At 42.0% G+C, this 120740-nt stretch overlaps 1 protein-coding gene and 1 non-coding gene across 2 annotated transcripts; one reads left to right on the top strand and one right to left on the bottom strand.

The window, feature by feature from the left end:
- Nucleotides 1-23432: 23432 nt before the first annotated feature.
- TRNAQ-UUG (transfer RNA glutamine (anticodon UUG)) lies at nucleotides 23433-23504 on the bottom strand. The gene has a single exon. It is a non-coding gene; the product is annotated as a tRNA-Gln (tRNA).
- Nucleotides 23505-42662: 19158 nt separating this feature from the next.
- On the top strand, nucleotides 42663-104506 carry PTAR1 (protein prenyltransferase alpha subunit repeat containing 1). Its single transcript, XM_089691057.1, has 7 exons — nucleotides 42663-42815; nucleotides 50164-50333; nucleotides 69204-69270; nucleotides 72366-72470; nucleotides 84492-84705; nucleotides 91256-91527; nucleotides 103682-104506. The coding sequence occupies exons 1-7, from the start codon at nucleotides 42730-42732 to the stop codon at nucleotides 104025-104027; spliced, it is 1260 nt and encodes a 419-aa protein (XP_089547183.1). The 5' UTR covers nucleotides 42663-42729; the 3' UTR covers nucleotides 104028-104506.
- The last annotated feature ends 16234 nt before the right edge of the window (nucleotides 104507-120740 follow it).

Genomic DNA, 120740 nt, shown 5'->3' with positions numbered 1-120740 from the left:
CTCAGCACAGACCCCCCAGTACAGACTGACCCCCTAGCACAGCCTGACACTCTCCAGCACAAAGCAACCTCTCCAGCACAGAGCCCTCAGTGCAAATGCCCCCCCCCCCCCCAGCCCAGATCCTTCAGTACAGACTCCCCCTTCCCCCTAGCACAAACCATCTCCCCCAACACAGACCCCTAATTACAGATGAACCCCCCCCCCCCAGCACAAACCCCCTAGTAAGGACTCCCCCCCCCCCCCCCAGCACAAACTCCCCAGTGCAGTTCCCCCAGCACAGACACCTTAATACAGACCCGCCACCCAGCACAATTCCCTCACCACAGACTAATCCCCTCCGACTCACCTCCCAGCACAGTCACCTCCAACACAAACCCCTCAGTACAGATGGACCCCCACAGCACAAACCCTTCAGTACAGACTCCCCCTCTAGCACAGACCAATTTATCTCAGCACAGAGACCCCTCAGTGCAAATGCCCCCCCCCAGCTCACATCCCTCACTACAGACTCCCCCTCTAGCACAGACCAATTTATCTCAGCACAGAAACCCCTCAGTGCAAATGCCCCCCCCCCAGCTCACATCCCTCACTACAGACTCCCCCTTCCCCCTAGCACAGACCAAACCCTCCAACACAGACCTCTCAGCAAAGACTAATTCCCTCCAACACAGACCCCTCAGTGCAGATGGATCCCTCAGTACAGACTCCCCCATCCCGACAGCACAGAGAACCCTCCCACCACAGACCCCTAGGTACAGACAACCCCCCCCCCAGCCCAAAACCTTTAGTATTGACTCTCCCCAGCTCAAACTCCCTAGGGGGGGGTGCCCCTGCACAAACCCCTCAGTACAAACCCACCTCCCAGCACAATCCCCTCAACATAGGCTAGTCCCCTCCAACACAAACCCCCCCCCCCAGAACAAACTTTTCCATACAGACCCACCTCCCAGCACAACAATCCCCTGAACTCAGACTAGTCCCCTCCAACACCCTCCCCCCAGCACAAACCCCTCAGTACAGACCCACCTCCCAGCACAATCCCCTCAACATAGGCTAGTCCCCTCCAACACAAACCCCCCCCAGAACAAACTTTTCCATACAGACCCACCTCCCAACACAACAATCCCCTGAACACAGACTAGTCCCCTCCAACACCCTCCCCCCAGCACAAACCCCTCAGTACAGACCCACCTCCCAGCACAATCCCCTCAACATAGGCTAGTCCCCTTCAACACAACCCCCCCCCCCAGAACAAACTCTTCAGTACAGACCCACCTCCCAGAACAATCCCCTGAACACAGACTAGTCCCCTCCAACACCCTCCCCCCAGCACAAACCCCTCAGTACAGACCCACCTCCCAGCACAATCCCCTAGTACAGCCCCCCAGCACAAACCCCTCAGTACAGATCCACCTCCCAGCACAATCCCCTCAACACAGACTAGTTCCCTTCAACACAACCCCCCCAGCACAAACCCCTCAATACAGACCCACCTTACAGCACAATCCCCTCAACACAGACTAGTCCCCTCCAACACCCCCCCCCCCCCAACACAAACCCTTCAGTACAGATTCCCCCCCAGCAAAGACTGACTCCATCCAGAACAGACCCCTTAGCACAGACTGACTATTTTGTGCAACACAAAATAATGTCAGGCGGTCATAGCACCTCCTGCAAGTCCACACCTAGTGCGGAACCCCTCCCCCGCCATACCCTTGATGTACTTGATCACAGCAATTTGCATGCCTGAAAATACTGAAGGTTATCAAACATGAATACATTCAAATTTTGGCTGCTTCATGCAGAATCTAGCAAAATTCATTCCATGGGTGGCCCACCCACCTTGAGAAAAAAAGATTATTTAGTCAACTTTTTCCAAAGAGCCAGGTGAAAAATTCTTCATCCAGTTAGATGTAGACACTGTTTAGGTTTTCTGATAGCCAAGGGTGTTCCTTGTCAGCATACAACACTTAGCACTGCAAATTCCTCCATCCATACTGTTATGCATGACTTAGGGAATCAAGTGATTTTTCTCTTTCAGCTCATGGGGCTGAACAAGAGAAATCTTAGCACCTAAATTTACTTACTTGTAGCACCCTCCTAGATTAGGTGCTAGAAGTGAGGCAAATGTAGTTTTTTGGCTCTGCTGTTAGAAGTAGAGACATAATTGTGTTTTGCCTACTGTGAGTTCTGCAGCTGCAGGCTTACCTGAATCTTCTGGAAACATATGTAGCACTACCCCCTTAGGCATCTCTAGAGATTTGTGTCCCCCTATAGTCCTGCACAGCCAGGGCAACATGCATTTTTTTCCACAGATTTGCATTCAGAGTCAGTAAACAGTCCTTGAGCTTGATTTTTATGTTTTATTAAGAGGTGTTGAACTAGTATGGATTAAGGGGTGTAAAGGATGCCCAATGTATCTGCAACTGAAGACAAACTTCTTAGCAACTATGTACAAGTCTTTACACAGTAGGAGTTCTTCTTGGAGAGCTCTCCAGCCTCTCCTAGTGTACCACCCCAGAACCCAGATAATCCTCTTCTTGTCCAGCTGCCTGAGGGAATCCCTTGGCAAGGGAATCCGGTGCCTGCTACTTTAAATGAAACAGTCCCAGGTAAGGAGCTAATCAGGTTTCCCACCAGAGTGCTCTTTTTTCCCTTGTTTGCCCAAGGGGTGTAGGAATACTCACTCAATCTCAGTTCAGATTTACAGATTTAGGTAGGTGACTGCCTTCAAGCCTTCTGCTGGGCTGGCTCCTTTCCTGGCTCTACAGATGGTCCTTTCTCTGGGGGTCTGTGAGACTAAGCGATCATCCTTTCCTGCCTGTTGGTAGGCCTATTCCCACTGGGCCCCCTCCCAGGCTCCTGCATTTAAGCTTCCTCACATCTTCCACCCGAATTCTCCTGCTGCTGAGTAGGCTTAGCCACTTTAGGGCTGTTCTAACCCCATGCCAAGCCTCCTGCTTGGAGATTGTCCAGGATCCCTTAGGAAAGGAGACCAGCTCCTCCTCACCCCCGCCCACTGCTTCTAAAATCTTCTCCAAAATTCTAGAGCAGGGGGAGGTATCAGGGAACTGATCTGCAGAGCCTCTAAGCCCTGACCTGAATTTGACTATTGCTCAGGCTGCTACTCAGCCTCCTGTCTAAAAAAAAATCAACTTGCTCCCACTAGCTAACTAGGAGGGTGCTAAGCAGAAAGTAGCAGGGTCCTTCACTGGCAGGAGATTGACCCAACCTGGAAATGTTGTCAAACCTTCTTAGTCTTAGGAGAGGCCTAAAGAAACCCCAGATGTTTCTAGCTCACCAAGGAGCAGAAGAGTCCTCCTTCTGAAGTCGCAGGAATGCCGAAGCAAAGTCCAGAGTGGATCTTTCCAGGATACCCTGTGCCACAGATCACAGTGAGTAGTCTGCAGAGAAACCTGAGAGAGTGACTGTTGCTTGTGCACCCCTTCTGGATAGAGGGACCGTTCCAGACCTATCTGCCAGGGCTGCACCATAGAGGAAGCCCCCCCTGCTGAAGCTGTTGCTATCCTTTTGTGGAGGAAAACTCTGACTTGTATTGATCTTTTTATTTCAAGATAGTGTCCTCAGCAAGTTCCCTAGTTCCAGGCATCCCAAAGCTTTTTCCAATCCCTATCCCAGATCTACCAAAACAAATAAAACAACAACAATAAAAAAAAAAAAAACCCTGCCTGGTTACTGTCTGAAGATTGAGTGAGATTTGATATCCCTACACTAAAATACATTGTGCCTGGCTACTTGTACACTTGAGGGGTCAGAACCTGGGATCAAATATAGCAGGACCAATCTGGTAGGACCACTACATGCTTAAAAATAAAGAATAAGCACAAGGAATATTACTTTTGGGGTGATGTGTCCCCAGTTGCCGCAATCTTCAGGCAGAATGGGGTAAATGGAAATAAGGTAGCTGTGAAAAGCACTCATAAAGAGAGACCAAATATACCCACACATTCTGCACAGCTCAGATTTTTTTAAAATAACAAACATATCATACTTACCTGCACTGTGCATTGGTTTTGCACAAACCAGCCTCCATCCTCCTCTTCTTGAGTTCCCTGCCAGCGCTCCTAGCCCCTCCCCCCTGCTGTTTGCTCTGGAGGCATTCATGTGTGCTTGCTCCTGAGCCGCCTTTGCGTGTCTATAAGTCACACAGTGTAGATATATGCAAGCACACCACGGATCTTCAATTAAGTCTAAACAGTTTTTTATTGATGTATGATCACATCACTAACAAGAGAGCGCACCGTTTCTCAGTCACGCAGGACCCCTTCGTCAGGCATGTGATGATGTCAATAAAAAAACATGGACTTAACTTGCAGATCTGTGGTGTGCTGGAAAATATCTTCACTGTGTCATGCATGATCCAGTCTCCAACTGCTGGTTGCTGCAGCACCCAGTATCCTAGAGCCTCTTCCAGGAATATGTGCGATGGGAATATGGATGGTTCACAGACACACAGAGTGTGGCTTAGCTATACCTCCTGTTCCTTCCTCACTGGATGTGATTGACAGCAGTGGGAGCCATTGTCTCAACCAATGAGGAGGGAGAGAACCGGGAGAGCCATTGCTCTTGTGCACATCACTGGATTGAGATAGACTCATAAGTATTAGGAGGGGCTGAGAGGGGAGCTGCACACTGGAGGTGCTTTACCTTCATGCATGAAGACAGAGACCAAGAAAGGGACTGAGGACATATATTCATCAGTCCCTTTCCCTGCAGACTCAGCTGCACAGATGAATGAACAGGAAGTGCTCTGAGGCTTCCTGTTCATTCACAAACTGAAGCATAGTAAACACAGTTTACTGTGCTTCATTGATGAATGGAAACAGGAGCAATTGGTACCAATTGCTCACTGTGCTCATTCAGTAAATGAAGAAACTGGTAAATAAGACATATTTACTAGCCCCTTCCCCCTCTGTGCCCACAGCAGCTGCCAGTGGAAGAGGAGAGGAGGGAAGCCTGCAGTGCTGCGAGGAAAAGGGCACACAGGGGACCTGGACAGCAGGGGGGTAAGGGGGGTAAGGGCGATCCCCCTACTTTGCACTAATAGGGAGGTAGCAGAGGAGAAGTCGGTCCAGAACTGATGGCACTGGGGCCCGTTACAGGAGGGACAGTTGTACTGCCTTTTCAGCGACCCTGGCTAGAGATCAAGATTCAGCAGACTTTGGGCTAGCGACAGAATTACATTTCCATGTGCCTGGCTGTATAGGGAAAAATTTCATATGGACAGATAGACTGGCAGCCTCTATGGCGTTCCTTCCACTGGTGATTTGTTCCTTGATATGGGTTTTACATACTATACAAGTCTATGGGAATGAAAAACCCCTAAAAGCAGGTCAAGTGCAGGTCAGAAGGAGATCAACTGCAACTATCAAAGAATTCTGAATTATCTCAGAAGTGTCTCAAACTCAACATAGCCCTTTGCATTCATCTTTTTTGCCTGTACAGACCAACAAATCATTTGGTTTCATGTCTTTTACATGGTAATGGGTCTTCTGACTCATCTCAGCCTACCTTCCACAAGTGCCAGAATTTGTGGCTGTTGTGAGTAGTTACGTTTCGCTTTAAGGTTGCTCCCCTTGAGGAGCAGGTACCCGATTTTGACAGGTACCTGATTTTGACAGGTACCCGTTCCCAGTTCCACTGCGATCACCTAAGAGATCGGTAGTGGAAGTTCTCCCCCCCTCCTGCCCCACAGTCTTCTGGGACACGTGATAGGTCCCAGAGGACTGCTGGACCATTCACAATGTGCAGCACTGCTCTCACACATGAAGTGGGCACCCGGTTGTGAAGCCACAAGTTGTCACAGCTGGGTGCCCAGACTTAAGATGCCAGCACCAGGGACACAGGATGGCCGGTGAACACGGCTGCGGTGAGGACGACGCTGGATCCTGGGACAGGTGAGTGGCTGTTTTTTAAAAGTCAGCAGCTACAACTCCGCTTTAAAGAATTAAAGATGCAAGCATGTTTCTTACTGATTGTAAAGGATGTTTTATATCAGTCCTTGTTGCAATGTGCATATATTATAGAGACTATATACTGTATACTAGCTTAGACATTTTTTAATTGATATTGTAGTTAGAGTGGTTGTAAACATCTCAAATGAAAAACTAACAGAGCATATCTTTCTATAGTGTGTACTTGCCTCAATCCAAAACACCAAGTGAAATTCTTATCTGCTGTCTCCTCTCTCTGCTATCTGCATGTGTCACTTCTCACAAGTTATGCCAATATGACAGAATGCAGATGATTGACAGCCTCAGCTCTGCATGTTTTTCTACTAGACTGTGTGTGTGTGTGTAGGGGGTGTCTTTTCCCTCCACTCAGGTCACAGATTACACTCAGCTTTCTGCTCTATGCTGTGCAGTAAGTGATATCAGATCTCTGCCCCCTACCTCTGGAAGCTCAGAAAGTCTGTGTAAAATCTGTGCTTTAGGAAGCTGAGGAGAAGGAGAGAAGGCTGCAGATGAACAGGTAAAACTCAAGTAGGAGGATTTGTTTCATCTCTTTGTATCACCTGAGCCTAGTTACTACTGTCAGGGATGCGGGTGTGACCAGAGATGTGTGTACTGACACAGGGAAACACAGGCTCCAGATATGGTATAAACAAGACAATTTATTAAGACTAACAATACAAACATAAACGCAGTGCACCAAACCCCAAGCTAACACAAATACATACAACAAGGTGAAACAAACCCAAACCTAAACTGGTATAGACAGACAGGTATATACACATATAGAGCACAACGTAGTCAGGCAGGCCGGGTCGATAACTATCGGGCAGGTAGGTACAGAAGGAGCAGGTGGAGAGAATGGTCAGGGTCACTAGCCAGGGATAAAAGAGGAGAAGTCAGCAGAGGTCAGGATCAGGCAGGGTCGGCAACAAGTCAGGCAGGAACAGGAACAGGAATGCAGGTTACAAGGTACAGGGGCCCATAGAAAAACACACACCAAGGCACAGACTGCAGGTCTGGCCATCCCTTAAATACACCTGCAATCAGCCCCAGGTGATGGCTAATTGCCGAAGTGAACCTCTGGTTGTTGAGAGCACCCGCTGGCCAGCCCTGGTACTGCAGCCCATAAGGCAGGTGAGTCCCACCACTATTGGCAAGTCCATTCCTGACAACTACACTGTGTATATGAAAGGGTGTATTATCACTTTAAGGATTGTTTAAAGAGTTGTTTTCAAATTTTTTTAATTGAATACAAATCTGAAGGGTATTTTACGTTTTCTAGTGAGCATGCTACTAATATGTTTTGAAATGTATCAATTGTTTATAGTGTTACTAAACCCAGGACCCTGAATTCACTATATCTGGTTTCCTACAGTACACAGAACATGGAATGCAATTATTTTAGTAAATATAAACTGCTAAATACCTTTTCTCATCAGCATTATACAGCAGTCTTCTGACTTCTATCAGTGTTCAGCAGAGCACTAAGCTAAGTTAAAGCTTGTAGGAGGAGTTTTTATTCTCCTCTGACTGTCCTATGAGTCTGCATGACCCCTGACACTCTGTCTGGCCAGTGCTGATTGGCCCTGTGCTGATCACATACACCCTCCCAAACACAAAAAAAATATTTCTAGCAACACACACCAAACTGAGCATGTGCAGAGTGCCTTCCAGGGCTCTGTAATATCAGCATATGGATTGGGGACTTTGGAAGAAGGGGAGGATTAGATTAGAGAAGACAGGATCAAACAGCCTTTTTACACAATGCAGAGGATTAACCCCTTAGGTTCCACAGTGAGTATAACAAGCATGCTTTACTGCATATACAGACTGATCTTACTGTTTTGGGTGTAGTAACATTTTAAATAAGCAGTGTTAATAACGTTTACATGACTTATAAGCAATGTACTTAAATACATATTAGGTAATTAAAGAATAAGTTCACCTTTCAACAAAAAATAAAACATTTTTTGAAGGTAAAAAATTAGCATTTTGTATTTTTTGTTGTAGGAGCCTGGAAAGCACTGCACCAGTGATCAGCAGATCGCTGATGCCATGTAGGTCTCCTGCAGACCTGTCAGTGTATCTGCTTGCCAATACTTACTGACAGGAAGAATCAATGAACTACCATGGTGCTCACAGGGACTTGTAGTTTCTCAATCACAGAACACTGTGAATGAGTGATGTGGCTGGGTGGGCGGAACCCTGCAAAACTGCATTTTTTAAACAATTTTTACAGCTAGCAGGGTGGAGAAGATCCTTCACTAACTGTCAAAACGGGGCAGTGGGGGCTGTCCTTTCATAACACCCTGAATATGGGTGGAACGTGTAACATATTATGAAAGGTAAACTTATCCTTTAAGTAATTGAAAAACAGTGCAAACATTAAGGCTGCATTCACACTTGGAAATTTGGAATCACCAGCAGAATCGTTGAGATCCTGTATGCAATTCGAAATTGCAGCAAAACATGCAACAACACGTTTGGGTGCCATAATTCCTAATGGAAGCCCAAACAAGGTGCCATTATTCTTAATGGCAACCCAAACGCGGTGTGATTCAAACACATGTTTAAAAATCACCTAAGCTTGTTTCCCAAAAAAGAGAGCAGGAGCTTCTTTTGGGCGACAAATGTGCATATTGCAGTCCATTGAAATGAATGGGCTGCCCTTTGCACGACACATGAAATTGCATAGAAATCATTCAACAAAGACTGTGAGCAGGAATCTTCATTCCTGCTACATGATATGTGAATGGGACCTAGGTGCCCATTCATATATATGCAGATTGGATGCAATTTGAACTGCATCCAATCCGCATTACATGTGAAATAACATTGCTTCCTACTGTGCCTGTTCACATATGTCTAGTGCACTGCCGGTGCAGATTCAGTGCAGTTTAAAAAGAGTCATGTCCAATTTCTGAGCAGTGCGGTCCAGTTCAGGTGCGGATTGCAGGCTCATTGACTTCTATAGAAACTGTTTCTAAACCACATATGTGCAAACAGGAGAAAATCCTGAGTTGATCCTTTCCTGAACCTGACGTAAACTTGACCTGAACCGGTGAACTACTACTGTGTCAATTAATTGTGAAACCTGAGCTTCAATCCACACTGCATATGTGTGAGTCAACACTAATGGATTTTTTTTCTTGTTCCATAATATTTTTATTAGAAAGTAAGAAGGCAAAGAAAAACAAAACATGATACCAAAGCATTTCTCCTACAAGGTACTGGTACCAGTATGAAAGTCCTCTGGACAATCCATGGGCTGACATCTGCCCAATAAAACCAACCAGGAATGTAAGGTCTTACCCACAGTGCAAACAAGTTGCAGAATAAATTCATAACAAAAGTACAAGCCAATACAAAGACAAAAAACACATTGGTAGAACATAGTGACCAAATACGTAACGGTGAGACCCTAATAGATTTTGATTTGTTTATTAAACACAAATTAATTCTGCAGTGCAGAATACATAGACCATGCATGTCCATCACAGCACCTGAAGGGTTTTACTGCCTTAGGTCTATGTCATACGTACATTCACCGGCCACTTTATTAGGTACACCTGTTCAATTGCTTTGTAACGCAAGTTGTTAACCAGCCAATCACATGGCAGCAACTCAATGCATTTAGGTGAAGAAGGCTTGCTAAAGTTCAAACTTTAAAAAAAGTTCAGAATGGGGAGAAATTGAGATTTAAGTGACTTTGAACATGACATGGTTGTTGGTGCCAGATGGGCTGGTCTGAGTATTTCAGAAACTGCTGATCTACTGGGATTTTTAAACACAACCATCTCCTATATTGTAAGCTGGAAAGAGCAGGTCCCTCGAACCCCTCGTGTATTGTTTTGTTACTGTATTGTCTCATCTTCTGTCCCCCACTATAATGTACAGCGCTGAGCAAACCTTTCTGGTGCTATATAAATACTGTATAATAATAATAATCTCTAGGGCAGTGGTTCTTAACCTGGGTTCGATCGAACCCCAGGGGTTTGGTGAGTCAGTCTCGCGGGTTCGGCAGAGGTGAAGACCCACACCCGACTCATATGATTCGTGCAGTAAATATTCATTATTATGTTTTTGTGTGAAAATCATGTTTTAATGGTTTTGTTCTTAACGGTTTTGTTCATTTTGTGCACCTATGTATAAATATATACCTATGTTTTGAATTTTAAAAATCATATTTTATTTTTCCAATTAAGAAGGGTTCGGTGAATGCGCATATGAAACTGGTGGGGTTCAGTACCTTCAACAAGGTTTAGAACCACTGCTCTAGGGTTTACAGAGAATGGTCCGAAAAAGAGAAAATATCCAGTGAGTGGCAGTTGTGTGGACGAAAATGCCTTGTTGATGTCAGAGGTCAGAGGAGAATGGGCAAACTGGTTGCTGCAACATTCATATGGTAGGGTCAGAATTTGGTGTAAACAACATGAAAGCATGGATCCATCCTGCCTTGTATCCAAGGGCGGACTGACAACTCATTTGGCCCCTGGGCAATAGGGGATCATGGGGCCCCTGTGTCCTCACCCACACTCAAACCAAACCCAAAAAAAGCATATGAAAGGTACCAGGGGCATCTCATGGGGCCCCCTACTGACCCCGGGCCCTCGGGCAGTGCCCAAGTTCCCAAATAGTCAGTCCACCCCTGCTTGTATCAATGGTTCAGGCTGGTGATGGTGTAATGGTGTGGGGAAGACTTTCTTGGCACTAACAAGGTGTACTTAATAAAGTGGCCAGTGAGTGTATATAGACACACATTTGCTAGGGCCTATTTTGGATACAAGGTATTAACCCCCGGGGATTTAAAAGCTTCAAGGACATTTTTCCAATGACTAAGCCCATCTTACTAAGTGTTTTAAATTTGAAAAAATGGAACAGTAAGAAAGAAAGCATGTCAATGCTGCAACAGAATACACGCTTTGTTATTTCATAACTATGCAAATTTACTCTCAATATAATTAAAAAAACTCACACCTTCTACAAGCACTTAAAAGTTAAAATATCTTTAAAATGGAAATATATTTTGCCTTTGCTGCATTCTCAGGTCATAAAATGCAAATGAGTGGATACTGGTTATGAAATAGCAAACATTTTATGTTTTAACCTCTTTCTAAGTTTAATAATTTATGCATTTTTTTTTCACCTCATATGAAATGACAATAATCCATTACAATAGCAAAATCATTCTTCAACCTATTAACATTGCTGTAACTAAATTTAGAAAAAAAGGAAATGAACAGTGCTGGTACCCAGAGCAGGTCCTAAGATATGCTGCTTCCAGGGCAAAATATAAAAGGAACACCAAATAACAACCAAATCAAGTAAAGAAAATCTGTGCTGAAAGAAAAGAGATGTCATTTTTTTTATCTCTCCTTAAAATACCAGTTAGTTGCCTGTTGGTCACACTGGCCTATTTACTTTAAAACCTACTCTGGGTCTGTGGCTCACAAAGAGTTGGAATGAGTAAGAAAACAGCCAGGGCAGTAGTATGATAGTAGTAGTGCAGAGAGATACAAAGCATCATGTCCACGCTGACAGGAGAGAGCTCTGTTGCTTACACACAGATCTCTCCCCTCTCAGCCCTGACGACGATCACTGAGTCCTTAGCCATGCCACCCTGTAGCAGTACTTCTCCTATAGGGAGGAGGGCAAGTAGTAGAAAATATTTACTTGTTGCAGTAAAGCTGTGCTGAATCATTCAATCGTGCACAGGGGATAAATAAAAAGACTGTAACAGGGCGTACTGTCCCATTAATGTGGTCTTGCCTTTCTGGGCACAGAACACTCCTCCTGTTGTGACAGGTCCCACCCCCGAGCTATTTAAGGGAAGGTGGAGTTTGTTTTGGGTACAGTCCTGGCCAGTGAAGAAGACATTGAATAGTTTACACTCCACAGGTAGCATCTATTTCTTGGGGGGGTGATATGCCAATAATCATTGTTAGGTGAAGCAAGTAGCATGTTGGACATAGTTCCCACATGGCTGCAGGCAGTCAAATAATGGAAAGGGAGCCTTACAATATGCTGGACTGATCTTGGTTTCAAAGGACAAAGTTCATATCTAATACCTGGAAGAATTGCCTTTTAGTAACCAGTTCAGGGTAGAGGTGGTGTTGGTTTCGGAGACAATGGGTCAGTTGGTGGAGGTGGCTGGTAAGGTTCTTCCATTAGACTTGCACTTGCTGTATTACTTGGGCACTTGCTTTGATTGGGCCCCATTTGAGGCATGTGATTACCTAAAGACTGAACCTGGAACCACGAGTATAGCAGAGGCCTATTATGTAAAGTGTATCAAGTACCACTTCCCAGGCTTAGGGATGATGCAATGGAACCTGTTTACATGTGTATAGTAACTGATGTCTGAGCTTCAGCTCATCACCCTTGCAAAGTTGTTGACTGAGCTCCTATGTCAAAGGACTGGCTTGGAAATTTATATGCCCTCTAACAGCACATAACTTTGCTTGTGGTTAGATGACGTAAAAACCACTTCACTTTGTTCATTTTGAGTGTAAATTGTATAGTCCTTTGATAAAGCAGCCCCTTCCAACTCACTGAAAACAATGCATTCAAGGTATTTGTTTTTAATCAACAATCAGTAAATGCTAGGAATTAGTCTTCACCTGATACTAGCTGCTTGGAGGGTATTTATCTACTCTTCTAGAATCTCTCAGAGCCTTAGTATTTTACCTGTGTGTCCATACTACCTTTTTGCTGTTTCTAGGAACCTATGATCATAGACATTGACCTGCTCCAAGTGAACCTCCAGATCTTGATCTTACTACCTGTATCTGCTCCCTGTAAACCTCCTGATAATATCCTCAGCTGCACCCTGTGAGCCTGACCTCCATGATGGCCTTGTTCCTGACCTGTTTTACCCACTGCTCCTTGCTTCCCTACTATGTGTATTTTATGTGTTCCCATTCACAAAGAATATGTAAAAAAAATATTTTTTACCTTTTAAATGTTTCTTAGGAGAAGGTATCATGACTGACTGCAATAGAGAGGCTTAGGACAAGCAGAGTTTCTTCTCATTAATGTGCAACGGAAAAGCCCAGCTTCTAAATCTTTTATCCTTTGTTAAGAACGACAGTGTACAAATCTAGTTTACAACTGATAATGAGATCTGCCAGCACAAGAGCAAAAAGTGTTAATTATGGTAAACACAGCTCCCTAGCCCCCTTATAAACAAAGAGAACTTAGTAGCATTTTCCAGTACCAGAGTTATCAGGAAAGAGCATCTAAAAGAGGTAAGCTGCAATTTTTTTTTTATGTGAATAGGAACATGTAACAAATACAGTGTACAGTAGGTATTATTCCAATTTACCTGTAAAAGTAGAAAATACACTTTAAATCTTGCTGTCTGTGATTAAAGTGATTGTAATGCTTTATGGGTTTTTTTTAACTAAAATAACAAACATTAGTTTTGCACAGAGCAGCCCCGATCCTCCGGGGTCCCCTGCTGGTACTCCTTACCTCCGCCAAGTGCCCTCAAAGGAAGCCTCTTCTTATGAGGACACCCCTGAGCTGAGCTGTTTGCATCCAGTTAGACACACAGCCCGGCTTGGCAATCCCCCCTCCACACTCTCTGCTCACAGGTTTTGACTGACAGCAGCAGGAGCCAGTCAGTGAGCCAAGGGAGGAGGCAGAAGAGGTGCTGCAGATGAGCAAGATCAGGTAAGTACTGTATATAGGGGGGTGCAGGGAAGCTACTTTTAAAAGGTTTTTTTACCTTAATGCAGAAAATGCATTAACCTAAAAAACCTTTTACCTTTACAACCACTTTAAAGCGGTATTAAACTAAAAACCAAAAATATATTATATTGTAGCTTACCAATTATTAGACATGGCTGAATCAGTTTTCTTTTCTTAGTCTTTTTTCCTTCTGTTTATCTGGTGATCTGGCCACTAACACACCTCCTGTACTGAAAACCAAAAATGTATTATATTGCAGCTAACCAATCATTAGATGTGCTGCCTGAATCGGTTTTCTTTTTTTAGTCTTTTTTTCCTTCTGTTTAGCTGGTGATCTGGCCACTAACACACCTCACGTATTAGTGAGACACCACTCTGGAGGAATAAGCACAGGACACAGCAGACAACAGCATGTTCAGTCTGGGGGGAGAAGAGAGGTAAATGTATTAGCAGATTTGAATACAATAACAAATTGAAGCCATACTCCAGCTCACACTTTATATTCAGTTACAGGAAACTATTTTTCCCTTGGGATAAAGGTTTTACATGAATAAATAAACGATGATCATTTGAATCACCCCTGAGAGGGGTAAATGGATTGTCTCATACATGTAAACTGATATATTCTGCATGTGCATTTTTGTTGTGGATCAGTGTGAAAGTAGCTCTACTATATAGTATATGACTGATAGCCATCTTTCCTTCTTGACAAATTGCTTCAGTCTCTCATGCACGCTCCCTATACCCTGTGTGATCCTACTCATCAACAAATGATCCTAAGTCTACCTTCCAACCAAAACAGGAGCAACAAACTCAAAATAAAAACATTTTCATCCAACATGTTTCACTACAAAATCACAGCTTCATCCTGAGTGATGAGGAGTGAAATTGTGATTTTATTTTGATCTGAGACACATATAACTTTTTGGGGGGGATGCTGAGCACTTGAGCACTGTTTTTTATTTTTATCACAAAGTTTGATTCTGATGGAATATGTGTTCCTAGGTACAGAGTCAATTTTTTTTTTCTTTTAGAAAAATCTCCTTCTTGGTATCATATGCCACCCATACCACAGAATTATTTTCCTTAGTGTGCCCCAGGGTTTTTCATAATCGTAGCAATGTCCCTTAAAAATACACATTTGGGGGATTTACTAAAACTGGGGCACAGAGAAGCTGGGGCAGCTGTGCACAGTAACCAATCAGCTTCCAGGTTTAATTTGTAAGCGGGTTATACTTAGCTTGTTAGGTACTGCCCTGGAAGGGAGGGTTGGGGATAGCTTAGATCCCAGGTGTTTCGTTTAGCTGGATCTTTGGGTTTTACCTACTGTGGTTATAAAAAGGGACAGTGGCTTGGAGCCAAGAGCCCGTGGGGAGGGTGGGATTAGAGAAGAGGGACAGCCCCAGGAGAATTCTTGGTACTGATAGCCACAGTGCCGCTACTGGAATCGAGGGGACCTGCTACAGGTCCGTTGGCTTTGCATATGTGAGAGCCTCATACATGTGGGTCTTCACTGGAGATACTAGCCACTGCAGCCTACCACCCCATGGTCCGTTATAGACATGGACTCTATCTTTGCAGGTACACCGGGGTAGCACATAGCCTGATTAGGAGTAGGGTCTACAGACTGTGCCTTTGTTCAACTTTGTACCGTTTTGCACTTTGTACAGTATTGTGGTAAAACTTTGCTTTCTGCCTGGTTTGAAGTACTGTAACTTAAAGTAGTGTAATGCAAGTAACCAGCACATTGCTACAGTATTAGGTCACTAACATATTGGGGTATGCGTCAGCATGTTAAGAGTCAGTGCAAGTTATACACATGGTTGCCATGAGCAAGGAAGGCAAATCAGCAAGCAGCCTGTCAGAAACATGTACTTATTATAGCTGGAATAGCCTCTAGCCGCAAGGGAGATGTCAGCACTCCCTACGCCCCAATCCATTTCTCTTAGCATCTAGATAGAACTGCATTGCAGAGGTTCCCATCCTGTACAGAGGTATGGAAGCTCAAGAGTTAATGTCAAGAGCATGACAGGGTTCCATGCTGCTACTGGGACCAGTAGTGGAAAATGCTGGAGAGGTGGCTGTGGTCAGTGTTCGGCTCAGCTCGTCTAATTGCAAGCTACAGTGGGAACATGTATATTTACACGAGGACCTGAGAGTAACTGGAGATCAGTTGTTGTGCAACTGTGTACACAGTGTATGTTAATCTCTAAGAGTAGAGGCCCGCCTGAAGGTTGGGTATTCCCTCATGGCAGCCTCGGCCTTGTCCCAGGGCATTGATGAAACAGCACAAGAGCAGGGGCGGACTGACCATTTGGAAACTCGGGCACTGCCCGAGGGCCCGGGGTCAGTAGGGGGCCCCATGAGATGCCCCTGGTACCTTTTTCATAGGCTTTTTTGAGTTTGGACAAGGACACAGGGGCCCTATGATCCCCTATTGCCCGGGGGCCCCATGAGTTGTCAGTCCGCCCCTGCACAAGAGTAAAGGTACTCCATATGTGTGAAGTAGAGTGACCCTGTCTAAGTTGACCAGCGTAGGAACCCACCACAGGGCAGGCCTCCCATGTGACCTGTTGCTCAGTGAGGAGGGGAACATGGAGAATGTACCAAATGCCTGCCCAATATACTGTCAGAGCTTAATTGAACAAGCTGAATTTAAAGGCTGATTGGTTCTCGTGCACAGCTGCACCAGATTCTCTGTGCACTAGTTTTCGTAAATCTCCCCCTTAGTTTATCTTGGTCCAGGTTTCATGTCCTCTGATCTTTTATGTTGCTAGACAAGACTGCAGTTTTTACTCCAAGATTCCATTTCTTTTAAACTTTGAGACAGCTAACAACACTAAAGAATTTAAAAGGAATGTTTGGTTTGTAAACAAGCTTGCTATGATATGTATGTAAACCATAAAAATCAACTGCACTGTACTGCTTGCATGTGATATTTGATTTTTTAAAAATCGCGTTAAATGCAAATTGCATGGGGCACTACATCTGAAGACTGCTTTTGGCAAGACTGTGCAATGGCCTATATCGTGAGGTCTTTTTTTAGTAAGAATTATCCTTCTCCACTTCAAAGAAACCTTGAAAACATTTAATCTCCTCTTTTAAATGTGTTACCCATCGATAAATAATCAGCAGATAACAAACAGATAGATCACAATAAATAGGGTGGAATGCATATACAGGTTAAGTAGAGCATCTATAACAAAAAAGGGTAAACATGAGAAACATGTTACATTCAGATTTTAAAATTTCTTTTACTACACGAAAATTTATATATTTCTAAATGTGTGTATTGAAGTTTTATGAATGAATCAGGAATATTACTATTAGGCTCCTTTCACATAGGCCGCAGCTGTTTTTCTTTGTCCGCTGATCCCCTGCTGAGCTGAGCGGAGCAGGTGGGTGACAGGTCTGTGTCCACTCTGCTTGTGCACTCTGATCTGATCCACCCAGACAGAGAGAAACAGATCCCCTTCCATTTGTTTTTGCCGGATTGGATTGGAGGTAGGGGGGTGTAAACAGATACAAGTCAGTTTATATCTGCCACTTCATAGAAAAGAATGGAGGGTTCAATTGGGTGAAAATTGGATAGGCAAAGCTGACTGGACAACGTGTGTGAAAGGGGCCTGAAACTGGTTATCAACCATTACATATACCCACTGAAGAGACTAGCCACTAGTAATACACAGAGATGAAACACATCTTCCTACATACATTGTACTTGTTTATCTGTAGCCCTCTTTTCTCTAAAGCCTACTAAAACACACAGATCAAAGGCTATTTCTGCATAGAGAGGGGAGCCGCCTGTAATCTGAGACCTGAGTGGAGAGAATGGACACTCCCCTCTCTAGACAGTTACATAGGGAAACATGCAGAGCTAAGGCTGTCAATCATCTGCTGTGTGCTGGAAGGGGGATGGGCCATCTTCCAGATTTCAGCATGACCTGTCAGAAGTGAGATATGCATATATCAGAGGAATGAGAGAGGAGACTGAAATCACACTTTGTCTTTTGGATTAAGACAAGTACACACTGTAGAGGGATGGGCTTTGCATATTTTTCATTCCAGAGGTTTACAAAAACTTTAAGGTTCAGGCTTGAATTGTGAAACATGGGAATGAAGAAGTTATTTTTCTGTATTTCCTAAGTATACTATTAAAATAGGGGCTGGGGTTTTTAAATTCAATGGTAGGAAATGAGCATGAATATAGATTAACAACAGGGAAATAACATCAGCATGAAAAAAGTAATAATGGTGAGAGAGCAATTGATTTTACAATGAAGATGGAGCTGGCAATCAATAGTACGTATTTCCCATAGATTGATAAACATAAAAAGACATGAAGATTAAGGATGGGGTGAGAAGGAAACAGAGACATCATGTAATAACAGCAGATAAAAGTCAACAGTCCAAGAAGCGCATAGCTTCAGGACGAATTGTGATTCAGATCACTACATGATGTAGACAACAAATAACAGCAATCTTACATATATGTAAAGAAACATACATAAGGAAAGCCATATATACATAAGGAAAGACGAGATAAGATATGCTTTAGGAAAATCAAAGAAGAGCATACATCGGTGACATTCAAAGGAAAAATTTGAGAAGCAAATGAGAAGCTATGGAAATTATACCAAAGAAAAACAGGGACGCATGGTTTAATACCAGGGGCGGACTGACAACTCATGGGGCCCCTGTGTCCTTGCCCAAACTCAAAAAAGCCTATGAAAAAGGTACCAGGGGCATCTCATGGGGCCCCCTACTGACCCCGGGCCCTCGGGCAATGCCCGAGTTTACAAATGGTCAGTCCGCCCCTGTTTAATACAGTCTTGGCAGTAGGGAGTGCATCCGAAAATATATTGGTAAAATATACTGGGATGTGTTAAAGCTCAACTCCAAGAAAATTAAAAATTATCCCTTGCAGAAGGGCTGCATTTGCACTTCAAGAGTCAGATACTCATTTACGTCTGGGGACAAGATTATTTACTTACCCGATCTTCCACCCCTTCGCACTGCTAGACCAGTACCCACAGCAACTTCTTCCCCATTCTCCACCAGTCTAAGGTCCTGATATCATCAAGAACCAAGCAAGGTTCATAGCCCTGCATTGTACAAGATGTTGAAGAGAAACAGTCCACCGCTGGAGAATGGGGGGGTGCAATCTACTGGGAGGGCAGAGGATCGGGTAAGTAAGGCTACGTTTACACTAGCTTTGTCAGCAGGCGTCAGACAGGCGTTTGGGAAGCGTTTTTAACGCTTTTCAAACGCCTATGAAAATTCTGCACATGGCAGCACACAGTGCTGTTCACACTGAAGTGTTAGCATTGCGTTGCGGCAAAACTGATGAGCCAGGAGAAGTTGAAGCCTCCCATTCAAGTCTATGGTGCAACTCCTCAAACATCTGGCAGGCATTGCGGTGCGGTTGCAAGGCATTTGCGGAGCGTTAATACCATTTAACTTCATCATAGGTGTTTGTGGGGCGGTTTTAATGCTTGGCAAATGCCTATCAAATGCCTCAGAACCGCGCATAGGGTGTTTGGGGAGTGTTTGAGGAGCGTTCTGTCTAACGCCTGTCAAATGCTATAGGGGCGTTTGGCAAGAGTTAGAAATAAAGTCAAGTGTGAACGAGCCCTTAAAGTGCAAAAACACACTCATAATTATTTATGTGCAATTCGATTCATTTTTCAAAAGAAAATTTTGTTTTTCTGAGATTCTGATGTATCCAAATTTCTGAATGGAAATAGAAGAGAATGACAGCGAATCCAAAAAAAAGTTATAACAAAAATAACAAATGCATTCGTTTCATTAATTTAATTTGAATGATACCACATGATGGGATTGTAGTTCATAGTAATTTATACCAGACCCTGGTATGAATTTTAAGGGGAACCCCACACCAAAATTTAAAAAAATTTGGTGTGGGGTCCTCCCCCCAAAATCCATACCAGACCCTTAGCCAAGCATGCAACCTGGAAAGCCAGGAAAGGAGGGGGAACGGGCGATCACTCCTGAACCATACCAGGCCACATGCCCTCAACATGGGGGGATGCTTTGGGGGTGGGGGCTTCCCCTCCCAAAGCTCCTAGTACTCATGTTGATGAAGACAAAGGCCTCTTCCCCACAACCCTGGCCCTGTGGTTGTGGGGGTTCTGGGGGGGCCCAAAATCCCAGCCTACCCCTATGTGAATTAGTATGGGGTACCTAGCACCCCTACTTATTCACCAAAAAATTCAAAAGTAAATTAAAACACAAAGACAGTTTTTAAAATATAAATACCATATTTTTCGCTCCATAAGACGCTCCTAGGTTTTAGAGGAGAAAAACAAGAAAAAAAATATTCTGAACCAATGGACTGCAGACATAGTACAGGAGATGACCAGACACTGCCGACAGTACAGGAGATGACCAGAGACTGCAGACAGTACAAGAGATGACCAAAGACTGCGGACACAGTACAGGAGATGACCAGAGACTGCGGACATAGTACAGGAGATGACCAGAGACTGCGGACACAGTACAGGAGATGACCAGAGACTGCGGACACAGTACAAGAGATGACCAGAGACTGCGGACATAGTACAGGAGATGGACCAGAGACTGCGGACATAGTACAGGAGATGACCAGAGACTGCAGACACAGTACAGGAGATGACCAGAGACAGCGGACACAGTACAGGAGATGACCAGAGACTGCGGACACAGTACAGGAGATGACCAGAGACTGCTGACAGTACAGGAGATGACCAAAGACTGCAGACAGTACAGGAGATGACCAAAGACTGCGGACACAGTACAGGAGATGACCAGAGACTGCTGACAGTACAGGAGATGACCAAAGACTGCGGACACAGTACAGGAGATGACCAGAGACTGCTGACAGTACAGGAGATGACCAAAGACTGCGGACACAGTACAGGAGATGACCAGAGACTGCTGACAGTACAGGAGATGACCAAAGACTGCGGACACAGCACAGGAGATGACCAAAGACTGCGGACACAGCACAGGAGATGACCAGAGACTGCGGACATAGTACAGGAGATGACCAGAGACTGCGGACACAGTACAGGAGATGACCAGAGACTGCGGATATAGTACAGGAGATGACCAGAGACTGCTGACAGTACAGGAGATGACCAAAGACTGCAGACACAGTACAGGAGATGACCAAAGACTGCAGACATAGTACAGGAGATGACCAGAGACTGCAGACATAGTACAGGAGATGACCAGAGACTGCGGACATAGTACAGGGAATGACCAGAGACTGCGGACATAGTACAGGAGATGGCCAGAGACTGCAGACAATACAGGAGATGACCAGAGACTGCAGACAGTAGAGGAGAGGACCAGAGACTGCAGACACAGTACAGAGCATGACCAGACACTGCGGACCTTTAGGGAGGGAGGGGGAGCGGGTACCTGAATTTGACAGGTACCCGCTCCCACTTCCACGGAGTTCTCCTTCCTATACTGTGAGCACCGGACTTTGACAGCCGGGTGCCCATTGCGCATGCGCGAGAAGCGATGCGCTTTGTGAATGGCCCGGCGTTTTTTGGGACCTGTCATGCGTCCCAGAAGACACCGGACCATTCACAAAGCGCAGCGCTTCTCGCGCATGCGCAGTGGGCACCCGGCTGTCACAGATGCCGGGGCGGGAAGAAGCCGGCGCGGGAAGACTACAGCGCTGGACCGAGGAACAGGTGAGTTCCTGCCGCAGAGAACAGCTGAGCGGCCGGCCCGGTATTCTGACATGGTGGCGGCGGAAATACCGGACCGGCCGCTTTATATTCGCTCCATAAGATGCACTGACATTTCCCCCCCTTTTTTGGGGGGAAAAAAGTGCGTCTTATGGAGCGAAAAATACGGTAATTTAAAACATGTCCCGTGATGTAAAACCAGCGTCAATCATGATGAATGCTGCTGATGAAAAAAACTCTGCCGCCTGCCGATCACGACTGGTTCCGTCAAGAGACACTAGCTGAATGATAGGTAAACATGGGGACAGGTTCTCCCAGTGACATCACCACACCATTTTTTTTGTTATTTTGGCATGGGGTTCACCTCAAAATACATACCAGACCCAAGGGGCTTGGGAAGGACCCCACGTTGTTGTTTTTTTTTTAAATTAAATGCCAGCACTTGTTTTGTTTACATTCTACTGTCAGTGGGGAATCCTGCTTCCGATTACAGTTTACGTGAACTCAATAGGAATCATTCTTCAGGAGCACATGTGATAGAATCAGTACACTGTCCTGGCAGCAGGGCAGAAGGACTGGACGTGTTACACATGCCTTGTGTACAATGATGACAGTCTGCAACTGGTTAAGACTGTACTTGCTGCCGAAGGTGCCTCAACAAAGTAATGAATAATGGGTCTGAATACTTACAGGTAAGTACATGTGATATTTTCTTAAAAAGCTAAACTTCTTGGGCTAGTCTTCTACCTTGACAAGAGCTTTGTTATCAGTGATAGTTTAAACCAGCCATTCTCAAACAGGGTTCCATTGAACCCTAAGATTTCTCTAGAGGTTGCTAGCGGTTCATTGAACTGTGGCTGACTGACCCCCCCATCTGAAGGTGCATGTATAATTTTGGGTCCAAGACCACTTGACAGAGCAAGTAGCATGACACCAATGTTTGTTTTATCTGTATGGAAGGGCGGCATTCTGACAATAAATGTAAGGAGAGCATTCTTCTCACATCACCAGTGTAAAGGGCATTCTTTGCACTGACCCTTAATAAATTCATTTTAGCTGGAGTTCCAGGATACCTGAAAATTATTTCAAGGATTCCTCTAGGGTTAAAGAGATTGGGAAGGGTTGGCTTACACTGTATTCCCAGAAATATTTAGCTAATTAGCAGGAATTTTAGGACCTTGTTTTCATATAGTGGAAGAACCCTGACCAATCACACCAATTACCAAATCCCAAGCACCTGGAAACCTTTTATTCGTCTCCCAAGGAGTTGTTTACTAAGTAGAACACCTCTCTTCTTATGAAACTTCCCTAACTTCTATTTTAAAATGGCAGCTGGCTACCCTGTCATTAATTCTGCTTCCTTTTAGGAGCTGATAGATCAGTGCTTGGAAAGCTTTTCCAGATTCATTTTCTCTGTCTCTGATTCTGCTGTTAGGATGGCCCTTGCATTTGCCTGTTCAGGTTACTTCAGCAGAAAATTGGCGATTCTATGATCCAGGGAATCCTAGCGATGCCCTACCTGATCAATAGTACCTGAACAATATGCTCATAAAGCAGATCAGCTATCAGAAGGAAAATCAACCTTTAAATGTGTCTGAAAACCCAAAAGAGATTCAGCTGTATCATATATTTACAGAAATTCACTTTAGTTCTCTTCCAGTGCATGGAATGTCCGGGCATGCTTCTGAGCACCAAGTTGAACACAGTCTGTCTTCCACCTACCCAAGTTGGTTGTTCTACTGCAATAGGTCTGCTTGCATCACTATCAGTATGATTAAACTGTTAATTTCTACATGGGTGTCCTCAGGCTGATGGTGTCATCCATTAGGTCAATTCCCTACCGTTCTTTCACATTGAGGCATATTCACTCTGTAGACAGACAGTTGTTTTTTCTAAACTAAAACCTCAGTATTCAGGTTTAATTGCAGTGTTGGCACTTTGAAATAAATAAGTTGGTTTTGTGTTGCAGTTTGGACACTAGGGCTCAAAAACGTTTGCATCACTGATCTATCCCGAAAGTCTGGAAAATAAAAGCTTGTGTATGGAAGGTTTATGAAAATTAAGGTTCCACCGAGATTCGAACTCAGATTGCTGGATTCAAAGTCCAGAGTGCTAACCATTACACCATGGAACCTTCTGGAAGAACCTGTGCTCTTAACAATATATCAGTAGATCAATTACCATATATGTTTATGTATAATTACGGTATACATTTGTATACATGACTCAGAAAAAAAGTTGAATAACATGATATAATTATAAGCTGCTTTTAACCAGGTTTATTAAAGCCACTCCTAGTACCTGAAACACTAGGACTATTGTATTAGTGAGTAAGTTAAATTCTATAAAAAATAATTTTGTATTGGGTGCAATGGGCAGTAGTTGTAAAGCATATACCAGGGATACTGAATTACAATTCATGGAAGTCCGGTCATTAAAAGTTTCATCCAGCAGAGGTCCGAGTCTCATGTTTGAGCTATGACTCGGGTTCTTCACATCACAGCCCCATCCTCTTACATTACAGTTTCCCCTTTACATCATAGCCCTCTTCGCATCACAGCCCCCTCCCCCCCCCCCATTTATACCAGAGTACTAGCATTAAAATTGCTGAACCCCCTCTTTACATCACAGCACCCCCCCTTTACAATACAGCTCCTTCTTTACATTACAGTGCCTGCTTTACATCACAGCCCCCCTTTGCATTCAATTCCCCTCATATTACATCACAGTGCCTCCTTTACTTAATTGTACATTATCTCCCCTTCTCATCACAACCCCTCCATCATTCCATCAGTTTCCTCAGCCCCCTCCTTACATCACAGTCCCCCTCCCCTTCACATCAGTGTCATCTGTCACCCCTTTACATCACAGCCCCCTTACCTAAATCCCAGTCCCCATCACAGCCCCCCTTCCTTGCACCCCAGTCCCCTTTAAGGCCCCCCCTTACTTGCATCTCAGTCTCCTTCAGAGCCCCCCCTTCCTTGTATCCCAGTCCCCTTCACAGCCGCCCTTTTTGCCCTAGTACCCTTTACAGCCCCCCTTACTTACATCTCAGCCCCCTTCACAGCCCCCCCTTCCTTGCACCCCAGTCCTCACAACCCCCCCCTTCCTTGCACCTCACCCAGTCCACTTCACAGCCCCACTTCCTTGCACCCCAGTCCTCACAACTTCCTTTCCTTGCACCCCACCCAGTCCACTTCACAGGCCCACTTCCTTGCACCCCAGTACCCTTCACAGCCCCCCTTCCTTGCACCAAAGTCCTCTTCACAGCCCACCTTTTTTTGCACCCCAGTCCCCTTTACAGCCCCTCTGTGACGGGAGTCTCACTTTGGGTGGGGGGCCCATGGAGCACAGCTCACTTTGGAGAGGTGGGGAGTTCCCTGTCTCAGCTCCCCATATCCCTCTTATGTGTAAGTCACCCTGTGTCTCTTAGGGGCACACGGTGACTAATGGACGCTGAGAATGCGGTTGGAATTACTTCAGATGTGACAGTAATATTTATCAGCTATATGAAGACTATTCCTGGTTGTTGATTCTGAACTTGACATGTGAATTGAAGGAGCCGGACCATCTGCTCTTTAGTGAGATCCTAATTCACCCAACCATTGTCTAGGTGTGAATTCCCATTCACCTTTTGTTTGGATCACCCAGCTAGCTAACCTAATTAACTTACTATTTAGAGCAGGGGTCCTCAAACTTTTTAAACAGGGGGCCTCAGACCATTGGAGGGCCGAACTATAGTTTAAAAAAAAAAAGCTATGAACAAATGCGGACACGGTACAGGAGATGACCAGAGACTGCGGACATAGTACATGAGATGACCAGAGACTGCGGACATACTACAGGAGATGACCAGAGACTGCGGACACAGTACAGGAGATGACCAGAGACTGCGGACACAGTACAGGAGATGACCAGAGACTGCGGACACAGTACAGGAGATGACCAGAGACTGCGGACACAGTACAGGAGATGACCAGAGACTGCGGATACAGTACAGGAGATGACCAGAGACTGCGGACATACAATGGCTGCGGGAATACTGGGCCGGCCGCTCCATAAGAAGCACAGACATTTCCCCCCAAGTGTGTCTTAAGGAGCGAAATATACGGTAAATGCAGGACACCTTGTTGGATCAGATCTGTGTACACTTCTCACACATCTGGGACCCTGGGCTGTCACCAGGATATGAAGGTGACGGACTACACATCCAGGGAGGGGGCATTCCACAGGAAGACCGACACACTCCTCATATATGGAGTCCATCCTCGTTATCAGTATTCACCCAAAACTCTCTGTGCTCTGCTTCATACTTGGGGGGTCAGTGTATATAGAATAGATGGGGTCATGGGGGTCAGTGTATATAGAATTGATGGGGGGGGTCAGTGTATATAGAATAGATGGGGTTATGGGGGATCAGTGTATATAGTATATACACTGACCTCCCATTACCCCATCTATTCTATATACACTGACCCCCCCCCCTCTCCCCCCATCTATTTTATATACACTGACCCCCCATGACCCATCTATTCTATATACACTGACCCCCCATCTATTCTATATACACTGACCCCCCTATCTATTCTAAATACACTGACCCCACCATGACCCATCTATTCTATATACACTGACCCCCCCCCTCCCTCCATCTATTCTATATACACTGACCCCCCATGTATGAAGCAGAGCACAGAGAGTTTTGGGTGAATACTGTTAACGAGGATGGACTCCATATATGAAGAGTGTGTCGGTCCTCCTGTGGAATGCCCCTTCCCTGGATGTGTAGTCCGGAGTCACCTTCATATCCTGGTGACAGCCCAGGGTCCCAGATGTGTGAGAAGTGCCGCTCTCCAGACTAACTTGTCCCCTCCTCACTTCCCCCTCCCAGGCTGGCAGACAAGGTGTCACCCTGGGTGTAAATCTCGCTGTAAATCCCCAGCCATCCCCATCCTACCTGATCCGATCATCGCACACAAAGGAGCGGCGCTCTCCAGGCCCCATACACACACACATGAAACTTCTGCAGCTCGGAGAGGAGAGTGGGGAGAGACAGGACACTGCATGCCTCTGCTCGGCGGCTGCCCTCCCGATGATTTTAGGTCGGACCTGCCAAACCCTAGTCCCTTGCCTCGCGGCAGATACGCCCCTGCCCGGCGGGCCGGGTAAATGTCCTCGGCGGGCCGCATGTGGCCCGCTGGCCATAGATTGAGGACCCCTGGTTTAGAGTGTTAAGTCTCAGAGTTCCCTGGTTCTTCCACGTGAACTCATGTTACTGATGTAAAGTTCACGTGGAGGAACCAGAGAACTCTGAGAGGTTTGGATATTCTGATAAAGGCTATTTTAAAGAGGAATCATGATGTAAGCATATTCAATAAAGTATTTTAAATTGTATATGCGGGTTTACACTATGATTTATTCTATATATGGTGGGCATCGGTGGATTGGTGGAGATTGATGGCTATACTTGAAAGCTGCTATATCTGGATGACATCTTGATCTGATCCATGAGGCTGTGATAATCCTTGGGTTGAAGCAGAATTTGTGTTAATACCCTCGCCAGTAGGTGTAAAGGCATATTATTTACATCATTTTGGTAAGGGTATTCACTCCTTACACCATAGATGTGGACACAGTGTTTCACAGGTTGTTTTTGGATGCATATTTTTCACTCGATTGATTCACTGGCACTGTCTTGACACTTTCACTTTTTTCACTATTTGAAATCACACATGGTTGTTTGCGTTTATCACATCTGTTTTATTTATATTTTATTTAAGATAATGCACTATGTGATTTTTCTTTTTATGTTGAGGTTTCTTTGTGAGCCATTGAAAGGCTGAATATGAAGATTGGTGATTTAAGTTGGCACAGAGTGACTTTTTATAATATTATATTTATTTTAATTTTATTTCTTATCCTTTTTTTTGGGACTTTTTTTTAATATATTTGTGTGATATATACGTTTGGGAATATTGGTATTAGCATATTCATATTCACAGTTTTTTACACTTTTTGGGGGAAAGTGTATCTTTATGCTATTTATAGCCTTATTGTATTGAATGATTTAAGGGTTACCGTAAAATTCACATATAATAACATGGTGTGGGCGGATTTCTGTTATTCACAGGCTGTGTCACGCTTCTCAAGCCTGTGTCTTAGAATAATAGGAGGTGAAGCCTCCATTAATCAATATGTAATATCCCACCCCATTGTGTTTTGCTGGTTACTGGAGGAGGAGGAAGGGAGTGGTCTGTCATTTACAACTCTGTATACACCCACCTGTGTTACGCTATAGTCACATTGGGCTGCTCAGATGTGATAGGGAGAAAATGCTCAGCATAGAAACACACTGAAAACTGAACATGTGCACTAGCTGCCAACACTGCTCTGCAAAATCCCCAACTGCATTGGGGACATGGACAGAAGGAGGAGTTAGAGAACAGCAGGATCAACCAGCATTTTTGCAGATTGCAGAAAATGAATCCCATAGTGAATGAGTGAGTATGAACAGCATATAATACAGTATTTATTGATAGTTTTATATGATGTGGGTTTAATGACACTTTAAGCAGACATTTCTGAGATGTTCCTGTGGAAGCCTATAAAACATTGACCAGATGTGTAGTGTGTCTTCAGGATCATTGGTGTTGGTATCCTCTAACATGAAGAAAGTGCCAGATCCTGATATCTAACCAAAAAGATGGTGCTCCTTCACAGTTTGCAGTACATGTAATCTGATTTCTGATTATTAAGTGTTTTTCCCGTGTTGATAGGTGTGTTATAAAGAATATGTCTGATGAGAAAGGGGAAGAAAACATTTCACCATATATTCACCACATTTACTCCGTTGGGCCATAGCAGCATGAGCTCAAGGAAGTGCAGATCCCCCACCACCTACTATGCCAAGTATGACATCTGCGCATATACTGTCAGCCTGTAAGTGGGTCCCTCATTGATTGGTGGTTCATGGCATGCTGCCTTTAGACCAAGTCCACTTCTTCAGGTCAGGCGAGTTTGCTGGCCAATCAAGCACAGTAATCCCATGGTCATGTAACCAGGTTTTGGTGCTTTTGGCAGTGTGGGCAGGTGCAAAGTCCTGCTGGAAAATGAAGTCAGCATCCCCATAAAGCTCATCTGCGGAAGGAAGCATGAAGTGCTCCAAAATCTCCTGGTAGACGGCTGCGTTGACCCTGGACTTAATGAAGCACAGTGGACCAACACCAGCAGATGACATGGATCCCCAAATCAACACAGACTGTGGAAACTTCACACTGGACTTCAAGCATCTTGCAGTGTGTGCCTCTCCATTCTTCCTCCATACTCTGGGTCCTTGGTTTCCAAATGAGATGCTCTCATCAGAAAAGAGGACTTTGGACCACTGAGCAACAGACCAGGTCTGTTTTTCTTTAGCCCAGGTAAGACGCTGCTGACATTGTTTGTTGTTCAGGAGCGGCTTGACAAGAGGAATACGACTTTTGAAGCTCATGTCCAGGATCCGTCTGTGTATGGTGGCTCTTGATGCACTGACTCCAGCCTCAGTCCACTGCTTGTGAAAGTCCCAAACACTTTTGAATGGCCTTTTCCTGACAATCCTCTCCAGACTGCGGTCTTCCCTGCTGCTTGTGCACCTTTTTCTTCCACACTTTTCCCTTCTGCATAACGTTCTATTAATGTGCTTTGATACAGCACTTTGGGAACATCCAACTTCTTTTGCAATTACCTTTTGAGGTTTTCCCTCCTTATGGAGGGTGTCAATGATGGTTTTCTGCACAACTGTCAGGTCAGCAGTCTTTCCCATGATTGTGATTCCTACTGAACCAGACTGAGAGACCATTTAAAGGCTCAGGAACCCTTTGCAGGTGTTATGGCTTAATTAGATGATTAGAGTGGGACACTTTGAGCCTAGAATATTGCACCTTTTCACACTATTCTAATTTTCTGAGATTGTGGATTTGGGGTTTTCATGAGCTGTAAGCCATAATCATCACAATTATGACACATCACGTAATGAGTCTATCTCGTATATTAGTTTCACCTTTTAAGTTGTATTACTGAAATAAATGAACTTTTGCACAATATTCTAATTTATCGCGTTTCACCTGTAAATGTTCAGTCCAGTTGCATTTTAACTGCTTTACTGCAAAATATCACTCCAGCACAATTCTTATTTTACAGGCAATTTTCAGCACATTAGCAGTACATATCATACTGATAGAAGTTCACAGTGCAGAACACTCACCCTTTAAAACAGAGTTCCACCCAAAAGTGGAAGCTCTGCTTGTTTGCCTCCTCCCCCAGTCCACTGCCATATTTGCAACTTTTTTTGGGGGGGGGAGTGGATACCTGGTTTTGACAGGTACCCGCCCCCATTTCTGGCTTAGTGCGCCGCAGCAAAGTGAGCCGGAAGTTCGGCCCCCTTCCCCCCATAGTATTCTAGGACACTTCGCAGGTCCCAGATGACTGCCGGACCAATCAGAATGTGCAGTGCGACTTGCATATGCACAGTGGGAACCCGGCTGTAAAGCCACAAGCTGTCACAGCCTGGTGCCCACAGTTGAGATGTCGGCACTGGGGAAAGAAGAGGGAGAGAAGGGATGGCACAGGTGAGCACATCGCTGGACCTTGGGACAGGTGAGTTTGTTTATTAACAGTCAGCAGCTACAGTTTTTGTAGCCACTGACTTTTAATAAACACAAAAATGTCCGGAACTCCACTTTAATAACTTTCCATTCAGTGATCACATTAGTGCAGAGCACATCCAGTTGTTACAGTCATCTTTCCCAGATGTCAGTCTATTTAGCTATGGTGTTACTCAAGCAGGGTGTCCTTCCTTTAGATCTTCCAATCTTAACCAAGACACTAGACCAGCTAAGGGTCTAGGGGGGTCAAGGTTTCTGTGTCTGCTCCTAAGTGTCCTAATCTTGGTAGTTCAGCTTCAGCTTAGCACTACATCACTGCAGATCAGGGGTGTCCAGCTTCCACACCCCAAGTGCACTGGGACCCACTCACATCTTTCATATAAAGGGGCACTATCTCCACCCATTACATCTATAAAGGAGGGTAACAATTAACGAGGTACTAACACCAGCCAACAAGCTTTATAAGTTAACATGAAATATTTCCTACTTTTTCTTTCTCTATGGTCTACTCTGCTTCTCTTTTCCACTGGCCTAATCTGTTTTGACCATTTTAACTCTTTTTCACACTGCTCTCCTTTTCATAGCTAAGCTACATTCTAGCTCTATCTTCTCTCAAGAATAATCAGCTCCATTCTGATCTGGTCTTTTTTATTGGATTTAGATCTGCTTTAATCTGTTGATCTGCACAGCACAGCCATCCAAAGCAGTGTGATTACAGTGAAGCACACAGACACCGCCCCTAGTAAAACACACCCAGCACACAGTTAACCCTTTGATCGCCCCTCCTGTTAACCCCTTCCTTCCCAGTGCCATTAGTACAGTATAAACGTAAATAGTATAGTGCAGCGCTTAAAATTAGAATAAAAAAATGCAGCAAAAGACAGCAAAAAGCAGCAAATAAAAGTCAATTAAGTATCCATGGTGCTCTCTAGAGTGGTGAAAATATCCAGAGCTTTTCTGCCTCAAATGATAGAAATGCACACTCACCAGAAACGCATGGATTATGCGCATGTAGGAATAATCATCCTAGATGTTAGATCCGTCCAAGACCAGGTGGTAGGCATCCTTCTCATGGTGGGTCATCCAGAGCTCCAATTCAGGTCCAGAGATCCCCTTAAGGTCAGCCAGGTAATCCTCTATGGTGGTAATGATCCCTCCTCTAGATGGTACAGGCACCTTCTCTGTGGGGGTAATAGCTCCACACAGGAGCCCCAAAAACAGGTGCCAAAGATAGTGTAGTATGTTCCCAAAAAGTATTTATTGATAAAGTAAAAGCAGGGTAGTATGCATATCACAAGAACTGAATACAGCAGTATTGACCCCAACAAAGATGGCCACCGGGCCTCCTCGTGGCTCCGGCGGTGAAATGATGTCACGCTCTGCACAGCTCCTCCTTAGGCCTTTCGTGCTATAGGAACATCATCAGAGGGGAGGCTGTACAGAGGCGTGACCGACGTCAGAGGTTTATATAGGGGAAGACGGCGCGTGCGCAGTTAGCCGCAGCCATCTTCCTGAAGTTTCGGACAGTGCGCATGCGCGTATATGACAGCGCCATTTTGCCGTGGATCCGCGATACTACAGGCAGAAATTTTATACTACAGGCAGGATTATTTTTAGCAAAGACATGTAGCAGAATACATTTTGGCCTAAATTTATGACGAAATTTGATTTTTTGATTTTTTTACTGGACATGTTTAACCACTTCCCGTCTGGCCTGTGTACATAAACAGCTGGACAGAAGCAGTGCAGGAGCGGGTGGCCGTTTATAAATGGCCTCCACATTCATTGCCTGTGTGTGCTCTGGACACAGTGGAACACTGATCGCTATACGGGACCTCTGTGTGAGGTCCCGATTCATGTGATCACTGATTGGCCATCATTGCTTACTACGTGTGAAATCTGTGAATGATCACAGAAGTCACATGGTACAAGGCTATTCACAACAGCCTTGTACCATGTGACAAACTGTGACCAATCACAGCTCACACAGTATTTCTCAATGGCTGCAAGAAAGAAGGAGAAATGATTGCTTTTACAGCCTTTATTGGTTGAAGAAGGAGAAATTATTGCTTTTACAGCCTTTATTGGTTGTAAAAGCAATCAGTGTAAAAAAAAGAAAAAAAAAATCTTCATCACCCCCCACAAGTAGTACAGGGTGACGGTATGTTTAAAAAAATAATAATAATTTTTAATTATAATTTTTGGTTATAAACTAATTTGGGTTTTTTTTTATACTAAAAAGATAGATGAATACATCTTGGCCAAGATTTATGGAGAAAGATTATTTATTTGCAAAATTTTATAAGAAAAACGCTTTTTTTTCAAAATGTTTGGACTTTTTTCATTTATATAGCAAAAAAAAAAAAAAATCCCAGTGGTGAATAAATACCACCAAAATATCTTTATCTGTCTCAAAAAACTGCTAAAAAATTCATATGGTACAGTGTTGCATGACCGCGCAATTGTCATTCAAAGTGTGATAGCACTGAAAGCTGAAAATGTGCGTGGACAGGAAGGGGGTGAGAGTGTCCGGACTTGAAGTGGTTAATAGCAAAAAGTCAAAAATATTGGGTTTTTTGCTCAAACCTGTCGGTTTTTTTTTTTTTATAGCACAAAAAATAAAAATGCATAGGTGATCAAATACCACCAAAAGAAAGCTCACTTTGTGGGTAAAAAAGGATGTAATTTGAGTGCAGCATTGCATTGTTATCTAGGAGTACGGGGGGAATAGGGGTTTTAGTATTATTATTATCTAGGAGTATAGGGGGTCTAGTGTTATCTAGAAGTACAGGGGGTATAGGGGGGTCTAGTGTAATCTAGGAGTACAGGGGGTATAAGGGTCTAGTGTTATATAGGAGTACAGGGGGTATGGGGGGGTCTAGTGTTATATAGGAGTGCAGGGGGTATAGGGGGGTCTAGTGTTATTTAGGAGTACAGGGGGTATAGGGGTCTAGTGTTATCTAGGAGTACAGGGGGTATGGGGGGGTCTAGTGTTATATAGGAGTGCAGGGGGTATAGGGGGGTCTAGTGTTATCTAGGATTACAGGGGGTATAGGGGGTCTAGTGTTATCTAGGAGTACAGTGGGTCTAGTGTTATCTAGGAGTACAGGGGGTATAGTGTTATCTAGGAGTACCGGGGGTATAGGGGTGTAGTGTTATCTAGGAGTACAGGGGGTATAGGGGTTTTAGTGTTATCTAGGAGTACAGGGGATATAGGGGTCTAGTGTTATCTAGGGGTACAGGGGGTATAAGGGGTCTAGTATTATCTAGGAGTACAGGGGGTATAGGGGGTCTAGTATTAACTAGGAGTACCGGGGGTATAGGGGTGTTGTGTTATCTAGGAGTACAGGGGGTCTAGTATTATCTAGGAGTACAGGGGGTAGAGGGGGTCTAGTATTAACTAGGAGTACCAGGGGTATAGGGGTGTTGTGTTATCTAGGAGTACAGGGAGTATAGGGGGTCTAGTGTTATCTAGGAGTACAGGGGGTATAGTGTTATCTAGGAGTACAGGGGGTCTAATGTTATCTAGGAGTACAGGGGGTATAGGGGGTCTAGTGTTAACTAGAAGTACAGGGGTATAGGGGTGTAGTGTTATCTAGGAGTACAGGGGGTATAGGGGTGTTGTGTTATCTAGGAGTACAGGGGGTATAGGGGGTCTAGTATTATCTAGGAGTACAGGGGGTAGAGGGGGTCTAGTATTAACTAGGAGTACCGGGGGTATAGGGGTGTTGTGTTATCTAGGAGTACAGGGGGTATAGGGGGTCTAGTGTTATCTAGGAGTACAGGGGGTATAGTGTTATCTAGGAGTACAGGGGGTCTAATGTTATCTAGGAGTACAGGGGGTATAGGGGGTCTAGTGTTAACTAGAAGTACAGGGGTATAGGGGTGTAGTGTTATCTAGGAGTACAGGGGGTATAGGGGTCTGGTGTTATCTAGGAGTACAGCTGTAGCCTAAAGAGGAAGGAGCGAAGTTTACAGATGAAGGTGTGAACCTTAAACAGGAAGGGGTGGGACAAATTAAGATGGGGGGCACCCTATTTTAGTCTTGCCAAGGGCAGCACAAAACCAAAATAGACCACTGAGTTCAGCGCTGGACCCACCGGGAGCATGCAAGCATGGCTACCTCCTTAGCACCTGGCTTGCTACAGAAATCGCAAAGCGACAAAGAAAACGAGAAGCGCACCAACCTAGCGCATTACCTCAATGACCAAAATGTATTAATTATAAAATGATACTCACAAACAGCGAATAAAATCAGGCATGTTAGTCCTCAGAGGGACTTGAAAGATAAGGAGCCAGCGCGAATCCCATCATGGGGGTAGATACTCAGTACAGCTGACGCATTTCGAAGGGCATCCCTTCTTCATCATGATGGGATTCGCGCTGGCTCCTTATATTTCAAGTCCCTCTGAGGACTAACATGCCTGATTTTATTCGCTGTTTGTGAGTATCATTTTATAATTAATACATTTTAGTTACTGAGGTAATGCGCTAGGTTGGTGCGCTTCTCGTTTTCTTTGTCGCTTTGCAGTACTGGTCGGGCTTCCCCAGCCTTGTTTGGAGCTGCACAACTCTACATGCACTGGTGGTCGATTTTTCCAGATCTGGTTCCATCCATCCGCACCCGCCTGGGTCCTAGAGCGCAGGCAAATTCGTTTCTGGTTTATTGCTACAGAAACCATCTGAAGGAGGGAGGAACCGACAGTGCAGGAACTACCAGTAGAGAAAGTAAGCCACCTTGCAGGTAAGTATAATCTTTTTTTTTTTCTTAATGCCTTTAGCATCACTTTAATACCATTCTATTCTGGCTATGTTGACCTGGCCCTTAGTGCTCTAACCTGTTCTTCCCCAAGAAATGATCTTGTTGTAGTCTGTACTGCATCTAGGTTGGAAGGTTGTCATCACATCAGAAAATGAAAGAAAATCATCCATTGGGACACAGAAAATGATAAAACCTGATCTTCTAAATTTCCCTATGCCATCTCAAACACAAACTTGTCTGAGGTTGAAATTTAAAGTACACTTGTTATGAGAGAATTGTGTAGGCTTCCCTTTGTTTTCATCTAAGTCGCTGACCTGGAACAAGTATAAGGATAAATAATTCTGATACTAACAGGCATTCTTTTTAAATTATAATTGGCAGCCCATGGTCTTTAGTTTGCATTAAATAGCGAGCAATTGATTAGAGCTATTTAATGCTACCCAACTCCTATATAATAGTTCCTTCAAAATGACTAAACAATACAGGAATTGAATTTAACTGCTTCTTGATTGCCCTATAGCAGATATATGGCTACAGGGCGGCATGGGTGCACAAAATCAAGTATATATCTGTGATTTTGCATTTCCGGGTAGGGGGCACGCGGGCACCCTACCTGCTCCGCCACTCGCAGCTGTCAGTCATCGCTTACCAGCCGGTGATTGCTGAGCATCTCTGATGGGGAGGAAAACTGTATGTAAACAATACAGTTCTCCTCCCTGTCAGCTTGTGCACACTGCTTTGCATACAAACCAGTGAGATTACAGTGAAGCACACACACAGAGCTTACAGTAAAAGAGCACACAGTTAACACATGTTAACCTCTTCCTGCCCAGTGCACTTAGTACAGTGTCAGTGCTTTTTTTACCACTGATCAATGTATTGGTGTCACTGGGGATGTCAGTGACTCCAAGTCAGTTTCCCCCAGTGTCAGAATGCCCGCCGCAGTCCTGCAGTCCCGCTATAATTCGCTGATTGCCACCATTACTAGTAAAAGTATAAAATAAAAAAAATTCCAGTATCTATACCACCATTTGTAAACACTATAACTTTCACGTAAACCAATTAATTTACATGTATTGGGATTTTTTTTAGCAAAGACATGTTGCAGAATACATTTTGGCCTAAATTTATGAGGAAATTTGATTTTTTTAGTGGACATGTTTAATAGCAAAAAGTCAAAAATATAGTTTTTTTTTCTCAAACATTGTCAGCCTTTTTTTTTATACCACAAAAAATAAAAACGGACAGGTGATCAAATACCACCGAAAGAAAGCTCAATTAGTGGGGAAAAAAAAGACATAAATTTTATTTGGGTGCAGCAGTGCATGACCACGCAATTGTCAGTTAAAGTAACGCAGCACCATAACACAAAAAATGGCCTGGTCAGGAAGGGGGGTAAATCCTCAGAAGGGCAAGTGGTTAGATTCAGAAAGGATAGAAGTGATACTTTTCCAAACTAATTTTAACATCGGTGGCCTCTCTGTGAAAACGTTAAACTTTTAAGCTTGTCACTGCTAATACAGTTTAGAAATCCAGAGAACCTTGAGCCAACCAGCTTGTGTGTAATTTGTGTTTGGATGTCATCCTGAATATCATTTTTCTATTTACAAATATTACCACACGTGCTGCTCTGTCCTGATTTAACCACTAGGAAAAGTGAAATGACACAAAACTTTCCCCAATAAAAGAAAATAGAAAAAAACAGGAAATCTCGATCACAGTAAAATGCGGTAGAAGTATGCCTTTTGATCTGTTGTTACAACACCATACATACTGCATACTGTATACAAAACCTGAAAGTTAAAAAGTAGCAGAAACTCAGCAAAATACAAACACATTAACACATTTTGTAAAAGTATATTTTTTTCAAACAAGTGAGGTGCATGCAGGAAAAGGATTGGTCTTCTAGAACTGCAACTTTTGCAGGGATCTTTGATAATAAGGAAATTAAAGTGACATTAAAGTGTTACTAAACCCACAACAGTAAAATCAGTCTGTATATGCCAGGGGTATTGAATTAAAACGCAAGGAGATCTGGTCACTAAAATCTTCTTCTGGCTGAGGTCCGAAAATAAATGTCCCCATTAGTGTTCCCCCTCCAGAGTAATTTATTACATTGGGCACCGCCATCAGACTTCCCCCATAAATCAGTTGCCACCATCAGAGTACCCCCCTATATCAGGCGTTCCCATCAGAGCGCCCCCTTAAGTAATTTGTTCCCATCAGGATGCCCTCATACATAAGGTTCTTCCATCAGAGTGCCCCCTTACATCAGGTTTTTAAATCAGACTGTCCCCTTACATCAGGCATTCCCATCAGAGTGCCCCCTTACATCAGGCATTCCCATCAGAGTGCCCCCTTACATCAGGCATTCCCATCAGAGTGCCCCCTTACATCAGGCATTCCCAACAGAGTGGCCCCTTACATCAGGCATTCCCAACAGAGTGTGCCCTTACATCAGGCATTCCCATCAGCGTGCCCCCTTACATCAGGTTTCTGCATCAGAAGGCCCCCTTACATTTGGTGTTTCCCAATAGTGTGCCCCATTACATCAGTTGGCCCCATTAGAGTGCCCCATTTTATAAGGTTCCTCCATCATGGTGACACCTTACATAGGGTGTGGGCATCATCGTGCCCCTTTACATTAGGTGTCGCCATCAGAGTGCTTCTTTACATCAGCTGTCCTCATCAGAGTGCCCCTTTACATCAGGTATCCCCATCACATTGCCACCTTACATCAGGAATTGCCATCAGAGTGCTCCTTTACTCTCAAAGTACCTCTTTCCATCATAATTCCCCATCAGAGTGCCCCTTTCCATCACATGTGCTCATCAGAGTGCCCCTTTCCACAGTATGTGCCCCCTTAACATAACATGTGCCCATCAGAGTAACACCTTAACATAAAAGATGCCCATCAGAGTGACCCTTAACATAAAATGTGCCCGTCAAAGTGCCCCTTAACATAAAATAAGCATCTGATAGGCACATTGTATGTTAAGGGGTACTCTGATGGGCACATTTTATGCTAAGGGGCACTCTGATGGACACATTCAATGTTGTGCCTATCAGAGTGCCCCTTAACATTAAATGTGCCCATCAGTATTATTCTTTAACATTAAATGTGCCCATCATAGTGCCCCTAATATCAATGTGCCCATCAAGGTTCCCCAGAAAGAACACCCCCTACCTTGAAGGCAGACAGGAGCAGGAGGCAGGAGCTTGCTGGAATCCTTTCTGAAGGGGCAGGGTGCACGCTTGTGGACAGGTAGAGAGCTAGAGCCAGGAAAGACAGCAAGCTGCAAGGGGCGAGGTGCATGGGTGATGTCATTGGTTGCCAGGATGACCACCCTGCTAAGTGGATTCATTTTGGTCTGGCGGGCTGGCGGTCCAGGCGGGAGTGCTGCTCGGGCCTCACTGCAGCTCAAACAGGTTGCCCTGTATACAGTGCCGTGAAAAAATATTCATGCCCCTTGAAATTTTCCACATTTTGTCATGTTACAACCAAAAACATAAATGTATTTTATTGGGATTTTATGTGATAGACCAACATAAAGTGGTACATAATTGTGAAGTGGAAGGAAAATGATAAATGGTTTTCAAAATATTTTTACTAATAAATATGTGAAAAGTGTGGTGTGCATTTGTATTCAGCCCCCCTGAGTCAATACTTTGTAGAACCACCTTTCACTGCAATTACAGCTGCAAGTCTTTTTGGGGATGTCTCTACCAGCGTTGCACATCTAGAGAGTGAATTTTTTGCCCATTCTTCTTTGCAAAATAGCTCAAGCTCTGTCAGAGTGGATGGAGAGCGTCTGTGAACAGCAATTTTCATGTCTTGCCACAGACTCGCAATTGGATTTAGGTCTGGACTTTGACTGGGTCATTCTAACACATGAATATGCTTTGATCTAAACCATTCCATTGTAGCTCTAGACCATACCTTCTTCCTTTAGAGGCACCTCTGTCCTGCACTAATTACCTGTATCAATGGCACCTGTTTGAACTTGTTATCAGTATAAAAGACACCTGTCCACAACCTCAAACAGTCACACTCCAAACTCCACTATGGTGAAGACCAAAGAGCTGTCGAAGGACACCAGAAACAAAATTGTAGACCTGCACCAGGCTGGGAAGACTGAATCTGCAATAGGCAAGCAGCTTGGTGTGAACAAATCAACTGTGGGAGCAATAATTAGAAAATGGAAGACCTACAAGACCACTGATAATCTCCCTCAATCTGGGGCTCCACGCAAGATCTCACCCCGTGGGGTCAAAAATGATCACAAGAACGGTGAGCAAAAATCCCAGGACCACACGGGGGGACCTAGTGCATGACCTGCAGAGAGCTGGGACCAACGTAACAAAGGCTACCATCAGTAACACTACGCCGCCAGGGACTCAGATCCTACAGTGCCAGACGTGTCCCCCTGCTTAAGCCAGTACATGTCCGGGCCCGTCTGAAGTTTGCTAGAGAGCATTTGGATGATCCAGAAGAGGATTGGAAGAATGTCATATGGTCAGATGAAACCAAAATAGAACTGTTTGGTAGAAACACAACTCGTCGTGTTTGGAGGAGAGAGAATGCTGAGTTGCATCCAAAGAACACCATACCTACTGTGAAGCATGGGGGTGGCAACATCATGCTTTGGGGCTGTTTCTCCGCAAAGGGACCAGGATGACTGATCCATGTACAGGACAGAATGAATGGGGCCATGTATCGTGCGATTTTGAGTGCAAACCTCCTTCCATCAGCAAGGGCATTGAAGATGAAACGTGGCTGGGTCTTCCAACATGACAATGATCCCAAACATACCGCCGGGCAACAAAGGAGTGGCTTCGTAAGAAAGAAGCATTTCAAAGGTCCTGGAGTGGCCTAGCCAGTCTCCAGATCTCAACCCCATAGAAAACCTTTGGAGGGAGTTGAAAGTCCGTGTTGCCCAGCGACAGCCCCAAAACATCACTGCTCTAGAGGAGATCTGCATGAAGGAATGGGCCAACATACCAGCAACAGTGTGTGCCAACCTTGTGAAGACTTACAGGAAACGTTTGACCTCTGTCATTGCCAACAAAGGATATATAACAAAGTATTGAGATGAACTTTTGATATTGACCAAATACTTATTTTCCACCATAATTTGCAAATAAATTCTTTCCAAATCAGCCAATGTGATTGTCTGGATTTTTTTTCTCATTTTGTCTCTCATAGTTGAGGTCTACCTATGATGCCAATTACAGGCCTCTCTCATCTTTTTAAGTGGGAGAACTTGCACAATTGGTGGCTGACTAAATACTTTTTTGCCCCACTGTAAGTATTTGAACACCTAAGAAACGGCAAGAATTCTGGCTCTCAAAGACCTGTTACTGTGTCTTTAAAAAGTCCACCTCTACTCCACTCTTTAATCTAACTTAGTAGCAGCTGTCTGAGCTCTTTAAAGACACCTGTCCACCCCACAGTCAGTCAGACACCAACTACTACCATGGGCAAGACCAAAGAGCTGTCAAAAGACACCAGAGACAAAATTGTGGACCTCCACAAGGCTGGAAAGGGCTACAGGGCAATTGCTAAGCAGCTTGGTGAAAATAGATCAACTGTTGGAGGAATTGTTAGAAAATGGAAGAGGCTAAAGACGACTGTCAGTCTCCATCGGACTGGGGCTCCATGCAAGATCTCACCTCGTGAGGTATCACTGATGATAAGAAAGGTGAGGAATCAGCCCAGAACTACAAGGGAGGAGCTGGTCAATGACATTAAGAGAGCTGGGACCACAGTTTTAAAGGTCACTGTCGGTAGAACACTACGCCGTCATGACCCTTCTGAAAAAGTCAAAGGAAGTGACGAAACGCGTCAGGAACACGTGACGTCAGACGCATCGACGTTGACCGGAAGTGCGATCGCGGCCATCTTGGAAGTGGGAACATGCGGTTAATGTTTCCCTGAACCTGTCCATGTGTGTACTTCTTGTAAGGAGGAGCTGTTACCACGGAATTTCTTATGTGAGTTACCAATAAAGAAGAATATCTTTTATACTGTGACTGGTTTTCTGGAGGAAAGTGGAGGAAGTGGCCCTAGTCTTTGGAGAAAATCGATGTGAGGAGAGAGTAACCCAGAGTGGTAATCTGCCCTGCTGTTTCTGCTATAGGGTGTATGAACATCAGGATTTGCGGGTATTAAGAAGGTTTTGGTGATGAAAGAAGAAGAAAAAGTTTAAGTGTTTACTTTACACCTGTGGGGATTATTTTTGTTATAATTTTGGATTTTTGATTTTGTTTTGGACACGGTGGGACTTTGGACATAATTTTTATAATTTTTTTTTATATATTTTTAATTTTTTTTGGTTTTATTTCATTTGATTTATTTGTTCATAGAAAAGTCACATATATATTGTTTAGCTGGCCTTCAAGGGTGAAGGTAGATTACTTTTCTGGGATATTATAGGTTTAAGTGTTGTGATATAGAATTATAACTACGCCGTCATGGTTTCAAATCATGCATTGCACGGAAGGTTCCCCTGCTCAAGTCATCACATGTCCAGGCCCGTCTGAAGTTTGCCAATGACCATCTGGATGATCCAGAGGAGGCATGGGAGAAAGTCATGTGGTCAGATGAGACCAAAGTAGAACTTTTTGGTCTAAACTTCACTCGTCGTGTTTGGAGGAAAAAGAGCATTGAAGATGGGTCGTGGCTGGGTCTTCCAACATGACAACAACCCGAAGCACACAGCCAGGATAACCAAGGCGTGGCTCCATAAGAAGCATATCAAGGTTCTGGAGTGGCCTAGCCAGACCTACATCCAATAGAACATCTTTGGAGGGAGCTGAAACTCTGTGTTGCTCAGCGACAGCCCCGAAACCTGACAGATCTAGAGGAGGAGTGGGCCAAAATCCCTGTTGCAGTGTGTGCAAACCTGGTCAAGAACTACAGGAAATGTTTGACCTCTGTAATTGCAAACAAAGGCTTCTGTACCAAATATTAACACTGATTTTCTCAGGTGTTTAACTTCCATGAATGGAATGGAGGGATGTTGGAGGAATCTGATTTGGGAGAGATACAATATGGAGGGGTTTGGAGCAAAATGGATGACCGCGTCCATCTCTGTGTGCATGATTGCTACAAGTTGTACAATTTATAGGTCACATTAAAGGTGGAAAAAGTTCTGAAATTATTTATGTCTCATTTTTTACATCACAGAAACCTGACATTTTAAGAGGGGTGTGTAGAAGACTTTTTATATCCACTGTACCTAATCCACTGATCCTCTAAGCGCAAGACTGGTCTCCGCAACTCCTGTCCCCCTGCATGCTAGCGGTCTTGTGCAGTAGACTGTTCCTAATGTCATCATGTCCATAGACCAGCTCTGGACGTGAGCATGGCAGGAACAGTCCACCGCTGGACGTGGGGGAGCACGGTTTTCCAGAGGATTGGAGGAATGGGTAAGTATAGCTTTACCCAGAACCCCTACACAAGACCAGCACTTAATCCATGCAGTTTGGGCACAGTTCCACAAACTTTTAACCGGAATTCTGCTTTTACAAAAAAAGTGGTGGACTCAAGTGACTGCTGGGTCCTTTTCTGCCGTCAGTCTTCGCTGTACTCTATGGACTATGTTGGCGCTGCAACAAATAAAGTGGCACATTGCACAGTCTATGAGAAATCCTGTGCCCCAGCTTCCTTCCCTCACATCCCCACGTTTCAGTCTAGAACCTTCCCCATCCCTCAGTGCTCCTACAATCTACTCATATCCGCCCGGTTCCCACACATTCTATACATGCCATGCTGAGATGTGACCCACTTTCTGCCTCCGGCCACATTCCAGCCTCCCCATCAGCCATACACACACACAGGGCTCGCTGGAAACCACGGGAAGGGTTAACGAGCAGCAGTAGAAGCAGCAGCAGCGCAGGCGGAGCGGAAGGCTGACCCGGAAGTTGATGTGTCTCCGCCTGCAGGCTCGGAGATGGCGGAGTGGAAGGAGGAGGTGGAGGTGCTGGTACAGCGGGTAGTAAAGGACATCACTGGAGCTTTCCGCAGGAACCCCAATATGTGAGTGGCTGCCAGGAGCCGGCGTGACGTCACTGGGTGGTGTGGGCTCGGCGCCTCCTGACCACAGCTGTCAGCTGGGAAACTTTCCGTGCTGTCATCAGGGGTGATGTGATCAGGGAAGGGGACGAGGCTGTGCTGGAGCCGGTGTAGTGGCAAGATCTGTCCCCCGTGAAGACACCGGTCTGCACGTTGTGGGGTCAGTGATCCTGGGAGGAATAGCCCTCACGTGCCCAGTCCTCCCTCTCCGGGTGTCAGCCATAAGCAGTGTCCTAGCATGGTCTCCACAATTAGGTCATGATGTGATCGCTGATGGTGGACTGGGAATGGATGGTTCTCATCCCTCCACTGAAAACAGAACATTTACATTGTCCATAGGGAAATAAATCCCACACATCGGACTGTTGTCACTCTTGGTGCCTCATTCGCACCATAATCCGATGTGTCTAAATATACCTGTCCTCTGAAGCATGACCCAAATGTGGCTTGTGCTTTAGAGGCAAGTGACAATAAATCCCACACATCAGACTATTGTCAGCTTAGGGTGCTGGCACACAGATCTTTTACATTTTGGGTCAATCACACTATACATGTTAGGATGTGCTCATATGCAAAAATGACCGCAGGCCCAGCCCTTGGTGCTCCACATGTCAAGGTTGCACAATTGTGTTAAGGCATTAGGATTTGTTTTAGTCACTACAGGGTTGGGGGGGTTTAAAACACAGCTCAACTACATTTTACCACCCTCAACTGGATGTCTAAAATTATCCTAAATGCTGAACTCCCACCACAAAAACTTTCATTCAAATACATTCCTTAATGGCCTTAAAGGATATAAATCCTCGTTGTGTGCACCTAAGGTGTACCCAGATGTTACCTTGTAAACGAAGAGGTGACATCATCGTGTTGAGTAGAGCTGTGCAACCAGCAAGCTTCACCCTTTACAAGCTGTCTTCAGAAACTCATAGAAGGGGTTGGAGACAAGACCAGTCACCCTACACAAAGTGAGAGAGCATTAGTGATTGGTCTTTATTACAGGAACGCTCCTGCAAAGAGGTGAATTTTCACACTGGATTACTGCACAGATCTGAAAGAAATACACGAAGCACATCAAGGCTGAAAAAATAATAAATGTACATATTTTTACAGGTAAATAAAATGTGCATTTATTATTATTTTTTTATTTTTTAGGAGCATGCAGAGAATTGAACCCACAATTGGCAGATCACAGGTGTAGTGTTTGACTCCTGAAGACTGTCAGTGTAGCTGTCTACCCATACCTCATACAGGCAGGCAGTTACTGAATGACAAGGTGGATCAATGGACTACCTAAAGCGCTCATCAGCACCCTAGTAGTTCATTGAGAACTACAAGCCGTCCTCAATGGCTGACTGTAGTTCTCTCATTTATAGAACTCTGTAAATGAGTGGGTGGAGCCCCGTACGGCTGTGTTTTGTTTAAGAAATTGTGACAGAGGGTGCAAGGAGAAGTGTGTTTACAACCAGTGAACCAAGCAAAACACTTCTTGCTGCCCTTACACAACATGCACCAGGACACACACATTTTAGAATGCAGGCTGGTGGGACTGAGACCTAAAGCTATGCCCACATCTTTGCATTAGCATTTTCATGTGTGTGTGTGTGTCCATGCATTCTGCACTTTTGTTTTTTTTTTTCTATTAAGTCATAGTAGGGGTGGGCGCTTGTTATGTGCTAAACCCTACAAAAATGTATGTAGGAGCATTTTGCATGCACTGCCATTGAAGTCTATGAGCCTGAAAATGGTAATCGTTGCATGAACAGCAGTGAATGAGACCTTAAAAGAGAAGTTTGGCCATACTTCACTTCTGGGTCACAGGAGTGCACTTCTGTGATCCAAAATCAGCTGACAGTGGGCTAAGGCCTGCTTTTGGCTGATGTCCTAGAGCCAGTCCAGACTCTGGAAAGATCCTGACCATATTGTCGGGATCCACCTGGATGTCTGATCTGCAGCTGTCTCAGCCTCTTAGCGAGCTGCTAAAAGCTTGAGCCAGCTGGTTGCACCCCCTTTCTAGCCCAGTGGTCCAATGAGTGCTGGAGAGGCAGAGCAGAGAGCTGTGGCTGACAGTCCCTGCTCTCTGTTCTGGAAAGACTCAGCGATCATGTGATCACTCAGTTCTCAGGCTTAGAGCCAGCGGGGGGTGAGTATGTATAGATTTTTTTTTTTTTTTTTTTTTTAACCCCAAACTTCTTTAATCATTTATCCCCCTTCCTGACCAGGCCACTTTTTGTGATATGGCTCTGCGGTACTTGAACTGACAATTGCACGGTCATGCAACGCTACACCCAAATGAACATTACGTAGTTTTTTTTTTTTCACCCACAAATAGAGCTTTCTTTCGGTGGTATTTGATTGCCTCTGCGGTTTTTTTATTTATTTATTTATTTTTTTGTGCTATAAACAAAAAAATTCTGACAATTTTGAAAAAATAAACCCAGTATTTTGGACTTTTTGCTATTAAACATGTTCAGTACATAAATTAAAAAATCTAATTTTGTCTTAAATTTAGGCCAAAATGTATTCTGCTCCATGTCTTTGCTAAAAAAAAAAAATCCCAATATGTGTAAATGAATTGGTTTACGTGAAAGTTATAGTGTTTACAAATGGTGGGATTTTTCTTTTCTTTTTCTTTTTTTTTTTTACTAGTAATGGCAGCAATCAGCGACTCATAGCGGGACTGCAGCGGGCATTCTGAAACTGGGGGGAACTGACTTGGTGTCACTGACATCCCCAATGACACCAATACAGTGATCCATGCTAATTAAAAGCACTGACTGTACTAATAGCACTTGGCAGGAAGGGGCTAGCATCTGGGGTGATCAAAGGACTGTGTGCTGTTTTACTACGTGGGCTGTGTCTGTGTTTCACTGTAAGCACACTGCTTTGTATGGCTCTGCTGTGCAGGAGCTGACTGGAGAGATCTGTATTGTTTACATACAATTCTCTCCCCTGTCGGAGGTACTTGGCGATCACCAGGTGCCAGCGAGTAATCACTGGCTGGGACCCAGTGATTGACAGTCAAGGCCGCGAATTGCGGAGCAGGTGGGGTGCACGCCCCTTACCTGGAGCTGCAAAATCACGTATATATATGTGATTTTGCGAGTCCCTGCCACCCTGTAGCAGTATTTCTGCTATAGGGTGGAGGGGAAGCAGTTAAACATCTGTGTTGATTATTCTGAAGCAGAAGAAAAAGCTACATTGTTACTGGAGTTTTCAGGTGACTCTGCTCCTAGCATATGAATATAGAGACACACATCTTACTGAAGGTAAGGAATATCCCTTGTGCTGATAAATAAAAGTTCACGTTTCAAAACATGTTACATATTTAGATTCTAACATATTACGACATGAGCAGCCCCCGCACCCCTCCCCTATCCTGCAGTTGTGACAGCAGGTCAGGGATCCTTTCCCTGCACCTGCTGTTAAAATTTAAAAACAAAAAGTGATCATGCGGGGCTCCGTCCACCTGGTCTCATCATTCATTCACAGAGTTCTGTGATTGGGAGAACTACAACTATCAGCAGCCATTGCGGCTGACAGCTCATAGTTCTCAATGAAATACTAGGGAGCTGATGAGCACTCTAGGTAGTTCATTGTTCTTCTGGTCATTCAGTAACTGCTTGTCCGTATGAGGCACAAGCAGACAGCTACACTAACAGTCTGCAGAAGCATGAGATTGCATTCGCAATCTGTTGATTCTGGTATTCTAATATTAAATGCATATTTTTTTATCTGCAAAAAGATGTGCATTTATTATTTTTTTAAAAAGGTGACCTTATCCGTTCTTTTTTTGATTTAGGAAAACTTAGGCTTTAAAGGGTGTCGTGGCTGAAGAAAAGGTTGGGAAATGCTGTTGTAGAGAACCTGTTGTAGAGAACCTGGATTATGTTAAGGGTTATGGCACAAATTACACCTGCAAGTGAAAATTATCACAAAGTTTCCTATCTGTCCCACGTCCCTGCTATTTTTATTTGACATAATTATTGTTCAAAGCTGATTGAACGAATTCCCACACAGCATTGTTTTAGAATGCGAATTCCGCAACATCAGACAAATGGTTTGAAACACCTTGTCATTTCTAAACCCAATGCCAAGTAAACATTAAAAATGAGCCATGTAACTGTTCTGCCCATAGTGTCTCGTGTGTGTGTGTGTGTGTGTGTGTGTGTGTTTGTCTTATAATGTACAGTTTGTCTAGAGACATTCCCCTCTTTAAACAGGTGGTGGTGGTGTACCTACAGTCAGGAGATACGGTGGGGACTGCTCAACCCCACCAGATGACCACAAAAAAAAACCTGTCAGCATGTAAACAAAGCTGTTGCTGCTGAATCTATAGCCATCTGACTTCCAGCATCTCTGGGTGTACCTTTAGGCTGAACTCTAGGTATGATCGTTAAAGCACAGTTACATTATTCCAGCTTAGGACAATGTATATATGCGTATTTTATACCTAATGGGCTCTTGGGGAAGCTGCAAATCACTGTAGTAGTTGGTGTTATGACAGTGATTGCTGCAGTCTTCTGGATTCGGTGCTCAGTACTGCCTCCATTCAGAGATGTCTTGTATTTTTTTTTTTTTCTGTGGATCCATGTAAGTATTCCTGGAGTTCAGATTTATGCTGTGGTACCTGTGAACCTTAACCACTTGCAGGGTTGAATTGCTTGTATGCCTGAACTAAGGGCAGAGGGATTCCAGGAAGTGATTATTTCATGAATAATCTGACCTTACTCCAGATGGCCATGGCCAGTAAAGCTAGGGGATGTTTTTCAAACTGATTTTGCAGCAAAATAAAGCATGGATACATAGATGGCTGGGTGAGCTTGTTTTGAATACAAAAAAATTAGTTAAATAGTTTTTGATTTGTAGTGCTCAGATGCAGTGTAGTTCCACTTTAAAGCTGAGCTCCAGGCTTCTCCCCCCAAAAAATTTAAAGTTAGAAACTGCAAATACTGTAGCTGCTAACTTTTAGCCCTGGTTCATTCTGAATTTGTACTGAAAACGCTGCGAATTCCACACCGTATCAGAATCACACCCCGTTAATGCGAACCGCTGCAGGTTTGTATGTTAAGATAACACCACCCCAAAAGCGGTCCGCAAAACACGGTGCGATGTGCAGAATTGGATCGCATTGGTGTGAAAACCTATGTGATCTGAATCTAGTACGGGCTCAGTGCACATAGAGCCATACAAAATGTGTGGCTCCAATTACACTACACACAAATCACATTTGATGTGATTTGCACAGGAATGCGGTGCGGTTCCTGTGCGAATCACATGCGATATACCGCACATAGGTGAACTCAGGCTTTAATGGTTCTGCAGTCTTCTGCAATCTGTGATGTGTCCCAGAAGGCTGCGGAGGAAAGAGGGGGACGAACTTCTGTCTCAGATCGTTGGGGCACATCTGACCAGAAGTGAGAGCGGGTACCTGTGAAAACCAGGTACCCACCCCCAAAAAAAGTGCCACATGTGGCAGTGGAGGGGGGAATGTAAACAAGCAGAACTTCCCCTTTTGGGTGAAGTTCTGCTTTAAGTTGATATTGTGTAAATATGCTTTGCAGACTTGCACAGTATAACTAGAGCCCAACCAGCAGCACAGATTCTACTTCCAGTTTAAAATGATCATTTTGTGCTGTATTATTCCCCTACACAAATCAATGCTAATGCAATGTGGGCACACCTTTAATGGCCGTATACACTAGCCCTTGATACACTAGCCCTTGATACACTAGCCCTTGATACACTAGCCCTTGATACACTAGCCCTTGATACACTAGCCCTTGATACACTAGCCCTTGAACTAGGTGTGTTTACTGGCATTTGGAGTCTAAGAATTTAAACGAAATCATGTCCAAGCTAATTTCCAGTTGATAAAGATAACATTTCTTTACATTTCATCAGAAAATGTTTTATTAGCCCTTTCTCTGTGATAAAGTGCGGCAAGTTGCAATTCTCACTATACAGGTAATCTTTCTCAGAAATTAGGCTTGGCATCAGTAGACATAATAGAGCCCCTTGCAGATTGATTCCAATTAATGTAGACCACTGTAACATTTGATTGCGACATCCCTGCCTTATACAGTTAGATGGAATAATTGAATACTTTCCTAGAATTGTTCCTAAAGACCTAACTACTGGTCATGTCTGGCAGGTGTCCATACACAGCGGAATCTTGGTTGCTTTGCATGTTCTTGTGGATGGACTTAGGACATAAAATGGGGGTAGGGGTATAACTGATGGACCAGCATTAGATTATTGCACAATCTGCTACACTAAACTGCAAGCATGTTGTTTACTTGTTTCTCTGAAATGGACATCTGAGAATCTGGCTAGATTTCAAAAAAAGACTAGTAGTCAGTGTTAGGTGCTGTAATTAAGATTCCATGTAAATGTCAGCCAGTTTTTAAATGTGTTTTATGTGACACTTTTCTTATTTAGTGTTCACTGCTTATTTGAAGTAACCTGTTGACAAAAGACTTAAAACATAATAAAAGGTATGTAATATGTGAGCTTCATATATTTATGAAGGCAGCACAGTGGCTAAATGGTTAGCACTTCCGCCTGGCAGTACTAGGGTCGTTGGTTCGAATCCCAGCCACGGCACCTCCTGCCTGGAGTTTGCATGTTCTCCCTGTGCCTGTGTGGGTTTCCTCCAGGTACTCTGGTTTTCTCCCACACTCCAAAGACATGCTGGTAGGTTAATTGGATCCTGTCTAAATTGGACCTTGTATATGAATGCGAGTTAAGGGACCTTAGATTGTACGCCCCTTGAGGGTTAGGGACTGATGTGAATGTACAATATATATATATGTAAAGCGCTGCGTAAATTGACGGCGCTATATAAGTACCTGTAATAAATAAATAAATTTAATATACTTGACAACCTTTTAAATGCACATATGTGAGTACAAATTAATATCTTGTGATCCAGTTTATAACATGGGGTGTTGATGCTATGTACTTTTATCCTAAAACAGGCGTATACAAATCTTCCTGAAATCCAAAAAACAGTTCCACAGTGTTAGCAGACAGAACTCAATTTGGATATTATTTATATAGTTATCACCCACCCAGGCAGCCATATTTACAATTCTATGCCTGCTTTTGGAGTAAGCAGGGGGATTGGCAGTGATGTTATCAATCCCACAAGCAACATCACTGCCAATCCCCCTGCTTACTCCAAGAGCAGGCATATCTACCATCATTACAGTAGTCATGGTGTAACTGGACTGTTGGTTTCTGCCCATTAACACAGAAAATCATGCTGGTAATATTCTCTTTGTGTTGACCTGAATTGTTTTTATTTTTGTAGAGATGAAATTGGGTTAATTCCATGTCCTGAAGCAAAGTATAATCGTAGCCCTATAGTATTGGTGGAGAACAAGTTGGGAGTGGAAAGCTGGTGTATCAAGTTCCTGCTACCCTATGTACATAACAAGCTTTTGCTTTATCGCCAGAAGAAGCTATGGCTTAATAGAGATGGTAAGTGTAATTCTGACATTTACGGTTTCCTAAGACTTCAGCGTTCTGTTTCCTATGTATGTTTGCATTACCAACTGACACAAACCTGCTAATGCTAATCTGTTAATAGATCTTGACTAATTTCATGTTGCACTTCCATAATGGAATAATTGCAGGAGCTAGGTAGCCTTTGTGCTTACAGTTTTTGCTGACGTGGAACAAACTTCATTTGTGCTTCCCTGAAAACATTTGATAGCTCATATTTATCAAAGTGTGTAAGTTGAGAGCTGTCTCTGAATGAAGATGTATTCTGAAATTGATGTGCTACTGGCGATCTCCATTTTATAACTTCTAACTCTGCGCCTATCCATCAAGTTTCAGTATCTTCTGCATTCTCCATAAATAAACTAAAGTCCTTAACCTATTACTGCTGTGTGTACACATATATGCGGCCTTGCTGAAGAATGTCTTTTTCAAGAACCTACACACACACACACACGCTATATGTGTGTGCTTTATGATGGGAGTGTGCTCCCAGCACACGTATTCGGCTCTTACCGAGAGGTCCCGCACCAGTGCCTGGGATCCAGGAAGCCTCTGTTTGGCTATCACAATGATCAGTCACTGTGCAGCCCCACCATGTGTATTTTTTTTCTCTTCTTGAATGGAGAGAAAGATGCATTGTATCATATTCTCCTGCTAGAGGAGAAAAATGTAAACAAAGACAAATGTGTAAAATAAATGAATGCAAAACGAAAAAAAAAAAAAAAAATCGGGGTTTGATCTTTAGTAGGTTAGTGGCAGGGTTAGATTTAGGGTCAGGGTAGTGTATTTTTGGTTGGAGTAAAAAGATGGGGGAAAAAAAGCTGTTTTTAAATAAATATCGATTTTGTTTATTAGTGTCAATATGCCTTTGTAGGATATAAAAAGTAAAATGCACACTATTGTTTGGACCCTACTACAGGTACAGACAAATAGCATACACATGTGGTATTGCTATGATTGCCAGGAGTATGAAATTTTATTTTGGGTTTTTCTTGGTGGTAGGTTATAGTAATTGCAGGAAATGTACAACTAAATTTTAAGAAACATTTTTTTACAATTTTGTGCCAGTGTTACATACATAGTTTTTTCATTTCCCCCCACAATTCAGCTTTAAGTTAACCAGGATCCTTCTTTATTTTTTAATGGTATCTTTTAGGTCATGCAAAAGATCTCTTGGCTATCATGCTGACCTTGTGCGTCATGCTTGCTGAGGATGCTTGTTATCCCTTACAGCTGTGTTTGCTTTCAAGGCTCTTAAAGATTGGTGAAAAGGTTTCTTCCTTTTCTTATGCATCCTACTCAAAAGGCTACAGTATGAAAAATGAAGCATGTGTACATTTAGATTTCTTTTGATGGTGTTATTATGTCTGTGACCTTCGGGAGAGTGGAAAATAGTTTGTTTACTAAAGGCTTCCAAGTATGCCATTACAGGGGAACATTAATCAAAGTAATATATGTGAAAGCTGATAATTACTGCTGTATACTACAAATGCAGCATTATGCTAATTATTCAGTTCACAATAAAATAAAGACTTGCTAAAATATATGCTGAATATAGAAATTGTACTTTTTTTTTTCTTTTTTTTCTTTTTTTTTTTTTTCTTTTATCCAGTGTTATTTTTCTGATAGTTATGATCTAGTTAGTTTTGATCTAATAAAAGTCAGCTTTACCACATTTAACTACAATCTACTATTAACTGAACAACTTATTTAGTAGAATTCACAGCCAACAAGTAAAATTGGTATTTTTCTAGTGTTTTTCAGAAAGTGTGTGTAAACTTAAAGTGGTTCTTCTATGCAGGAAGGTAAAAAACCTTCAATGTGCAGCTCCCTCCTTGGTCCCCTCTCACCTATACTCACCTGAGCCTACTCTCGATCCAGCAATGTGCACAATGTCAGAAGCTCTCCTGGGTCTCTGCCTCCTCATTGACTGTCAGTCACAGCCAGTGAGGAGAGAGCAGGGGGCTGGCCCAAGCACGCTGTGTTTGTCTTGGACACACAGAGATGGCTCATGAGCAAGCACACACACGAGTGCCCCCAGAGCAAGCAGCTTGCTCTGGGGGCACTCAACAGAGGGGAGGGGCCTGGAGTGCCATGGGGGACCAGAGAAGAGGAGGATCGAGGCTGCTCTGTGCAAAACTCTTCCACAGAGTAGATAAGTATGACATTTGTTAAAATGTAAAAAAAAATCGAACCTTTACAATCATATCAAGCAAACACTTGTACATGCAGAACCACAGCACCACCTGCCTGGAGTTTGCATGTTCTCCCTGTGTGGGTGTCCTCCGGGTACTCCGGTTTCCTCCCACACTCCAAAGACATGCTGGTAGGTTAATTGAATCCTGTCTTAATTTGCCCCAGTATGTGTATGTATGAATGTAATGCAGGCCATAGACAGGCCGAATTGTCGGCCGATAAACGAAAAATCGGTCAGTGCCGATGCTGCCACCATTGCTCACGAAAGAATGGGATAAGAAACCAATTTGACAGAGACAGGGGAGCACACCATACAATGTGACAGCAATATAAATACATTGTTTTTATTTGGATACAAATGGATACATTTGTTGCAACCGCAAGACTTTTTCATATAAAATATAATAGCAGACTTTCTTTCTCTGTGTCTCTTTCTCTCTCTCTTTCTTTCTTTCTTCCACAAGTTTCCCAACATGGCCGATTAAAAAAAAAAAAATGCAAAAACCCCGAAAAACGGCGGACCAATTAACCCACTAACAGTGTGAAAATCGGCTGATTTTCGACCCGTCTATGGCCGCCATTAGTTAGGGACCTTAGATTGTACGCCTCTTGAGGGTTAGGGACTGATCCGACTGTACACTATATATGTAAAGCGCTGCGGAAATTAATGGTGCTATATAAGTACCTATAGTAAACAAATATATAAAGTAGCTGTTTTACCTGCCAAAGGATTTCTTGCAATGCATCCAGTCCTGAGATTTACATCTGCTCTGTCATCCTATCAGCATTTTTATTGTTGGCACAATTGTATGCAATACAACTTATTTACTCTCAAACCTGCCCCTCTTTTCCAGTCTGTGTGCCTTTTTGTACAGCTCTCAAGTGAAATTTAGGTCTGCACTCCAGTCTCATTTAGAAAAATAATTAATACTGAGCTGCATTGAGTTGTGTATTCTATATTTGCCTTAATTGCAGATCTAAGTAAAAAAAAAATCATTTACCTTTAATAAGGGCCCTTTCACTTCTAACGCAGTGGGATGCAGTTAGATGCATTTTGGACTGCACTCCAACTGCATAGACATTCCAAAATCCAGGCTGTCCTATGGGCATAGTTCACACCATTGCAGTGCAGAAAAGTACAGCATGCTGTGTTTTTTTTTTTTTTGCATTGCAAATGCGCAAAAAAGTATGCAAATTCACTGCAACGCATCACTGTGCACATAAAAGCCCAAGGTAAGAAAAAAGAAGGAAGTGATCTCCCAGATCAAATGCAGTTAGAAAAGCGTGCATCAACTGCATGTAAAATACTCACCAAATGCATGCTTAAGTGCAAGGAAACATGCACAGTTACGTACAGTTTTTGGTATGAATGAGCCCTAAACATTTTCGATCATTCACTGATTTTCAAAGTTTGTTTAATGGGTGGGACTGCAGACTTAAATCCCATGACTGTCTCTCACTGCAAGGGTCAGTCTACAGTAGTAGGCTTATAGTCAAACAATGCCAACCAATAGAAGAAAGTAAGCGTATACACCTATATGACTACTACTCATAAAATATTTCAGTAATTTAATAAACTTTTTTTTATAAGCATCACAGGTAAGTGACCCAGACCCCGATTTCCCCCAGGAAACACAATCTGCCCCACCAAAGAACCCCCCAGAAAATGCCACCCACCAGCCCCCCACCACTGAGGAGCTGCGGAACCCACCCACATTTGAGTATTTCCCCCCCAAGAACTGCTGGTATATCTCCCCTAGTAGCACCGCACAGATCCAGCCCAGTGAACCAAGACCAATTCAAGCAATCTCCTAAAAGATCAATATACAAAAGTATATATATGGCACAGGTCTCAGGTGGACTCCCTAAGCACAGGCACCATATGACTGATAGCCCACTGTAGACTTGTAGGCATAAAGCATCTAAAGTCCCAGTATAAATGTGAGGACAGTCCAGAATATTTTAGATAATCACTGTGTGACGTTCATGTGGAATCGCTATAACTGGATGGATGCGCTGTGACCCAGAGGTCTAAGATGAATGGTTGGATGGGCTGCTATAGGCAACAATTCTATGCAGACAAGTGCGCAGCAGTTCTTTTGGTTTACATTACATGTTTTTTGGCAACACCCTCCTGTTCGTTTTGGTGGCACCTCATTCTCTGTAATAGTTAGGTGGGCTCTCCGGACCATATCCTCATTTTTGTATTTATAAACATACAAATTTGTTAATTATTTCCATACCGGGCACTATTACCCCCTTCCTGCCCAGGCCATTTTTCAGGTTTCAGCGCTCTCACACTTTGATAATTGCGCGGTCATACAACATTGTACCCAAACTAAAATTTTATCATTTTCTTCACACAACTAGAGCTTTCTTTTGGTGGTATTTAATCACCACTGGGGTTTTTATTTTTTTGCTAAATTAACAAAAAAAGAAAAAAAGACCAAAAAATTTTGAAAAAAAAAAAAAGTTTTCCTTTGTTTCTGTTATGAAAGTTTGCAAATAAATAATTGTTCTTCATAAATTTAGGCCAAGATGTATTCTGCTACATGTCTTTGAAAATAACCCAAATTAGGATGTATTTTTTAGTTTGTAGGAAAGTTATAGAGTTCACAAACTATGGTATAGATCTGAATATTGATCAATCCTGAAGTACTGACGGCCAATCTAATTTCTTGAGGTCCAAGAATGTCAGAACAGTACAGATATCCCCCAAATGACCCCTTTTTGCAAAGTAGACAGTCCGACGTACTTCATAAGAGGCATGGCGAGTTTTTTGAAGTGGTATTTTTTTTGTCATAATTTTTCGGAAAATGAAAAAAATTAAATTATTTTCACAATTTTTTTTATTTTTTTTTTTTACATACTCTCACCAGGGCAGTACAGCGTCATCGTTCATCATCAACTGGCATGGTGGTGATCAGGGACACTGACTGGTGACAGTATGGGGAAAAAAAAATAAAAAAATATATATATATATATATATATATATATATATATATATATATATATATATATATATATAATTTTTTTTTTTTTTTTTTTTTTTCTTTAAGATTTTTATTTTCATATTTCACTATGTCCAAAGTAGTACAATGTTACCATAGTAACATTGTACTACTTTGGGGAAGTGATCAGTATTTTTTTTTTTTTTTTTTTTTTAACACAATTTGCTTATAGCAAAGAATTACTTTTACTATAAGCAAGCATTTACCTGAATGACATCGATTCATTCAGGGTTTTTTTTCTTGTTTTGTTTTTTTTTTGTGCTTAGCTGTGATTTGGCCACAGCTAATCACTTGACATCTGCATGTGATCGCTGTGACTATTCACAGCTAGACACTAGTATACAATGGATGGCATGAATGAAGCCATCCATTGTATACAACTGTCATGTGACCTGCTGTGATGGGTCACAGCAGATTACATGGTACCGGCAACGGGGGCCGGTACTCAGATCTGTCATCGGCCATGTCCGAGGTACACAGCCAGTGACCGATCGCGGCTCTGCAAGCGCGAAAACTGCGCATGCCTGGGAGGACGCCATATGGCGTCCACCCGGAAATCTACAGCATTTTGCCAGCCGCCAAACGGCTATTGGCTGGGCAGCTATTGGTTAATCATTTTCTATGCAACATAGTAAAAAGTATCCTGTAATTAAGCTGTCTCCAAACATTCTAAAGAAAGGGCCAGTTTACTGTCCATCAACTTTAGGTGGGCTGGACTGTGCCCAGTGGGAGCAAACAATGCCTGACCTTTGGTATTAGGGGGAGAAATAGTGTCAGTGGAAAGAAAATGTGCCCCATTTTTGTTTTCAATGGACGGAATTATACCCAATCTTTGGTGTCAGTGGCAGGAATAATGCCTCAAGGGCCGGATAAAGGCAAGCAAAGGGCTGCAGTTTGGAGACCACTGCTGTAATGCATTATAAATAATATATATTACGTGTAAACTGTATGCATTGTGGGAAGAATATGCAGTGTTTTCCTGCCTTCTACAGTTTAGTCCTAGGCTACTGCACACAAGGAATATATCAGACGGACATTTATTGGCTTTATTGGGACTCTGGTGCCAGAAACCTGTTCAGCATTTTGCCCACAATATTTCAGTGCCACAAAAACAATGTTTATATCTTACCTATAGCATTGTTGAACATGAAAACCTAATGTAAAGTGGACTTAACATGAGAACAAAAGGTGTATTTGTTCAGCTCTTCAACAGAACAGCTCAAGATAGACTTGGCTGGTTCTACGTATTTTCTCAGTTCAAAGACTCCTTTGTGTGGACCCAGACCAGTGGAGTGACTACATTTCAGCCCTTCCCAAATCGGGCACAGTTTTTTGATTTAAAGGGCTAAGAGCTCAAATGTTGCTTTCTTTCCCAAGTGCTGTATGGTAAACCATTTTATTTAACACCCCAATTTCTTCTGTAGCGTGCTAACACCTTTATATCTGTAAAAAGAAAAAATAAAGATTTTGTAGTTGTATGAATAGGACACCATTCTTGCTAGAAAACGCAAAATGATTAAACGATAAGTTTACCCTATGCTAAAAATAATAAATGAACATTTTTTGCAGGCAAAAAAGGTGCATTTGTTATTTTTTTGATGCAGGAGCCTGTAAACCATTGCATCAGTGATCCTATGCAGGTTTGCTACAGACCTGTGAGTATATCTGATTGCCAGGTATACTCACAGGAAGAATCTATGAACTACCAGCCACTAATGCAGGCCATAGATGGGTCAAAAATCGGCCGATTTTTCTTTTAAAAAAACGAACAATCGGTCGTTCAAGTGGCCGACGTTACCACCAATGGTAAAAAAAATTGGCCGATTTTCATCCCGTCTACAGCCAGCCGGCAAAAAGTGTCCCTGCAGAGAGCTCTGCTATTTCTGACAGTTCTCTGACAGTTCTCTGACAGTTCCTTGACATTTACAGAGGTTGCAACATTGTATCTATTTGTTTCCATTTAGGATACAGATGTTTTTATTCGGAAACAAATAGATACAATGTTGCAACCGCTGTAAATGTCAAGGAACTGTCAGAGAACTGTCAGAAATAGCAGAGCTCTTTGCAGGGACACTTTTTGCCGGCTCCTCCTCCTCCTCCTCCTCCTCTTCCTCCTCCTCGTAAAAAATCGGACGATTTTTTTCCAACTTTACCAAAAAAAACACGGCCAAAATAACGAAAAACGGCCGAACAAATAGCCCACTAACGATCCGAAAATCGGCCGATTTTATTTTCGGCCGAAAAATCGGCCGATTTTCGACCCATCTATGGCCTGCATAAGGCTGACGGGATTTGTAGTTTCTCATTCACAGAGGACTGTAATTGAGGGACATGGGCAGTGTGTTTTTTTTCTTTTTTTTACATAACAGGTTATGAAAGGTGAACTTATTCTTTAAGTATTTACAAAGCTATTCTTGTGCTACATCCTGTGCTAAGAATAACAGAGGAGTTTATGCTTCTTGGCAACTTTACTGTTGTGATGTGGTTTTTTTTTTTTTTTAATTATTTAAAAAAAAAAAAAAAAAAAAAAAAAAAAAACTACTTGAAAAAGATACTTCACTTAAACTAACATTACATGCTATGAAAATGACTTTTTAATTCATAATATTTGATCTATTTGCAACTAAACGAAATGTTAAAAACAACAGAAACATGTATATGTTGCTTCCTGGCAACTGGGAGCAATTTGCACAGTGTTTGCAGAGAGCACTCCCAGTTCTTTTGATTGGGCCAATGCTTTTCCAAGAAGTCTGCAGAGCGTAGTCATTGTACAGACCTCCTTTGCAAGATTTAATATCACTTCAGAGATCCTTGTAGACTAAGGGCCTATATACACTAGTCAATTCCACTACGTTTAACACACGCACTTGTGAGTGAGTTGCATTAAAGCCACTCATTCATTTGTACTGTCTAATGCAAAAAACCTAAAATATTTTCCTCCTGAAAATTTTTTTTTTTTGTATTGCACTACACCTTTGCGTTAGTGCTCTGCAACGTGGTTTAGTCAGGGTGCCATACAAACCATTAATACAATGGTGTGTACAGGCCCTATAGGGTTGCTGTTACTGCTGCCTTTCTTATGACACCTCTGATCAGGTGGTTTTAATGATGGCAGATCCTCCCTCTTAACTCTGCCTGGGGGCTATAACAGCAATAGCAAAACCTATCTGAATTATTGTCTGCTAAAAATCCTTGCAATGTACTGTATATGGTTCACCTGCAAGGAATGATTTCTTAACAAACTGGAATTTCACTTTAAGATGGCAAACTGCATCTCACGACTCATAATCCTCTTTTACCTTAAATGCTTTTGGGATTTTTGTTTTAATATTAGGATGTTAGTATTTTGTGGTTTTTTTTTTTTTTTGTTTTTTTTTGTTTTTTTTTTGTTTTTTGATTCATTTTATATGCGACATACATTTTTGTTTTTCCTAAAATGTAGCACAGCCTTAACAAGCTAGGAGCACTTCATTAAACTTTGATGAGTTTATAGATGCCCTGAATGTAAAATGGTGCACAGAACATTACAGCATCTGTTGGTGATGTGTGACAAATTAAGACCAGCTTGGGAAAATTAAAGTTTCTCAGTTTAAGCTTTGGTGTTTAGACAAATGCAGAGGTATTTATCAGGCCACATTCTAGGAGCAGACAATAAGCCTTTACTAGCTATCTGTCAAATGTATTTTATTTGGTGATTACAAATATGTAGTGAATAACTTTTTTTTTTTTTTTTTTTTTCCCCTCTGCCCATAGTCTATAGATAGTGAAACTGTTGGCTGTTTTATAAACCGCACAAAAAAAACACCCATATTTAGGGTGTAACATGCTGCATGTCTTCCTCTCCCCTCGATCCTTCCCTCATGAATGGATGATACACAGTTGCATCATTTATTCACGGCAATCTGTGAATGAAAAAACTAAAAGTCCTGTCTGCCACTGCTGCAGACGGCTTGAATTTCTCAATGAACTGTGAGAGTGCTGAACATCGGGGATTTGCCCTCTGAATCATCAGGGGTGTGTCTTCTACTTTTTCCGAAAGCTTAAGATCTCTGATCCTGGGAATAGAGGAATATACTCTCAATTTACAGTGGTACATATCAGAGAATGCATAAATATTTTAGAATAAAGGACACAAGAGGTACCCTTGTATCCTACACTAAGTGAAAATATTAAAAACAATTTTATTAAACCATAAGTATTGCACTCAGCATTAGGATCAGGACAACTCCAAAGTGGTACATCAGCAGCAGTGTAGAGGGCTGGCATCAGGCAAAACCGGACGACAAGCCACGCTTCACTGGGTAACACTGATTACCGGGATCGCCGTGCGACTCGGAACTGGAAGTAACGTCCGAAACCACCATGAACCGCACAACCGGAAATTACATCCCATTCTAAATATTTTACATTTTCTCAGCCAAGGAATGATTTGACGTGGCAATTGGCAAGTTAATCCACTTTTCTTTTTTTTTTTTTTTCTTTCAGATTTCAGACAGGTAGATCATGCCAACCATAAACCTGTTTGCGGAAAGTGCGAACCAGAATGTAGAGCTTTTGTTTTCTGGTTCAGGAAGAAAATTGGTTCCTTTTGGAGAGGAATGCATCATCCCAAAATTGGGACTTTATCCTGGGCTATGAATTCCCACTTCTAGCGCTGTGTCTTAGAGTATATCTCTCCTAGATTGTCAGCTCGAAAGAGCAGGGCCCTCGAACCCCTCGTGTATTGTTTTGTTACTGTATTGTGTCATGTTCTGTCCCCCACTATAATGTACAGCGCTGAGCAAACCTTTTAGCGCTATATAAATACTGTATAATAATAATCGTAAGTTGAGTCAGTTCAGGTGCAAATTAATTCTAAGATCTATGGTCAAGGAGAACCTGGTACATCAACTTTCAAAGGATGTCTATGCACCCACCTTGGATTCTTTCTTTTAAAGAGGACCTGTTGTTACAGCACCCAGTGTTCCAGCCCAGATCTTCGTCTTCCCTGCAAACTGCAAAGATCTTTGAAATGTATAACTTCAGGGCAAAAGGTTGCTCACAGAGGGTGATCAACACTTTACTCAAGAGCAGGAAGATGGCAACTAGGAAGATTTACTGTATTGTCTCTCAATTTTTCTCAAAATCCTTTCCTGCTGTACTTTTATTCTGGATTTTCTTCAGGAGGGCATTGGTATAGGTCTTTCCCTCAGTACCCTGATTTATGCATTATCAGTGTTTGCAGATATGAACTGGCAGAAGATTCACTAATTCTGAGATTTATGTTGACCAGGGATCATTGCATACCAATTCTGCAAAAGATTATTCTTCCTTGGGATCTCTCTTAGGTCTCCTATAGTTTAACCAATCGTCTGAACCCATAGAGAATTTCTCTATAATATTTTTGATCCTTAGGTTTGCCTTTTTTGCTCTGAATTACATCAACCAGAAACGTGGGCCTACAGGCTTTATCAGTAAAAGAAGCATATGTGGTTTTCCAGATAGTCCTTCTAAAGTCTGATCTGATATAACTACTTAAGATAGTGACTATATTTCAAAGGAGCCCAGATTTTTACCCTCCCTTTGGAAAGACCCCACAAATAAGGAAAGGACTTTTAATTGTTTAGACATTTGCCAGTGTCTCTTGCAATATCTGGATTGAACAAAAACTTCATAAGATCTGTTCAACCTCTGGTACTCTTTAGTGGCTCCTACAGGCATCAAGAAGTTCAGTAAGAGATACCATTTACCCTTGTCTACAAAATAAAGGAAGATGTGCTACCATCAATGTAAAGAGGATATTGTATTTGTTCCTTGGCAATGTTGTAGGCTGAGAGAGCAGGAAAATCTGTACAAACCTGCAGGGCAGCTACATGGTCTAACCAGAGTACCTTCATCAAGCATTATAGAGCAGAAGAACTTTCAAAGTTAGACTTAACCTGCAGTATGAAAATTCAACAATTTGGAGTCACTGAGGTACACATTTTACACTTGCTTTTCCTAACAAGCTGCTCTTCTGGAAGAATATTGGGATAATTCCTTATGTTTTACCGGTAGTGGTGTTGCTAGGAATATTCCAAGACAACATTCCTAGTTCCCACCCTTGGATTAATGTCTAATTTTTTTTATCTACCATAGTGCACTCGTGGAGTACTTTTGAACTTAAAGCGGAGTTTCAGTCAAACTGCAAAAAAATAAGTCGTCATTTACAAAAACTGTAGCTGCTGACTTTAAAAAAAAAAAAAAAAAAATCCATTCACCTGTCCCTCGATCCCACTGTGTCTTCCCTGCTGCCCGTTTCACTGGCCATCCTGTGTTCCTGGCGCTGGCATTTTCAGTGTGGGCACCTGACTTTCTGAATGGTCCCCGTAGTCTTCTGGGTCCTGTCACGTGTCCCAGAAGACTATGGGGAGGGAAGGGGGGAGGACAACTTCCACTTCCGATCGCCTAGGTGATTGCAGTGGGAGTGAGTGCCTGTCAGTTTTAGGTACCCACTGTCCAAAGGTGCCAATCCTTAACGGGGCAGCAGGGGACCAGTCCTTAAAGCAGAACATCCCCTTTTGGGTGGGGCTCTGCTTTAACTGAGGGTCAGAGGGGTGGAAGAGATTTGCCTGATTGTTTTCTGTAGAGGTGAACCCATCATCTCTCAAGTTGCTTTCCTTTGAATATACAGTTACCGGTAAAACTAGCAGTTTTTTTTTTTTTTAAACTCAATAGATACGTTCCCTTTTTTGCAACGCATGTATAGCTCTCTGTTGGGACAGGTATATCTTCTGGATTCAGGAAAAAATACAAAAGTCCAGGCCTTTATTTTCTTGAACATCTGGAACTGCACTTCAGAAGTTGCTGCCCATGCCTCTGATTTCAGTATATTTGCCATACTTTCAATTTTGATGGTTTTAGTTGAAAAATAACAGTGGAAAAACTGGTATTCCTCATGCAGGAAAATCCAGGATTAGCATACTTTTTTAAATATAACAAGAAGGTTGTAGATTTGGTAAAATATAGATAATAGAAAGTTGCAGTTGTGAACTTTTACATAACCAGCTTTTCTAAACTGACTCTTTTTTTTTTTTTTTTTTTTTCTTTAAAATGGTTTGAAGATAAAGACACTACATACATATAAAAAGAAAAGTTGCAACAAGGATGTTTACATCATTGAGGTTTGGGGTGTAATGTCCTGTGCATTACATAGTTGGCAAGGTTAAAAAAAAAAGATGCTGGTCTTTATTCTTGTGAAGTAAGAATAGTTTGTGACCAAAAAGGGGTAATAATGCTGTTGCCATTATTTGAGACAGAAAAAGCAAAGGTTGTACTTCTACCCAAAAGTCGCTAACAGTCAGGGCCACTGGTAAGACAGTACAGCCTGCTGGCTAGGTCTTCCTGTGTGCCTGTTCCCTTGCAGCACTGCCAGCTTCCCTCCTCTCCTGCCAGCAGCTGCTGAGGGCACACAGGGATGTTTTGAGGAGGTCGTAAATATGTTCTATTTACTAGCCCCTTCTTTTCCTGAATGAACACAGTGAGCAATCAGTAGTGATCTCCCCTGTGTCCATTCATCACTGAAGTAGTGAACTGTTTACTATGCTTCAGTTTGTGAATGAACAGGAATACTCAAAGGGCTTCCTTTACATTTACCTTTGCAGCTGTGGCTGTAGAGAGAGGAACTGAGGAATCTCTACCTCTTTTCCATTCTCTGTTTCAAAAGTGAGACGCGAGGGGTCTGTTTAGGCCCGTAATATTTCACCAGACAGGGCTGTTTTTAAAAAAAAAAAAAAAAAAAAAAAAGTGTGTTTTGCTCTCTGAAGAGCAGTCTGTATTTTGATCAATCTTCAGAGAGCATTTCACAGGCTGTGAGAAGGTATATTGCCTCCTCACTGCCTGCTTTATCCCGCACTGGCGTTCCACGCCCATGTGCTTTGCATGCAGTTGTGGGGCACTTGCAGAGCAGCACTATTTTCTTGAAAGTGTCTTGTTTGACAGGGGTATAATGTCTGCCATGGCTTGCGAAACCTAGCATCACAGCCTGGGAATATGTAGATCGCTAGCCACTGCTCCTGTTTCTAAAGGGGGTAGCGACTGGTGCGTGGTAAAAGCAGCACTCAACTATGGTGTTTACCACCCCCAACCTCACATGTAGGGGTCCCTGTCAGGTTGGTTGGATGGGGCTCCATAATTTCTAACATTAGCTCTGCCTATAGTGCATGACATAATGCTGAAAGTCCGTATAGCTTCTATTAAATATCCATAGCACTTCAGACACAACATCTGCTTATATGTTGGGTATTGAATTCCATGCCTGTCATCTTTAAATAGCAATCATGCAGCTTGAATTGGGAAAAAAAATACCTTTGAAGATGAAAGATAAATTTAAAAGTTAAAATATAGCTTTTCTTCTTTATCTACAGTTTTATTTTTTTCTTTCCCATAGCTTTTTATTCTTAGTTTGCTTTTACCATCTTTTTGTAATACCAAAAAATCTGGTCTTCATGGAATTGAAAGATATGTTTGCTTTTTAAACCTGTTAAAGATTCACTCCACTTTTTGTTCAAAGAAAGAACAATCTCCTCTGTGAGGTCAATTTACATTGCAGGGATTTTATTAAATTTGGCGCAGATTCCTTCCTATTTCTGTTTGAAAATTAGAGTGGTTTGTCTCACTCTGTCTTTTGCATACTGATTCTAAATGGAAGATTCTGGTTTATTATAATCACCTGGTGCACTCGATTGTTATTAGAAGAGATTCAGTGTCTGCATCCACTTAGAAGTCACTAACCCTTAAGAAGTATCTTAGCCAGATTGTAAATTCTGTTGTAGAGGGCGCCTAAAATCTTCACTTGTATCTTGGTACAGACGTCTGGAAAAATCCGTGAGCCAACCATCCAAGAAGGAAATGATATTTCTGGAGGAGCTTCCTACACCAACAGTGTACAGATTGTCTGTCTGTCTGTCTGTCTGTCTGTCTCCTGGTTGCAATATTGTATTGAATTTTACAGAAAATTGCAACGTTGCAGATTGAAATGGGAGAGTAATTTTTAATAATAAGTACAATGTGGCTTGTGTAGCAATTGTATATGTAATATATTTTTTTATTTACTATGTATTTTTCTCCATTTAGTGTAGTTGCCCTTTCAGCTGGAGTTACACTATGTGCGGTGACCAGCATTTTACTATATTGTAGAACGCCAGTCACTGCAAGGATGCACTGAAAACATTTGTTTTCTGTGTGCTCGGTTCACTGTTCAGGTGCGGTTAAAATGCTGACATGCTGCATTTTATCAAAACGCACCATACAGGATCGCATGTCACTATACAGAAGTGCAGCACATTTATTTCAGGTACTTGTATAGCGCTGTCAATTTACGCAGCTCTTTACATACATATATTGTACATTCACCTCAGTCCCTAACCCTCAAGGGGCATACAATCTAAAGTCCCTAACTCACATTCATACACATATACATACTAGGGCCAATTTAGACAGGAGCCAATTAACCTACCAGCATGTCTTTGGAGTGTGGGAGGAAACCGGAGTACCCAGAGGAAACCCACGCAGTCACAGGGAGAACATGCAAACTCCAGGCAGGTGGTGCCGGGGTTGGGATTCGAACCAGCAACCCTAGCACATTGAGTTGCTGTACAGTGACATTAATGAAGTGTACAGGTAAATAAGGGAGCTGTGTAATGTGTAGAATCTCACACCGCCCCCTACTGCAGCTGGAACGGACAGTGGTCAGAGAGGAAGCCGCTGTGGTTTACCTCTCCAGCAGCTGTCCATTCTGTGTGAATTAGCCCTCAGTGTTTCACACACTGTTACTAACCCCCCAGTTCACCACAATGCCACTGCTGCTGGAAGGACTGCCTTCACTGTGGCTGTGTCCTGTTCTCCCCGACTGAACGTCGGGCAGTCGCCCCCCCCTGCTCTGCCTGCATGTGGATTCACTACATGCAGGCCACCCTCCTGGCGCTGCGCACCTTCCCTTCTCCAGTCTCCACAGGCACAGCGTGGTCCCGCTTTCCCTGTTTGTGGAAGGGGCGAGGCCTAATGTTAGGGTTACCCGATGCCTAGTCTCGGGTTACCTGGACAATGAGAACACACCGCCTCAGAGGAAATAAAATGCCAGAGCAGGGCCCGGACAGAAGTTCCCCTGCTTGCTGTCCCTTTGCTCAGCTGCTGTTCTGTGAGGCTCTGTGCTGCAGCCAGACCCCCAAAGCCCACTCCCTTACCAGGATCAAGGAAGACTCCTGCCTCTGCTACGGGTCCCCCAGCTCTCTACCCCAGGCTCCCCACAATTGGAACTGTGCACTGCACTTAACCCTCTCCTTTGCCCTGTGTACTGACCTAGCTCCCTGCTTCATCTGGCCTACACCCTATGTGGACTATCTGGGGAGATACATTACCACCCGGTGGACTTTTTGTTGTACTGTGTCATGTACCCCGGTTGTCTTTCCGTACCCCAATAAACGCCCGCAAGTTGTTTTGTGTGATCTGCCTCTGTGTTCTCTCTCTCTGCACTCCTAGTTCATTACAGCATGTGTAGAGAAGTACACCTGTTTTGTACTGCCTGGTCATTTCTAACACGTATCAGTCTAAAATATCAGTACAGTCTTATTGATGGATGGTCTTCATTTTTGTTACGTCTAATTTAATAGAGCTACCTTAGGCTAACACTCCTTTTTGGGTCCCTTTACACTTGTGGCAGCTGCTGACAGGCATTGGAGATACAATATCACCTCCCGAATGCCTGTTTTTAGTGCGTGCGTGCGTGTTTTCTTCCCTTTTTTTTTTTTTTTTTTTTTTTTTTTTTTTTTATTTATTTATTTTTGGACTTTTGGTTGGCTTTCAGAGGCAGCTCTATTCATTTGAATTGGTCAGGTTACGTATCAGTACAGGCCCCAGGGTGTTTGTTTGTTTTTTGGGGGGTTTTTTTCTTGTCCCTGTAAAGTGACACAACCATCCCTGTGTTTACAGGGCTGTCAGGTCACCATTAAACTGTGACTGCATTTGGTGGTGGGAGAGCTGTAGAAAATGCTCCCCTACCTCTCTGTTTCAATGCAAGTGTAATAGAATTTAGTGTTATATCTGCAACTGCAAGCATTGGTAACTACATCTTGTATTTAGGTCTGTTGGCCGAATAATCACCAGTCAACCTGTTACAAAGTAATTCAAGCAGGCTGCCTTTGTGGACCTCCTTTTTTAAAATGCTAGTTGTGTGGTATGGTAACAATACTTATTATTGTAGAATAGGGTGCATGGACACTTTAAGGGCCTGTGACGACTGGCTCTAGTTTACTTCAAATGAGTTTTGTATTCCCATATAAGTCTATGGGAATGCAAAACCCTGCTTTAGGTAGGTCAAATGCGGGTTAGGAGATCAACTGCAGGTCAAAGGCACCTTCAGTGTGTTCTGAATGATCTCAGAAGTGTCTCACAATGATGTCATCAACACAAGCCCAAAGTTGTCTACACAGGCCTAATAGCACAGCACAGTTTAGTTTCTGCAAAAGTCAATTTACCAGTAGCGGATTTTACTGAAGTGTTTAGTGTACTGGTTTGTTGTATATGTAATTATTGTGTTTTTTTTTTTTTGTTCCTTCAATAACTTTGTGAAATGAATCCATGTACAGTCTATACAACTTATCATCAAGAACTGCCAACTGTTTCTGGAATTGTATTTGTTTTTGGTTCTGACCAGCTGGAAGGACCAATAAACATAAAGTTGACTATGCGATTAGAAACTATTGATCTTCTGCTCCAGCAGCAGTCACCGGAAAGATATAGTTGGGTAGAAATGAGAGGCTTAGAAAAAAGTAAAACAGATTCTTGTTTAAGCTCACCTCTCAAGAGACGTCTCCTTATGATGGATGATCAGTTTTTCAAAGCTATGCTCTGGTGTATATTATTATTTGAAACGTACACCTAGCTCAGAGAAAAGGAAACAAAGCTGGGTTATGGCAGCTTTTTCAACCAGGATGCCTTGAGGTTTTTTCAGGGATGCCTTGGCAAAATGTCTAAAAAATTGTAAACCTTTTAATTTCACAATGCCACAGGTTTCCATTGTGCACCATTACAACCTTCTAGGTGCTGGCACATAACCAATGACATCATCCGTTGATGAGGAGGATGTTGGTTGCCTGCACAGCAGCTTTGTTTGACCCTCCCCTGCTCCTTTCCGTCAGTACTGGTGTCACATTATCTCCGTTATGGAGAAAAACTGAGAGAGAAGAGAAATACTGGAATACTAGTCAGTACCAGTGTGCAAAGGTGTATTTGCTTTGGAAGAAACAAATCCCCTCTAACATTGGGTAGTCAGGAAGGGTCCCCCATTTCTTCACCCAAGGACGTAGAGCCCAGCATTCAGAAGCAGTCTCAAACACAAACCCCGCTACCATGACATCCAGAGGAGCTACACCTTGTCACATTTCCATGGTAAGCTTGTAAAAAGGAAAAGCAGCATCAATCGTGTTCCCCCAGGATGATACTGCTGGAGGGTATACTGAGGTCCACTTCAACCGTATATACAGTATTTCATAGCATAATATAATAAAATGTCAACAGTTTCATTTGGTGAGATCATTTTGTACCCTGTATGAGTTCTAAGCAAGGCCAGTTCAGGTGGAACAGTAGACATTTGCAATCGAAGATTAATCAGTTGAAAAACATCGGACCAAAAGGGACTGAGCTTGGGACATACCCAAAACATATGCAAAACTTGTATAGTTACAGCTACATTGGTAAAGACTGTGTGCCTCAGCTGTCCCTTCAACTTATTGTGTGCTGAGGAATCTCAATTCTGAGCAACACGTCCAGTCTACAAAAGGGTATAAATAAAACGTTCATAAAGATGAGGCTTGCAAAATTGGGGGAATTGGGATTGCTGGTCCTGCAAAATTATGTACCCAGAATACATGTCTACAGATGGATCCAATGACCTGATTGGAGTACAGAAGTCCTCACCGGGTAGACTAGTAATTATTTGCAGGTCGTCTTCAGGTATGTATGTGCTTACTTTTAGTCGCTGAGCAAATGCCGCTGGTTGTAGAGTAAAAGCTGATTCACACATGTGCGGTGAGGATTGAAGCTCAGGTTTCACAGCTAATTGATACAGTAGTTCAGTAAATTCATGCCAGGTTTACATCAGGTTCAGGACAGGATTAGCTTTCAGGATTACCCTGTTCACACATTAGTGGTTTAGAAATGGTCCCCATAGAAGTCAATAGCCTGTAATCCGCACCTGAACCAGACTGCACTGCTCAGAAAATGTACATTACTTTTTTTTTTTTTTTTCAAACTGCACTGAATTCGTACCGCCAGCATACTGGACATATCTGAATAGGCACCATAGGAAGCAATGTTTTTTTCACAGTTAAAATCTCATCCAGTCCACATATATGTGAACCGGCACTGACATGGAACTCTATAGCTCTATTGATTTACAGTTACCGACTACTACTAATTGCAAGATCAGTTTCCCTTTAGAACTGCATCCTCCTGCTGTGTTGGTAACAGTTTAGGTGTTGATTAAAAGAAAAGTGGCATATGACCTTTTGTATTATGTTTGATTAATTGGTATGCATCTACAGTACATGATTAAGCATTTACAAATTTATACATGTCAGATATACTGATTAGTGATGTAGTGTTTTACTTTTCTGTCTTGTAGAGCTGATTGACGTAACATGCACACTACTGCTTCTAAATCCAGATTTCACCACAGCCTGGAATGTAAGGTATGTGCTACACTTGGAACTTGCACCCTTTCTTCTACTATCCTTCAATATACTGTATATATACACTTGTTAAATTGTTTGTTTACAATTCATAGAACACTGGTGACCCAGTATAAATATCACATCCGTTTTATTCTTTCTATTAGAGAGAACTTGGGTACACATATGTCACTCCAGATTACTCATTGACAGAATGCTGGCAGATAATCTTATGGGACTCCAAGCTTTTTTTTAGCCAAACATTTTCCTATATTAGTAGTGTCTACCTCAATAGTTCTAGTAGTATTGACTGACTTGCATTATTTCTTGGAAAAGTGGTGAACCTTTAGACTTTGCTTGTAGTTTGTCTATTTTAAATTCTTACCTTTAAAAGAGAACTGAACTTCAACTTTGACTGTTTTTAATCCTTACGCTGCAAGAATCATCTGCCCTTACTCAAGATGGCCACAGCCAGAAATGCTAGGGGGTGTTTTTCAAAGTGATTTCTCAGCAAAGTAAAGCACGGATACATGAATGGATGGACGATTTGCTTTGGATTAAAAAAATAAATGGTGTCTTTAGTTTCTGTTGCTCAGGTGCAGTGTTCCGCCCTGGGCTCAACCCAACCCCCCCCCCCCCCCCCAAAAAAAAAGTTGAGTCAGCAGCTACAAATACTGTAGCTGCTGACTTTTAATATAAGGACACTTCCCCTTCCCAAGGTTCTAGTGATGTCCTCACCTGAGCCAATTCTTAAATTGGCTTTGGGTGCACTGCGCTTTGTGAATGGGCCGCAGCCTTCTGGGACCTGTGAAGTGTTCCAGAAGGCTGCAGTAGTTAGGATGTGCGTGTATGTGTGGCGAATTTCCGGCTCAGATCGCCACATTGATCTGACCCGGAAGTGAGAGCGGGTGCCTGTCAAAACCAGATATCCGCTCCCAACCCCCCACCCCCAAAAAGAGTGCCAAATGGGCCAGTAGACGGGGGAAAGGAGGGCAGACAAGCAGAACTTCCCTTTTTGGGTGGAGTACCACTTTAAGCTTAGTACACATTATAAGAAAGAGGGGCAAAAATGCCAGTTTTCAGAATGATCACTTGATTTCTTGTTCATTGGTATACTGCTTTCAAGATGTGATCTGTTCAGGTGAAAAGTTTGAAAGGGTCATGTTGGAAATTTTTTCTCACTAGATACCAGATCAACCATAATAATATATATATATTTTTTTTTAATTGGTATAGTATTCTTATTTAAAGTGGTTGTAAAGGTAGAATGTTGTTTTACCTTCATTCACTGTATGAGTGAAGCTTTCCCTTCAGCCCCCACTTATACTTACCTGAGCCGGTCTCAATCCTGCAATGTACAAGTGAACCGAGGCTCTTTCAGCTTTCTCACTGGCTTAGTGACAGCCAGTGATGAGGAAGCAGGGGGCAAGGCTGAGACACTCTCTTGTGTGTCTTACGGATGCATGGGGCTGTTTGGGAACAAGCACGCACGAGTGCCATCATAGCAAGTGGCTTGCTATGGTAGGCACTTGGCGGTGAAGGGGGTTGGGGGGGTGGGCAGGAGTGCCGGCAGCATTGTCAACCTGTCAAATGGTCTCTCAATGGTGACCACAAGTGGCTGTTTCAACACACATTACATTCACATGGTCTACTGTTACCCTCAGGAAACCTGCTAAAAAAAAAAGGCACGCATATAGACAGCAAATGGCTGCAGATTGACACCACTGGATGCAACAAAGGTGATAAGATAAAGCAAGTATTTAATAAAAAATGGCAGTTGTTAAGTCTATACAGCGCTTTAGCAAAATAAATATTATTTAGCTGAGTTTACATCTACTTGAAAAGAGAAGTATGTCCTAAACGTTTTAGCCATACTTCTCTTTTGGGTGAATGGAAGTACACTTACTTTTGTTCTGCTGTGACCCAGAGTTAGCTGATAGCAGGTTATTTTCTGCTATCAGCTAACGGGCAGAGCTGACAGCTGGCTCTGCCTTTCAACACACGGCTGCTCCCACCCTCTCCCAAGCCCGATGCAGAGCAGAGAGCAGGAACTGACGATCACTGCTCTTCGCTCAGAGCAGACCAAGAATTGAGTGATCAGCGGTCATGTGATTGTTCATTCTTAGAGCCGGTGTGGGACAGATGCATCTGGACACCGATGCTGCAACATGGAGGCAAGTATGTAGGTTTGATGTTTGGGGGTTTTTTGCGACTACAGTCAGGAGTGGGCCTTCCCGAGATGCTGAATATTTGCGTACACAAATGTAAACAGAGTGCGGCGATCATATGATCTAAAACCCTGCCTCCCATCATCTAAAGGGCCAGAAGGTGCAGCGTTAAGGGGTTAATGTATGTCCTTGGATCTAGTGTTGTATTCCTGACTGTATGTATATATGTATACAGTTTATCCCTATAATTATATACAAACAATATGGTTGCTGTGTTGCAGTCAAGCTTCAGGTTATCTACACTTGCCATAATTGTGTGCGTATCACTTTTGAACTGGCTGCAGCCTACTGACCAGTTTAATGTCTTGGCTTGTGTCAGTAGCAGGTACAGCATATGAGAAATAAGGGATCCTACATATGCCAGCCATTGAGAAAAAGTTCTTTTGAAAGGAAAATAAATGTTTAGAACAAAAAGGGTTGCTGTTTCTCTAAAATTCTTATGGATTTTTATAGAATAATTTATCTACAAATTGCGCTTGGTAACGGATCATTTTTTTCTTTTCAATATGGTCTGCCGAGCTAATGAAGCAGCGCAGTCAGAAAGAGAACTGGCTGACTGACAACAGGATAATAGTGTGTACTGGCAGATTACTCCCATGTGAATATATTTGATTTTATTGGAAATATGTGAAAAGATGCCACAAATGCTGCTGATATGGCAGCTAGTCATTACTTGCTATTTTTCATGCAGCGTCTTTATTTTTAGGACTTGCTAATTGTCAGTCCTTGGTTTGCTAATGGTGCCTTTTTTTTAATAACTTTTCTATAATAAAATCGCTTGATAACACGGAATAAGCTAGCTTTTCCTGTTTTTCAAGGTCTATAATAAACGTCTTGGCACTGTAACTACGCTTTTTACTCAAATGAGTGTTGCCTTTCTCTCAACAGGAAAGAACTAATTCAGTCTGGAGTCTTAAACCCTGTCAAAGATTTGCAGTTGGGAAAACTGGCATTGACTAAGTTTCCTAAAAGTCCAGAAACATGGATTCACAGGTCTGTATTTTAAAATATTTGAATCTAAGTACATATATTAATCAAGACCTTTACTGAGATTATAACCTCCAGTTATTCAGACATCCTATTTGTTTTAAATGAAACTAAACATAAATTGTCAAGCTGTAAGCAGCTTGCCTCAATAAAAATAAATGGGACAACAGGATGACTGTGGCAGAATAATTATGTGAGCGTTGCTGGAGCATTGATTACATGGTTTCTGATAAAATAGGATAAATCACCTGGAGATAATCACTTATTCATCTCTAAAGGTGGCCTGCAGTCCTATTTTAAACTAACACAAAATTGCTGTTTCTTGCTTCTTAGTTGCCGAAGTTGCTAAGTATTGTTATTTCAGTATATGTCTGCCTTTTTAAACATTCGGCTGTACCTTGTATTTTAGATAACCTACACTAGGAGTTGACAACCCGTTGATTGTGGGCAGGTGACAGGAGATCGTGTCAGTTCCTTGCTGATCCCCGCAACCTAAACAGAAGCAGGGGCAGTATTTACTGGAACCGATCTTTTTTATTTTCCCTCTGTAGCAGCTGAAAAGTAGCTTCTCCACTACCTCCCGCCTGCATTCAGCTGTTTCAGGAGGACAATACAGGGGATCGGTTCCAGTAAATGTCACCTCTGCTGGCCCTCCGGCCCTGGTTCCCCTTTCTTCTGCTGCCCAGCACCCCCGCGTGCTCCCCTGGTCCCCACCTTCCCCCTTACAGCGCTGACGGCTTCACTTCTCATCTCCTCTTCTGTTGGCTGCTGCAGTGTAGCCTTTCAGGATGGAGAGCAGGGTAAGGATCTGGGAAATGTCATTTACTTTCCCCTTCTATGAATGAACAATTGTACCAATCACTCACTGTGTTCATAACTGAAGCATAGTAAACTTCTTACTATGTTTCTGTTTGTGAATGAACAGGGAGACTGTGCAGAGCCATTTTTGTTCATTCTGTGCAGCTGAAGCTGCAGAGATGGAGGTTGAGGACTGAGTCCTCAGTCTCCTTTCTCTGTCTCAAAAGTGAGAATTTGTGGGTCTGTTGAGACTCCTGATATTTCACCAACACCCCCCCCCCCCAACATGGCAGTTAAATAAATTCTAAAAATATTTTTTAAAAAATTGAGTAAATCATAATTTAAAAAAAAAAAAAAAAAAACACAACTTGGCAATGTCCGCTGCCCTGCTGACACGGTCAACCCACCATCCACTGTCCTACTGACTGACACTGTCTACTTTCAAGGTAGACTAAGTTTATATTTTTACAGTGGCATTTGTTCGGTTATATTTTTCCTTACTATTTAGTTAGTCGTTGCTAGTTAATTCCTTAAAATAAATGGGGGGGGGGGGGAAATACACTGAACCCCTGGTGATCTGTGGTCTTTCATGTTGTTCAGGTAAGATTGTCAACGTTTACCCACCCCTGACCTATACTATTTATTTAATATGTAGTCTTTGTACTGAATAGGCTGTAAAACATTACACTTCTTTTCACAAATGCTGGTTGTGTATTGTTGTGCAGATGTCATATTTTTCCTATATATCCTTAAATTATTGTGATGACAGTGGCTGGATCTATGTTTGCGTCTAGAACAGACTGGGCTGCTGACAAACCGAGCTAATTCATACTGATGTGCCGTTTGTTTACTCTAAACCATCATTTGAGCCCCTTAGCCTTTTTTTTGGACTATCAAGCCCCAGGTTAGGTACCATCACAGGGACTGCTGTGTGCTAAAGTAGCAAATTGACCTTTTGACTGCCATGTATTTTGTACCTTGGTGTGCCTTACTAAAAGTAAAAAGTCGCATTCATTATTACTGAACCATTATGACCATTGTTATCCACAAGGACAGCCAGTGAAAACCACAAGGCTTTAACACTTGTTGTGGCAAATACAGTATGCAGCATAACTTGGTGAATTAAGCCAACGATCATTGGTAACAGAAGTTCTCTAAATGTTTATTTTTACACTTTAACTTGAGGCCAGAATATCTTGGCTGAGGGTCAGGAAAAACGTGAAGATGGCAACAGACCTTTTGAATAAGGAGAAAATACATATTCTTCTATATGCCAAGGTTCTTGACTGTGTAAAACCGTTGGCTGTCTGTTTTGAAAGGTTCACTTCAAAGCTGTTTTCGCACAACGAGCAATCCACTTTGACACTTATATAAACAATTCCTAAATGTGTTGTATATGTGTGAGGCATTTATTAAGCTATATTTAGTTATAGTTGAGCTACTGTTACTGAGTGCAATGTATAGCTAAACACATTTGATTTTATGGTGATTGCTTCTGTTGAAGTACACTGCAGGTGGCTTCTTACCAAACTGTAAAAAACTGTTATTGTTAATGTGGATAAAAAAATTGATCGCTATGATGAAGCCTGGTAATTAAATTAAAGGGACCTTGTTGGTATAGTAACCTTTCACAGCAAAGCTCCTGTTGATGTCCACGCCATTACTGTCTCCTGCAGTGACATGGAGGTCAGCAGGAGGAACCATTTGAAAGCTGTAAGGGAACCTGGAAGATCAACTCTAGAAGTTTTTTGATTTCCCAGTGTATTTCAGGGACCATTTTTCATGAGTAGAGAGACCTGGGGCAGTGCGGCCTAGAAGAGAGGAAAGTATGTAGTCCCTTTTTTTTTTTTTTTTTTTTTTTTTTTTTTTTTTTTTTTCATGGTATGCTTTGCTGAAAAACATTCCTAAACCAACAAGGATTCATAACAGGTCATGCTTCACTACTACAACATGTTCTCGCAAACATTTCCTATGCAGTCTTGTTTATCTGTAATGACTACACTAAACATAAGCCATATAATATTTTTTTTTCCATCTTTGTTTCATGGTTGACACATAAGCCAGGTAACTTTACATCTGCTTGTATGCACAAATCTGCAGCAAACCAAAGAAATGAACTTGCTTTATTCTATAGTCCAGCACTTTTATTGATGCACATATTTTGAAGGCTAAGACTGCCTTAACCACCTACCACCCGCCATATAGTCCAATTTCGGGCGCAAGGTGGTTCTCTCGTTCTGAGAGGATGTCATATGACGTCCTCCCATTCTCAGCACGCACAGCGGATCACCGATCACGGAAAGAACCGAAGATGTCGGCTCGGTCATGTGATCAGCTGTGTCCAATCACAGCTGATCACATGCAAACACGGAAATGCCGTTTATCAGCATTTCTCTCCTCTCGAGCTGTCACGCTGACAGCTCGAGAGGAGAGGAGAGACGGTAATCGGCTTTCTGCAGAGGGGACATGTATGTGCCTTTCAGTGCCACATCAATGCCACATATCGGTGCATACCAGTGCACATCAATGCCACATATCAGTGCCCATCTGAGCTGCCAGTCAGTGCCGCCTAACAGTGCCATATATCAGTGCTTGTATCAGTGCTGTCTTTCAGTGCCCATCAGTGATGCCTGTCAATGCTCATCAGTGCCCCCTACCAGTGCCACCTTTCAGTGGCCATCAGTGCAGCCTATCAGTGCCCATCACTGCAGCCTCATTAGCGCACATCAGTGAAGGAGAAAAATCACTTATTTACAAAATTTTATAACAAAAACTAAGAAAAAACATTTTTTTTTCTAAATTTTCAGTGGTTTTTGGTTTAAGAAAAAATAAAAAAAACTCCAAGGTGATTAAATACCACCAAAAGAAAGCTCTATCTGTCACAAAAAAATGATAAAAAATTTCATATGGGTACAGTGTTGCATGACCGCGCAATTGTCATTCAAAGTGTGACCGCACTGAGAGCTGGAAATTGGCCTGGGCAGGAAGGGGGTAGAAGTGCCCAGTAGGCTAGTGGTTAAAACAAAAAAACAAAAAAAAGCAAGCAAATGAACATATATATTCAGAAAAAAAATTTGCTTTTTATTTTTTTTTTATTTTTTTTTTTTTTTAAATGAGCCTTCAAAGCATTGCAACCACAGTAACCAGATTGATGGTGAAATGCACAGGCTGCTGCAGACTCTACCTCCAGCTCTTTTTCTGTACCAGTGTACAGACTCAGAAAGTTGGAGGTAGTATCTATGGACTACAAGTGCAGTAATCGCCACACTTGTGTTCTATTGAGAACTACAAGTCCATCTGCCATGGTGGCAGACAAGACTTTGTAGTTTATTCATGCATAGATCTCTGTAATTTCAAATCTGACAGCTGCTGTGGGGTGGTGCACTTGGCACCATGTTGCATGTTACACCCTATATGCGTGTAACATGCAAAATGGTCTTTATGGTGGAATTAGCCTTTGACTTGAAATCCAGGCTTTTAGGGGCCCCTTTAACTCGTTGCATTCTGAAATAATTTCTCCTGGGAGATATGATGTTTAATAGCTTCCTGTCAAAGTCTCTCTGTGAGCTCATTTCATTTTCGATGGGCCATGGCTGGATTAGCTGCTTCCCCATGAGAGAACATTCCATTTGATTTCCTAGGGAGATGTTATCATCAGAAGACCTGAAGCAGTCTGTATCCTAGACATTAGGCATTTTCTACTTTTCTCTCTTCCCTTTTTTCCCCACAGAAGTGAAGTTGATACTATTCCAAGTTTCTAAGCACTGTAGGAAATAATTTATATGATAGAAGTAAACTCTGAGATTTTATTGACCAGTGTAGCGGAAGTGAATGAATTAACTTTTCAAGGTTTCCTAGGGAGTATTCACTGCAGAGAGGTCATTTATCAAGCCCAGTGTATTTCCGATATATTTCAGTAGTGTGCTCTGTGATAGATGTTAGGATTTTAGTAGGATTAAACGTGCACCACAAGTTCTTTACGGTCAGTAAATTCTATTTTACCCATTATATGCCAAACTGACTTTTTTTTGCAAAATTTAAAAAAAATTTGTTTAGCGTAGAAAGTTTATTTAATGTGTTCTTTGTTTGCTAAAATGTGACTTCTACGGGAAGACTCCATTCCCTCTTTGACTCTGTTGGACTTCCTCTCTCTTTGAATTTTTTTTTTTTTTTACCATAACATTTTATGTAGTTGTTTGGGGATGAGTAAAGTGGGATTTAGAGGGGCTGATTTATTAAAACTGCAAAATCCGGAGCAACTGTGCATGGTGGCCAATCGGCCTCTAATTGCAGCTTGTTCAATTTGAGCTTTGACAAAAAAAAAAAAAAACCTGGAAGCTGATCGGTTTCTATGCAGAACTGCACCAGATTTTGCACTCTCCAGGTTTAATAAATCAACTCTAGAGTGTCAAGCTCTCGAGTTGGCTCGGGCTGCTAATGTCTACATAAAGTAGGATTTTACATGTAAATAACTTGCCTAAAAGTAAACTCTGAGGGGAAAAACTTGCAGTGGGGCTTCCCCACACTGCAAGGGTTAAAAGCTCTTTTATGCCTAGAGTATCAGTAAAAAGGACTTTTACTTACATAATCTCTCCCGAAGGCTCCCTCTATGCTATAAGTCCAGACACTGTAGTCTCTTCTCCAAGGTGATCCAGATTTGGAGGCACTCTGACCATATAAAGTATAACTCAGGGCCAATAGCCCTGGGTTGTAACGGAGGATGCTAAGGATCCGTCAACAAGCCAGGGGTCCAGCCACAGGACCTCTTCCCTTTTTTTTTTTTTTTTTTTTTTTTTTTTTTAACCTGAACATCAGCCATACCTTTTGGTCCTGCATGGTTGTACAAGCTACTTTGCTGTACTGTACTTGAATTGCTTACTAGGATTTGATTGCACACTGTGACCTTCTCAAAATGTGCATTAGGAGCTGCAACAGGTTAGAGAGAGCTTGCCTCATCTCCTGGCTGGGGGACATCCAGCATCAGTTCTTCCAGTCATGGAAGCTCAGCATCAGGGGTGGGGGTTACCTTTGCAAACGCAATCCGATTGAAACATCCACTCCTCCAGGCTGACATTGACATCTACCCATCAAGACATTTTAACACAGTGGCTAAATGGTTAGCACTTCCGCCTATCAGCAGAAGGGTCGTTGGTTCGAATCCCAACCATGGCACCACCTTCCTTGGTGTGAAATATATATACACAGTGTATATAAGTCTACACACCCCTGTTAAAATGTCAGGTTTCTGTGATGTAAAAAAATTAGACAAAGATAAATAATTTCAGAACTTTCTCCACCTTTTTAATGTGACCTATAAACTGTACACCTCAATTGAAAAACAAACTGAAATCTTTTAGTGGCGGAGGGGGAGTAAACGTACAAAACTAAAATAATGTGGTTGCATAAGTGTGCACACCCTCTTATAACTGGGGAAGTAGCTGTGTTCAGAATTAAGCAATCTTATTCAAAATCATGTTAAATAGAAGTCAGTACACACCTGCCATCATTTAAAGAGCCTCTGATTAACCCCAAATAAAGTTCAGCTGTTCTAGTAGGTTTTTCCTGACATTTTCTTAGTTGCATCCTACAGCAAAAGCCATGGTCCTCAGCTTCCAAAGCATTAGAGGAATCTCATTGTTAAAAGGCATCAGTCAGGAGAAGGGTACAAAAGAATTTCAAGACATTAGATATATACCATGGGACACAGTGAAGACAGTCATCAAGTGGAAAATAAATTATATTACCAAGAACTGGACGCCCCCCAAAATGGATGAAAAGACGAGAAGATATCTGGTCTGGGAGGCTGCCAAGAGGCCTAGAGCAACATTAAAGGAGCTGCAGGAATATCTGGCAAGTACTGGCTGTGTGGTACATGTGAGAACAATCTCCTGTATTCTTCATATATCTGGGCTATGGGGTAGAGTTGCAAGATGGAAGCCTTTTCGTGTGAAGAAAAACATCCAAGCCCGGCTAAATTTTGCAAAAACACATCTGAAGTCTCCCAAAAGCATGTGGGAAAATGTGTTCTGGTCTGCTGAAACCAAGGGTGAACTTTTTGGCCATAATTCCAAAAGATATGTTTGGAGCAAAAACAACACTGCACATTGCCAAAAGAACACCATACCCACAGTGAAGCATGGTGGTGGCAGCATCATGCTTTCAGCATGACAACGACCCAAAAGCATACATCCCAATCAACAAAGGAATGGCTTCACCAGAACAAGATTAAAGTTTTGGAATGGCCCAGCCAGAGCCTAGACCTGAATCTGATGGAAAATCTGTGGGGTGATGTGAAGAGGGCTGTGCACAGGCGATGCCCTTGCAATCTGCCCACTCTTCCTTGCAAAAACACTAAAAATCTGTCAAATATTGCTTTAGTGCTGTAATAAAATCAAAAGGTGCTTCAACAAAGTATTAGTTTAAGGGCGTGTACACTTATGCAACCATATTATTTTAGTATTTTATTTTTACTTTCCTCCACCTAAAAGATTTCAGTTTGCTGTTCAACTGAGTTAAACAGTTTTATAGGTCACATTATTTATCTTTGTTTTTTATTTTTATATAACACAAATGCACGCATGCACACGCGCACACACACACATGCACGTATGCACTTGATCCCCTGCTGAATTTGAATGTTTGCCCACTCACAAAGAAATGATCAGTCTAAAAATCGAATTGTAGGCGTATTGTAATACTGAGAGACAGACATGCATTTCTTTTGAATTTTTGGTTGCTATTCTAACAAATTCTGCACTGATTTGCATGTTCATGAGGGAAATAAGTATATGATTCCCTATCATTCAGTGGGATTTCTGGCTTCCAGGTGTCTTTCATACAGGTAAGCTAAGATTAGAAGCAGTCTCTTAAAGGGAGTGCTGCTAATAATTTTGTTACCTGTATAAAAGACACCCGTCCACAGGAGCAATCAAATTCCAAACTCTCCACCATGGCAAAGACCAAAGAGCTGTCCAAGAATGTCAGGGACAAGATTGTAGACCTACACAAGGCTGGACTGGGCTACCAAACTATTGCCAAGCAGCTTAGTGAGAAGGTGACACAAGTTGGTGCAATCATTCGCAAATGGAAAAAACACAAAACAACTGCCAGTCTCCCTAGGTCTGGTGCACCATACAAGATCTCACCTCGTGGAGTATCAATGATCATGAGAACAGTGAGGAATCATCCCAGAACTACATCTGAGGATCTTGTCAATGATCTCCAGACAGCTGGGACCACAGAAGCCAAGAAAACAATTGGTAACATACTATGCCGACAAGGATTGAAATCCTGCAGTGCCTGCAAGGTCCCTCTGCTCAAGAAAGCACATGTCCAGGCCTGTCTGAAGTTTGCCACTGAACATCTGAATGATGCAGAGGAGGACTTGTTGAAAGTGTTGTGGCCATGCAAAGCAGTGTGCTTACAGTGAAGCACACAGACACAGCCCCATAGTAAAACACACACAGCACACAGTTAACCCTTTGATCTCCCCAGATGTTAACCCCTTCCTGCCCAGTGCCATTAGTACAGTCAGTGCTTTTTATTAGCACTGATCACTGTATTGGTGTCACTGGGGATGTCAGTGACACCAAGTCAGTTCCCCCAGTGTCAGAATGCCCGCCGTAATCCCGCTATAAGTCGCTGATTGCCGCCACTACTTTTTAAAAAAAAAATAATAATCCCAGTATATATACCGCCATTTGTAAACGCTATAACATTCACGTAAACCAATTAATTTACTTGTATTGGGATTTTTTTTTTAGCAAAGACATGTAGAAGAATACATTTTGGCCTAAATTTATGACGAAATTAGATTTTTTTAAAAAACATTTTACTGGACATGTTTTAATAGCAAAAAGTCAAATACAGTAGTTTTTTTTTTTTGTTTTTTTTCTATAGCGCAAAAAATAAATGCACAGGTGATCAAATACCACCAAAAGAAAGCTCAATTAGTGGGAAAAAAGGAAAAATTGGATGCAGCGTTGCATGACCGCGCAATTGTCAGTTAAAGTAACACAGCTCCGTAACGCAAATAATGGCCTGGTCAGAAGGGGGATAAATCTTCAGGAGGGCAAGTGGTTAAAGATATAAATCTAAGAAGGATGCATACACTAGAGGGAACTTCAAGCAGCATTTTACCAAAGTTTAACATGTTTATTAAACAATCCAACCCTGATTGCTGCTTTTTTGTAACTTTATCCTGGATATGTTTTTGTTTTGTTTTGGTTTTTTTCTTCGTTTTTTTTTTTGTTTTGTTTTTTTAACTCTTTGTTTAGATATGACAATTTCCAAAAAGCAACCTTGAGAAACAATTTATTTTAAGAATCTTGGTTACACTTTAACTGCACATACATCAACTTCAATCAGCTAATCATATGACCTCCAAAGGCAGGTAAATGCACCAGAATTTATTAACAGCCTGTACAAAGCACATAGAGAACCATTGTTTTCTATGCGCCCTTGCAGTGACCTGCGTTTATCCAGTGTGGAAAATTGCAGGTTACTGGTCAAAAAAAAAAACACAATGTGTTCCCGCTGGGAGATACAGCATACCTGCTATTACTGTTCTGGTGACAGCTTTTCTGTCACTTTCAATAACTACATATAGAATATTTTATACTGACCACATTGCACTATAAGACCACTTTTAAACTGTGTATTTTATAGTCCTGATTTATAATCATGTATACAACGCCACTATACATTATCTATGCTTTAAGTGTGAAGAGAAAGGGTAAGATTAAAATTAAGTTTCTAATTAAATGGGCCCAGAGCAGATGGTTTAATGAAAATGAAAAAAAAAAAAAAAAGTCGGGGCGAAATATTTTGTTTTCAGTCTGGAGTACCATAACACCCTATACTCCGTTTCATGATGTAGAGAGTAGTGCTGATATTCTTTTATCGGCTACAAAAAATGCATAGTTCTCCATGGGAATGGGTGATCAGCGGCAGGTGGCCGAACCTAGAGTTGGCCTTTAAACGGAAGGATAGAGGTCAGGCCATAGAGGGAAAATTAATTTTTTGCTATCAAATATAACCGATTAATATACAGTAGGATACTCTTTTCTACCTAAACTTTATCTTTAAATATACTTGAAATACACTCCCAAATACTCAATTGCATTATAGTAATCCTCCCCCCTCCTTACTCAAAAAGGGTGACTTCTTTTTAACCTTTTATTGTATATTGTCAGTCTGGCTCGCTTCCTCCCTCTGTTCTCGCCTAGGCAAGAATCTTGTCATCTAGGCTCCAGCAGCCTCCTGGGATATCTACAACTGATATCCCAAAAGGCATTGGCCTACAATCTGTAGCTGAGGAAGGTGGACCCGGTGGCACATAATCAGAGGCTGACTGCTTGAACTTGGAAGAGACAGCTGGATTCGCATGACGATGGGTTAGTACAGGGGTGGGCAACTGCGGCCCTCCAGCTGTCATGGAACTACATGTCCCATGAGGCATTGAAAGGCTGACAGTTGCATCATGACTCGCAGAGGCATGATGGGACTTGTAGTTCCACAACAGCTGGAGGGCCACAGTTTGCCCACCCCTGGGTTAGTAGATGGCACAGAACCCCACATGCAATTGCGGATCACGGCGGGACAACGCTGGATTCACTGAGTGGGCGAGTATATGAATTCAAGATATCCCAGGAAACAATATAAGAAGGGGTTAAAAGCTTTATTAACCCCAGGTGGATGAAGTTCCTCTTTTAAGAAAAATAAGCACATATGTAAGTAAAGTAAATGTATTCGGGCTCATTTACACTTCGATTTCAGCACATATTAAAATGACTACCGCTTCACCATACATTTTTTTTTTTTTTTATATGTTTTTAAGGCTTTGATGTTTGGTGATGCTTTTTTGAAGCTTTAATGAAGCTTGGCAGATGTCCTGTGGGTATGTTGATTTTCTCTGTGTTGTAAAGGGGCCCAGTAGAACCCGGCTCAGTAGTACTCCCATTAAGCAGGTCCCAGCTCCTTAGTACCCATGTTCAGCATTGGTACCCTCGTTCAGCAGATCCCCTGCTCAGTAGTACACCCAGCTCTGTTTATGCCCCACTCAATCGTACCCCCAGCTCTGCTGATCTCCCATTCAATAGTAACCAGCAGCTCTGCTGATCCTTCCCTATCTCCAGTCCCCACTTGTCTCCTGCTGTATTGCTCCCATGCTGCCGCCCCACCTGTGACATTGCCAGTTTCTTCTGCTCTAGTCTGCCACCGCTGCTGATCCTCTGCTGCTCAGTCCTCTCTCTCCGTTCCCCACTTGCATTTTCATGTTGCAGACCGTGTGTGCCGTCTCTCCTAGTTGCTCTGCTCTGGTTCGGACCCTGCTCACCTTCATGCTGCTCCATGCTATACACCAAATGTGTGACATCTGCACCAGACACTTCCAGAATATATACATGAACTGGAAGTGACTTCTGATGACGTCTTTCTTATTCGCTTGTTGGTCTCCCAGTGCATCCTGGGATATCATACCTGCAATACCTCAAAAACAAAGCGAAGCTAAAGCGGAATAAAAACCTCTAAAAATCTGCAGGTGCTGTAAGCAAGCTTTGTCATAGACTTCTATGGAGGCTTTGAAGCACCATGAAAGTGACATGGGGCATAATTTGTGAAGCAAAGCAAACACAATGTGAGAACAGAACTGTAATCTAACCATTTGATTTAGTGGCAGGGCTTTGATTGGCATTCAGAGTGCTTTAAAAAAGCATGTCCTGTGTAAACAAGCCCTTAAAGCGGAACTTCACCCAAAAGGGGAAATTCCACTCTTTGTCCCTCTCTCCCTCTCCTCCATCAGATTTGGCACACCATTATTTTTTTTGGGGGGGGTGGGGAGAGTGGGTACCTGTTTTTGACAGGTACCTGCTCTCCCATTTCCTGTTAGATCACCGCAGCGATCTGTGCAGAAGTATGACCCCCTACTTCCTCCACAGCCTTCTGGGACATATCACAGGTCCCAGAAAGCTGCGGGACCAATCAGATTATGCAGCGAGCAGCCAGCTGTAACAGACAGATGCCCACAGTATGCCAAAGCCCGGTGGACCCTGGGACAGGTGTGTGTCTAATTATTAAATCGGCAGCTACAGTTTTTGTACACGCAGGCCTGGAGAACCACTTTAAGGTCATTTGAAGATGGAGTAATAATGTTCTCAATAACTGTGACTTTCATTATTTAGGTTTTCTTATTTAGTGAAATGATCCTCTTTTTTTCTAATGTGGTTACAGGAGGTGGGTTCTACAACGTCTTCTCCAGGAGCACATTTCTCCCTCAGTCACATCCAAAGAGGGAGCCTCTCATACTCTTACAGAGCAGGTTCAGGGAATTATACAAGAAGAGATGAATGTCTGCGGGGAAGCAGCTGGCAGGTACCCAAGTAACTACAATTCCTGGTCCCATCGTATCTGGGTTCTACAGCACTTGGGAAAGCTAAATATTAAGGTATGGGCAGATAATGCAAACACCTAATATGTAGAGTATTTAATGAATGAGTATTAAAAATTATAGTATAAATGCAATATAAATCATACACATACTTAGCAGAAACATTGGCTGCAACTGCATTATCAGTGGATTTGTAACATTTTTAATTGATCAGTGGACTATGTACTATCATCATATGGCTTGAAGGCTAAAAAAAAAAGCATGCCTGCAATTATGTGAAGTAATCTTGTCATAACTCCATGTTTCTTGTCCAATAGGTACACATCTTACACCTGATCTGAGGCATGATTTAACCTGGCATATACAGTGCCTTGAAAAAGTAGTCCTACCCCTTGAAATTTTCCACATTTTGTCATGTTACAACCAAAAATGTAAATGTATTTTATTGGGCTTTTATGTGATAGACCAACACAAAGTGGTACATAATTATGAAGTGGAAGGAAAACAATAAATAGTTTTCCAATTTTTTACAGATATCTGAAAAGTGTGGCGTGCATATTTGTATTCAGCGCCACACTGAGTCAATACTTTGTTGAACCACCTTTCGCTGCAATTAGTCTTTTTTGGAGTAGAGTGACATTTTTGCCCATTCTTCTTTGCAAAATAGTTCAAGCTCTGTCAGATTGGATGGAGAGTGTCTGTGAACAGCAATTTTCAAGTCTTGCCACAGATTCTCAATTGGATTTAGGTCTGGACTTTGACTGGGCCATTCTAATACATGAATATGCTTTGTAGCTCTGGCTGTATGTTTAGGGTCCTGCTGGAAGGTGAACCTCTGCCCCAGCCTCAAGTCTTTTGAAGACTCTTAACAGGTTTTCATCTAAGATTGCCCTGTATTTGGCTCCATCCATCTTCCCATCAACTCTGACCAGCTTCCCTCTCCCTGCTGAAGAAAAGCATCCCTACAAATGATGCTGCCACCACCACCATGTTTCACGGTGGGGATGGTGTGTTCAGGGTGATGTGCAGTTTTCCACCACAGCTTTTTGCTTTTAGGCCAAAAAGTTAAATTTTGGTCTCATCTGAGCAGAGCACCTTCTTCCACATGTTTGCCGTGTCCCCCTTCTTGCAAACGGGACTTTTTATGGCTTTCTTTCAACAATGGCTTTCTTCTTGTCACTCTTCCATAAAGGCCAGATTTGTGGAGTACACGACTAATAGTTGTCCTGTGGACAGATTCTCCCACCTGATCTGTGGATCTCTGCAGCTCCTCCAGAGTTACCATGGGCCTCTTGGCTGCTTCTCTGATTAATGCTCTCCTTGCCCGGACTGTCAGCTTAGGTGGATGGCCATGTCTTGGTAGGATTGCAGTTGTGTCACACTCTTTCCATTTTCGGATGGTGTATTGAACAGTGCTCCATGAGATGTTCAAAGCTTGGATTTTTTTTGTTATAACCTAACCCTGCTTTAAACTTCTCCACAACGTTATCCCTGACCTGTCTGGTGTGTTCCTTGGCCTTCATGATGCTGTTTGTTCACTAACGTTCTCTAACAAACCTTATGAGGGCTTCACAGATCAGCTGTATACTGAGAATTAAATTACACACAGGTGAACTCTATTTACTAATTAGGGGACTTCTGGAGGCAATTGGTTCAAATAGATTTTAGTTAGGGGTATCAGAGTAAAAGGGGCTGAATATAAATGCACGCCACACTTTCCAGATATTGATTTGTAAAAAAATTTGAAAACCATTTTAGCATTTTCCTTCCACTTCACAATTATGTGCCATTTTGTGTTCTATCACATAAAATCCCAATAAAATATATTTACATTTTTGGTTGTAACATGACAAAATGTGGAACATTTCAAGGGGTATGAATACTTTTTCAAGGCACTGTATTTTTAGTTTAGTAGGGAAACGTATCTGCTATACAGAACACTATTACGGTTCACATACCTTCTGTATCATGCAATCCCAAATTGTTTTTATAATGCAGATCTATGTTAAAGTGCAACTATGTTTAAAAATAAATTTGATATTTACAGAAGAGTCCGAGTTATTTGGGTGTTTTTTTTTTTTTTTTTTGCTCCCTTTTTAGCAAAATATATGGACTTCCTATAGCACTGTTATTTACATTCATGTGTTAAGGTGGTATTATAACCAAAATGGAATATATTGTAGCACATCAATCATTAGATGTGGTTGCTGCATTAGTTTTCCTTTAGTAAGGTTTCTTTCAATCTATTTTCATCTGGTAATCTTGCCATTAATTGAAAGTAAACTTTTTTTTTTTTTTTTTTTTTTTTTTTTTTTTTATGTTTTACCTGCAGGTAAGTCTTTAATAAGTCTTACCTATAGGTACTGTAAATATCTCTTAAACGTGCACCATTAAGGAGATATTTACTATGGCAGTGCCGGTGATGTCACCTACGCATACGCACTGTGTTCTCAATGGACGGCGTGCCATCCATTGAGAGAACCATGCCGCAGCTGTCATTGGTGGCTCGGCCAGTGAAACTGCCACTGCCCGCAAACCCGAAAGGCCGGGTGAAGATGGACATCTCAGGGAGCCATGACAGCACTTTGATGGAGGGCTTCGTTTTCAGGAAAGTCTTTCATACTGTGCTAGTATGCGATGCAAACTAGCACATTATGCCCTTAGCCCTTAACATGCAAGGAGAAGTTTTTGTTTTAGATTTTTTTTTTTTTTTTTGGTTTACCACACACCACCTGTATTAGAGTGCCTCCACTTTGGACAAAGGAGCACTCGGCACCTTTAAACAGCAGCATTGCTAATCTGAGGGGAGTGTTAGCAGATTTAACCTCCCTGGTGGTATTCCCGAGTGTAGCTCCCGAGTGTAGCTCGGGGTAAACTTTCAGTATCAAGAGTGGTAACCCTGAGCTACACTCGGGATTACCCTGCAGCGTTGCTCCAGGATCCCTGTTTCACTTACCTTGTCCTGCGCTCCCGCAATGTCCACCCTGCAGTGTCCCTGGCAATGTCCTCCGGCTGATGCCGGCATCTGTCTTCCGGGTTCCATTTCCTGCGAGCGTCGGGACGTACGGGGGACGGAACAGCGGGAAATTCAAAAATTTATAAAAGTGACATTCACTCAATACACTAAAATCTCATAGTATAACATTACAGTATCAAACCATTTCATATACATTTTGTCCCTAGTGCTTTGTCCTGTGCCCTGCCTACATTTTTACTGTTCTTTCTGCCTGGAAACTGAGAAATGTCCATGGCGTCCAAAAAGCGTCCCTTTAGGTCAAAAGTGGTATATTGTTTTTTGATTATTATATTATAATTTATGATTTCGTGTTTCAAATTTTATCATACTCAGGATGTTTACTAGACTCTTATTCAGACAGATTTCAGTGAGTTATTCCTAAGAATTACAGGCCTACAATAAAAAAACGACATATTTCCATGCAAAAAAAGTAGCTTTGAGCATAGAAATATTGACATAATCATACTGCTAGGGAGGTAAAGCAGCCTGTACGTGAGTCATCTTTTTTGTTTTTTCCCGCTCACCCAAAGGGTTGAACAAAAAAATTACTCAATTCAACACATTAGAGGAGGGTGGAGGAATGCTCCCCACTTTTGTTGTGATCTTTGAGAATTAACAACTTTAAAGCAGCTAGAGAGGTCAATGAGGGCTTGTTTTAAAACTGTTGTACTGCCTAAAAATATGCAATTAGTTTCATGCCCATAGTCATCACATGCACTTTTAAGTATACTGCTGATTAGTTTGATTTAGTTGAAAAATTATTTGCAAGAAATTAAATCTTAAGTTACATTTTGCGCTAAGGTAATTTGCACAGCAGCTGCATATAGTTGTAGCAATAGGTTTTCCCTGTTGATGTGGTGATCCAGTTTCCAATGGATAGTGTTAAACTGAGCTGACACATTATTTTTTTTTCTCTTTGTATTAGCTTGCAGTTCTAAGGAAATGCTAACTCACTTCTCTTTGCCCCGGGGAATTGAAATTGTCTTCTATTAAAACATTTCTTCTCATACTGTTGCAAATCTCTCGGGATCTTTGAAGGTTCACTATCTAACAGATAAAACAGATTAGCAATATTCTATAGGAAAAAGAGGAAAAAAATGTTTGTTGCGTAGAGATGAAAGCGGTGCGAATTGTTTCAGTTTTTCTCCCTTTGGGAAACTTGTCTAGGATCAGAGACATGGCACATTTTATTCTGAAAATCCCACTGGAGTTTCACAGTGGCACAGGTTAGTTTCGGATATTTTTGATGTACTATCATACAATGATGTTGAGACTTTTTATTTATGTATTTATTTTTTATTGTTTGCAACCCTAAGTACCTGCTTTTCATTTCATTACTGAAAGACACATTCCAGTAGGTCTCATTAGTTAGACAGCATTCCTGGAAGCCCAGGATGAAGTTTTTGGAATTCGTTTAATCTGATATATGTATTTATGGTTCCTCCAGATTTTTCCTCATTTGCCCCACAGGGTTAGCATGGAGGACATTCCAGTGTTTATCATACTGAAAAAAATGCAGGATAACTTGGTACTTGGACATACACAGTTCTTCTGTTTCAAGCGCCAGTTTTCCATCCTGCTTCTCCAGTGCTGGCTTTAATGGGATGGCTGTTGAACCCAAAGTCTTGAGAGACAAGGGCCTATTGGACATCTTGCAAAGTCTGCGATCGCACTTGGATGGCCTGTGTTGCTTGGTGCAAGACAAGGAACTTTCATCTTCATAAGTACTCCTGTGGGTTGTATTCTGTCCTCCTTCCAGTCTAATCTGGACCAGCCAATGGTTTTGAGTAGCAAAAAGAACAGTCCAGCCTTGGCTATTGTTTGAAACCCTTGACCCGTCACTCTTGAGCGAAGACGTTTCTTCAGGGTGGTTAGCACATCTCTCTTCCTGTACGCTCTCCTGTGTCTCCTTTTGTACCTTAATCTAGTTCTTTTGGCTCTTTAGAAGCCCCCTTTTTAAATCTATTAGGTATGTTCATTTGTCTGACCTCACTCAGAAGGTGGTCTTTCTTGTTGCTATCAACTGTGTGCAGAGAAGAGAACCAGAGTATTGTCCTTTCTACGTCTTGCTCCAAGGCATTCCAAGGAAATGTATCTCTATGGCCCTGAGGCTGTAATGCAGGCTGTAGACGGGCCATATATCTGCCAAATTTTCGTCCGCACGAAAAATCGGCCGATAATCAGCCCGTCGGCCATTTTTTTCGGATCTCCTCATTTTCATCGGTCATGCTGGAAAATCCGCAAAAACCATGGGTGGCAGCATTGGCAACGGGGTCGACCGATTTTTCATTTATCGGTCGAAAATTCGACCTATAAACGGCCCGTCTATGGCCTGCCTAAGTGTCTCTCAGCTCCTGCCTTTTTTTTTTTTTTTTTAAGATTAGATTCACTCTTTGTACTTCCTGAGGGTCCCCCCTCCCCGCGCTTCTCGCTCCACCATTGCTAGGTGGATCAGACAAGTTATCGTTCAAGCTTATGGTTTAAATGAAAGGGTTCTTCCCTTCCCTTTTTAATGTGCACTCTATCAGATCAGGCATCTCTTTATCAGATTTGCAAAGCTGCTGCCTGGTCTTCCCTTGTTTGTTTTACAAGGTCTACCGTATGTTAAGGTCTATGTTTTTAGATCTCCTCTGATGCCAGTTTCCGGGCCTAAGATGCTACAAGTTGCCCTTTGAGTCTGTCGAGCTTCTTGACCTGGATGTTTTGTGGGCCTGTTGGGGTTTGTTTGCTGTGTTGCTAACCTCTTAGTTGGATTGCTTTTTGGCTTCCCATGGTAAAGACTAAGGATCCTGTACTGTAGGACTAAGTAAATAGGATTTTTGGCTTACCAGCAAAATCTGATCCCTAGAAAATAGTAGGGAATACTGGTTCTTCCCCTGTGTTCTAGCTGGTTGCGGGAGGGGTTAGATTGTAGATGTCCCTGCAGCCTTTTCTTTTTTTTTTTTTTTTTTTGCCAGTGTCCAATCACCTGAAGGTAGCTGCATACAACTTATGGTATATACTAATGATCCCATGTTCAGTACTGTACTCCCAAGAATTTACTGGTGAGTAATGCAAAACTTTATGTGCATGCAGTAATGCACAGCAGTACAATGGACAGATGTGACTGAATAAACACTAAGCCAATTACATTCACTTGCATATCTACAGTAGATAGAACTGTGTATATTTCTATGCTTATAGGGTAAATATGTTTACCGTATACTGTACTTTACACTCCAATGTTTATTTTTTAAGATTTATTGGACAATATTTTTTCTGACTCTTTCTTTTTAAACTGTATATTAAATAAAAGATAATGTATATCTAGTTCAGATGTAAAAAAAAAATGCATAGGACTCAAAAGATGCAGCTTATTTACTGCAGTTAAATGTGGTTTATATTGTAGTCTTTTGTTGTCTGCAATTTCAAGATCTAGAATAGAAGTCAGTGTGTGTTTGCATCCTCCTAATTGTTCTCAGCATGTGCCTGAATTAGACAACTATTTTGATATTCTTTTTGCAATGGAATCCTATATTTATCTCCCATAATTATGTGTCTGTAATAAGATAAACAATAATTGCATTTCATGTTTTTTTTTTTTTTTTCCAGCTTCTCATAGATGAGTTGTCTTCCACCAAACAATGGGTCTCCATGCATGTTTCCGACCACAGTGGGTTCCATTACCGTCAGTTTTTGCTCAAGTCTTTGCTAGCTAAAGCACAAACAGACTCTGATAATTCAGCTGTGTCAGTGAGTCCCTGTCTTCCCAAAGAAGAAGAGAACCCACGACTTGATGTTCCCCTTTTGATAGAAGAAGAGATGGAATTGAGCAGAGATCTGATTGAATCCTACCCAGGGCATGAAGCACTTTGGTGCCACAGGTGAGGTTTTTTTGTTGTTGCGTTTTTTACTTTTGTATACAGGCAAAGTTTAACTTAGAATGATTCAGTCCTTTCAGTCACACTAAAGGCACTCCTGTGTTTTAAAGGGATAGTTCACCTTTACAAAAAAGCTGCCTATGCTTCATGAATTACCTAAATGATCTACACCTATAGCCAGTACATCATGTAACTATAGTAAGAGACACACAGTTTATTATCCGCAGGCACCCCTTCTTTGCATAAGCAAGTTTCTGGTAAAGGTGAACTAACATGCAGGCGAAGTGATTTGAGTAGTATGAACAACTTCTATGCCTCCCAGATCACTTTTTCCTGCTTTAAGACCACTTGTTTATGGGGCTGGCCAGCTGCATTGCCTCCCTCGTGGCATTTTAGCATGCCCAGGTGGAATAGGTGCAGAATCCAGTCCCACTGTAGGCAGCTTGTCAAGGTCTATGGCAGGCTGCAGCTGAATAGGTCTGAATGTTGTACCGGTTGGTATCAGCAATTGGGGATCTATGTATTCAGGAACGTATGTATTCAGGAACGAAGGTCCAGACTGCATGTTTAGATGTGTTTTGTCACGTTTACGCGCTTTTACACAGGATTTTATTTGCATTTTATAGTGTCCAATCAGATGCCTAGAATTCTATTTTTTCATAAACGCATAGCTTGAATGGCACCCTTGAATATTATTACCTGTAATTATATGTATTTAAAAATGTCCTCTAAAAACACAGATGCGGGTTTTACACGGCCAGTGTAAAGGAGGATGTGTATGTATGTGTGTGTGTGTGTGTATATGTATGTATATGTGTGTGTGTATATGTATGTATATGTGTGTGTGTATATGTATGTATATGTGTGTGTGTGTGTGTGTGTGTGTGTGTGTGTGTGTGTGTATATGTATGTATATGTGTGTGTGTATATGTATGTATATGTGTGTGTGTGTGTGTGTGTGTGTGTATATATATATATATATATATATATATATATATATATATATATATATGCGTGTGTGTGTATATATGTGTGTGTATATGTGTGTGTATATATATATATATATATATATATATATATATATATATATATATATATATATATATATACATATACACACAGTGGGGCAAAAAAGTATTTATTCAGCCACCAATTGTGCAAGTTCTCCCACTTACAAAGATGAGAGAGGCCTGTAATTGGCATCATAGGTAGACCTCAACTATGAGAGACAAAATCCAGACAATCACATTGGCTGATTTGGAAAGAATTTATTTGCAAATTATGGTGGAAAATAAGTATTTGGTCAATATCAAAACTTCATCTCAATACTTTGTTATATATCCTTTGTTGGCAATGACAGAGGTCAAACGTTTCCTGTAAGTCTTCACAAGGTTGGCGCACACTGTTGCTGGTATGTTGGCCCATTCCTCCATGCAGATCTCCTCTAGAGCAGTGATGTTTTGGGGCTGTCGCTGGGCAACACAGACTTTTAACTCCCTCCAAAGGTTTTCTATGGGGTTGAGATCTGGAGACTGGCTAGGCCACTCCAGGACCTTTGAAATGCTTCTTACGAAGCCACTCCTTTGTTGCCCGGCGGTATGTTTGGGATCATTGTCATGTTGGAAGACCCAGCCACGTTTCATCTTCAATGCCCTTGCTGATGGAAGGAGGTTTGCACTCAAAATCTCATGATACATGGCCCCATTCATTCTGTCATGTACATGGATCAGTCGTCCTGGTCCCTTTGCGGAGAAACAGCCCCAAAGCATGATGTTGCCACCCCCATGCTTCACAGTAGGTATGGTGTTCTTTGGATGCAACTCAGCATTCTCTCTCCTCCAAACACGACGAGTTGTGTTTCTACCAAACAGTTCAATTTTGGTTTCATCTGACCATATGACATTCTCCCAATCCTCTTCTGGATCATCCAAATGCTCTCTAGCAAACTTCAGACGAGCCCGGACATGTACTGGCTTAAGCAGGGGGACACGTCTGGCACTGCAGGATCTGAGTCCCTGGTGGCGTAGTGTGTTACTGATGGTAGCCTTTGTTACGTTGGTCCCAGCTCTCTGCAGGTCATTCACTAGGTCCCCTCGTGTGGTCCTGGGATTTTTGCTCACCGTTCTTGTGATCATTTTGACCCCACGGGGTGAGATCTTGCGTGGAGCCCCACATTGAGGGAGATGATCAGTGGTCTTGTAGGTCTTCCATTTTCTAATTATTGCTCCCACAGTTGATTTGTTCACGCCAAGCTGCTTGCCTATTGCAGATTCAGTCTTCCCAGCCTGGTACAGGTCTACAATTTTGTTTCTGGTGTCCTTCGACAGCTCTTTGGTCTTCACCATAGTGGAGTTTGGAGTGTGACTGTTTGTTTGAGGTTGTGGACAGGTGTCTTTTATACTGATAACAAGTTCAAACAGGTGCCATTGATACAGGTAATGAGTGCAGGACAGAGGAGCCTCTTAAAGAAGAAGGTACAGGTCTGTGAGAGCCAGAAATCTTGCTTGTTTGTAGGTGACCAAATACTTATTTTCCACCATAATTTTCAAATAAATTCTTTCCAAATCAGCCAATGTTATTGTCTGGATTTATTTTCTCATTTTGTCTCCCATAGTTGAGGTCTACCTATGATGCCAATTACAGGCCTCTCTCATCTTTTTAAGTGGGAGAACTTGCACAATTGGTGGCTGACTAAATACTTTTTTGCATATATATATATATATATATATATATATATATATATATATTTATTTACACACCCCTCAGCATAAATGAGTACACCCCAGCAGATTTGTCAGAAAACCTTTACTTTTCTTTCAGAATCAACGTGTGTGTGTGTGTTATCTCCCAGAAGTGAGTACGCCCCTCACACATTTTCGTACATATTTGATTCTATCTTTTCATGTGACAACACTGAAGAAATGACACTTTGCTACAATGTAAAGTAGTGAGTGTACAGCTTGTATAACAGCGTAAATTTGCTGTCCCCTCAAAATAACTCAACACACAGCCATTAATGTCTAAACCGCTGGCAACAAAAGTGAGTACACCCCTAAGTGAAAATGTCCAAATTGGGCCCAATTAGCCATTTTCCCTCCCCGGTGTCATGTGACTTGATAGTGTTACAAGGTCTCAGGTGTGAATAGAGAGCAGGTGTGTTAACCACTTGCCCTCCTGAGGATTCCCCCCCCCCCCCCCCTTTCCTGACCAGGCAGTTTTTTGCGTTACGGTGCTGCATTACTTTAACTGACAATTGCACGGTCAGGCAACACTGCACCCAAATTAAATTTGTCTTTTTTTTTTTTTTTTTTTTTTTTTTTTTCCCCCCACGAATTGAGCTTTCTTTTAGTATTTGATCGCCTGTGTGGTTATTAGTTTTATTTTGTTATTTTTTTTTGTGCTATAAAAGAAAAAGATCCAACAATTTCGAGGAAAAAAAAACACTATTTCGGACTTTTTAATATTTTTTTTTTTTTGCTATTTTGTAAACAAAACGGTCTTCTTTCCCGTCGGAGATGCTCGGTAATCACTGGTGCTGGCGGGTAATTACCAGCCAGGACCTGATGATTGACAGCCGTGGCTGTGCCCCCTACCCGGAAATGCAAAATCATGTATATATACATGATTTTGCGCACCCCTGCGGCCCTGTAGCAGTATATCTGCTATAGGGCGGCAGGGAAGAGGTTAAATTTGGTGTTATTGCGCTCTCTCTCTCTCTCATACTCTTCACTGGAAGTTCAACATGGCACCTCATGGCAAATAACTCTGAGGATCTGAGAAAAAGAATTGTTGCTCTACATAAAGATGGCCTAGGTTATAAGAAGATTGCCAAGACCCTGAAACTGAGGTGCAGCACAGTGGCCAAGACCATACAGCGGTTTAACAGGACAGGTTCCACTTAGAACAGGCCTTGCCATGGTCGACCAAAGAAGTTGAGTGCACGTGCTCAGTGTCATATCCAGAGGTTGTCTTTGGGAAACAGACGTATGAGTGCTGCCAGCATTGCTGCAGAGGTTGCAGGGGGGTCAGCCTGTCAGTGCTCAGACCATATGCTGCACACTGCATCAAATTGGCCTGCATGGCTGTCATTCCAGAAGGAATCCTCTTTTAAAAGATGATGCACAAGAAAGGCCACAAACAGTTTGCTGAAGACAAGCAGACTAAGGACATGGATTACTGGAACCATGTCCTGTGGTCAGATGAGACCAAGATAAACCTATTTGGTTCAGTTTGTCAAGCGTGTGTGGTGGCAACCAGGTGAGGAGTACAAAGACAAGTGTGTCTTGCCTACAGTCAAGCATGGTGGTGGGAGTGTCATGGTCTGGGGCTGTATGAGTGCTGCCGGCACTGGGGAGCTACAGTTCATTGAGGGAACCATGAATGCCAACCTGTACTGTGATATACTGAAGCAGAGCATGATCCCCTCCCTTCGGAGACTAGGCCGCAGGGCAGTATTCCAACATAACGACCCCAAACACACCTCCAAGATGACCACTGCCTTGTTAAAGAAGCTGAGGGTAAAGGTGATGGACTGGCCAAGCATGTCTCCAGACCTAAACCCTATTGAGCATCTGTGGGGCATTCTCAAACGGAAGGTGGAGGAGCGCAAGGTCTCTAACATCCACCACCTCCGTGATGTCATCATGGAGGAGTGGAAGAGGACACCAATGGTAACTTGTGAAGCTCTGGTGAACTCCATGCCCAAGAGGGTTAAGGCAGTGCTGGAAAATAATGGTGGCCACACAAAATATTGACACTTTAGGCCCAATTTGGACATTTTCACTTAGGGTTGTACGCACTTTTGTTGCCAGCGGTTTAGACATTAATGGCTGTGTTTTGAGTTATTTTGAGGGGACAGCAAATTTACACTGTTATACAAGCTGTACACTCACTACTGTACATTGTAGCAAAGTGTCATTTCTTCAGTGTTGTCACATGAAAAGATAGAATCAAATATGTACAAAAATGTGAGGGGTGTACTCACTTCTGGGAGATGGTGTGTGAGATATTTATGTATAATTTTATTTATTTTTTTACTAATTCGCATAGATTAATAGATAAGACTCCATGCTATTACAAGTGAAAAAATATATACAAATGAAGTAAATATATAAGTTGCAGCTCCCATCCAACCGTACAATCACTACACTGGATATGGAAAAATAAAGAGAAAAAAACAATTGCTATGTCTCTAAATGCTACACCTAATTAACCACTTGCCTACTGGGCACTTATATCACCTTCTTTACCAGGCCAATTTTCAGCTTTCAGCTCTGTCACACTTTGACAATTGCGCGGTCATGCAAGATTGTACCCATATGAAATTTTTATCATTTTTTTCTCACAAATAGAGCTTTCTTTTGGTGGTATTTAATCGCCGCTGGGCGCTTTACTTTTTGCACTATAACAAAAAAAGTGCAAAAAATGTGAAATAAAAAAATTTTCATTGTTTCTATTATAAAATTTTTCAAACAGGTAATTTTTCCTCTTCACTGATGTGCGTTGATGAGGCGGCACTGATGGGCACTGATAGGCAGCACTGATGGGCGGCACTAATGAGGTGTCACAGATAAGCGGCACTGATGATGGGTACTGATAGACAGCACTGATAGGTGGCACTGACTGGTGAAACTGCTAGGCACTGACTGGCGCAACCGCTGGGCACTGACTGGCAGCACTGCATTGATGGGCACAGGTGGGTGCACTGATGGGCACAGGTAGGCGGAACTGGTGGGTGGCACTGCTGGGCACCGATCATCAGGGCACTGATCATCAGTGCCCTGATGATCGGTGCCGATCCCTTCTCTGACAACTGCTGGTTCTCGGCAGTACTTTCCTCGCGCTCTGACAGCATGAGGAAAGTGCAGCCGAGAACCGGCAATTGCATTTCCCGGTGATCAGCGTGTCATTGGACGTGGCTGATCACATGGTAAAAGGCCGCTGTGATTGGCCTTTTACCACATCACGTGATCAGCTGTGTCCGTAGGACACAGCGATCACGGAGATCGCCGGGGGCGCGCAGGAGAGCGCTTTTTGGGAGGACGTCATATGACGCCCTCCCTAACTGGCCGGCCGCAGTGTAGCCGTCATTCGGCTATCTGCGGTTGGCAAGTAGTTTAAATATGGAAGTAAAAATTATTTGCAAATTCGGTATCACATAAACATATAATATCATATGGCTTAAAATTTCAAGTCCTGAGGTACTAGCCAGGCCTTAAGAGTTACTCGCCACCAACAAACGCACACAAACAGACACCTGTACACACACACAGACATGTACATACACAGAAACATGTACACACATGCACAGAGACACATGTATACACACAGGCATGTACAGACACGCATACACACAGATACATGTACATGCACACACACATGTACATGCACACACACATGTACATGCACACACATGTACATGCACACACATGTACATGCACACACATGTACATGCACACACATGTACATGCACACACATGTACATACACACACATGTACATACACAGACACATGTGCATGCAGACACACACACACACACGCACGCTGTTAAGTGCTCTCTCCTCTCCCCTAAAGCCACCACTGGCTGACATAGAGGATCATGTGACCAGAGTGAGCTGAAAGTAGGTAGGGACACACACCCCTATAAAAAGTTGCAGTACTTCGCTGTTCACTCACAGAGCCGTGTACTGCACTCAAGGGGGAGGCAGAGCGCACAGCACACTCCTTCCTTTTGCTTTCACTGCGCTCCTTTATTGAGCAGTCTGACGGCTCCCAGTGCCAATGACAGATCCGGCCTGAGCCTGCTCAGCAAGACGGCCCTGGGGGACACACTCGCCCTCACCATAATTTCCACTCGCCATTAGCGAGCAGGCAAGTGGAAATTTCAAGGCCTGTCACATAAAGCGTCTTCTTGTATAAATTTTTTGTGAAAAATAACTATAAGGTGACAAATTATTACATTGAGATTTTTTTTTTTTTTTTAGTCCCATACATCATCCATTCTTCCTGTGAAATTCCCAATCACATTTAAATTCTTTCCAACCGGAGGGGTAGGGTGCCTTATTTTCTTGATGAAGGGGTCTGCACTTTGCGTCTGTAGAATCTTGTAGCTTGTCTGACCAGGGCTTGTTCGCTTCATTGCAGACCACAGCCCAGGAAGAAAAGGATTCTACTGAAACCTCCATCTTACGCAAAAAAAAAATATTCTTTGTGCAAAGTTACTTTCTGCCTCCTGGAAGAAACTCGTGTCAGGATTGCACAGACTAGTGAAAAAGGAAATTGATAAAAATAGGTTCAGTACTAAGAAATGAAAATACATAAATGCCAAAAATTAATACAATAAATAAACTTTCTCAGTCCATAAATACATGATTACAAATGGATCGCAAATGAATTAATTCATAAAATGAAATAGAATAACATAAATAGAACATTTATATATTAAATTAAATCAAATACACAGTCTGTGTGCCAAAATAAACCATCTGTGTGCCAAAATATACAGTGATTCCACTATTTCATAGAAATAAAGTGCAGAACGTCTTCTTTAATCCTTTTTGAGTTAACAAAATTTAGCCACAAGTATCCACTGTGCCAACATTAAGCACTTCCCAGTCACCGGAACATGTAGCTGCATAAGTTTATAAGCATCAAAAGTGCTCTGTCTAGTCACCCAAACAGCGGCAGCTCTCTTATGGATGCAGTCCCTTTTAAATGAATCCACTGCCCAGGTCACCACAGCCCAAGTAAAACCGGTAAGCAGCATAGCTGTATGGGATAAGCATTCACCAGCCAGAGCCAAATATGACTTTCATGGTGTAATATTTGCTATAATATATCTCAATAATAGTGAATCTATTTATCTGTCTGCCATCTTACCAAAGTCCAGCAGCCATTTTCCTGTGGACATGTCTAGTGTGAATACACATGTTCAGTGTAATCAATAAGACTATGCATCACTGCCATTTTGCCATAGTTCAGCGGCCATTTTGTGATAGGCTGTAACGTCCTTCCGGCAGTAGGCCATTATAATATAGTACAAAACATAAAAAAGAAGCAGCCATGTTTCAGTAGTCTGACAAGGGAATAAGCAGTACATTAATAACAGAGGCAATACACAAAAAGGACATTCAAAAACAAATGACCCACAACTAAAAAAAATACTAATAACCAGGTCATAATTGTATATTTATTAGATGTCCCGACAAACCAGAAAATTATTTTTAATATACAAATGAAATTGTATATAGCCATAAGTCACCTCGTCATTGGCAAAGGTAGAGGCTATTCAGTAAGTATACGGACAGGGGCGGACTGACCATTCCATCACTTGGGAACTGCCCGGGGTCAGTAGGGGGCCCCATGAAATGCCCCGGTACCCTTCTTCTTCTTTTTTTTTTTTTATATAGGCTTTTTTGAGTGTGGGCAAGGACACAGGCGCCCCATGATCCCATATTGCCCGGGGGCCCTATGAGTTGTCAGTCCGCCCCTTGTATACGGATATAAAATTCACAAATGTTAAAGATATATGCATACAGCTTGCAGCTTAAAAACAAAAACACAAATATAAAAGAATATGTAGCAACACAAAGAGCTGGAACGATAAAATAAACTAAAATAAACCTTAGTTGGATCAGAAGGAGACTAACTGGTTTCAATAAAGCAATTAATATCTAAATCCACATTTAGGCCCAAGGGTGCAGCGGTTTTCATTAAAGAAATTTAATATTTGTATGGTGAATATTTTTAAATTTGTTTGTAAAAAAGGAAGCCACGGGTCTCTTTAGGGATTTATGGAAAGTATGAGTATGAAAAAAGGGATGGCCCATACATTTCAGTTATTCAGATCCCTCCTGCAAGAATTCTTTCGTCAGCCATCCCCACCCCCCCCCATCTAGTACTTTTTTAATTCAGGTTCGGTAGCAGCTGCTCAGGTGTCAGAGGTGGTCTCTGAGTAGCAGTGCACTGCAGAAGGATTGGAGGAATCTTCGAGTTCATCCTCAGAATCATCAGAAGAGGGGGAACTTGAGAGAAGTAGCAGAACACAGAAATTTATTTTCCCCACAGATTAGACTGAAGAATTGCTAAAGGCAATCCATGACACATTGTGATTTGAGGAAGAGGAGAAAATGATGTTGATTCATGATTAACTTTATGAAGGGCTATAGTCTAAGCAGGCTTGGACCTTCCAGATACAGTCCATCTTTAAAGAAGCCAGTCTCCAATATTGGAAAGAACTGGACAAGCAATTTATTCTTTTCTACTAACCTAAAAAGATGTATTTTCAAAGTGAAGAATGCAAACTTATGGGATAAATTCTAGATGCGTCAGTTTTCAAGGTATCCAAAAAGATGGATTTGTCTTTTATGGGTGCCCTAAAAGACCCTATGGATATAAAGGTGGAGGAGTACTTTGGGTGGCTTTGGAGGTGCCTGCAGTCAACTTCAAATCTGCTCTGATTGTGTTGTCCAGACCTTGAATCTATGGCTAAGACAGCTGCATTCACATTTGGAAGGGGGTATACTGGAGCAGATCCCCTATCAGTGTTAAATTAGGTTGTTGCCTGTGTAGCCGACACTTGCACTGAGTCAAGTTTACAGCCAGGTCTATGGCATTGATTAATTTGGCTAGACAAGTAATTTGGCTTAAAACATGACCTAGAGACCCAGCTTCAAAATGAAAACTCTGCGTGCTTCCATTTGCGGGAGAGCTTTTATTTGGATCATAACTGGAGTCCGTTGTTGAAAAGTTGGCCAACAGGATGAAGGGATTTCCGGCCCCCCAAAAGCAGCAACGAAGATTTTTTTGCAACACCTCTTCCAAGAGATCTAGCAGAAGCTGTAATTTCCATTTTACAAGGGTTGTTGCAACAAGGGGTGATCATTTTAATCCCATCAGAAGAAAGGCGTAAGGGTTTTTCATATCTTCCCAAGAAGAAAACCGTCAGGAAAATTCAGATTGATAGTGTTGCTTGAATTGTAGTGTTTTGACTTAGTTTTTCTGGTTTCGGCTATCTCTTCATCCGGCTTTTCTACCAAAGGTGGCATCGGACTTTCATAGTTCTTAAGAAGTCATAATTCCCTCCCTTCCCTACAAATTTGAAAGAATCAAATGGATTGTGTTCTTTTTATTAAACATTTGCATTTGGAAGGCTAATTTATTGGCCTGCGGTAATTGCCTACAGTTGAAGGGCTGGGGTGCAGACCAATGTTTTTAAATTAATGCGGGTCATGTGTTCGCCATTTAGGTGGGTGGAATGCTTCTCTCTCGTAATCTTTTCTGGAAGATTCTTAGAGTTAATGGGTGAATAATTTCGGCCTCTTTTTTTTAGATGTGGGGGGGAGGGGGGTGTTAAAAATTGTGCAGTTGAGCCATGTGTTTTACACCCCATGTTAAGAAAAAAAAATGCAATTGGGCCATGTTTTTGCGCATCATATTTCCTCTGAAGCACAATCTGAACACAGATCATGCTTCAGAGGAGAGGTAGGTTTAGGCGCACATCTAAATCTACCCTTAAAGTGCTACTGTTTTAGTCCCAAACATAATAAATAAAACACATTTTTTTCATCACACATGACTGCAATGAAACCATAGAATACAGCACTGTGACTATATCAATTTTGCATGAGTGCAACATCTACTTTGATAAGTCAAAAAAAATCTGAATTGAAAATGTTGGTCATCAGCAAAACTGTAATTTTCTTGGTGTTCTTTCCTATACATTTTCATGTATATGTACTGTAATACAGACACATTGTATGTAATCTGGTTACAGGTTTATCTTTAAACATGTAGATCAGTACTGGACCTAAAGATCCCTGCTGTAGGCTATTTTGATAAACAAACCTGTAAATCTTAACTTCCCCCTGGCCACAGCAGCATATTTCCAGGAGTGAAAGAGTTTACGGCTCCACAATTTATTGTCCTGCCAATGTCTTCAGTGTTAGCTGGGCATTAACATAGAAAAGTTATCGTTATCTGTGTAAGCAGATGGTTCCCCAGCAGCTCTGCAGCAATCATTCCCAGCTCACTGCTCTGACAATGTGACCAATGCAACCAGTTGTTTCTGCTAACATAGAACCATAAGTTTATTCCTGGAAGTTGCCTCTGGCGTAAGAGCCAGTTTACTGGGGCTTGTGGAAATGGTAAAATCATTATCACTGTATTTAAGGGCTTTTTCCTAATGTATTTTAATTTCTGTGGAACACACAGGAGTCAGTATATCACACCCAAAAATGTCATGTAAAATGTTTATTCAATAGGTTTGAAAAGGCTCAGTACTGTTAGTGATGTAATATACTGTAAATATGAATATAATCTTTTTTTTATATATGCGGCGACTCTTTGTCTGCTTATAGCAACTATTCTCTAAATGTATAAATTTTTCATCACATACTCCGTTTGAATTGTTCAAGTATAGGCTACCTTCGGTGAAAACGTATATAAAAATGATCTGTACAGATATAAGCAACAGACGTTTTCCTGCAAATCTTCTTTTTAGTTTTTTTATTTATTACCATAGGGAGCAGTAACACAGTTGTAGATATTTTTGTGTATTCATTTTCAGTATACCATCTCTTTAATAAATATATACAACTCCACAAGCTCCATCCATCTTGCAGCAGATAAGCAGAGTGAATCCTTCACTGACTGTGTACCTTTGGCCTGGTAAAGCAGCCCCCAGTCCATTTGCCTATGCCTATATTTCTAGAGCACCCTTGAATACAAAAAAACAGGGTGCTCTTGCCAGAGCTCACGTGGTTGCTCTCTGGCCGGGACCTTTTATATTGGCAGTAGGAATGGAGGCACTGCACAACCATATAAGCTGTAGTTGGAATTCGAATAATAGAACACCTAGGGGTATAGGATTTCCAGGAATCCTTGTTAAATAAATTACACTATGTGTACAGCAATAAGGGGGTATCTACTTTACATACATATGCTGTACCTGCTTTTCAGAGGTATCACGTGTTTCCATTAGGTAAAATTTAAAGTGAACTGGTTACTATGGGTCCTGTGCATTGGACCTCTTGTACTGTTTTATTACTTATTGCTGATATGAATTGCAACCCTTTTTGAAGTGTGCAGATTTTGGGCAGTATGATGGAAAGTCCCAGCAGAGGTTCACATAACTAATTTTGCTTCTCAATTTTTTTAGGCGACAGATACTTGGTTTGATTCACCAACTGCACAATGAACAATCTTCCTCTTCGACTGTACAAGTCACAGATGTGGATGGCGCTGTTATTAGCCCAGGAAGTGGAACCCACAACTACACCAATTTTCTGAGTTACACTATGGATATCGATGGAGCGTGCGACATAAACAAGCAGGGCTATACTCAAGAAACCAAACGGCTAAAGCGTACCCCTGTCCAGGACTCTCTTATATTTGAATCTGAGCTCAGGTTCATTAGCTGTGTCTTAACAGGCTGCAGAAATGCTGAGCAGTGCAGGTTTGCTGCTTCATACAGAAAATGGCTGCTGTCTATTCTAGGTCACTAACAAAACAAAATTTCTGTACAGATTACTTATGGTGCAATATTTTCTTTAGCAGTGATATGCCATGGTTGTATTTGCAACCATGTGCTTCTCACTAATTAAGACTATCCAGGAATATTATTATTTTTAATTTATTTTTTGAATTATTACATCCCGCTGTGTTTTTATTTTGTTCCATCTCTGTAACACAAGAAAAAGAGCCTTTTTTATTGCTGCATCCGTTCTTGAACTTTGCATTATTTACTATCATTTCAGAACACTGTTACAAGTAAATATGTATTTAGTTGTTCAAAAATAAGCATGATTGGGATGGGAGGAATTAAAACAAGATGGTTACTTGAGAATTTTTAACTGGGATTTGCATTTTTTCCAGTCTTGGTTTACTAACATTCTAGACTTGCGTAAAACATTGTCCTATTCTACATTTCTGTGCCCAACCCTTTTATTTTAATGTAATAAAACAATACAAAAAGGAAAAAAAACTGATGCCGTGTGTATTTTGTGATTAAAGCTGATTAGGTAGCTTTGCATTACTTAAAGGAGCTTTACAGTTAAAATGAAAACATGTTTAGAATATTCTGATCCCTCAGCGTGGTAAGCGGAAGAGGCTGCTGCTTTGTGCAGTTCCATGTAAGCAAAGAACAGGGTGCTTGTTGCACTGTAGTTTACATTTCTTCAGGGCCACAAGTCTGAGTAGAGATAAGGGTGCGCCAATGAGCCTGCTTTATTTCAATGGACAACTTGCAGATTATTTCAGAAGACCATTTAAGAGAAACATGGCAGTGATACTTCTGCTATCCCTAAACATGGGAGCCCCAAGGTGTGGAGGTCACAGGGATCATGGCCTCTGTGACCCCCACACCACAAAGTTTTTTATTTTCGTTGCAAAATATACTATTTCTAAAAGTGCCGAGGTTACCATGTGTTAGGTTCCTGCAACACCTACCACGGTAGCTTTAAGCTAGCGATTTCTGCTAACCTTTGTAATACACTGTTTGCACACCACAAAATGGTTAAAGTGCCTGCCAAAAATTACATTTAGGACAGCAAGATCCCTCCATGTCTGATGCTCATCCAGGAGACGGACTACACATAACCGCCTGGAAAAGCATGGTGATGATCTGAAGGATGGGTGAGGGGCACTCAAAAGTGGCACATCTAAGAATGAGATCTGTAACCTATGTGCACCCAAATTTGTTTTGCAATACAAACTAAATACAATACTTCTTTATAACAGAATTTTTACACACACACACACGTGTGTGTGTGTGTGTGTGTGTGTGTGTGTGTGTGTAAACTATAGATATATTGCTCCAAATGCGGACCAATGTAACTTTGCATATACCATACCTGTGGGATACCTCTGTATGCTGGAAATCACTATAGTATGCACTGCTGCTCCAGTGATCTCCACTAGCTTCCAGGTCCCATGCTGAGTGGCTGCACTTCTGTATTCTGAGCACAGGAGGTCAGCTGCTCAGCACAGACATTCAGAAATTTACTTTTTATTTTTTCAATGAGTGTAAAGATTTCTCTGATTCAGCGAGGAGGGCTCTCCACCTTGTCCAATCAGATAATGCTTTTTGCATCCATTGAGAAATGCAAAGCGTTTTATTAGATGACAATACTAAAAACACAGATGTAAATAAAAACAATCGGCTGATAAATCACCAAATATGAATACTCAATTATTGCTCTACAAACCATAGGGTTCAGCACAATTATAGAGATTAAACTCCAACACGTTTCAATTTTAAATAAATCTTCATCAGGGGAATCATTGGTCAATCTAAAATATAAATATACACTAGCGTGAAACATTGTGCAGTTGTCTGCCAGTACCTCCAATACAGGTAAGCAGTTACTTCAGTCCAGTAAGCTCAATAGACTACAAAAGCACTCACCAGCATTCTTGTAGTTTGTTGGGAACTGTGAGGGCAAAGGTTGACTATACTTGTAGGCCTTCATTCACAGAACTCTGTAAACGGAACCCCACATAGCTGTACTCTTTTAAAATTGTGACAGTGGGTGCAGGGAGAAGATCCCCGACCTGTTGTCCAAGTGAGGTGGGAGAGTTGCAGGAGTGGGCACATGTTACATGTTCGACCCTAAAAACGGGTGTAACATGTAAAATATTCCCAAAAGTGAACTTATCCTATTAACTTTACAAACGGTATTTTGGAAGTTAGCTTATTCAATCTGCCTACCCCTTCTTTTTTTTTTTTTTTTTTTTTTTTTTTTTCTTCTATCTTTTAGAATGGGTAAGGCAGAGTCCAGTATCCAGTTAGGTCCTTATATATTTGGACACTGGCACAATTTTTATACTTTTGGCTCTGTATGCCACCAGAATAAATTAAAATGAAACAATACAAATTAATTTGAAGTGCAGACTTTCAGCTTTAATTCAAGGTTTTGAATATGAATATCAAATACAAATTTTAGGAACTGCAACCATTTTTATACACAGTCCCTCCATTTTCAGGGGCTCAACTGTAATTGGACAAATGAATATAATCACAAATAAAATATTCATTTTTAAAATTTTGTTGAGAATCCTTTACTGGCAATGACTGCCTGAAGTCTAGAACCCATGGACATTACCAAAGACTTGGTTTCCTCCTTTCTGATGTTTTTGCTAGGCTCTAACTGCAGTGGTCTTCAGTTGTTCTTTCTTTTGTGGGTCTTTCTGCCTTTAGTTCTGCCTTCAGCAACTGAAATGCTTGCTCATTTGGATTGAGATCAGGTGATTGACTCAGCCATTGCAAAATATTCCACTTCTTTTCCTTCAAAAGCTCCTGGGTTTCTTTTGCAGTGTGTTTTGGATCATTGTCCATCTGTACTGTGAAGCGCCGTCCAATCAACTTTGCTGCATTTGGCTGAATCTGGGCTGGCAGTATATCTCTAAACACTGCAGAATTCATCCGGCTGCTTCTGTCACATCAATAAACACCAATGGCCCAGTGCCACTGGAAGCCATGCATGCCCGTGCCATCACACTGCCTCCACCATGTTTTACAGATGATGTGTGCTTTGGATCATGAGCTGTTCCAAGCCTTCTCCACACTTTTTTCTTCCCGTCATTCTGGTACAGATTAATCTTAGTTTCATCCATGCAAAGAATGCTTTTCCAGAACTGGTCTGGCTTTTTTAGATGTTTTTTTTTTGGAAAAGTCTAATCTGGCTTTTCTATTCTTCAGGCTTATGAATGGTTTGCGCCTTGTGGTGATCCCTCTGTATCAAGTCTTCTCTTGATTGTAGACTTTGACAATGATACGCCCACCTTCTGGAGAGTGTCCTTCACTTGTCTGGATGTTGTGAATGGGTTTTTCTATACCATAGAGAAGATCCTTTGATTATCCACCACTGTGGACATCCATTTTTTTTTATGTTGCTGAGCTCACCAGTGCGTTGTTCTTTCCTCAGAATGTACCAAAACTGTTTATTTGGCCACTCCTAATGTTGCTGCTATCTCTCTGATGGATTTGTTTCATTTTTGAAGCCTTGCAATGGCCTGTTTCACTTGCATGGACAACTCCTTTGAATGCATGATGTAGGTTCACAACTATAGATTCCAAATGCAAATACCACACTTGGAATCAACTCCAGACCTTTTACCTGCTTAATTGATGAAGAAATAACAAAGGTGTAGCCCACGCCTGGCCATGAAACAGCTTCTGATTCAATTGTCCAATTACTTTTGGTGCCTTGAAAAGGGGGGTGACTATACTTTAATCACTTCCAGACCGGACACTTTTACCCCCTTCCTGACCAGGGCAATTTTCAGCTTTCAGCGCTATCACAGTTTGAATGACAATTGCGCGGTCATGCAACACTGTACCCAAATGACTTTTTTTAACATTTTTTTGAGACAGATCTAGCTTTATTTTGCTGGTATTTATTCACCACTGGGATTTTTGTTTTTTTTGCTATGTAAATAAAAGTCCAAAAATTTTGAATTTCTTTTTTTTTTATATAAAATTTTGCAAATAATATTTCATCATAAATCTTGGCCAAAATTTATTCCGTTATCTTTTTAGTAAAAAAAAAAAAATCCAAATTAGTTTATAACCAAAAATTATGATTTTTAAACTTTTTTTTTTTTTTTACATTTTTATTTTATTTTTATATATTTTATTTTACATACTGTCGCCCTAGCAGTACAGTGTCACCATGGTGACCCTGTACTACTTGTGGGGGTAATGATTTTTTTTTTTTACACTGATATATAGGATGTAAAAACAATCATTTCTCTTTCTCTCTGTCTGCATTCTTGCAGTCATTGAGAAGTACTGAGTGAGCTGTGATTGGTCACAGCTTGTCACATGGTACAAGGCTGTTGTGCATAGCCTTGTACCATGTGACCTCTGTGATCATTCACAGATTTCACACGTAGGAAGCAATGATGTCACAAGTGACATCTTGCTTACTACTTTGCATGTGATCACTGATTGGTCAATCAGTGATCACATGATCGGGACCTCTTCTGACGATCAGTGTTTCACTGTGTCCGGGCACCGGATCACAGTGCTTAGCACTCCCAGGGAGCGCACACAAGCAGGGTGCGGAGAGGCCGTTTATAAACGGCCACCCAACCCTCCACTGCCACTGTCCGGCCGTTTATATAGAACAGCCGGTCGGGAAGTGGTTAAGAGCTGTAATTCCTAAACCCTTCCTCCAATTTGGATGTACATACCCTCAAATTAAACCTGAGCGTGTGCACTTTCAGCCCATATCGGTTATATAACTATAGCTTGAATATGTTTTGGTATATACCTGAAAAAAACTAAAATTGTGCCTGTCCAAATATATACAGTATATACTTAACTGTACCTTTATTTTTGCATTCAATGTTTTCTGCCGTGTAACATATGATCTCTATCATACTTTTTATGTAGATCCTTGTGTTATTTATCGCGCTTTGTGCTCCTTTATCTTTGCACCGTGGGGACTAGTGAAGACAAATGGATGCGCACAAATTTTTGGCTGAATATTGCTTCTGAACCCTTTAACTTTAATGTATGCTAGCTTTATGTAATGGACGTTATGAAAGGAGACATTGTTTCATGTTGATTGTAGTCCTTTTGCTACTGTTCTGCATTTACAGTAGGGAAAATAATTATTTGATCCCCTGCAGATTTTGTGACTTTGCCCACTTACAAGAAATGAAGGTTCTATAATTTTTGTCATAGGTGTATTTTAAATGATCGAGACAGAATATCAACCAAAAATCCAGTTGCAGTTGGCATAAACTAAATTCAGTTGCAGTTCAGTGCGTAAAATAAGTATTTGATCCCCTACCAACCAAAAATAATTCTGGCTGCCAAAGACTGGCTATGTGGTACACAGATTAGTCTTGTCAATTTAAGAAGATGCTCCTAATAACTCGTTATCTGTATAAAAGACACCTGTCCACAGAATCCTTTCCATTCAAACCTCACCATCATGGGCAAGACCAAAGAGCTGTCAAAGGATATCAGGGACAAGGCTGGAATGGGCTACACGGCCATCAACAAGAAGCTTGGTGAGAAGGAGACAACTGTTGCAGCGAATTTTTGCAAATAGAATAAATATAAAATAACCATCAATCACCCTCGAACTGGAGCTCCATGCAAGATCTCACCTCATGGTGTAAGGATGATCATGAGAAAAGTGAGAGATCAGCCCAGAATTACACAGAAGGAGCTTGTGAATTATCTCAAGGCAGTTGGGACCACAGTCACCAAACGAACCATCTGGCCCATCTTGCCAAAAATCGTAAATTATTTAGAAAAGGATTAAGAGAAAGTACTGTGGTCAGATGAGACCAAAATTGAGCTATTTGGCATTAACTCGACTCACTATATTTGGAAGAAGAAAAATGGTGACTATGACCCTAAGAACACCATCTCCACAGTTAAGCATGGAGGTGGAAACCTTATGCTTTTGGGCTGTTTCTCTGCTAATGGTACAGCCTGACTTTGCCGCATTGAAGGGCCAATGGATGGGGCCATGTATTGTAAAATCTTGGATGACAGCCTTCTTCTCTCAGCCAGAACACTGAAGATGGGTCACGGATGGCCTTTCAGCATGACAATGATCCAAAACATACCGCCAAGGCAACAAAGGAGTGGCTCAAGAAGAAGCATATTAAGGTCATGCAGTAGCCTGGCCAGTCTCCAGACCTTAATCCTATAGAAAATTTATGGAGGGAGTTGAAACATTGAGTTGCCAAGAAACCGTAAGGATATAGAGAAGATCTGTAAAGAAGAGTGGACCAAAAGATCTCCAGAGATGTGTGCAAATCTGGTAACCGACTACAAGAAACGTCTTACCTCTGTGCTTACCAACAAGGGTTTCTCTAAGTACTAAGTCATGTTTTGCTTGATCAAATACTTATTTTACTCACTGAACTGTAACTCAATTTATAATATTTATATTGTGTTTTTCTGGATTTTTGGTTGATATTCTGTCTCTATCATTTTTAAAATACACCTATAATAAATAAATTATAGACCCTTCATTACTTTGTAAGTGGGCAAACTTACAAAATTTGCAGGGGATCAATTAATTTCCCCACTATATATTTCAGATTGACCACTGCTTCCTCTTGTTGAAGATTTATTAAAAATTGAAATGTGTTGGGATTTAATCTCTATAATCATGGTAACCCTATAATCTATAGAGCAATAACCAAGTGTGGTCTCTATCCATATTTGGTGATTTATCAGCAAATTGTTTTTACTTTACACCTGTGTTTTTAGTATTTTTATTTAATAAACCAATGTTGTATCATTTAGAATTTGTGTTTGGTGCCTTAAAAATCCTAATCAAGATTTTTCATTCTGTATTAGTATTTAGGGATGTGGCACCTCTGGGCAGATCAGTCTAAATTCTATGAAATGCGAAGCTCTCTCTGAATAGTTCCTGTGCCCAGCAGCTGACGACTACACATGCACGTCAGAAATTTTTGTTCCGTTTTGAATACATTTTGTTCATTGAAGGATTTTGTTTTGTTATATTGATTATGTTGTTCCGAATCATATTCGGAATTCATTTCTGCTTGGCACAGGACCCAGAAGCAAGTGGAGATAACTGTGGTAGTCTAAGCTGGATCAATGTAACTATTTAAAACTATACTTGGAATTCTTTAATGTGTATGAAGCCTTACAGTTACATAGTGTCATTGTTTATGGCTTTATGCTACACAGTGTGAGGAAATGGTATGAAGAAATAATAAATGTATTTGATTCCCCACCCTAGTTTTTCCTTTTACACAATCCAGCTGTTATCAAGGCAACAAACTTAGTAGCTCATTCACACAGGTGTTGAAAATAGGAAGTTGTGTTGTAATTTTATCACTGCCCAGCTCCCTGTCAACACTACACAAAATTGTTAAAATGAAGTAGATGGAGGTGCACATACAGCAGTGTTAGGCCCCTTTCACACGGGGAATCTGACAGCTGATCCCCAATGAGCAACCGGATGGCTGGTTCGTGTCCTCTCCGCTTATGCACAGCCTGCTGTCCTCTGTGGGAGGTTGGATGTAAACGGACTGACTGCCATCACAGCTTATACCACTAGACGGGGAACGGATCCCCATCAGTCTGTTTTTAGCGGACTGGATTCGATCGGATTGGATATAGGTGGGTGTACATGGACACATGTCCATTTAAATCCGCCGCTCCATAGAGGATAATGGCAAGTCTGATCGGGTCCACCTAAAAAAAAAAAAAAACTGACAGGCGGTCCCGATTGGTCCACCCGTGTGACAGGGACCTTAGCATTGTCTCATGTTGCAGCAAAAATAATGTTGCCTGCAAATTTCGTCAGGTATTAATGCTTTGCATCTTGCAACTATTGGAAATGCCACAAGCACCACACCATAGGAATGTTTAAAGCGCATTTATAGCAAAGTTGCAAAACCTCAAAAAGAAAATCTTATGAACCGCATCATCTGATGATGTGATTGCAACACGCATTAATGCATGTTAAAAGCTGCTTTAAAATTCAACATCTGTGTGAACTTAGTCTAAATGCATTTACCTGCACAAGTCAATCAGTTTTTTTCTTTTATGGACCTGATTACTGAAAGGTGAAATCGGTTTCTTTATGACTGCTTTTGTTGAGTAAGACCAATAGAAAATACTGTGAGCATTGTTAGGATAGCTGATTGCTGTCTTTATAAAAGCATTCATTATCATGGTGTGCAGAGCAATCCATGTGGACTCGCATGTTTTTTCCTGCTTGTTAATTATAAATAAGCTCGCTGTTCCTTCAGCAAGCAGTAACAGCAAAGCATACAGATGCTTTCTATTTCTGCACATTGTTTTCATAGCAATTCCCATTCTTGTTTGCATGTGTTCAGTGTCAAGTTGTGAACTTGAGTGCCCCACCTTTTGATAACACTTTAGTCTGTATTTACATAGGTGTGTGTTTTCTTACATTTTATATGGTTTCTCCCTGGTATAATTTCCATAGTCCCAAAGCCCCTCTGAATTCATAATATTTCTGTTTCAATGTACATATGCACTATAATAAGTTATCATTAATATATGTTGGCAGCTTCTTTGTGATGACATCTATATGAGTTATCACATTTTCCCCAAAAAATTGCCTCTTCCACCTTATGCCCAAACTGCAACTTCAGTGATATTGCTCTAATATAATCAGAGGAAGATGTCATATACAAAATATATACACCAGGACATAAGCTATGTGATGTTGATAGAATTTTTACTGCAGATTGCTTAAAGAGATATAGGCCAGGCATTGGTTGGTGGATAAACTTTGTACAACTGGTATAAAGTAAGAAATCCTGTAAACCCTGATATAGTTTGGCTACCCATATATTGCCTAGACAGAGATGTCACCACACAACTGAGCCACCTTACTTTGATATGCCCAAGTGGTGTACACCTTAGGGCTCAGTCCTATCCAGCCACTAGCACTAGACTCTGAAAACCTGTGTAACAGCAACTTCACTCACCTTCCTCCAAATGACTGCTATTCATCCACTACATACATCCATTCTTGTTAAAACATGGCGAGCTTACTTCTCATACCTTCACACGTTGACCTTGACCCCAGGCTTCTGCCGTGAGGTTTCTGCTGCAAATCACTCTGGGACAGGGTTTTTAGATTAAATACAGTAGTGGTCTTAGACTTGACCAACATGCCATATGGAAAAGGCCCTGTCAATATGACTGTGCATATGAGGCCCTTATTTATAGGGGAGTCTCACCTCAAGAATCAAAGCTGAAGTCCATTGATAGTGTTAGCAGCTTAAAACCCAACGCAATAGACCAGTGGTCTCCAAACTGTGGCCCTTTGCTAACCTTTATCTGGTCCTTGGGGCACTATTTACCCAACTGACACTACTGATGGGACACTATTCTAACCACTGATGGTGCTATTCTTCCCACTGACACCAACAATGGGATGTTATTGCTCAAAATAAAACCAATGAAGGGGCATTTTTTATGCCCACTGATGCCAGGGCATTTTTTACTCCCACTGAGCACAGTCCAACCCCCTATAACCTGAAAGACAGTAAATTGGCTCTTTATTTCGAAAGTTTTCAGACCCTTGCAATAGACAATAGTCTAGCTCACATATTATTCATGAATTTGCATGAGAACATTTAGGGAACAATTGACTATAACACATGCCCCCTTGTGAGAGCAATAAAATTAAGTAAAAGAAAAGAAAATAGATGTAAAATTTAAAGTTTAATACAATTAATTTAAAAGCACCCAATTTTTTAAAGTCATATGCCCCCACACCACACATATGAACTCAAGTACATGCATCAGGTGCACACTGGTACAAACACGATGATTGCACCACTCATATTAAGTATTACCATACATGATGGAGTGGGAACAATAATTTTAGGTTTAGAAATCGTGGTTAGCTCCAAAATGATGGGCTGTAGAGGCGTTTAAAGCGTTGCCTATGAATAATGTTGGGTACTGTAGTTTTTCACCATTTCACAGGTCAGCTTAATTGTGAGGCTTGACTTATGTGTTATTAGCCACTGGCTAATTGTTGTCAAACTTCTGTTAAGAATTAAGAGACCACAGGTGATACAGCAGCATAGAACTGGCCAGCAGCAAGACATTTTTAATGAGGCTAGGTTCACATCTGGTGTATGTGTGTGTGGTTGATGGGGGTTTTTTTATGCATTTTTCACACATTTTTGATGTGTTTTATGCTTCCTGCATTTTTTTGCTAGGAGGAGGAGACTGACTGTTGAACACAAAACACTACCAAAAACACATGTATATGCATTTTTGATGCGGATCTATTAAAGACCGTTCTGCATGTAAAAAAGTCTCTGCAACTTTCCAAAACACATTGCAGGAAAATGCAAAGGTGTGAACATCACCCATAGGAAATAATGTTAAATTGATTGTAATGCATTTATGCAGATGTACTAAAAAGTGCAGAGATGTAAACCTAGCCTCGGGGAGACTTGGCTAAAAATGTACCTAGGAAAAACAGTGTTTTATTACAAGAAAGACAACACAGCGATGTACTTTAAAATTGGCAAGCAGTAGGACAGTTTTAATCAAAGATAATAGGCCTAACTAATGTATGCCTAAATTTTATTTTACCTTTGGTTATAGGGGGAATGTAATGTCAGGTGATTTAAATGCACACTGTTCTTGCACATTTTTGTTCCAAACAATGTAGCTGTGTACTGTGAACAAAAAGGCATCTCCTAGAAGAGAAGGTCAGTAACAAGTGAATGCTGCACTTTGAGTATCCAAAATCTAAACAAAAAATGCCTCATCAACAGAAATAAAAATTTTAAAAACTCCAAAAGCTATTAAAACCTGAAAACGCCACTTCTGAAACAAAAGCCCAAGTCCAAAGCCTTGCAGCAAAAAAATAAGGCATTTTAACCTATAAAACACCCTATCAACATTCAATAAAAAAACAATATAACCTCCAAATGAAGAAAAACTCCAAAATATTATACCACCTGAAACAAAAGCCCCCTCCCCCCCCCCTTAAAGGAAAGCCTTGCAAAAAAATAATAGTAAGGACCAAAAAAAGCAGTTTTCCCAAAGAGTAAGCAATTGGAAAAAAATAACATTTTCCTAACTGGCCCATTGCAGTTTGTAACTTGTAACTTATCCTTCCCCTATAGCATCTCTCACTGCACTGACACTATGGGGTTTATTTACTAAAGCTGGTTCATGTGGAATCTGGTGCAGCTGTACATGGTGGCCAATCAGCTTCTAAGGCTGGCCATACACTATACAATTTTCTGTCCAATTTCTGCCCAATTTCCTTTAGATTTACAGTTGCAAGAAAAAGTATGTGAACCCCTTGGGATTACGTGGAGTTTTGCATGAATTGGGCATAAAATGTGACCTGAACGTCATCTAAGTCACAACAATAGAAGAACACAGTCTGCTGAACATAATACTACACAAACATTAGATGTTGCCATGGTTTAATTGCACATAACATATAAACGTTCACAGTGCAGGGAGGAAAAAGTATGTGAGGCCCTAGCTTAATGACTTCTCCCAGAGCTAATTGGAGCCAGGAGTGAGCCAACCTTGACTCCAATCAGTGTGATGATATTGGATGTGTTGCTGACAGCTGTCCTGCCCTTAAAAAACACACACCTGTTTTGGGTTTAGTGCTTTCAAGAAGCACTGTCTGATGTGAACCATGCCTCGCAGAAAAGAGCTCTCAGAAGACCTACGATCAAGAATTGTTGACTTGCATGAAGCTGGAAAGGGTTACAAAAGTATCTCCAAAAGCCTTGATGTTCATGTGTCCACGGTAAGACAGACTGTCTACAAATGGAGAAAGTTTAGCACTGTTGCTACTCTCTCTAGGCGTGGTCGTCCTGTAAATATGACTGCAAGAGCACGGTGCAGAATGCTGCATGAGGTAAAGAAGAATCCCAGAGTGTCAGCTAAAGACCTACAGAAATCTCTGGCACATGCTAACATTTTTGTTGACACATCTACAATAAGGAAAACATTAAACAAGAATGGAGTACATGGGAGGACACCACGGAGGAAGCCATTGCTGTCCAAAAAGAATATTGCAGCACGTTTGAAGTTTGCAGAAGAGCACCTGGATGTTCCACAGCACTACTGGCAAAATATACTGTGGACAGATGAAACCAAGATTGAGTTGTTTGGGAAGAACACACAACACTATGTGTGGAGAAAAAAAGGCCCAGCACACCAACATCAAAACCTCATCCCCACTGTAAAACATGGCGGAGGGAGCATCATGGTTTGGGACTGCTTTGCTGCCTCAAGGCCTGGATGGATTGTTGTCATTGATGGGAAAAGGAATTCCAGAGTTTATCAAGACATTTTGCAGGAAAACGTACGACCATCTGTCCGCCAACTGAAGCTCCGCAGAGGATGGGTGATGCAACAGGACAATGACCCAAAGCATACAAGTAATTCAACAAAACAATGGCTGCAACAGCACAGAATACGCCTTCTGGAGTGACCCAGTCAGAGTCCTGACCTCAACCCGATTGAAATGTTGTGTAATGACCTTAAGAGAGCGATTCACACCAGACATCCGAAGAATATTGCTACACTGAAACAGTTTTGTGAAGAGGAGTGGTCCAAAATTACTCCAGATCGTTGTGCAGGTCTGATCTGCAACTGCAGGAAACGTTTGGTTGAGGTTATTGCTGCCAAAAGGAGGGTCAACCAGTTAAGTCCAAAGGTTCACATACTTTGTCCTCCCTGCACTGTGAATGTTTACATGTTATGTGCAATTAAACCATGGCAACATCTAATGTTTGTGTAGTATTATGTTCAGCAGACTGTGTTCTTCTATTGTTGTGACTTAGATGAAGTTCAGGTCACATTTTATGCCCAATTCATGCAAAACTCCACGTAATCCCAAGGGGTTCACATACTTTTTCTTGCAACTGTACCTTCAACTATGTAGTGCAAGGGCCTGCCTAATTGGATACAATTAAAAGTGTTGTTTAGGTTTGACCTCATATTATATGGTTTTTGGTAAATCTAAAGCAAAAATCTCAAGAAAATTGTATAATGTATGGCCAGCCTTACCTCAGCTTGTTCAATTAACCTTTAGCAATAAAACCTGGAAGCTGATTGGTTTCTTTGCAGAAGTGCAAGAGATTCTGAGCAAACCAGCTTTAGTAAATAAACCCCTGTGGTTGCTCCATTTAAAGTGAGGGGCTGGCTTAAGCCATAGTTCAAGGGCCATGCAATGCATTATGATTTAAAAAAAATTATGTTGGGTGAATTTGCACATTAATTTGCCAGTACCATTAATCTCTTCAAACCCAGATGCTGGCAGAGGATAGGCTCTCTGTAATAGTCTTGTCCAATACATTCTCCACAAATAATCAAGTAGATTCATACAGAGTATTACCCTTCAAGATAACTATGTGTTGGATGCAGTGGTTACTCCACGTGGGTGCTTTTAGCACCCTTAAAATTTAACCACCTCCCGCCCACTATATAAGGAAATGACGGGTGCTAGGCGGTTCTCTCGTTCTGAGAGGACGTCATATGACGTCCTCCCACTCTAACCGTGTGTGCGCGCCCCCAGCAGCACACAGCGCGGCGATTGTTGGTGCGCTGTGTCCCTAGGTCACAGCAGATCACCGATCACCTGAAAGAACCAAAGATGGCGGCTCTGTCATGTGATCAGCTGTGTCCAATCACAAAAAAAATTATACAGATCTATTTTTAGTACAGGTTAGGCAGGGTAGGTAAGAGGAGGGGGATGGAATATTTTTAAGATGTCAATGGATCTGAGCACAGAAAACAGCCATCCATCTAAGGAAATATTAGTGCATAAGCCTGAGCACCCCACTGCTGCTGTATTAGCACATATAGTGAAACCAATCACTTCCAAGAAAAACAGTGCTGTGAGAGTGACTATAGTTAAACCTCACTATAGGGTGTACCTTTATTGTAACAAAAGTCAGTGTAGATCACAAGGAATACTCCGATGGAGATGGTATGAGACAGAGAGTGCTTCTGACGCTGGCAATGGACCACGTGACCGCGGCGTCCCGGAATGATGTCACCGTGGTCTACGGAAGAAGTGGGAGGGGAGATCCAGCTCTGGACCGCAAGCCAAGATGGAGGCCGGTAACCTGGACAACGTGTTTTGCACACATGCGCCTTATCAAGTTAAGAATAAATATAGTTAGGTTTTTTTAAAGCTTTAAAGCGGTATTAAACCAAAAAGTTTATATTTTGCAGCTTAAAAATCATTAGATGGAGTGGCTGCATTAGTTTTCTTTTTTAGGCTTTTCTCCCCCTCTGTTTTCCTCTGTTACACACCTCCTGTATTACAGTGCCCCCACTCTGGATGAAGGAGCACAAGGCCCACCTGTGGACAGCAGCATTGCCAGTCTGGGGGGGGGGAGTGTTAGATGTATTATCAGATTTACATCCACTAACAAATTGAAGCCAGATTCCAGCTCACAGTGCAATTGCACAAGCAGTTAAAACAACATTTTTTTTTCTTTTGGGATAAAGGTTTTACGTGTAAAATAAAAGATAATCATTGGTTTGTCTCAACACTCTTAACTGAGAGATCTGCAGGACAGCTTGTTCTTTTGAAAAACAACAGACTTATTAGCCAGATCATCAGGTGAAAAGCAAAGAAAAAAGTTTAAAAAAGAAAACTCATGCAGCCATCACATGTAAGAATTGTTAAGCACCAGTATACCAAATGTTTGCTTTTGGGTTTAATACCACTTTAAGCCTGTCAACCCCCTTGTGATAGCAATAAGGTTAAGAGAAAAAAATTAAAAATGAATAAAAAATAAATAAAGGCAACACTCTGGACTATATCACAACACATATACCATGTATTGCGGTGCATTCCATTGTTAAAAATAGGATCGTACATTTATTTTTTCATCTGTTGCGGTGAGTTGGCAGCCCATTTAAGATGAATGGGCTGCTTTAATGCAATGTACCTTAACGTGTATCTTAGCAGGCATTAGCGCATGTATACGCACTGATACTGATCGTGTTCCCTTTAAATCTGTAATATATTACTCCCTTTCGTGACAACATACATACATCAAAACTACAGATGACATGAAAAATGCCAGTTTATGTTTCTCAGACATAAGAAGAATGCATTTATAATGAAATAATACTCACACCCTTTGAGGACCATAAGATTACGGAACGCCAAAAGAATCAATATTTTGTTTTTAAAGTTTGTACACTTCAGTTGCTGTAACTAAGCCATTTCACGAAATAATTGGCAAAAAGCTAGATCCATTTGTTGATAAGAACTAATATTTTGACTCAAACCATAAAAAAAAAAAGTATTTTAAGTTCTTAATCAGATGATACAGGCAATTAAAAATATGGGACAAATATGTCCCTTGGTCCTCAAAGGGTTAATCTTCCTACTTTACATCATTATTGCAACAAACAGTGTACAGAAGGAAATGGTATCAAACTACTCTTAACCTCCTTAGCGGTATGATTATTTTTTTTATTGTAGGTCTGTAATAATAAATTTAATTAAATAATATAATCAAACCAAAAACACTGAAATTTGAAATATAGCACCAAGTTCACACTTCGCTTAGCAAAGTCGCAGAATCATTTTCAGTGTCTGATGACGAATTTCCCCACGAATCATTATCACTCAATTCTGCAAGTGGTTCTGATTTACTATCACTGTTCTCTAGCCGGTCTAAAACCGCTTTTGAAATAAAGGGACGCTTTTGGACGCCATGGACTTTTCTAAGTTTTCAGGCAGAAAGAACAGTCAAAATGCAGGCAGGGGACAGGACAAAGCAGTAGGGACAAAATGTATGTGAAATGTTTTGAAACAGCAATGTTTTACTATGTAATAATCATTTTTAAAAAAAAATGCCATTTTAAAAAAAAATTCAAATTTCCCGCCGGTTCCGGCGCCCGTACGTCCCGACGTCACAGGGACCGGAACACGGCAGCCGGATGCCGGCATCGGCCGGAGGAGATGGCTGGGGACGCTGCAGGAGACACATCGCGGGAGCGAAGGACAAGGTAAGTGCTGCAGGGACTCCCTATGCAGCGCTGCATGGTAAGCCCGAGTAGCTCGGGGTTACCGCTTTTGGTACTGAAACTTTACCCCGAGCTACACTCGGGAATACCGCTAGGGAGGTTAAAGTGGAGCTCCACCCAAAAGGGGAAGTTCCGCTTTAAGGACTCGTCCCCAGCTCCCTGTTAAGGATTGGCACCTCTGGGGACCGATTTTGGCAGGTACCAGCTCCCACTTTTTCGTTTCTGCCTAGGCAAGCGGAAGTTCTCCTTCCCTCCGCAGTCTTCTTGGAGACACGTGACAGGTCCCAGAAGCCTGAGGGTCCATTTACAATGCACAGCAAGCAACCAGCTGTGCAGCCCCAAGTTTTCACAGCCACATGCCGGCACCAGGGACTCAGGATGACTGGTGAACCCGGCTGTGGCGAGGACACAGCTGGACCGAGGGACAGGTAAGTGGCTGTTTTTTAAAAGTCAGCAGCTACAGTTTTTGTAGCTGCTGACTTTTTATTTTTTTACAGGAGACTGGAGCTCTGCTTTAAAGTTTCCATTTGTACACCATTTACTACAATCAATTATTAAAATCTGCAAGAAGATGAAAAATAATACCATTTAGTCCATCATGTATTTCAAAGCAGATGCCAGCAGCAAGGATAGACAAAAGCAGGGTGAAAAATATGTAGTTGTCCAGCTTTTGAAAATGCTA

The sequence above is a fragment of the Staurois parvus genome, unplaced genomic scaffold (assembly GCF_062004578.1).
Source record: "Staurois parvus isolate SC_StPar_1 unplaced genomic scaffold, SC_StPar_1.0 ptg000549l, whole genome shotgun sequence".
NCBI classification, from domain to species: Eukaryota; Metazoa; Chordata; class Amphibia; order Anura; family Ranidae; genus Staurois; species Staurois parvus.
Note: the sequence above shows the minus strand (reverse complement) of the source record. Positions and strands in the feature narration are given on the sequence as shown.

Excerpts from the sequence above, each read along its gene's own strand:
- PTAR1 (XM_089691057.1), top strand. The coding sequence starts at position 42,730 with ATGGCGGAGTGGAAGGAGGAGGTGGAGGTGCTGGTACAGCGGGTAGTA. Across the intron at positions 72,471-84,491 it reads CCAGAAACATGGATTCACAG|GAGGTGGGTTCTACAACGTC; the intron begins GTCTGTATTTTA and ends ATGTGGTTACAG. Across the intron at positions 84,706-91,255 it reads TGGGAAAGCTAAATATTAAG|CTTCTCATAGATGAGTTGTC; the intron begins GTATGGGCAGAT and ends TTTTTTTTCCAG.